Source organism: Tenrec ecaudatus, chromosome 10 (assembly GCF_050624435.1).
Source record: "Tenrec ecaudatus isolate mTenEca1 chromosome 10, mTenEca1.hap1, whole genome shotgun sequence".
Classification (NCBI taxonomy): Eukaryota; Metazoa; Chordata; class Mammalia; order Afrosoricida; family Tenrecidae; genus Tenrec; species Tenrec ecaudatus.
Window position 1 is genome coordinate 70,052,723 of NC_134539.1, and position 144,179 is coordinate 70,196,901.

General features: G+C 42.2%; 1 protein-coding gene and 1 non-coding gene across 2 annotated transcripts; both read right to left on the reverse strand.

Moving 5' to 3' along the window:
- Positions 1-16,814: 16,814 nt before the first annotated feature.
- Positions 16,815-119,136, reverse strand: GDA (guanine deaminase). The gene is made up of 14 exons (XM_075559067.1): positions 119,014-119,136; positions 61,607-61,695; positions 58,281-58,452; positions 54,208-54,295; positions 50,472-50,577; positions 45,761-45,788; positions 43,995-44,102; positions 40,822-40,929; positions 36,745-36,842; positions 34,327-34,394; positions 25,871-26,017; positions 23,444-23,574; positions 18,119-18,146; positions 16,815-16,885 (listed from the first exon to the last, which is right to left on the reverse strand). The coding sequence occupies exons 1-14, from the start codon at positions 119,134-119,136 to the stop codon at positions 16,815-16,817; spliced, it is 1,365 nt and encodes a 454-aa protein (XP_075415182.1).
- LOC142460669 (small nucleolar RNA SNORA84) lies at positions 65,759-65,890 on the reverse strand. The gene has a single exon (XR_012786834.1). It is a non-coding gene; the product is annotated as a small nucleolar RNA SNORA84 (small nucleolar RNA).
- Positions 119,137-144,179: the final 25,043 nt, after the last annotated feature.

A 144,179-nucleotide genomic window follows, 5' to 3' on the forward strand; every position in this document is an offset into this window, starting at 1 on the left:
CATATACAAATAACAATAAGCCTAATCATTGCCATTGAGTCATTCCTGACTCACAGTGACTGTATAAATGGGGCAAAACTGGCCCCTGGGGATTCTGACAATGTCACTCATCAAGGGAGGAGAAATCCTCCTCTTCTGTGGAGTGGCTAGTTATTTCAAACTATTGACCTTGCAAGTAGCAGCCCAATGAATACCCCACCACGTCTATCTATCTATCTATCTATCTATCTATCTATCTATCTATCTATCTATCTATCATCTATCACCTATCATCTATCTATGCTATTTGGTATACCCCCTTTCCATGCCTTTTCCACTTTTAGGTCAATCTGTGTATCTACTCCAAGACCACTGTTCTTATAGGATTGTGTATATAGCAGTATTTATCTCTGTTGCTTTTAACTCTTGCAAAATTGCAAGAAAACCTCCTTTTATTGTGTGCTGCCTTCTCCGTCACCCAAGTTAACACTTGTCTAATTTCTAGCCAGTGATTCTTCATGTCTGAAACTGAGCTAACACAGGTGTCTCAAACTTCAAACAATTGAATTTCTAAAAGGGAATAATGTGAAGAACACACATCTTCATGCAGTCAACCCTTTGGGATCACAAGGATAGCTTTTCTCAATGACAAAGTTCAGAAGAGCCAAGAGAAAAAGAGGAATGGAAACAGAAAGTACAGGGAGGAAGTAGGATAAGTGGTAGTACATTGAGGTGATTGTTCTTAATGAGATGAAACAAAATTGAAATGAATTGTTGAACATAAATCTGATGATCTACATTGTAAACCTTCATCCGATTCAAAGTATAAAGTTAAAATATTTTTAATTAGATAGTTCTTTTAAAAAAATCACAATATTCAGGGCAGATTTTTTTTTTAAATTTTAACAATTTATTAGGGGCTCATACAATTCTTATAAGAGTTCATACATATACATACATCAATTGTATAAAGCACATCTGTACAGTCCCTGCCCTAATCATTTTTTTCTCCTCTTTTCTTTTTTTACATTTTATTAGGGACCCATACAACTCTTATCACCATCCATACATATACATACATCAATTGTATAAAGCACATCCATACATTCCCTGCCCCAATCATTCTCAAAGCATTTGCTCTCCACTTAAGCCCCTTGCATCAGGTCCTCTTTTTTTCCCCCCTCCCTCCCCTCTCCCCCCTCCCTCATGTGCCCTTGGTAATTTATACCTCGTTATTTTGTCATATCTTGCCCTATCCGTAGTCTCCCTTCCCCCCTTCTCTGCTGTCCCTCTCCCAGGGAAGAGGTCACATGTGGATCCTTGTAATCAGTTCCCCCCTTCCAACCCACTCACCCTCCACTCTCCCAGCATCGCCCTTCACACCCTTGGTCCTGAAGGTATCATCCACCCTGGATTCCCTGTACCAGCCCTCATATGTACCAGTGTACAGCCTCTGCCCTATCCAGTCCTGCAAGGTAGAATTCGCATCATGATAGTTGGGGGGAGGAAGCATCCAGGATCTGGGGGAAAGCTGTGTTCTTCATCGGTACTACCTCGCACCCTAATTAACCCATCTCCTCTCCTAAACCCCTCTATGAGGGGATCTCCATTGGCCGACACGTGGGCCTTGGGTCTCCACTCTGCACTTCCCCCTTCATTTAATATGGTATGTATATACATATACATATACGTATATATACACATACATACACACACTTATATCGTTGTTTTGGGGTTTTTTTTGCATGATGCCTTATACCTGGTCCCTTGGCACGTCGTGATCGCACTGGCCGGTGTGCTTCTTCCATGTGGGCTTTTTTGCTTCTGAGCTAGATGGCCGCTTGTTCCCCTTCAAGCCTTTAAGACCCCAGACACTATCTCTTTTGATAGCCGGGCACCATCAGCTTTCTTCACCACATTTGCTTATGCACCCATTTGTCTTCAGCGATCCTATCATGGAGGTGTGCAGTCAATGATATGATTTTTTGTTCTTTGATGCCTGGTAACTGATCCCTTTGGGACCACTCGATCACTCAGGCTGGTGTGTTCTTCCATGTGGACTTTGTTGCTTCTGAGCTAGATGGCCGCTTGTTTATCTTCAAGCCTTTAAGACACCAGTCACTATCTCTTTTGATAGCCGGGAACCATCAGCTTTCTTCACCACATTTACTTGTTCACCCACTTTGGCTCCAGCCGTTGTGTCGGGAGAGTGAGCATCATAGAGTTCCAATTTAATAAAAGAAGGTATTCATGCATTGAGGGAGTGTTTGAGTAGAGGCCCAAGGTCCTTCCGCCACCTTAATACTTGACCTATAAATATAGACACATAGATCTATTTCCCCATCTTCCTATATATAGTTGCATGTACATGTCTTTGTCTAGACCTCCATGAATGCTCTTTGACTCCTAGCTCTTTCCTCCATCTCCCTTGACTTTCCTCCTGCCCTACTACCATGCTTCATTGCCACCTGGGCTAGAGTATACCTCTTCTCTAAGCAACCTTACCCTTGATCATTTCCCACCATGCCTGCCACTCCCCCTTCTCTACCATTTGGGGTCCCATGTTTTTCCCTTGTCCCTGGGTTTGTTAACACCACTTCCTTAACCCCCCTACCCCCCCACCCCACGTCCCCCCGGAACTGTCGGTCCCGTTGTTTTTCCTCCAGATAGTTCATCCAGCCTGTCCTATTCAGACAGACCTGTGGAGTCACTAACATGCACGAAAACAAGACAGAGGAAAACAAAGCAACAGTATACAACCAGACAACAAAACAACAAAAACAAACCATTGACAAAGAACAGAACAAAACAGTTCACAAGAGAAAAACTTGTAGTTAGTTCAGGGATCGTTTGCTGGCCCTTAGGAGCGTTTTCCAGTCCAGTCTGTTGGGGCACCACGCCCTGGCCCCAAAGTCCACTTTCAGCATTCCCTGGGGACCTTGCCACTCCATTCCCTTGCTGTTCGGCTGCACTCCCCCAGTGATTTGCCTCGGTGTGGTGGGATCAGGTCAGGTGCAATTCCCACACTGTGTCTCCGGTGCTGTCCCCTGTATCGCCCTTAGTCACTGAGGGGCATCATGTCTCATAGTAGGGCCAGCCATGTTGTTCTCTCTGTGGACTGGCTGCTCTACTCAGGAACATCATCATCACGGCCTGGTGGGCCAGGCTGTGCTCCACTCTCTCCTCCTGCCCCTTCATCTGCTCCCGTGTGCTCTGGGGAATACTACGCATCACTAAAAAGCAGTGATGAATGTATGAGGCACATAGCGGCATGGGAAGAACTGGAGGAAATCATGTAAGCGAAGTAAGTCAGGCACAAAAGGACAAGTCCAACATGAGTCTGCTGAGGTTAAGAATTTAAAAAATTTTTTTAAAAAGCAATAGTGGCATAGGGAAAAAAGCTACTGTATACAAACATTTTAGGGGTGAAGACGGTGTAGTATGGAAGAGACCAGACCAAAACCAGGGATGTACATGGTAGACAATGGTGGAGGAGGTGGGGAAAGGAAAACAAAAGGATGAATACAAGGAAGAAAAGGGTAGTGGGGTCATGGGGCATTAATCTCCCCAATGGGAGGGTATTGTTTATATCTCCACAGGGAAAGTGGGACCAGACTTCAACCCAGTGTCACAAGGTGTGAATGCAATATCCCGGCGTGGAGGAGGGAACCAGTGGAGAGGTCTGGGAGGCTGGCCCCAGCACCATAAATTAAGTGGATTCCTGCCCTTCCCCGAAAAGAATGTGTTCCAAAGGACGACATATCTGATCAGAGTACACGGGAGCAGATTTTTTTTTAACAATAAAAATTATTGTTCCGTTTTTCAGATGACTTCCTGTGGTAGTTACATAATCTACTGTCAACTTGAGCAATCAGATCTGTCAATCAGATCATAGCCAATGAGCCCTCTGTGTGGGCATGGCCTTCTCCTGAGGATTCTGGGAACTCCTGTCTTCCTCCCTATAGGCGGGATATGCACACACTGCTTCATTCTTCCTGCTGACGAGTCACACTGATCCCAGCCAGAGCCTGGAGCTGGAGGAGCCATGTGGAGACCCCTGCCAGCAATGAGATGCTTCCACTCCACTAGATCCACAAGACTTTCCACCCACTGGCCTGTGATCTTCCTGCATTCATGCATGTGTTGTGTGCGTCTGAAGAGGAATATATAGACTGGTATTGGACCTATGGGCTAATATCAGACTTATGGACTTGATCTGGGATGTTTTCTTAATATACAATTACTCTTTGATATAAAGCTCTTTCTTATACACATAGGAGTGTCTCTGGATTTGTTTCTAGTCAACCCAGACTAACACATTTCAGGAAATTTTTTTTTTCCATTTAAGGTTCAAAGATTATCCAAGGACATTAGTGTCAGGGGTTCATCCTCCAGGTAGACTAATCTGTAAGAACTTGAAACTCTATTCTGTTTTCTGCCTTTTGATTTGATTCCATTTTGGAATGTTTGATTAAATGTCTAGAAATGGTAGCCAGGCACTCTTCTGTTTTTCTGGTTTCATGATGAAGGAGGCAGTTGTTCCCGGAGGCATTTAACCGCACAGCCCATGTATTCCTATTTCCTTTTTCCCTCTGTTGCTCAAGAAGAATAAAGACCAATTATTTGGCCTCAGGTGGCTACTTGCAGGTTTTTAAAATCCCAGATACTACGCGAGAACAGAGCACTAAGCACATTATGAGACCAAATGGGATGTCCCATGAATCCAGAACCATAAACCTCTAAACCAAGAAACCCAAATCATGAAGAGGCTGTACCTAAGCAGCCTCAGTAGCTAAACTTTTGTACCTATACTGTAATTACCCTAAGGTTTTACTGGTTACATAGCAAGTCATTGCATTGTGCCAGTACATGTATATGAGGCTGGAGGCTTTTGTTGTGGTTATGTAAATTAGTCCGAAACACATAATTGGCCAAGCTTGATTCATCCTTCATCATTCTTCCAGGAAGAAAGTGCTCATGAATTGACATAAGTGTGTGCGTGGCTTTTTTTGAGCCTCTTAATTACATCCTTTGAAGTGACAAGAGCCTCTCATGTCTTATTTTGTTTATGTGCTTCAGTTTAGGTTTTCAAAGTGCTTTTCAAGCACAAAACCCATCTATGGATTTTTTCCCCCCAAGCTCAAGTGTATTTGGCACCAACTTTTACACAAGGTTTAGGGGTACAGGTAAAGAAACTTGGTAAAGTCTTGGAGGTACCCTACGAGTAACACAGTTAGAAATGAAAGAACAGAATTAATTCTGCCATGGATTTAATCATTTGCATAGGAGTTTTAACAGTAGTAAAAAAAATCTTATTAGGATACTGTCCCAGACTAAAAGTATAGATATCAAATTCACGGTGAAGCTACAGGTTATAGTTTTTAAGAAAGGGCATACAAAGCCTTTTATCACCTGACCAAATGATCATTTATCCAGGGAATTTATTTTTCCTATGCTAGATTTTACTGCATTTATTTCTGGTTCTCTTTTTCATTCTCTGAGAGAATGAATGTTTGCTGGCTGTTAAGAAGACAGAAGTATACATACAATCTAAGAGGATCCAAGCAGCCCATGCATCCATATGATCTCTTCATATTTCCTAACTACTTTCTGAATGTGGAAAAATTTTACATTTTTTTCTGAATTACCACTGAAGTATTCCCCAACAAAGCTGTGCGGTAAAGAATATGTCTAGTAATCTTTGAATAAAACCCCCAAATTCTCTATCCTAAAATACAGGTTGAATTATTATTGAAGCACAGAAAAATTAAGAAGAATGCCAAACACTCGACGTTTAAGGTGGTATATTCTAGGGGGTGTAAGGACAGGTTTGGTGGTAAATGGGGATGAGTGACCTGAATTAATTAAAAACAAAACAAAACAAAATGCAAATCCATTCCCATCAAGTTCATTTTAATTTATGGCAAGCTCATGTGTCAGAGAGTAGAACTATTCCATAGAATTTTTCTTCTTGAAAGAAAAACAGATTTACTTAAAAGAAAGGGAGAGAGGGAGAAAGAAATGGGCTTACAGAGAAGAGAGAGAGGAGTGGGTGCAGGAGAAAGGTTGGATTAGTCCATTGAGGCCTTCAGTGCCTGGTGGTGATCTTGACCTTCGCAGTGACATGGACGATGACTCTTATCCTGGTAACTGAATCCACAGGATTGTTACTGATATAATATTTACAGAAGCCGATTGACAAAATTGCTTTCTTTTGCAGCCCCAGTGGGTGAGGTTCAAACCATCAACCTTTATGTAGGGAGCTGAGCACAAACTGTGCACCACCATTCAAAGATTGAGAAAAATAATTTGTACCCCTTCCTCACTTATTCACATTCTTAGGTTCCCAAAGACCTGGCCGTTATGTGAAAATGAGTGTTATGTGGAAATGGAAGATGATCACATCAGATCACAAAATGAAGGATGACAACATCATTACATAACTGCTAGATTCAGCATTACATAACTACCCAGCCACTGAAAATCATGGCCCAGCAACGCTGAATTCTACCCTTAACCATCACAGCCAGTCTACTCTTACCCAAATCTTGGTGCTCATTACTGCCAAATACACGTCACTGATGTGAAAAATGATTCAATAGGTTTTTTTTTATGATTGTCCTAGAGGCAACCTGTAGGATAATGAGATACACAGTGGGAAGAAGGGTTTATGCTTTAAAATGATTTTCTGTCATGAAACGACACACTTCTTCCCTCATCTTATTTTAAAACAATATTTAGAAAACAAAAGCAGCAAATGCTTCCGTCAGTGACAGCCCTTTTTGTGGACAGAATTTTTGCCGGATTGGTGTCTTCATAGAGCTTTAAAACACGTTTGCCAAAACCCATCTTATTACTGGCAGGCATTTCTCTTTTCATCCAAACCTCATTTTATTTAAGTCCTGAATGTAACACAATACAATAAATTTTCTGTGTCTATTAATTACCCACAGTGAAGTCCTATGCCCACCATGTACAAATTAGGCACACATTAATGTAAAATTATGCACATGAAATTTCTCTTCTGGGTATTTTGACTAAGTTGCTCTTTAGGAAAGCAAAAAAGAGAGTGCCCAGGGAATTGAGGGTGAATTTATAGATCAAATCTACTACTCTCTTAGGAGTTCCTGTTATAAATAAAAAATAATACCAAATCAAGGCTGAAAAAAAGCTTAACGAGGTTCTTAAGGATTTTTTTTTACTTACACGGGTAGCCTTAACATGTTTAAATTTTAAAACAAACTGATAGAAATATGAAGGTACTTCAAAAAGTTCCTGGAAAATCCAAATTGAATGACAGTGGAATTTGACCATGAACTTTGTGAACTCACCACAAACATTTTTAAACAGCATAAAATAACAGATGCTGATGAGGGTATGGGGTAACTGAAATTTTTTAACACTGCTGGTGGTGAAATGGTGCTGCCATTATGGAAAATGGTATGCCACGTCCTCAAAATGTTAGAAATAGAAAGTCTCTAATGACCTAGAAATTCTACCCCTAAGTATGCGTCGCAATTCCACTCCCAGGATACACACAAATAGGTACGTATAAACCAATGTTAATTGTACTCACAATAATGAAAAGATAGAATCCAAGCAGTCATCGATGAATGAATGGGAAAACAATTTGGTACATTCATACAATGGAATATTATTCCTGGTAGTATACTGAGTTAGGTGTTGGTTTGATAGCCCATTGGTTAGCAGTTCACCACCACCAGCTACTCCATGGGAGAAATTTGAGGCTTTTTACTCCCACAGAGTTAAAATCTCAGAAACACACAGGGGCAGTTCTACCCTATTCTATAGGGTCACCTTGAGTGGGAATCAACTAGAGTGGGTTGTTTTGTTATGTTTTAAGTAAATAATAATGAGGTATATTCAAAACATGACTTGAATGAATCTGGAGTACATTATGTTCTGTGAATTAAGCCAATCAGAAATGATAAATATTGCACAACCCCACTTTTATAAAGTTATGAATACTCAAAACAGGGGCAACTACTATCTGATAACAAACACTTGTCATTTTTGATGATGGGATAGGCAATACTAAACACAGGTGAAGTCTGCACAATTTGACCAATGAAAATAAAGATGCTAAAAAGTGCACAAGAAAAGTGGAGAACCTGGGCCAATGCTATAACATATTAAATTTTGCAGCAACAGCAATAACAAGCAAAAAGTATGTATGTGGTACCTAAGTAGAACTGTATGCATCTGCATCTATGGGAGTGCATCCCAGGTAGGTATGGATGTACCCATGTGATTGTTTCTGTGGTTAGGTCCTTCCGAGTCAACTTTGACTTACAGCAACTCTACGTACAACAGAATGAAACACTACTCAGTCCTGTGCTGTCCTCAGAATTGTTCCTGTGTTCAAGTCCATTATTTTAACCACCATTTCTATGTATCTCCTTGAAGATCTTTCTCTGTCTTTCTGACCTTCTCCTAAGCATGATGTCATTCTCCAGGATTGGTCCCTCTTGATAACATGTCCCCAATATAGTGAAGTCTTGTCATCCTAGCTTCCAAAGAGCATTCTGGCTGTACTTTTCCCAAGATATATTTGTTTGTTCTTCTGGCAGTACAAACATGCAGTACTCTTTGTCAATATTGTAATTCAAATGTATCAACTCTTCAGTTATTTTTCATTGTTCAGCTTTCAAATGCATATGAGGTAAATAAAAATACCAAGGGTTGGGTCAGGATGATTTTAAGTCTGAAGTCTTCAAAATATTGTCTTTTCCTTCTAACATTTAAAAAGTTATTATAGCAGATTTATAGATCCAGTGTCACAGATCCACTTATTTCCCAATTTTTGCCTCCATGTGTGTTGACTATGGACTTAAGTGAAATGAAATCCTTGATAACTTCAATCATTTCTCCACTTATCATGATGTTATATGTTGGTCCAGCCCTCAGGGAATTTTGCTTTATGTTGAGGTGTCATCCGTATCAAAGGAGGGAGTCTTTGACCTTCATCATAGTACTTTAGGTAACTCCCCTTCACTTTCAGCAAGCAGGATTATGTCATGATAAATATTAATAGATGCAGAAAAAGTCTTTGACAACATCCAACACCCATTCCTAATTGAGACACTCAAGAAGATAGTTATGGAAGAAAAATTCCTCAAGGTAATACAAGGTATTTACAAAAAGCCAAAAGCCAACATCATAGTCAATGGAGAAAAGACAAACAGTCCTACTGAAAAGGGGGGCCAGGCAAGGATGCCCCTTGTCCCCTCTTCTGTTCTACATTGTACTGGAGGTCCTAGCCAACAACATAAGGCAGCGGGAGGACATTAAATATATCTATCTGGTAGAGGATAAGGTGAAAATATCACTATTTGCAGACATCATGATTCTATACATTGAAAATCCCCAAAGCTCCACAATAGGAGTACTAGCAGTGATAGAGGAATATGGAAGAGTAGCAGGCTATAAGGTCAACAAACAGAAGAGTATTTGGTGTGCTATATACACCGGGCAAGACCATGGAAGAGGAGATCAAGAAGGCAGTACCTCTCACAGTAGCCAAGAGCAAATGGAAATATCTAAGGATATATTTAACAACAACAAAAAAACCCAAAAGACTTATACAAGGAAATCTACAGAATCCTATAGCAGGAAACCAAAATCGACCTCCACAAAAAGAAGAATATTCCATCCCTGTAGACCAGAAGACTCAATATAGTAAAGATGTCAATCTTACCCAAGGCACTATATGAGTTTAACACAATCCAAATTGTAATACCAACTACCTTCTTCAAAGAATTGGAAAAACCGACCACCAATTCAATATGGAGAGGAAAGAAGCTCAGAATTAGCAGAGAACTCCTCAAGAAGAAAGACAAAGTCAGAGGGCTGTCTTTACCTGACTTTATCACCTACTATACAGTCACAGTGGTCAAAATAGCATGGTACTGGAATAATGACAGGTAGACCAATGGGAAAAAAACCCCACCAGAAAACCCAGAAATAAAACTATCAGCAAATAGACAACTGGTCTTTGACAAGGTCCCAAAATGCATCAAGTGGGAGGTGGATGCCCTCTTTAACAAGTGGTGCTGGAAACAATGGATATCCACCAGTTAGAAAAATGAAACAAGACCCTTTACCTCACCCCATGCACAAGAACAAATTCAAGGCGGATCATAGACCTAGAAGTAAAACCCCAAATTATCAGGATCATCCATGAAGGAATCAGGACAAACCTAAGAACCCTGGTTCAGGGAATGCATAGGCTAACTGTAATAGGGAATGGTGCCCACACAGATTAACCTGAAATTGACAAATTGGATATTCTAATGATAAAATACCTGTGTGCATCAAAAGACTTCATCGGGAGAGTAACAAGAGAACCCACAAATGGGGAGAGGATTTTTAGCAATGACACAACAGACAAAGGGCTTATTAAAATCTACAATGTCCTCCTAGCTTGCAGAAAGAAGAAAGCAGGTGACCCCCCGAGGAAGTGGACAAAAGACCCGAAGAGATGTTTCATTATGGAAGAGACCTGAATGGCCAATAAACATATGAGAATATGCTCCTGATCATGAGCCATCAGAGAAATACAAATTAAAACAACCATGAGATACCACCTAACACCCTTGAGGATAGGCCCGATCAGGAAAATCAGAGAGCAACAAATGTTGGAGGGGATGTGGTGAGAGAGGAACTCTCCTCCTTTGCTGGCAACCACGCATAGATACGTACAGCCTCTGTGGAAAATGATCTGGTGGTATTTAAAGCAAATGGAAATTGAGCTACTTAATGACCCAGCTATCCCTCTACTGGGCATATACCCAGAAGATGTAAGAAATACACCATGACCAGCCGTCTGCTCTCCAATATTTATTGTACTGCAATTCACACTCACAAAGAATTGGAAACAACCTAAATTTCCATGGATAGGCAAGTGGATTGGAAAACTCTGGCATATACACACAATGGAGTACTATGCATTACCAAAAAGCAATGGATTGCTGAAGCACATGGTCTCATGGGAAGAGTTGGAAGAAATGATGTTAAGGGAAGTTAGCCAATCACAACCGGACAAGTACAAGATGAGTCCACTGAAGGAAGTATAATCTGCACAGTAGGTATAAAAGAAAAGCCACTTACCTCACACTACACAGGTTGAGGTACAGGCAATCAGGCAGGGGACAGACCAAACCTAAGGAGGTACATGTCAATGCAACACAAAGGAGAGGAAGTGTGGGGGAGGAAAGGAGGTAAAAAAAATAAAGAGGGAGACGATGACACTGGAGGAGCAGGGCACTAATCCACCCAGGGGGAAGGTATTGTTCATGTCTCCACCTTCCTGTTGACGAGCCACTTTGAGTCATGCTGATGACATCCAGAGCCGTGGAGATGTGTCCACCACCATTGGATCTACAAGACCTTGCACACACCGGCCTGTGAACTTCCTGCATTCTGAACCATTGCATGTAGCTGCATGAGTCTGAAGAGGGATTTATGGACTAGTATCAGGTTTATGGAGTAGTATTGGACTTATGGACTTGATCTGAACTGGATTGGGATGTTTGCTTGATTACTTCTTGATATAAAGCTCTCTCTTACATACATTTGAGTGTCCCTGGATTTATTTCTGTAGTCAACCCAGTGTAATAGTCACCTAATTATGTAAACTTTCACTTAAAAATACCATATCAAAAAATTAGATTAAATTTAAAACTTTAAATCTGTACACCTATTTTTACTTGTATATGTGACTAGATCATTACATAAAAACATCATCCTTTTGTGAAAATAGAGGATAACCATATTGGATCACAAATGGAAGATGATTACATCATTAAATGAGTTCCAACTTACATCATTACATAACTACAAGGCCACTAATAATCAGCACAGTAGGTAGAAGAGATAATCATGTCCCCAATAATATAATACATTACCATAAACAGTACAGTCTATGTTACCCCTGACTCAAACCTGTGTTTGCTACTGCCAGACATACACTGTTGATATATACAAACTAGTTGGATCATTGAATCTATATATTATTGGTGCAAATGTAAAATGTTGAATAATTAAGCAGTTGATAAGTGAAGAGTACATATATTAATTTAAAAATTAACAGCTATTATCTAATTAGCACTGACTGTGTCCCAGAGCTATGTTATGAGCTGTCTGTGAATTATTTTGGAGTCACAAGTAGTAGGTTACAAGTTGGTCTACTGAGAGCAAACTCAGTAGTTTGAAACCACCAGTCATTACATAGGAGAAAGATGAAGCTTTCTAATCCTATAAAGTGTTATAATCTTGGAATTCCACAGGGGCTGTTCTACCCTGTCTTATAGGGTCATTATGAATCAGAATCAACTCAAGGGCAGCAAGTTTGTTTTTGGCTAGGTGGTATGATCTGTTAACATATTTGGCTGCTAACAAAAAGGTTGGTGGTTCAAATCTACCCAGAGGTGCTGTGGAAGAATGGCCTGGTTATCTACATCCAAAATTAGCCATTGAAAGCATTATGGAACATGGTTCTACTTAGACAATATGGGGGCTACCATGTAACATCATTGACTTCCACAGCAAATGGTATTGTTTGACTTACTTCTCATGACTCTAAGGCAGTTCCTTCGATTACCTCATATCACAGAGGGAGAAACTGAGGCATGGGTACTTACATCATAACTTATTCATTACCACCCAGTCTAGCAGCAGCCAAACCTAGATGCAAATGCACTCTGAAGCCCTGTTTCCGAATTGCAGACCATAACCCACTGAAGGTTTGGAAAATCAGTTGCAGCATTAAGAAAAGATATAAAATATTTTTAATGGGTAGAATTGAAAAACACAAGCAATACAGAGGCTATCTTGGGGCCTCATAGGTAGGGGAGCCATATGGAATCTTAGAAATACTTATATACTTTTGAGGTAACATGTATCTCTCTCTCTCTGAGTTATGGTTGAAACAATACGAAACATACTTGTTCAGGGTCTATTTAACCTTTCTACAACCTCTCAACCTTTTTTCTTTTCCTTTTCAAACTTAGAAAAATATAAAACCCAATTAGAATAAACTTAACTTTCATGAACTTAAAAAGTAATAGCAATATGATTTTAAACAGTTCAACAGGATAGCTTGATTTTTAAAAGCTATTTATAGTGAATCTCTTTTAGAATACCAGGTATACATTGGCCCATAGCTATATATTCTATTTTGTGTTTTTAAAAAATTCATGTTAAGTAGAGAGAAACATAAGATTAATACCCCTCCTATCAGACACAGAACTCACCCCAAAATTCACTGGATAGAACTCACAACAAAAAGTAATGTACACACAAAATCTTATTTATTTATTTAGTTTGAAGCACAAAGGAGCTCATTCAGCACAAGAACAATAAGCAAATCAGTACAAATACTGAGAAACAATTTCCCTCCGAATACAAACATAGATATTCTGAGCAGCAGCAGTCAGGACTTAACAACAATTTAAGGTGATTTTCTCTAAGCAGTGTTTTCTGACAGGCTTTTGAGTAGGGAATGGACAGGTAGGTAATGCCACATAATGGAAGAGCTAAGAATGGCTCCTGTTACCCAAGTAACTTGCACCCCAAGGCATTCGACTATGAAGCTATCTTGAAATGGACATTCAATTTCCTTGTTGTCCTAAGTTGACCCCTTCCTTATACGTCTACTTCTCCCCTTCATGCCCTGCCTCCCCTGCTTCCTCTTCCCACAAGCTGGAAGGTGAACAGAACTGTGCTCCGTAGAGCTTTTCCATGGGCTGACTCAGGAAATAGATCACCTTTCTTTTGAAGTGCCTCTGGGTGGATTCTTTATCCCCAAACTTTTGGTCTTCCATCTCAAAAAGAGTGTCAAGCAACTACAGGCAGCCCCCAGAAACTCTCCAAGAGGCTACAGACGTCTCTGGTTTGGATCCTGTCTGTGCATGGCACCAGGTAGAATTGAAACAACCTGCCTGCCAGCTTGCCTTTCGAGTTTACCATCTGCCTGATTTTGAAGTGCAAAAATTCAAAATGGGAAGAGTCTGGTAGAGAGTAAAGATTCAAAATTCATTGCTGGATTTCACACCCATTATATTTCCTCTCTATGATCTCTGTGGCAGCTGCTCACAGACATATTCAAGGCACCCTTCAAATTCAGTTAAGCAACAGAGGGAGTGCTTGCCTACCACCCCCCTTCCTTTCACATGGAGGGTGCTGACTGAGGTCAAAAAAACCCACCAAAAAGATATCATGAGGTTCAACACTCACAAGCATTAATTTAGAAAGATCTCCTCTTGTTCCAAGATACACTCTGAGCTTCCGCAGTCTTGGGCAATTAATTCCCCTTGTCTCTGTCTCTTTGGAAAGCAAAATTCACTTCAGCAGTTTGACCACGTGTACCTTTTCACGGGCATACCATTAAAAATGCCATGACATGGTGTGCATAAGGGGTGGGGGACTGATAAGTTGTTTGTTTTTCTCCTGTCAGAGAGCAAAGTATTCAAGCATAAAATAACAACTGAGATAGGCTTGGGCTATGGCCTCCTGACAATTCAGAAAATCAACCTACATTAGGCAAAGGCAATGTTTCAAAGTGCGGAACATCTGGTTTCAAGTATGACTAACGCCCGTAGCACTGCAGAAAAAGCATATGCAGCCATCAGAAATACTGCACCGGGCGAAATAAAGCACAGAAGTTATAGGGATGCAGGGAGATCAACGTGCACGTAAACATCTCAACACGTGCTATTCTCCTTGGAAAGGATATGCAGGTGTTAACATACTATGAAGGTGAAATCGCCTGTTTGACAGGTTGCGTGTGGATGGGCATTCTTCCTGCTTCTGACACCACACGTGACTTTGTCCTGCATGTGGTTATTAAGTCTCAATGGACATTGATGCTCACCATCAAGGCGCCTACACTTAAAGGAGGTAAGTGTGTAAGACTTTGCAACAGCTGCTACCTACTAATGGCTCTTGTCCATCTCATCAGAACTCCTGACCCTACTCCCTTGGGGTGGACTCCACGCAAGCAAGCATCTGTGGCAGGGATGGGAGGAGAGCATCAGCAGTACTCCCGCTATAGGGAAGTGGGGAGATCAGCACACATGGGGGCGTGCAGCACATCTTTGACAGGAAGCAGGAATTACACTACTGAAAACGAGATCCGAAATGGATGTGCGGGGTACTTACTACCTCACAACACTAACTGTTCTTTTTTAAAAAGTACAAGCAAAAATATGTTCCATCTTTAGGCCTAGTGTACCAAATCAAGTCTATAAATCTCTGATAGTCAGCCAGAAAACAACAACAACAAAACAAGAAAAGCACCTCTGTGCCTAGTGCTGAATTGGCATCAATAAGTTACAAAGTAAAATTTATAGCACAGGGTTAGGGATTGTCTTAGCTCTGTAAATATAGTTAGCCACGTGACCTAAAGTTCTTTACTATAAATTAAGAAGTCTTACTTAAGATCTAGGCATAGGTGCAATGATATATTTGGAAAATCCATTCCGATTGGGGTTGGAAATCAATAAGGAACATATGAGATTTAAATTACATATTGACATAAATATGTTTTTAGGATTTATGATCAAGTCATGAATTGGTCTTAATTCTATGTTATGGGAAAATGCACTGCACTAGTTGGGAAGCATTAACACGTACTTTGATTTGTTCCGTGATCCTAGGTGTCTAATACCAATTTCGTGTGGTTAATGAAGTGTGATTAATAGAAACACAAGTGGGGCATGTGCTTGTTGTTTTTGTTATTCTACATTTTTAATGGCCCCAAAAGTATAAGGAATGAAACAGACAACTAGATAAATTTGGGAACTAGAGAACTTTCAATAGGCAGGGCTTACTGATTTTTAATAACATTTCTTTAAAAGGATGTGTCTTTCTTTTTAAAATTCCAAATGATTGATAAGGGGAAATTTCCAGTAAGTCTTGTATAATGCTTGGGTAGAATAGGCCACTTTAATGGAATTCTTCTTCAGCTTATGGAACATGAGATTGGTTTTATCTTCGAATAAACCAGAAGCAATAACACCACACAGCTATAAATCAAGGTGATTTTAAAATACACACAAGTACAACTATTTATGCCACATAATTATATGAGTAACATTCCTAAGGGACTTTAAATCTTTACTACCCACTTCTGTCAAACACTCTCAAGCACAGAACTACATTAACAAAGCGAGTGGCATTCAATTTCCGACATTTCATCCCCACAGAAGGCAAAGCACAGCAACAACACATCTCAGAAATGCAAATTCCTTTAAGTGCAAATTTCCAGAACACAAGGTCAATCGAGAAACACATTTTAAAATTCAAGAAGTTCTCTTTTATAGATTAGTATGCTCAATAAGCAGTGTTCAAACACAATCATAAGTAATTTTGCAAAACGTGTTCCTAGTCTCTCTCTCTCCTCTCTCTCTCTTTCATACACACACAGATATCCCAACTGGTCCTTTTTAAGTTTCAAAATTTCACATTAGTACAAAATATTTAACCTTATAGGAATATCTCTTATCTTCATTTCAAAATATGAAATAGATTTTACTTGTCTCATAATAAGAACACCACCAGCAAAAACATTTCCTTTATGCTTGAGCTTAAAGTAACTATGAACAGCTCAAGACGGAAGAATTTTCATGAAATTACGAAAGCTTCCCAACCCAGTGCAACTTCCTTCTTAGGATTTGCCAAGCGTATACCTAGACACAGAAATAGAGAGTCATCCCAAGAACAAGGTACTGTTTTTGACTTTCTAACTCCGCCTGGATAGATGGGAGATCAAAGCCACGTCATCCCAGGAGCACATTTGTAGATGCCCCAGCGCCTTACACAGAGCTTGAGAATGGGACCACTTGCTTTCCGCCCACATAAACCTCCTCAATATTTCGATCGTCTCCTGCAAGAAAAAAGCAAGGAATCTTACATAACATGCTTATGCGTCAAGAATGATCTATATTGCCACTAGCAAACATAAGTGATTTCAAATGAAAGGAAAACACTTCTAATACAAAAAATACAAAAAGCTCTCTACCCATCCCCTCTCCATTAGATTATTGACATCTGGATAGAGGTGCATGAGGTGCATGACCATAAGCAAATGCTGCATCCAACTTAACGTGAGGTTTTGAATTCTGCAGTAAGGTGGAAGCAGCCAACCCTCCATTGTTCTCCAGCTGGTTTGTATTTCTGTCCTGAGCTGTGAGGAGTACTTAATCCAGAGACTGGGTGATTCCTGCATGGTGCAAACTGTTCCTCAAAGGCTGATGACTGTGTCCACCAAGAGGTGCCTGGGAAGAAAGGTCTGGAGATCCACTTCCAAAAGATCTGTCACAGAGTTAAGTACACTACGGGCGCAGCTGTACTCTGAAAACTTACAGGTCACCATGAATGGGAATCTACTTGATAGCAACTGGTTGTAGTTTAACTTGAAACTGGAGACTCATCCCCAGCATTAGATGAATGGGTTGCAGGACTCGACCTCCCCACATCACAGGCATTGCCCATCACAAGTTGACCTGGGGCTCTGAGCTCATTGCATGGAAGCAGAGCACAGTCTTCGGCACTAGTTATCGCTCCTCGCCCTCAGTGAGCAGAAGGGAATCCACAGTGGCTAAAAGGCTGTGTGACAGGACTCTACGGCACACTAATAGTGCAGCCTAGGGTGGAAGGTGGGGAGTAGAGAGGATGGAACACACACTGGCCTACTATTTTTCAGTGTAGGATTTATGGCTTCATGTCCTAGAGGGACATGTACATTTCAAAGAGTGCCTTTTAAATAGCACCCCTCAAATGGGCTTAATAATGAAGAACCTTAAAAAACCATGAGTAAGAGCAAGTGATCATGCCTAGAGCTTACCATATGATACTGTAATACAAAGAGAGAGAGAGAGAGAGAGAGAGAGAGAGAGAGAGAGAGAGAGAGAGAGAGAGAGAGAGAGAGAGAGAGAGGAGAGGAGAGGAGAGGAGAGGAGAGGAGAGGAGAGGAGAGGAGAGGAGAGGAGAGGAGAGGAGAGGAGAGGAGAGGAGAGGAGAGGAGAGGAGAGAGAGAGAGAGAGAGAGAGAGAGAGAGAGAGAGAGAGAGAGAGAGAGAGAAAGGTTTTATTTAGCATAGAGACATGCAACTACTTACCTAGATACAGGAACTTCTGGATAACAGCCTAAAATGGAAAACAAAAATAAGAAAGAAAACATTGGGAGCTGAGAAAAGCAAATTCAGACAGTTGGCAAAGGCAGGATATAGCCATTGAGTTTCCCGTCACAAAATCTACCTCTATTCGTTCTATAGTAAGGAAGGGTTTGTAGCTGCCAACCACTATTGACTGCTGACAAATGCTTACTCATTGACTAGAAGATCTTGGAAAAATGAAAATAATAATAATAAGAAGAATAGAGGATCTCGGTACATAACCTTGATGCCTCCACAAGAAAGTTTTACCCAGATTTAAGAAGTTAACGTGATAAAATAATTTAAAAATTCTGACCAGTGTGTGATTCAAGAAAAATGAATGGATAAGTGCTATTAAGTTAAGACATTTATTTTTAAGGAATAACAAAGTAAATTATATGAAAACCACAAATGCTACTAAATTCAGATAAACTCACACCGCATTCTAAGGACCTTGGTGTTGAAGTACCACACTGCTGAGCAAAGGTCAGTTGTTGAAACCCCCCAGCTACTGGGCAGAAGATGGGGCCCTCGGCCTTCTTAAAGATGAAGCAGCTCAACCTCACCACCATCAAGTAAATTCTGAGTCATCGTGAGTGATCCCAGAGGATAGACTAGAGCTGCCCCTGTGAGTTTCTGAGACGGGAAATTTTTGTGGAAATAGAAAGCCTCATCTTTCTTCCATGGAGCTGCTGGTGGTTTTGAACTGCTGACCTGGTAGTTTTCAGCTCACCATGTAACCTACTACCCCATGAGGGCTCCTCATCAATAGCCTGAGCAATTGTATGGGGGCAGTTCTACTCTGTCCGACAGGGCCACTATGAGTTGCATTCAACACAAAAGCGGTAGGTTTGGGTGTTTTTGTTTTATTTTGTTTATTATCACGGTTATATTTATGATCACATTGACTTTCCCCTTCAATTTTGCCTTTGGATCCTGGTTCATGAGGCCCATCTGGCAATCAACATTTACAGGACCTTGATGGGGGTGGGGTGGAGGGCAGAGACCAAACCTAACCTTTATACTCATGGGAAGACTGCCTTTTAATTAAATATGCATACTCGGCTAGCTGTATCGCTCATCTGTTAGTTTATCATACTGTGATGGCTTGTGTGTTGTTATGATGCTGGAAACTATGGTTACTGGTATTTCAAAGTGCAGCACGGTCACTGAGGTAAACAGGTTTCAATAGAGCTTCTAGACCATGAACAGACTAGGAAGAAGGAATGGGCTGTCCACTTCTGAGGGATTCTCCCCTGAAAACTGAATAGAAGCAGAACATCATCTTATAGAGCGCCAGCATTTGCGCACCTCTGTTAGGAGGCATTCAAAATATGACTGGCAAAGAGCTGCCTACTCAAAAGCAGAGTCTCATTAATGCCATAGATGGAGTCAAGCTTTTGGGACCTTCATTTGCTGATGGGGCACAACTCAAAACGAAAAGAACTTTCTGCCAGCATCCATTGATAATCAGGATGTGGAATGTACCAGGTATGAATCTAGGCAAATTAGAAGTCATCAGCAATGAAGTAGAATGCATAAAAATAGATACCAGGGGCATTAGGGAACTGAAATAGCCCTGGTATTAGAGCGGAAGTAGCCTAGTATTGGTCATTTTGAGTCAGTAATCATGTGGCTTACTATGCCTGAAGTTGCATATTCATGAGAAATGAATGGTATCACATTCATTGTTGAAAAGAATATTCCAAGATCTATCTTGTGGTAGAGTGCTGTCTCTGATAGGATAATATCTATATGTCTATAGTAAATGTAAATATAACTCAAATCTGCACACCAACTGCCAAAGCTAGTGATGGAGAAATTGAAGATTTTAACCAGCTTTTGCAGTATAACTGATCAAACATGCAATCAAGATGCATTGATCATTACTGATAATTGGAATGTGAAAATTGAAACAAAAAAGAAAGAAAAGAGGGCTTCGGTGATCTAAAAGAGATGCATCATAAAATTTTCCAACATTACAAATCTCTTTTTTCAACAACATAAATGGCAAATATACACATGGACCTGACCAGATGAACTACATGGGAATCAAACTGACTACATCTATGGGAAGAGGTGATGGAGCAGGTAAATATCATCATTATAAACATCAGCAGCAGCAGGCAAAGCAACGCCAGCGCCCAACTGTGGAAAAGATCATCAATTGTTTATACCTAAGTTTAGGTTCAAGTTGCAGAATATGAAAACAAGTTCACTAGAGTCAAAATATGACCATGAGTATATCTCACCTGCATTTAAAGACTATCTCAACAACAGCTTCAGCACATTGAACACTCATGACAGAAGACCTGAAGAGCAGTGGTGTGACATTAATAACATCTTCCGTTAACAAAGCAAGTGGTCATTTAAAAAGAAAAAATCAAAGTGGATATCAGAAGAGACTCTGAAACATGCTCTTGAATAGAGAGTAGCTAAACAATGGAAGACATTATCAATTAAAGAGCTGAACAGAAATTTTCAAAGAGCAGGTAGGAAAAACAAAGCAAAGCATTATAGTGAAATGTGCAAAGACCCGGTATTAGAAAGCTAAAACAAGACTATCCACAGCATATATTAAACTGAAACACTGAAAGAAAAATCCAAGCCTCAAGTTTCAATATTGAAGGATTCAATGGGCAAACACTGAATGGAGATGGACATGGGGGAGGAGGGGAAAGAGGAGGAGGAGGAGGGGAAATACAAAGAGTAATTGAACACAAAACACAAAGAATTATTGAACCAAAAAGAACAGTTTGACATTCAGTAATTCCAAGAGATAACATATGCTCAAGAACTGATGGTATTAGAGAAAAAAAAAACACCCAAGTTACACTGAAGGCATTAGTGAAAAACAAGGCTTCAGAAATGGACAAAATATCAATTAAAATGTTTTAACAAATTGATGAAGCACTTACTCATCTATGCCAAGAAATTTGGAAGAGGGCAACAGATTGAAGATGGAAATAGATTGGAAGTGTCCATTAAACAACGTCAAGAACAACATGGTCCAGTAGAATGTGGAAATTATTAAACAATATCACTCACAAGCAAGTAAAAACTTGCTGAAGATGATTGCAGTAACACATGGACAAAGAGCAACCAGAAATTCGAGCAGCATTCAGAAAAGGGCATAGAACGAAGATTATCATTGTTATCAGTGGGATCTTGGCTGAAAGTAGAAAATATCAGAAAAATGTTCACTTATGTTTTATTTACTATGTAAAGGCATTCAACTGTGTAGATACTCACAAACTCTGGATAACACAGAGAAATGGGAGGCAGTCACTCAAACAGAACGAGCGGGCACTGCATGGTTGAAAATCAAGAAAGATAGGCCCACATCAGGGTTGTATGCTTTCACCATACTTAATCTGCATGCTGAGCAAATATTCCAAGAAGCTGGAATCCATGAAGAAGAATGCGGTCTCAGGATTAGAGAAAGGCTCATTAACAACCTGCGACACACAGATGGCACGACCTTACTTGCTGAAAGTCAAGAGGGCTTGAAGGGACTACTGAGGAAGATCAGTCTCAGTGTGGATCACAATGCAACGTAATGAAAACCAAATTCTTCACAGTTGGACCGATACACAACAATCGTGTAAATGGAGAAAACTTATGAAGGATTTGATATTCCTTTGGAACTACGTTCATGGAAGCAGAAGAAAAACGAATGATGTGTTGTATTGAGTGCATATGCCACACCAGATTATGTCCAGTGGAAGAGAGCAAAGCTGTCACTTTGGGGATTAAACGGACCTGACCCCAAGATGCGCTGTTTTCAGTTGCATCATATGCATGTGAAAGTTGGGCAAAGGAGTAAAGAAGACCAGAGAAGAAGTGGTGAATGGAATTAGGAGGCTGTCAACGAATGCCGAAAGGACGACTGTCAGAAGGACAAACATTTGTCTTGGAAGATCTTCAGCCAGAGAGCTCTTTCAAAGGACGGTGAGACTTTGCCTTGTGTACGTTGGACGCTATCACGGAAAAGGACATCATGCTTAGTAAAGGGCCAGTGGGAAAAGAAAGGAAGATCTTCAATTCGTTGGACTAACACAGTGGCGGCAACAATGGGCACAAACTTCACAGCTGTGAGGACAGCGCAGGATCAGGCAATGTTTGTAGGGTCTGCTGTATGGTCACTATGGGTTGGAGCTGATTCGACAGCATCTGACAGCCACAGCACAGCTAGCTTATAAAAACCCGGTAAGAACCCAAAAGCAGAGTCATTCTGATAGAGGGAAGAGCTGCCCAAGTATCACTCTGAGGAAGACCTGTAGCAGGGGGGCCTAATCTTCAGCTGTGCTGGTTGAAGAAGGAAGAGATCTCCTCTCTTCTTTGATTCTTCCAGGCCCTGTCAGTATACCCTGCACCCCGAGCTTCCCGATGTATCCCCTGAGTTGCATCCCAAATTGTATTCAGTTATTTCTGGATTGCTATCCTAATTACCCATACAACTGTGATTATAGCGTGTGAATTCTTGCTCGTTCTTTGTGAGCACTGTAGCCTATTACTGAACCCAGCAGAGAAATAGGAAGTGAAATAATGGAGACGTGAGAAGGTGGAAATAAATTTAACCTCTGACTTACGGCAACCAGTATTAAGCGGATTCTGGTTCACAGCCATGCCCTTAAATTAATGAATCAGTGTATAAATAGTAATATGTGCTTTGGAAGAAAACACTATTAGATAAATAATTGTTATTAAAGTACGAACTATCTTATTTACTCATGTAAAATCATTTTCTAATAAGGGAAACAATGCACTGAAACTCATTTCTTATAAAATTGAGAAAAATTAATGAAACAGAGTGGCTAAGTGTCTGGTAGGAAGGTCCTCAGTTTGAATCTAAACTCTGCCACTTAAACACTGGCCAGGAGTCCTTTGGTAAATTGCTTAAGTTCTTCTAAATTTCAATGACCTTCTAAATATAGAATAGCTAAGTTAGCAGTACCTATATAGAATTGTTCTGATGCTTAAATGAAATGATCTAAGAAAAGTGCTTAATCCCACACTTAGCTTACTTAGTACAGAGTAAGGGGCCTTTAAGTGCTCACTGGAATGTGGCTGCTTAGAGAAAATAAATTCAAAATACCAATATCTTAAAACCATTATTCTGAAAATTACTGTCATGAAGTTGTAATAATAGCTTACAGACCTTTACCCCATCCAAGTTTCTCCCGATTTCTATTAGAATGCTTCAGCTTTTATTTTTTTCTACTGGGGCTAAGCTATCATGACTATTTTATAGAATAAATGCCTTTTGATTAAGGTTCTTTTACTTACCTCTGACATATCACTGGCAAAATCTCCATAGAACAGGTCAATGGGCGAGTCGGATGCCTTGGGGTTGATCAGCAGTGCATCAAATTCCTTGCCCACGTCAAAGTTTCCAATCTCACTGTCCAGTCCCAGGGCTACAGAATGGCACAACGTAATAAATGGTCAGTATCTTGTTGTGCCAGACTCTGCAAACACCCCAGGTTTCAGGGTCAGAGTCAAGCAACCTAACACTCGAAAGAAAAAAAATATCTTAACAGTGAAGGAAGGCAGGCTCTCTCATTCTAGAAGGATAGAACATTTCTACTTATAAAAGCTGAGTAAGGCTCAAAATTAAAAAAACAAACAAACAACTCTCCCTGTCATCGAGTGGATCCCAACTCTTCGCACCTTACAGGACAGAATAGACCTGTCCCTATGGTTTTCAAGGCGGTAAATCTTTTACAAGAATAGATAGCCTCAACTGTCGACAGTGGAGCAACTAGTATATTTGAACCACCAACCCTGTGGTTAGCAGTCCAACACATAACACCCACTATACCACCAGAGCTCCTGCAAAGACAGGAAGAGAAAAATCTGAGTATAAAAACAGTTCCCTTCATTACTATGGTCCTAATTCTGATGGTAGCACTATGTCTATATCTACCCTTTGTCCCCTAGCCACTCAAAGATTGACCGTCTTGTTGAGACACAGGATGATTCACTTGATATAAACCCCTTTCCCTCCGATTCCATCCTGTGCTCTGAGTCCTTTCCCTGCCTTTTTTGGTTACTCTTGTTCTCTTTGTTCTTTGAAATAGTTTAGAAGATCTGTTTTAATGGCAGTGAAATGAGTCTCAAATAACGAATCATCTGCCTGCATATCTGATAATGCAGGAAGATTCATTATTAATTTCTCAGTTTAAATTCTTGTGATAAAAATATAATTCTACTTTTCAAAGTGAAAAATCGTACAATTTAATAATCCCAATTCTTAGAAAACAGCCCAATTTGTTTGTAACCTTAAAGCATTTCTGATCATAGGTCAATAATACCTACCGATTCTGTCTGTCCCTTAGCTAGAATTTATCTTCTATTGATATTGGATACTGGGTAAGAGCATCATTTAATTCTATGATTTAGTTTCAGAAAGTATGGGGCTTGGCTTTCCTGGTCAAAAGGAGGGCATTGAAGCCAACATTCCTTAGGGAGTGTGGTCTAAATAAGGTGCTCGCTCAGGTGACATGTTAGAAAGACACATTCAAAGGAATGTCAACTGAGTGGAACATTATTTCAGTTTGTATGTGTTTGCTGTATTCTATCACTGTCCAGAATATACATGCAAAACATAATGGATTAATATATTCCCATTAGGCAACATCTGATACTTTATATTTTTTGTGCACACATATCCAGAAATCTTTTTCCAGTTCTTTGATCACCGACTTAGAAATCCTCCTTATTTATAAAAGATTATTTAAATCGTCCCTCTTATTTTCAAGGGTGGGGAGGAAGTGTTTTGTTTTTTAGCTGAAGGACCCTCCTAGCAATACAGGAGTGCAAAAATTATTGGAAATGGTAAAAAACAGCCAGGGGACTTCTACTAATTATGTGGGGAGGGACTGAATGTCATGCAAAGACTTTCAAAAGACTTTGCCTTCTACTTTACCAAAAGCAATTCAATAGGGAATTCCATTTTGTTGATATGAATATGATTACATGGGAGAACTCATAAAGCTGATGAATGATATTTGCATATCAACCAACTATATGTTTACATCTTTCTCCTTCTAAAGAGGCTTGGATAAGTAGTGCACTTTAACATATACACAAAAGGCCCTGTGTAGACAGGCATATTACACGGGAAGATGTTTCTGTGTAGAGCAGCAGGTAAGAGGCTACTATCTGGTCTTAGATCTTCCAGATCCGAATTATGGTGCACTGTGGGTTGGCAGTTATGTAAGCCTTGGATTCCTTGTTTGGAAGATGGGATTCATTAGTGGTTGTGACATTTTTAAAATGCAAATAAAGCAAGTTGCATAGTGCCCATTCCAGGTAATCTTCCAGGAAGTGTTGGTTCTTGTTTGGACTAAGATTATTAGTAGCACGCCAGCCAATAGAAAGCATGTTACTTTGCTCAATATAGGAATACTGGTTATTTTCAAAGAACTTTTTGCATGTGACCAATATAAAAAAGTTACCTAGAAAAATGATCAATATGACAGTGCTGTAACAAACAGCTATCTGACCTCGGCTGAAGACAGAACTCGTTGAAAGAAGGTCACCACTGCTTGCCTGTGCACTGACTTTACTTCTATGTTTTGGGTATGCTTTCTGAGATGCAACTGGACTATGCAATGCATGCAGATACCACCGCGTATGTCACCACCTTCTATGCAGGGACAGAGAACAACCTACGCAGGGACTAAGGTTGGGAGAGCAACTAGTCATTACCTTCACTTCCTCCAAGAGTAGCTAGTCTGAAGACTTCTTTGAGAGTGAGGCTCTTCTCATTTATCTTATTAATTGAAAGGCCATTAGAAACCATCACCGCTCTTCTGATGGCGTCCAGCATGGAAGCTGAGTAACCTCCGGCAACATCTATGGTGGACGAGAGAAAGCCAGAACAGTAACCTTATGAAGGGAATAGTCGATAGATCAGGTGCGTTTTAAAAATTAGACCTACCAAAAAAAAAAACAGAAAAAAAGATGTTGTCTTCCAACGCACACCAACATTTAAAGGAATTTAAAAAATCTGTAACTAGTATCCAAAGCAGACCTAGATGAGTTTCATAGGGCTGCAGCAACACATTCCGACAAAGTTGGAGGCTCCAAACAACAGAACTTTACTGTCTCTGAGTTCTGTAAATCCCAATTTACAGAGGCTACCAAAGTTCAAATTTATAGCCTTCCCAAAAGCTCCAGGGGAGGATGCTTCCATGCCTCGTCCAGCTTCTGGAGGCTCTGAGTGTTCCCTGACCAGTGGCGGCATCACACAGCCCCTGCCTCCATCTTTACATCACGGCCATCTTCCTTGTGTTTTTCCAGGGTCTCCCTGTTTCATCTCTTGTAAGGACACCCACCAATCGATCCATGCCGCACCCTAGTTCAGCATGATCTCACCTCACGTGTCTTATTTGAAATACACACGCAAACGCTTTCATCCCTCATAAGGTCACTTCCTGAAGTTCTGGGTTGAGACAGCTTTTGGAGGCTGTAGTGCAACCCACTACAATACCCAAGAGGTTAAACAGAGTGAGAAAAATACACTCTGATCTCAGACTGTCCTCTAGTAGAACACTCGTGGAAATTGCACAAATATGACTGCATAACGATAATTTAGATCATGTAATAAATGGCTTAAAATAAACTCATTGTTCCATACACACAAAATCTATCCAACGCTATTAACATTCAGATGAGAACTTATGGGAAATTAAAAATACGCCTCTTTATGGTAATTTTTCAGGAATAGCTTTTAGAACGAGCGTTTATCTTCTGGAAGATTAGTATAATAAATGCTGAGGTAGAGAGCTTTAGATGATGGTTGGCATCATTACATGAGGAATGAAATGTTTGGTGATTTAAATAGCATGTCTAATCATAATTAAGTTGAAATACTACCACCTTTGGCAAGCACAATGTAGAAGTTATTAAATGAGTTTGTATAAATAAATGTCAAGTAAGTTAGCATGTCTTATTAGAATAATGTTTATCTATAGCTAATAAAATATACTTCGTATTTCAAAGTATCCTTCTATATTTTCTAAGTAGACATTTATAAGTGTTAGTACCCATATCTATTGCAAAGATCAAATGCAAGTGCCTATTATAAGTAGTAATTCTAGGTTGCAGTTCAATTTTATGTTCAATCATCTTACACATCCTTGGATAAACTTGTCTAGATGGATTATTTGGGGGGGGGGGGTTGTTTGTTTTTTTTGGAAGCCAGAGCACTGTTTATCAGATGATAAGCTAGTTCCCTGAGAAGCTTTATTTCCTCTACGTAAGTTTTCAGCTGTACGAACACACAGTTATTGTTGTTAGCTGCACTCAAGTTGTTCTTAGCTCATAGCAATGCCACACACAACGAAAAAAGCACTGCCTACTCCTATGTTAACAGCATGCTTGCTGATAAGATGGTTGTGATCCACAGAAATTTCCAGTGGTTGATTTTGGGGACATCACCAGACTTTTCTTCCTAGTTTATCTTTATCTGAGATCCATAGAAACCTGTTCAGCATCATAGCATCACTGCTTCCAAGGACAGGCAGAGGGACTGCAAATGAGGTGCCCTGGAAGGGGATTGAACCTGGGTCTCTGAAATGGAAGGTGAGAATTCTACCACGGATCCACCACTTAATTGTTCATCAAATCCTAAGTTTTAATATAATATCAAACCAAGGGAAATAGCTAATGTACAACATGCTCAAACTATTCTGTCTGGTACGTCCTTCTTTATTGCTATAATAAATAAAATGTTAAGCCCATGAGGCATAATAATATCAATATGACATGTAAAATCTAAATTTTTATTTGCAGGGAAAGACTGGAAGGGGACAAAGAAAACAATGCAATGCAGTTAGGATGGTATAATTACACAAGGTTAAAATAGTAGAATTTATGAAAAATTATAGAAAATATTTCCCTCAATAGTTAATAAAATAACCCTATATAAAGAAAGACTAAGGAAATAACTACCTGCAACTCAAACTATTTTGAGATATGCCTTATTATGCTATTGATTCAATCATGCTAGCTTCTGATAGCTTAATAGGTTGACCTCTAAGAACAAGGTCAGCAGTTCAAAACCAACCGGTCATTCCAAGGGAGTAAGGTGTGGCTTTCTACTCCCACCAACATTTACAGTCTCAGGAACTCACAGGGAAATTCAATAGCGCCCTATAGGACTAACCTTTAGGGTCACTGTTAAGTCAGAATCAACTTGATGGTGTGAGTTTTCGTTTTGCTTTTGAGCTTCTTCTAGTTGCCAATTTTATATGATGAAACAAACATCAAGGCAACAACAGTGTGCTGGTCAAATAAAGAACCCTGGGCCTCACACACTGAGGTGTTTAGCCAGTCGGGGAATTGTTTGAGTTCCTCTGGTGGCCTGTCACCTCGCAGGCATGTGAAAGTTAGCGACTGAGTAAGAAAGACTAAAGAAGAATTCATACATTTGTGTCACGATGCTGTCCAGGAATATTGAAAAGACCACCGACTATCAAAAGAACAAACAACTCGATCTTGGAAGTAGTCAGCCAGAATGCTCCTTAGAAATAAGGATGCCAGACGTTATGTCAGGTACTTTGGATAAATCAGACCCTAGGGACGGACAACATGCTTGGCCAAGGACAAGGGTCAACCAAAAAGAGGAAGACCCTCGTGTGATGGATTCACTGTGGCTGCAACCGTGGGCTCAAGCATAACAAACTCGTGAGGATGGGATAGAAGCGGGCAGGGTTTTGTTCTTTTGTGCATACAATCTCTATGAGTTCGACAACAACAAAAACAACAACATTTGCATGGCAGTCAAGCTTTCTTATAGGGGTCCATGATGATAGGAACTGCCTGATCCCTGTGTGTGTTAGTCTGGGTCCTTCAGAGAAACAAATCCACAGAAACTCATGTATAAGAGTTTTATATAAAGGGTAAATGCACATCAAAAGAAAAAAAAATCCCAAACCAGTGCTGCCCAAACCCACAAGTCCAACATTAACCCTTAAGTCTGACACCAATCCACAAAGTTTTCCTCCTTCTCACAAAACATATGCAATGACACCAACTGCAGGAGGAAAGCCGAATCAGTGAACATGTAAGCATCTCAGCACTGGCAGGAGTCTCCACCCAGGGCTGCATCGGGGTACATCCATATGGCTTTTCCTTGGGGATGTCTTGCAGGAAGTAAGCCTTGCCAGCTGAAGCAGGGAATTGGCTAAGGCAGCTGCACCCTGGTCCAACCGTCAGAGAGCAAAAGACCCGAGAACTAGAAAGGCGAGGCTCGCTGAGCCATTTATCCCTCCATCCTTCAATTAACCCCACATGTGTTTATGAGCCAGGTTGGCACAATAAACTAACTACATCACCGTGGTACTGGGCAAGGCTTTCTCCATAATGAGGCGGAATTCTTGAGTACTTTATTCCTGGGAAAATTTCATTTACCATATACTAAAAGGAGCCTGGTGGCACAGTGATTAAGTACTTGGCTGTTAACAGAAAAGTTAGTAGCTTCAGCCCACCAGTCGCCTACCAGTCACCGCATGGGAAAAAGATGTAGCAGACAGGTCGCTAGATTAGGGAACAAGGGGGCGGGGGAGGGTTGTTTCCATTGAATGCCTGTGGTACATGAACATTAGCTGTCCGTGCCACAATACACAGGTTGGAAAGAAATCAGGCACACGAATCAGACACCGATGGGAAAATCCAGAACTGAGCATGCTCAAACGCAAGTCACCTAGGCCCAGGTGGGAGGTACACCTGGGTGCACAATGCTAGGCACCAGCGACAGGACATCACACAGGTGTGCCTAGAGACTCAGCCAATAAGGTCGGCCAATACCCTCAACCACGCCTCCCCATCCAGTGGGGAGAAAAGCCGGCTGTGGGCAGGCCACTGGCCCATCTCTTCTCTTGTTCTGGTGCACATCCTCCCGAATGTACCGAGGGCCTGCTCTTGGCCCTTGGGGATTTCGACTCTTGGTTCCACATGTGTGGTTTTGTGCTCCTGTTGGGATATTCTTTCCATGTGGGTTTCCCCGCTCTTCTGAAGTGGCATCTTCAGCCATGAGCTCCCGAGCCGTGCCCATACAAACTTGTACTTTTTGAGCCTGTAATACCTGAAACTTTCCTTTCCCTCAGAAAGTCACTTGGATTTACAAAAGTGCTTCTGCCTTGTTGTGAAGCAAGAACTGAGGCAAACCATGCCAGAAACCCAACATAGCCATTTGCTTCTGTAAGGATTACAGCCTTGGGAACCTTCTGGGCATGTCTCCTCTGCCCCAGGGTCACTGAGTAGAAATCAACTTGGCAGTAATGGGCTCAAGGTTGTTTTTTTAAAGAGACTATGAACATTGGAAAGAGAAATCATGAAGTTTCAAATTGTATAGGCCTTCTTTTAAATTATGGAACTGGAAGTTTCTTGTCTTGTTGGCCATTGCCAGGTCATTGAATATCTGGGAACATCAATTTCCTCGTGAAATAGAGAATCAAATACAACAATACACATGCTGGAAAAGCAGGATTAAAAGGCAACGGCTGTCACGGACAGAAAGAGAAAGGAAAAACTGGCAGTAACCAGAGGTTTAGAGCAGTGGTTCTCAACCTTCCTAATGCCATAACCCTTTAATAGAGTTCCTCAGGTTGTGGTGACCCCAACCATAACATTATTTTCGTTGCCACTTCATAACTGTCATTTTGCTACTGTTATAAATCATCATGTAAATATCTGATATGCAGGATGTATTTTCATTTGTTACAAATTGAATGTCATTAAAGCATAGTGATTCATCACAAAAACAATGTTATATATTGTGAAATATTTATTTCTAATTGCAAATAAATGAAATTTTTTCTTGAAGCATGGCATAGCTTGGGTAACAATCTTTACGCTGGGTACTCACTCGTATGTGGGCGTATCTGCATGTGGGTGGACCTGCCTGGAGATGGATAGAGGAGCGGTGTCTCGGTTCCTATGATCATCAGAAATATGTGTTTTCTGATGGTGTTAGGTGACCCCATGTGAAAGGGTCGTTCGACGCCTAAAGGGGTCGCGACCCAGAGATTGAGAACCACTGGTTTACAATGTCGATGTACTGCTATTGTTGGATGATCTTCAACAAAATGTTACTTATTGTTCCCTAGTTTGCGTATTCTGTTGGGTCACCCCTTCGTTGGAATGGGTACAAATATGGACCTCTTCCTGTCAGTTGATCAAGCAGCTGTCTTCCAAATGTCCTGCATAGACAAGTAAGTGCTTCACTGCTTCATCAGCTTGTTGAAACATTTCCCTTGGTATTCCATCAATTCCTGGAGCTTCGTTTCTGAATTAAGTCACTCTATCATATTTACCCAAACATTTGTCAACACACAACCTTGCTCTTTTCTTTTTAAGGCCATCTTTATTTATGAGCATTACATGAGCTTATAATTTATGAGCTTGTAATTCTTACAAGCTTTTAACATAGATATTGTTATAGTTGTTACTGGTGATGGTGTTATAAAAATTATGAAATGAAGCTTTAGAAAATTTATGCAATTTTCTCAAGGTCTTATAGATAAAGGCCGACACAGAATTCAGAGGTCAAGCTTTGCCTACTTTTAAGCCAAAGCTGTACAACCTAAAGTCAGGAACTAGAGACCATATAAGAACAAAATCCTAGAAAATTCAAAAGCATCATCTACCTGATTTTTGCATTTCATCCTGCTAAGTGTTTCTTTAACTGTTTATGGTATGTAACAAAAATCGTCATTTTTTCCCCTAACCCATTAAAAGCCTTTTTGGTGAAGGTGAAGGTAAATTAACTGTTTACCTGCTTTAGGAACCAAAAAACAAACCTGCATCAGTTATGACTCACAACAGGCTCGGCCTACAGGATTTCAAAGGCTGTGATCTTTATGGACATAGACGGTTTTATCTTTCTTCCACAGAGCAGCAGAGGGATGAGAACCTCTGACTTTTTTGTTAGAAGCCAAAAGCTCCTCCTGCCTTAATACCTGTGCCTGTATCCAGGGATTAGCATCATAATTCATGGCTTAAATTACAATTTTGAAAATTATGATTTCCCTGGTTCATGTAAAACTGATGAGAATTTCTAATCTAGTGCATCTCTTTTACAAGAACAATGAATTATTATGTGTGGTGGTCAGTAAAGCAATATTGCTACTGGGTTACATTTCCTACATGGATGGACTCACTCAAACACAATGTATTTAAACCTGTCTCCATAATCAACGGATGTCTGCAGACAAGTCCCCTCAGTAATAACGTGGTCTTAAGTCTCATTGGGGTGCCTTCCATTAAAGGGCCATTCACACTTCTTTTTGTTGCCAAAACTCAATTAAAAAAACCCAAAACACTCCCTGACATCAAGTTGATTCTGACTCATCGCAACCCTACAGGACAGGGCAGAACTGTCCCCTCTGGGGTTCTGACTCGGCAGATATTGAAAGCACAGAATTCCCAAGGGAGGGAAAACAACCCCCCTGCCATTGAGTCAACTGCCCCTGTGAGTGTCCAAGATGGCAAATCCTTATGAGAGTAGAAAGCCTTTCTTTCTCCGAGAAGCTGGTGGTTTCTAACTGTTGATCTTGCCATTCACAGCCCAGTGTGTAACCACTGTGCCACCGGAGCTCCTTGGCAGGGGGCTAGAGAAATAAAATTATTCTCTTCAGCTTTGTTTAGATCTAGATGGAAGCTATATTCAGAACAATAGCACATTTTGGTATTTTTGTTTAGTGAAGGTTTCTATGATTATGTGGGGATATTTCTGCACTTACTCCCCCTACATTATTGTATGTGTGCCTTCTATACATTATTGTACATCTTACCAACGAGCTGTTTGCTCTGAAAGATCTCATAGTGACAAACGTGACTTAAGTCATTACAGAAAATGAAGAAGCGAGCGCATCAGTATGTCCGGATGCTCTTGAACAGCAGGGATGTGCATCAAGAATAGCAAATGAGCCCTCTCTTACCACCTCTCCCCTCTCCCGCTGCTCTCCTCTGTTTCTTCATCTCACCCCTCCCCTTCTTCTCCCTCTTTTCTCCCCTTCTTTTCCTCTGTTTGAGTCCCTTTCCCCCTCCCTCACTCCTCTCTTCTTCATCCTCTCTCCGTTCTCTTCCTTTTCTCCCCCTCGCTTTTCCCCAGCCCCCTTTCTTTCTAAAAGAATAAAAATAAAAGAAGTGTAAATGAGGCCTTGTACCCCAACCCCTGTTAGCAATGCATTGTTTTGGTTTTAATTTTTAGTTCAGTCACACACAGAAATAGAAGATTCACAGCAGACACCTGGATGGTTGGGCCTGATTCTGATTTCTGGAGTGAGCAGCACGGCACACAGTAAATCAAACAAACAAAAGCAAAAACCCATCCTTAAAATGTTCTGTGTAGATCAGGAGATGGTTCTGTCAGTCACCCAGGATGTCCTTCAGCCTCATAAACAAGCCAAATGCCTGTGGGAATGGAGGAGGCTCATTTTGCTAAACACTTAGAAGCAAAGCAAGTTCTCAACAAATGTCTCAGTGTTCCCGACAACTGCGTGGACTGAATTTGTGCTCACTGGGCCAAGGTGATGCAGTTTTGTGATTATACTGTTATTGAAAACATCCAAACCCAAACCATTAAAACAGCCAGAAGGACAAAGGGAAGAAAAAAAATCAATGTTTCTTTTTTTAAAAAGCATCTTTGAAGCACTTTAGAAAGAGGTATCTCTGAAAGACCAACTTCTGAACGGTAAACAGGAATAATGGCTTTCGGGAGGCTAAAAGAAACAAAACAAACCCGTTGCCATCAGGCTGATTCAGACTCACGGCTATTGGATGTGTGTGGGCGTGAAACTGCTCTGTGGCGGTTTAGCAGCGATTGTTTGGCAGTCCATCACACCAGGCCTTTGTTCTGAGGCTCCTTTGTGTAGGATTCACACCGCCAACCCTTGAGCGTGTACACAGGCGCTTCCCTGAACCATGTGCACTCTTGGGAGAGGCTCCTTCAGGGCACTGTACTCCTCAAAACGTCTCCCTTGGGGTACATTGCCTTACTTCTTCCAGCTTCTCCGTTTTAGGACCTCAAGGCATCACCATCAAGAATGAAACCATTCTGTTTTGTTTTTAACACGAAAAACCTGTTGCCCACATATGAGTCATGTGCAAAAGTAAGGCACTTACTGGCCATTAACTAGAAATGGAGAACTACTAACCTGTCCCCAGTCCTATCTTCACTTTGTGTTTCAGGACTTCTAGCACATTGAGAAAGCCACTTCTCAGCCTGGAGAGAGAAGAGATCATCAGCACAAGGAGGCTCATATGTAATGTCATGTGTGATATTTCTGTGTAGGATCAGAAAAGGGAAACGGATATTAACGAGAGTGTTATCACTGAACGTGGTATTTCCTGTCATCTCAGCACTAATGCTGATATGAACACATTAGTCAAATCAGAGCACCCAAGTCCTAGGGACTTAAGGACCATAAATGTGCACATACTTTCTGAACCTGCCAGGAGAGCCCAAAATCGTAAGAGTCAGAACCAAAAGCAAGGGGTTGCTCCTAAGAAAAGAATGGAGAAAGTAAATCTTGTAATGAGCCCAAAAATTGTATCAGAAAGGTATTTGTTACAAGCTAACTTATCCTTCAATATTAGGAAGTAGGAGCTGTAAAAGAATCGCCTTTTCTCTATGTCTGGACTAATGCGTTCCTCAAAATGAGTAATGCACATTCAGAGAAAGGGGGGACCCTGTTGGAAAAGGGGTACAGCCTAGTGAATCAGGGATGGACTATTATCAGTAGTCCCCAAGAAATATCATCCCACCTGGGAAGAATGCTGGACCTCAACATCTGAGAGTTTAATTGATAATGTCACTCTTCTAAAGGGACAAAGGCAAACATACGCAATCTCTATAACCTGCAAAGATGTGAAGCTCAAAGTCATCTGACTGAAGGCCCACATACTTATAACAACGCAACACAGTGCTCAGCATTGTTGGAACAAGAGTAGTGGTGAGCCCTGGAAATGGGAAATGCTCTTATAGACTTTAACTCCAACTTCACTTTGCCAAGCTGGGTCATGTTTTCATTCAGCAGATGTACAACGTACCCTCGGAATGGGAAACCCTTCCAGTGCCTGGTCACTTGACCATAATCATGTCCTTACGCCGTTAGACAGACAAGATTCCCTGTCACCCATGAAACCTTTGTGTCTCTGGGAGACTCAAACTACCCTAAAAAGGTATTGCTGAGGCTCTTCCCATCCATCCACTGACATGTACTTTTCCATTCACAAAGACTAAAGACTAAAGACTGCCAACACATTAGGTGAGTGTGGCAGCACATCTAACTCAATGCCTGGGATAACTCAATCCCTGTCCTGGTGGGAGGAAGGTTGGAAATCCCAGGGAATTAGTGCCTCAGACTCCCACAAAGGACCCTTTACTCATGACTGATGAGGATAAGGGTCTAACTACCCCTGCTCCCTCCCCCCTTAGGCAGGATGTCTTGGACGCTTATTTTGGATGCTCATTGGGGTTCTCTAAGAGGACTGTACTCCAGGGACCTGTCTGTAGCTGGCTCCATGATTCACTTTTCCTCCCCTGTCTGGATCCCATGAGATCATCCTAAGATGATCCTGAGATCATCCTCAAGGAAAATATTTGCAAAGGAATCCTCTGCTCACAACCTGTATCTGCAAGAAAAACCCAAACCAAGAGAGGACACCAAGTACCTCTCAGAAACCTGACATCTAGCAGAAGCTAATGATTTTGCTGAAGGAATGGTTTATCCATTCCACCCAGCCACCAGAAATGATAGACACCTTTTCTAATTGAACCGTGGAGCATTGATGCTAAACGCTGCAGCCATGGATTAGCTTCATGGGGTCCATGAATCCCCTGAAATTAGATGCAAAAATGCTTTACCTATGGGCCTGGTCTCAAGAGGCAGGGCATAATTTTCATTGGGCTCACTGATGGGTCCAGAACCCTTCCAATGGTTAAGCATCAGTTGCTAATAAAGTTTGTACCCTAGGACGTAGTCCCACCCTGAGGCTATCAACTGTGAGCTGACACGCCTTTCAATCCAGCAGCTTGGCCTTCCCAGATCATTGTACCTCTGTCCACACTACAGCACAATCAGCCAGAGGAAGCCCGTACCTGGCTGGAATACAGGAAGGGCCTTCAGAAAGTGTGTCTAAGAATTCCATGACCTTTCCACTCAAATTTTCCAAAAAAAACGTTTGAAGCTCTCTCATACATCCTTTTAGTCTTTGCCTCTAGAGCTGAACTGGGTTTGGACTCTTGAACTACCCTATTTTGTTTAAATGCAGAAATTTTAGGAGACACAGTACACTTCAAATGTATTCTAAGAAAGAGAGTGGGTGGGGGAGCCCTTTGTAAATGCTTTCCCACCACCCCCAAGCCAAACCTCTATGAAAGCTCAGGTAAGTATCAGCTTACCTCGTTTTTATTTCAGTTACATGTAATTATGGAGGGAGCTTCAAAAAGTGCATGGAAGAATTGCATTATCTTCTAGAAGAGAGAGAGTGCAGGAGGAACTAAGAAAGCAAAACGATTTGCCTGCTAATTTGCAACCCACATTTTCGGCAAACAATGAGTGCCTACTTACGATAAGTTAGAATTGGGGCAGTGTGAGATTGAGGCTCCGCGTTCATGAAAAACGTCAAGTTCTTCTGCAGAAAGGTAGCAGCCGTGCGCCATCACTGTCTGGAAAGAAAAGAGCCTGATGTGAAGTTGAGCTCTTAAAAACGGGGAGGGTAGTTTTCACTCCCACCAAGATCTCCCCGGTGCCGATGGAAGCTGCGCCTTGGCTGTTGCCATCTTTACGTGAACTTTCCAGAGGAGGGGCCTGCACGCAACCACTATCACTGAGTCCCACCTCACAAAAGGCCTGTGCAGACATTTTATTACAAAAGTCTCACCCACTTTGTAGATCTTGCTCGTCTAGTCCTGTTTTTCTAAACACTTATCTACACGGTAGACTTTCCATATTGTTTCCACTGTTGAAAACAGCCAAGCTAGTCCTTCCCGCTGCCTCCATGGTGAGATACTAGATACTAGAAGACTGGTGTGAATTTCTGTTCTCACACTCAACATTTTTGGAATAAAGTCTTCACTTCTCAATGCACACAGGTATGTTCCCACCCCTCCCTGCTTTTTCTTAATTTTATTGCAGGCTCATATAACCAAATAACCTCTAACTCATTTATATCTACATCGCCATTCAAATTTGTGTATGAAATGTAAAGTTTTTTTTTTGTTTTTTTAAAACAATTTATTGGGGCTCATACAATTCTTATCACAGTTCATACATATACATACATCAATTGTATAAAGCACATCTGTACAGTCTTTGCCCTAATCATTTTTTTCTCCTCTTTTCTTTTTTTACATTTTATTAGGGACTCATACAACTCTTATCACCATCCATACATATACATACATCAATTGTATAAAGCACATCCATACATTCCCTGCCCCAATCATTCCCAAGGCATTTGCTCTCCATTTAAGCCCCTTGCATCAGGTCCTCTTTTTTTTCCCCCTCCCTCCCCTTTCCCCCCTCCCCAATGTGCCCTTGGTAATTTATACATCGTTATTTTGTCATATCTTTCCCTATCCGGAGTCTCCCTTCGCCCCTTCTCTGCTGTCCCTCTCCCAGGGAAGAGGTCACATGTGGATCCTTGTAATCAGTTCCCCATTTCCAACCCACTCACCTTCCACTCTCCCAGCATCGTCCCTCACACCCTTGGTCCTGAAGGTATCATCCACCCTGGATTCCCTGTACCAGCCCTCATATGTACCAGTGTACAGCCTCTGTCCTATCCAGCCCTGCAAGGGAGAATTCGGATCATGGTAGTTGGGGGAAGGAAGCATCCAGGCTCTGGGGGAAAGCTGTGTTCTTCATCAATATTACCTCGCACCCTAATTAACCCATCTCCTCTCCTAAACCCCTCTATGAGGGAATCTCTATTGGCCGACACTTGGGCCTTGGGTCTCCACTCTGCACTTCCCCCTTCATTTAATATGGTATATATATACATATATACATATACATATACATATATACATATACACACTTATATCTTTTTTTTTTTGCATGATGCCTTATACCTGATCCCTTTGGCACCTCGTGATCACACAGGCTGGTGTGCTTCTTCCATGTGGGCTTATTTGCTTCTGAGCTAGATGGCCGCTTGTTCACCTTCAAGCCTTTAAGATCCCAGACACTATCTCTTTTGATAGCCGGGCACCATCAGCTTTCTTCACCACATTTGCTACGCACCCATTTGTCTTCAGCGATCCTATCATGGAGGTGTGCAGTCAATGATATGATTTTTTGTTCTTTGATGCCTGGTAACTGATCCCTTTGGGACCACTCGATCACACAGGCTGGTGTGTTCTTCCATGTGGACTTTGTTGCTTCTGAGCTAGATGGCCGCTTGTTTATCTTCAAGCCTTTAAGACCCCAGTCACTATCTCTTTTGATAGCCGGGCACCATCAGCTTTCTTCACCACATTTACTTGTCCACCCACTTTGGCTCCAGCAGTTGTGTCGGGAGAGTGAGCATCATAGAGTTCAATTTAATAAAAGAAAGTATTCATGCATTGAGGGAGTGTTTGAGTAGAGGCCCAAGGTCCTTCCACCACCTTAATACTTAACCTATACATATAGACACATAGATCTATTTCCCCATCCTCCTATATATATTTGCGTGTACATGTCTTTGTCTAGACCTCCATGAATGCCCTTTGACTCCTAGCTCTTTCCTCCATCTCCTTTGACTTTCCTCCTGCCCTATTACCATGCTTCGTCGCCACCTGGGCTAGAGTATACCTCTTCTCTAAGCAACCTTACCCTTGATCATTTCCCACCAGGCCTCCCACTCCCCCCTCTCTACCATTTGGGGTCCCATGTTTTTCCCTTGTCCCTGGGTTTGTTAGAATGTAAAGTTTAAATCAAAAGGTAAAACAGATCCAAGAAAGCAGCCACTGAATACTTTAAAACTACTTTTATTTGTTGTTCTTGGCAACACCATTTATGTATTTTCCTAAATAAACTTTTATCTTTCAGAATTCCCTTTCTTTCAGTTTAAAACCTGTACCTAAACTGCTTTCACCTTTGGGAGGCATGATTCGGTGATTATAAAATTATTATTAAAGCAAAATATTAACAACCTGTGTGCAGTGGGAATTCACATGCAAATTGAAGGTTAATTTATTCATCATATGGAAATATATGTAAAAGGAGGTAGAGATTATGATGTAGCATTTATATAATGTATGCAGAGTAGTCACTTTTTAAAAGCAGTCCTGGTGGTAGGTGCAGTGGGCTACGTGCTGGCTTACTAACTGCAAAAGGTCAGGAGTTTAAAACAACCAGCCGTTTCGTGGGAGAGAGATGAGGCTCTCTACTCCTGTAAAGATTTATCATTTTGGAAAGTCACAGGTGGAAATTTTCCCCTGTCCTAGGTCACTTGATGGCAGAGAGCTTGGTTCTTGGTTTTTAACTTTTCAAGCCAGTCACATTCAGATCTCCATTCACATAACCACTAAAAATCATTTACTGCACTGATAAAACTCTCCGTCTAGATTGCATATTTCCTGTAAGGCCAAGGCCCAGGGATACACTGCTGGGACTGGTTTTTGTTTTAATTTTAATTCTCTCAGATTGTTTAGTTCTAGAAGCAACACATAGTAATTTAAAAATAATCACTTCAGAAAACTAAAGACAACATGTGCATCCACATACAACGAGCAATAGCATCGAGCCCTCCTCTGTGTAAGACTGGATGCCGAATTCTTTGCGCATGTCGGATGCAATTATAAGTTAGGTTGTTGCTGTCCCTGCTGCTGCTGTGACCACAGAGCTGGTTCTGACTCCTAGTGCCCCACATGTGTAAGGACAGGACTGTACCATAGCATCTGCATGGCTGTCGTCTTTTGGATGCAGACAGCCAGGCTTATCTTCCAAGAAGCCCCCGGGTGGATTCAAACCTCTAACCTCTCAGCTAGGAGTTGAGTCTCCAACTGTTGCATCCCCAAAGGTCTACTATTGAGCCAGTCCCCACCCCTACCTCATGCCCCCTGACAGCCTTCACTGTTTTGTTTTCTGCATGAGTAGTTAATATCAACATAAGGAGGCCTGGGAGCACTGTGGACAGGTCTTTACTGTGACCAAAGGTCCAGTGGTTCCCACTCACCAGGAGAATGGTGGCAGAAAGACGTGGCAGCCTTCTCATATAAAGATTATAGCCTATGTAACTCTATCATGTAGGGTTGCTCTGGGTTGGAATCAACTCAATGGCAATGGGTTTGGGGTTTTATTTTTAGTATCAATATACATACTCTATATTTAAACAAACACTTCCGTTCTAATGGTACTGTGTGAAAATTTACCAAAAACCCAATACATTCTAATTTTTAAGATGCTAATGGGTACTACCAAAATGCCCTTGAACCAATATCCCCCTGCCCTCAATGAACCCTTTGGATTTCTCTCCCAGGATGAAAATTCAGACCCTGCTCCCTTAACAATAGCAACAAAACCATAAACTAACCTAACCTGGAGTTTTATTCTAATTTCATAAACATGTCCATGTCCCAAAGTCTGAAGATTACTAATACAATTTTGAGATTTAAGTAAATTTACTTTATATAAAGTATGTCATGATGTGCAATTTACCTTATTTGTCAGCAGATTGTTTTTATCATACACATCTGTGTAGTTTTTATAACCTGGGTGTAAATTTTTCACAGCTTCAACTTCATCAGGATTTTCACTTATGTGGCTCTAAAAGAAAAAAATTATAGTTTAAATTTCTTTTAAAATAAAAGTACCCTTAGGAATTATAGTTCCAACCCCTGAAATGGTGTAGATAGCTTCTACTTGCCTAAGTAAGGCATACGTGGAAAAAAGAGACAAGTGATTTGTGATTTAAAACAAGTATAGATCTAACTATATATAGTATGGTATGTGAATATATATATATATATATCCTTCAAAATGTTCATAGAAAAATTACTTCCTGTTTCTCATGAACGTTTTGAAGCCCTCTTACATATACATATATATCAAATCAGGAAACTATGAATATCAAATGTAGTGTGTGTGTGTATACCAAGACAAATCCTGAAATAAACCCAAAATAAAAAAAAAAAATACAGGAAGAGGATGAGGAGCCTAGATACCTCAGAAAACCTGCCTCTTCTGGTGTTGGCCATTGAAAGAGTTCAGTGACCATCAGAAACACAAATGGCCTGGTTCACTGGTGAGAAAACTGGAGGGTAAATAAAGATGGCAGAGTTTTAGACCCAGTGCTAACCCCAGTTGGGTGTCTTAGGACAAATAATTTTGCTACCAGTAGAAAGGTTAGGCTAGATGAGTTGAATTCCCAACTGCTTTTAGTTTGGGAAGTGTTGTTCAAATGAAAGTGGACAAAAAGCCAATAGATAGAAGGCACCATCAACAAGCTGTCTGTGATAGGTAGGTTTATTGTGCCAACCTGGCCAATCAGAACATGTGGGATTAATAAGGTCGCAGTTTGACTAGAGGACAAAGAGATAAATGGATTAGCAGCTCTCACTCACTTTCTCTGTCTCTCTATCTCTATCTCTCTCTTGGTCTCTGGTGACTGAACCAGTATCTCTCCTCTCCTCTCCTCCTCCTCCTTCCCTCCTCCTCCTCCTCCTCCTCCTCCTCCTCCTCCTCCTCCTCCTCCTCCTCCTCCTTCTTCTTCTTCTTCTTCTCTCTCTCTCTCTCTCTCTCTCTCTCTCTCTCTCTCTCTCTCTCTCTCTCTCTCTCTCTCTCTCTCTCTCTGACTGGCGTGCAGTTGCTTTAGCTAGTTCCCTGCCTCAACTTGTGAGCTACACTACCCATGGGACATCCAATGCATAGATCATGTAGCTAGAGTTTGGAGTTCCTTCAAGACATGCTTCACCACGCTGCTGGTGAGCTTGGGACTGTCGGATTCTTTTGTCTGGCTTACTGTTGGTGACCTGCCCTGCTGTTTGCTACTTGTGTCCGGACGGCCTGCATTGCTCTACGGAAGACTTGGCTGTCTGTTTCCTTGACCGTGGACCCGGCAGCCCTTGTAAGATTTCCAGTATATTAACTGTTCCACGGAGTGAGTTGATCTGAGCCCTCTGTACTGCTATGTGGACTAATTAGCTGTTATATTCCTTCATGCTCTATCTATCTATCTATCTATCTATCTATCTATCTCTCTAATCATAAGTGTTCTGGTTTTGTTTCCCTGGAGGACCATGTTTAACATACTGCCCTTCAGGATGAGGCCAAGTTGTAGCTCTGAAACCGTCTCCACTTTGTCCCCTTTGCTCACTTCCAAATGAATGATTTTGCAGAAAACAGCTTGAAAATAACTAGGTTGGACAAAACCGAAATCTTCAAAAAAGAGCCCTTAAGAATCCACAGGTGAGTAAAACAGTGATCCTAAATCCCTCCACCCCTCTGTTGACTTCCCAGAACACCAAACAACCTAAAAGGTGTGAAGTGTTTGATGTTTTTAAGATGCAAATCTTAAATGTAGCCATCCCCAACAATTGACCTACAATAAAAATTGTCAGGCCAATCAGTTGTATGAGAAATAACTCAAAAGCAAATTAACATTGGAAGAACTGTAAAGCGGCTTTCCTCTCTCCACATGTAGTAAAGTATGCACACCCAAATAAGGAAGAGATAGCAGCGTTCCACACAGGGCGCCCCCTAGAGGACATTCCAGACCCTTGAAGAACTACATGGACATCACAAGAGAAGAAAGCAGAACGATTCACATCATTGTAACGCATTTGAATAAGCACACAGACTAAACTCCTCCATAAGGATGTGGTCAATCTTGCTGTGTGTTGTTCTATTTCATTTTCCTGTGTACCTTAAGACTATTTTCACGCTATTTTTTAAAGAGCAGAAACATTTTATTCCCAGTGTTTTCTTCTAAATTTTGGATTTCATCTCCAAGAGTCATTCATGCATCACAGATCCCAGAAGCAGGGTGAAGAGTGAATCGTTAATAATTGGGCTAGAAGAAGATACTTGGGTCTTGTTGGGTGCCATTGAGTCCGTTCTCACTCACAGCAACCCCCCACTGCCCAGCCCTGTGCTATCCTCCTGGAAGATACGGCTTTAATAGAGAAATACTACCAAATGGTAAAGGATCTCTAGGTGGCTTTTCCCCACTTGCCCTTTAATATAAGATAGTCAAATAACTCGTAAGAGAAGGGATTTTAGTACAGTATATAATTAAGCTTGGATGGGGAAGGGAGGCTCCCAGGTTTAACCCAGCTGTAAGCTGTAAAAAGTGTTTTATTCTTAAATTGCTACAACTTAATGACAAAGTACGATATATGTTTTGTTCCCAATTTTAAATTAAGCAACTTAGAACAAAGAGGCTTTTAAGTGCATTTTTTTGTGGTGAGGTGGAAATTGGGTTCTTTCTGCTTTTCAAATAATAATAGCTGATTTTCTTCCCAAATGAAGATCAAGACCGTGGAGGGAAGGCATCAGATCGAGTCGGAAAGAAAGGCATGAACTGTACTTGGCCGAGAATAAGTAAACAGTGTGTAACTGGTCCTTTTCAGTTACTTACGAAGATGCCCTTGTCTCTCAGAGGATTATCATAGGAGGTTGAGGATAAATGGGCCTTCAGTTTCTTATCCGTGAAATGAAATAAAAATGGATTAGGTCGTTTTCTGTAAGGGGCCTTTGCAAAGTTCCGCATGCAGGCCTGTAATGTTACAGCTCTGGCAGCCTTCAGTTGAGGAACTGGAGATTCCTGCCAGGATTCACGGTGCAGAAAGTCCTGCAGGTCTAGAGAGAGGTACAAGCAAGGGAAAACCCACCTGAATGTGCAAATCTTGGGTCTTGGCGATTTTGCCGAGTTCACGCATTAAAGCCTCAGTGCAGGAAAGGCCAAAACGTGGTGTCACTATGGGCTTCACCCTCGGATACTAGAAACAACCAAAAAACAACCGATAAGAACCCTAGGGCTAGCATGAACGGGCCCTGAGCCCGCCTGAAGGCCGTACCGAGAGGAGTTGATGGCTTCATTTTGACAGGCTGTCCCGTTTTAAGAGCTGGGGCAAGAGCTCTGCTCTGCAGAAATAGCTCATGGCTGAGAGAAACCAAAAAGCCAAACCTGTTGGCATGGCGTCAATTTTCACTCCATGTGCTTGAAGGGGAGTCTATTCCTTAGCGCAAGTTCAAGGGGAAGGGGAAAGTTAGTCCCCTCCTTCACCTCCACTTCAGGCTCAGAAAAAACCTAGAGTGGGTGAGTTTTATGAAGAAAACTGGGAGGCAGAGGACAATTGGCAGGAGAGTTTTGAAGGCGAGGTTTCCTTGGCTGCACCTTATTCAGCTATGCTGGTCATAGCCCCCTTGAGATGTTCAGTTGCCAGACTGTCGCTGGGTTGAGCCAAAGAGAACACCCATAAGAAAATGATGAAAATACAGCTCCCTTTACATTACCCAAGGGTAAATGGGCAGAAGTCACAAGGCTTCCTGTGGCCTCCAGCCAGACATTAAAAGATATTGTGGAAAGGGCCTTACTGGGTCGTATTTTGCTCAATGGAGCCATACTTCAGCCTGTTGACGGTGGGATCAGAAACAGCACCATTTGCCTAGGATCTCCTAACTCCAGGGTGCTACCAAAGAGGTTGCCTGGCTCAGTGCCTGAAGACCCCATGACTGCTACACCTACTGGCCAAAGTAGAATGGCGGGACACTATTTGGACTGCAGAGCAGATGAGGAGGTATAGGTGGCCAGATGACCAGTCAATGTTGACATCATCATCAAGAAACCCTATCACGTCCAGCTTCCACCCTCCAACCACCCTCTCATCAAGTACCCATCTACTCTGAAACTAGAATGAAGTGGAAGGAGGGGCACAGTAAATGGGAAAGGTGCCCTGAAATGGAGACCCAAAGATGAGCAGTAACAGAGACATTTATTGCTTAACACAACTAAAAACTTAACAGGCTGGGCCAAATTTACCTACCTGATGAAAACTGGTTCTCCCCTCCATATCTTGGCAAAGGAGGTTGAGGTCAAAGGGCCAAGAATAAAGTCAACTTCATGTTTGCACATATCTGACTGGTGACTGCTTAGCTGTTGTTTCATTTGTTGCCATCAATTCAGCCCTGACTCAAGGTGACCTTATGTATAAAAATGAAATGTTGCTTTCTCTTGTGACGTCTTCATCACTGTTGGCTTGAGTCCATTATTGTGGCTCTTCTACTACGTGACATAAATATCAACCTACCCCATTAAGAGTTTCCTTTGTTGTTGCTGGCTGACTTCTTTGCTTCCTGAAACCTATGCAAATCAGTCTTGATTGGTTTCAAAAATTATGCTAAAACCAAATCATAGAGGTTGGGTTACAACGCCCCAGTATCCTCCACTGAAAAGCAAATGCTATCAGACCTCACTGAGCTGAGTTGATGAGTCCTTTGTGAAAGCAATTCCAGGTTGTAGGTCCCATACTTCTCCACACATGGTATAAGCCAAACACTCGTGGACTAATACAAATATCTACTAAACAAACCAGTGCTGCATCATGCAACAAACACAAGCACAGTCCCAAAATAAGCTACTAACAAGTTTACTTACATTCTTTTGAAGCATTTCTGACACAAATCTGAAATTAAGCAACAAATGAGAAGTTAGGATATGTAAACATTTTCAGATAAATTTTCCAAGGATATAAACACGACCCATACACATCCATATTTCTCTACAACACATCTACCATGCTCCTGTGTCACTTTCACTCATGAAAGAGTAACAAGTGGTGATAACAATCTCATTTGCTGTCCAGAAGATAGGGTGCACAATCATGGAGAAATGTAATTTTATCTAACATCAGCTGAGTTCTTAGCAGAGTATCCTCACAGTCCTCGGGTCCTTCTATTAGCTTCAGCTCTGTGTAGCAAATACTCAATGCTCAAGGTGTTATGCTCCATGTATATTAGAGTTGTGAAGTCCTAAGCATCTAGAAGTGTGTAGACACGAAGAAGCCCCTCGTCTCCTAATTTCGATAAAGCAGTAAGCCAACTTATTCACACATAGCATCATTTCTTTCCAAGAGTAGAATCTCACTTGGGACAGATGCTGGAGGAAGGCAGAAAGAAGGGTCCAGAGGCAGTTATTCGGCAAAGGGAGACTGGGATGGAGATTCTACTAGCTCTCTCTGCAGAGGGAGGTAGAGAGAATTTCTTTACCCCAGGAGATTTTAGAGCATTGCTTCCTCACAATAAGATCTTTTTTACCGTTTATAATAAATAGCTGTTCCTATCCCTGACCCAGGTATCCTCCCATCTACTGTCTGCTTGTGATTTGCCCACTTTAAACATCTGCTAGGAGGCCCCTCAGGGCATAATGGCTAGGGCTCAGCTGCCCACGGAATCCTACTATTGAGGTCATTCATGTCTGGTCTCTTTCACTTAGTGTACTACCTCCAAGATTCATCTGTGTGTACGCAGAACAGCTGAATAATCTTCCATGTGGATTTATTTCTGTTGATAAGGAATTTTGCTATTATTCTATTCATAATCTCAATTGGAATATTTTATTATGCTGAATGCATATCTACATGCATATATGAAAACATGTGCAGTTTCAATAGTTGTCACATGTACAATCCGATGATGTTCATTACGTGATGTCCTGTAACATCACCATTCTTCATTTCCAAAATTTCTCCATTGCTCTTGACAGAAGCCCAGTGGATATTTTGTTTATCCATTGGTGAATGTGGATATATATTTAATGTTTGGACTTTAATGCTTTGTTTTCATGTGAATGTGGACAACTGTTGGCGCCTCTCAGTATAATTCTATCTGCATACTGCTTTCTATTTTCGGGAGCGCAGGTTTTCCCACAGTAGGCTGTCCGCCATCTCTGGTGAACCCAGCCTCTATACCAGAAGCAGCTGGAGTAGAGAACATTAATGTTATGTCTCTAGCGATGTGTGCTACAAGACATCCTCTGATCTTTACTGCAGCTTACCGAGTGAGGGGCCCTGCTCTACGTAAGCACACAGATATGGAGACAATACACGAAAAGAATTAACTTGACAGCCTTCCCTCCTGGCTCTCTGCCCTTCACCTTGGGAAGATGTTCTTTCAGATCATGTCTTGGAGAAGCTGCTAATAATGTAGCTCCTTGCATTACCAAGACATGGCCATTCCAGCATCAAATCTAGAAGAGCCTCTCTCCTCCTAATATGACCAGATAGCAGGCAGGGTATAATAGGCCTCTTAGGAAAACACAGAAAGGTTTTAAAATAAAATACCAGTGCTTATCAGTTTACGTGTTTGCATTACAGAGCCTTTGCTCACTCCCCTGCTGTGCACCTGTTTGTGCTTCTCTCAGCTTGCTTTATCCAGAAGGAGCCCTGGCGGTGTAGTGATTACACGCTGGGTCGCTAACCAGAGTCGCAGTTCAAAGCCATCAACCGCTCCAAGGGAGAAAGACAAGGCTTTCTACTCCCATGGAGAGTTACCGTCTCAGCCATGCCTCAGGGAAAAGGCAGGGCTAGATGGAGATTCTTCTCTCCTGCTTGGCCTGGATCCCTTTTCAGAGGGAGTTCTGAGCTCCCTCTCACTGTGAGGCCTACAGCCAGTCACTGCCTGTCGCCTTGACTTTTTCCTTTCTGTGAGCTGAAGGGTTTTCATTCTGACTAGGACCTTTCTGATAAGCTCTCTTAGCCAATCATAGTTGCTTTCCTGATTAAATAATAATTAAAAAACGGTTTGTTTATCTGTCTACCTGTCAACTTGGTTAGTTAACTTTTCCAAAATGTCTAACTGAAGCCCAGCACGTGCATGGTACTCCCCCATTTAGCTGTGGTTCATGAGACGTGGTTGAATGTCCCAAGATGGGCCATCTTAGAGGGAGGAGGCAGTAGAGACCTCTGCTATGGATAATTTTAAAATTCCACTCTCCGTTCTAAATTCCTGTCTCTACACCTCCCGTTCATTCTCTTTCCTCTTAGAATAGCTTACAAGGAACTTTAAAAAAATCTCTTATGGAATTATCAGAATAATGAAAAGCTATATGGGTTATTGTCCCCATTTTACAGAGGAGGTAGCTGAGGCTTCAAGGGGATACATGACTTGACCAAGATTAAAGAGATAGTAAGTGATGGAGCCAGAACAGAAAGCAGGGTCTGAGTCCCCAAGGGACCAGCTGTTTCCATGCTGCCTTCCCCAATGCCACCACCCACAAATGAAGTAACAGCTCCCAAACCCCCCACCTGAGTGCTGGGTTTACTTGATCTTTCCCCCAGTCTAGGAGCCATGTCTACTTTATTTCCCTCACTCTAGTTACATCAGGACCGGCCCTTTGCGGAGGAGACTGAGCCATGACAGCATGAGGAGGACCATCAGGCCTGGCTCCAGAGCATTGCAGAAAATGACAACACCTGTCACCTGTTGGCAAGCCGGCCTCAGAGGCTCCCCCTGCCCCACCAGCACTATGATGAGGATGGCGAAGAAGATGATGAAGACAGTAAGGATGATGAGGACATGCAGGGCATTGATGAAATGAATGATCACAAGTCCCCTGATGATGGATAGGTAGGTCAGTGAGGTCAATGGCCATGGAAGGCAATGAGCAGGATCAAGCCCAGTGGAGGATCTAGGCACACCTCATGGGAGAGCCCTGGGGACATCCTGCCCAACCCAACACCCTCTGCACCCCCTGCAGGACCAGCTGTGGGTCCCAGTACCTGAAAGCTGAACCTTGGTCACTTCCACAGCTGCTGCCAATTCCAGGTCTCCCTGGCCTCTTCCGGGCCATCACCCTGCCCTTGAATCCCCAGGGCCCGAGCCTACCTCATCTTCCTGGCCAGTCTCCCCTTGGCTGCCAGGTCTAGTCTATTTCTAATTCTCTTTAATAAAAACGCAGGACTGATTGACCAAAGAAAAAAAGAAAGTTATCATTTCAGACACGAACAGAGGCAGTTCTACCCTGTGCTGTGGGCCACATGAGTCGGGACTGACTCGATGGCAGGGAAGGGACGAGTAGTTTTATCTGGGCTGAGCACACACTGCTTTCATAATAAAAACATTTTAAAGTCTTTTTCAAAGTGAAAGTTCTTTAAGCAATCTTTAAAAGTAACAACTCTTATCTGATGGGGATCCCTGATGGCAGAGCGGTCACAGATTGGTTGGGCTGTGATCCACAAGGCCAGCAGTTTGAAACCAGCAGCAGCTCCGAGGGTGAAAGACGGGGCTCTCTGCTGCCATCAACAGTGACAGTCTTGAAAGCCCACAGCCGGTTGCTATAGGTCAGCACTGACTCGACAGCAGCGGGGATTTTTCTGAATTCCTTGTCAGGTATCTTGTTCCACAACCTGTTCCTCACTTCCACATTGTTCTACATACACCACAGCACATACTTCCTTGCTCATTCGCATGTGCGGTTCCCCCACACCATTTTCATGCGTTTACATTGAACTTGAGATGGACATCTAGGCCATGGTGGAAAGACTATTGAGTTCCGAGGCCACTGGGGTGTGTCTTTTAGCCTGCATCTGACTCAACTTCCTTATGAAAGACAGATGCCCTCTTAGAGACTTCTCTGAGGATTAAGTGTGTCCCTACTGGCTCTAAATGGCACATTCCACATTCTTTTTAAAAAATCATTCTATTGGGGACACGTACAATTTTTATCACAATCCATCCATCGTGTCAAGCACATTTGTACATTTGTTGCCATCATCATTCTCAAAACATTTTCTTTCTACTTTAGCCCTTGCTGTCAGCAACTCATTTTCCCCCTCCTACCCCACTCCCCATGAACCCTTCATAATTCAAAAATTAGTATTATTTTGTCATATCTTACACTGTCCAACATCTCCTTTCACCTACTTTTCTGTTGTCTGCCCCCCAGGGAGGAGGTTATATGTAGATCCTTGTAATCAGTTCCTCCTTTCTACCCCACCTTCCCTCCACCCTCCAGGTATTACTACTCTTACCACTGGTCCTGAAGGGATCATTTGCCCTGGATTCCCTATGTTTCTAGTTCCATTCTGTACCACTGTACATCCTCTGGTCTAGCCAGATTTGTAAGGTAGAATTGCGATCATGATAGTGGTAGGGGGAAGCATTTAAGAACTAGAGGAAAGTTGTATGTTTCATCGTTGCTACCCTGCACCCTGACTGGCTCATCTCTTCCCCGCAACCTTTCCATAAGGGGGTAAAGGACACATTCTGAATCACTCTCTTCCCTGGGTCACACCTGTTCTTGGGTCTCTCGATCGGTCATCCCATCTTTGCTGTGGAGAGACCTGCTCACACACAATGAGGCACCTTACCTCTCAGTTTCCTCCACTGATTCTTCAGTGGTTTCCTTGTACTCTGGCACCGTGTTGTTCAAATCCATGCACACTTTGCCCACAAATGCTCGCTGCCCAAATTTATCTGTGAAGCACAAACAGAGTCTGAAATCCTGTTTATTTCTCCCTGGCACTTTTTATGAGTCTGAAGAACCCGTAAAAATGAGAATCCTATAAAAAACGCAAACCAGAATCTCAAAGATTACTCAACCATGACATTTCAGATGGCTAACCATCACCCCCAAACCCTCCCCGACCAGAACAAAACAAAAAGCAACCGCAGGTGCTGTTGTTTACTGCTCCTAAATCAATCCCTCATCTCATGGTGACTGGGTATGCGGCAGAATGAAATGTTGCCTGTTGATGTGTCCTCCTCATGCACAAGATCAAGCCCACTGCTGTCACCAGTATGCCAACCCAACTCACTGAGTTCCCTCCGCACTCCCTGGCCCTTTGCGTCACCAAATATGATGTCCTCCTGAGAGCAACAGGGACATGTGCAGAGCAAGCGAGTTGGGCAGTGCTCTTTGGTGATTTACAAGGTTCTGACTGGCTAACTTGCAGAAGTAGATTTCCAGGCCTCTCTTCCTAGACTGCGTTAGTCTGGAGGTGCAATGAGACCCGACGAGCCGATGACCCTTGCTGGGGTTTGAAATGCCAGCAGTATAGCTTTCGGCATCACACGAACACACACTGAGCACAGCACAATCAATGGACAGACAGGGACAGTCACTGCATGCTGTAAGTACGGACCGCTCTTCTGTGAATAACTCGAACGCACCCCTCCTTCGAGCACATTCCTAGGGGGCAAACAAATGACTCGGCCTTTCTTCGACAGCTTGTCTATGTTTTCCTTCCATCGTAACCATCGTTTGCTTTCATTTTATCCTCACGTGAAGGACTAGTAGTTTCTGGTCCTCAGAAACACGCTGGTATTCTTTGATACACCATAATCTCTTCTTCCCTTTTCCCTCAGTGTATCCCTCCGGTTTCCAACTCAGCCCTTGCCCCTTGGTGAGTCTCTCTCTCTATCTGTCCTCTCTGGGCAGATGTGGCTCCTCATCCTTCTCAAGCCAGCAGGCGTATTTGTGGAAGGGACAAACACGTCAGCAGGCAATTTCCTCTCCTCTGTGCAGGGTTGTGTGACCAATTGCTAGCAAAGGACATCAATGCTTGCAGATGACCATTGGAAATCCTGGAAGCTCTCAATGGGATGGATTGCTACCATAGCTGTAGCACTAGACGCCAACATACCCACAATCACAAAGATGGCACCACACGGGGCAATGTTTCCTTTTGCTGTATATCAGGGTGCCCGGATTCAATGGAAACTAATATGGAGAAATACATACAATAATGTATATAAAGCACATGCCATCCAGAGAAGATGCTTCCTCCATGCTTAACTGCAGCAAACCCCCTGCCGCAGATTCCATTCCAGACTGTAACTCTTTACTGGAGCGATAGCCTCATATTTCAACCTCAAAGAGGCTGGCGGATTTGAACTGCCAACCTTGTGGTTAACAGACCAATGCTTCACCTGCAACACCACCCCCACCACTGTTTTTACCTGTGGGGAAATTACTTCGCCTCGATAGCAGCTGCCAGCACTAAAGAACGTAGTCCTCACTAAAGCAGCTGGACTCTGTTAGAGTTGAAATCTATTTTACCTACAGACTTGAAACTATATGTAGCGATGCTATTATTATTACTGTTTCCTCCACCTCGGTCATGTCAGGTTTGAAAAGTCTTCCTACTTCTCTCTAGCTCCAGGTTGGTGGGTGACTGGAGCTGGTTCTGATGCATAGCGACCGTGTGCACAACAGAATGAAATACTACCCAGTTCCGGGCCATCCTCACGTGTTTCCGTTTGAGCCCACTGGTGCTGCCACAGTGTTAGCCCACCTTGGCGCAGCCCTCTCTCATTTTTGCTGCCCTGCTATACTTGACCAAGCATGATGTCCTTCTTCAGGAACTGGTCTCTCCAGACAACATGTCCAAAGAATGTGAGACGAAGGCTCCCCATCCTTGTCTCTAAGGAGCACTCTGGCTGTGTCCTTCCTTAAAACACCACTTTCGTCATGTAATTCACGTGGCTTCCAACCTCCCATTGAGTCTTTGAGGCTCATTCAAGCTCCTTCACCAGCTGAGCCATACATCTACCCACCCTTATTTCTGCCTCTTATAAAACGAATTCCTTCGTCCAGCTAAACTACCCTACTGCTGGTTCCCTGGTCCCACCATTAGGATTCCTGTCCCCATTCCTTCCCCTCTGTCACTGCCCCTGGCTAAAAGACATTTTCCTCCCTCGCTACGTTTTCTCCCTTTCAGAGCTCATGGTAAGGGACTCGTAGTGTCATTCCATAATCACTGGCCCTGGCTGCCTTCTGAAAACAGCACTGCTTATTGTCCGTGCTGTCTATTATGCCTCTGTCCTACACCGCTGCTCAGGAAGCAGTCATCCCATTCAGCCCACAAGGTGTTCAAGGAGCACTTGCCTAGTGCTATTGAGCTGTGCTGTTGAGGAATTGATTCCAACTCAAGGCAACTCCATCTGAGTAAACAAACAAATAAACAAACATACAAACAAAAATCCCCACTGCCATCAAGTCAATTCTAACTCATAGCAACCCGATAGGCCAGAGTAGGACGACTCCCAAGGGTATTCCAGGCTATAAATCTTTTTCCCTGGAAGAGGCCAGTGGATTCAAACTGCTGACCTTGTGGTTAGCAGCCCAATGTGTAACTAATCACGACATCAGAGAATGGGTGTAATCTTTATAGAAACATATCACCACATTTTTATCCGGTGGAGTTATCGAGAGGATTCGAGCTACCAACGTTTTCGTTAGTAGCAGAGTGCTACGTGCTGCACCCCATAAGGGCTCTTTCTAGGTCCTGTACTTGGAACAAATGTTGGATATACCAGTCTGAATCCGGTTTCAGCTCCACTTTTGTGATGTTAAAGGCTTTGTGACTTTAGGCAAGTTCCTTACTCCCTCTGGTTATCAGTTATCCATCCGTAGCATGAGGACAATGATAAGTACCTCATCACCTGGAAATAACCCATGTTTTGGGTGCTTTGCACAATGCCAGGCAGCGAGTAACAGCATCATACCTGTGACGAAAATTATTAACCAATGCATGTAGGTGTCCTGCCTGGTTCCTCCAGGGCAGAGATTATTTTCTGTCACTGTGTTCCCAGAATCTAGCACAGATGCCCAAGTCGAACCAAGAGCCAAGACATGACTGACGTATCATACAAGGGCAGCTCCAGTGAGAATCATTCCATATAAAACAGCCCTAAATGCATTCACAAAATCCAGACACACGGAGACCTGAACCTGGTACCCCAAACCCTAATTAAATAATCAAATCACTTTAACAATTTTAAACACTACATAATACAGGACACTTCACTGCCCATAAGGGATTCACCGCTTAATTTCTTTTCTTTTCCTTTTTAAAAATAAATCATTTAATTGGGGGTTCTTGCAGCTCTTATAAAAATCCATTCGTCAGTTGTATCCAGTATATTTGTATGTGAGCTGCCATCATGATTTTCAAAACATTTTCTTCCTACTTGAGCCGTTGGGGCTCTGCTCAAATTTTAACAAATAAAAGGGCAGCAGCGCCCACAAGTACAAATTGCTGCCTGGTCTGATCTGGCTGTCTTTGTCTGAAGTGCCCGTAAATCAAGCTTTCATCTGCTTACCTGTAATTTCCGCAAGGAGCAGGGTTGAGTCAGTGTGAATTGTTCCAAAGTAGCAAGCGGTAGTTGTTCCATTCTTTAGCGTTCTCCTCTAAAAATAAGTTGCAGAAACAATGAATCGTGTGTGCTCAAAGAAGTCACGTGGCATGTAGAGCAGACAGAATTCTAATTTTTCATTTAAAATGTGTTTTTTATCTGAAATTATGCCATCTTAATGCAGCTAAGATAAAAAACAAACATATTTATATTCCTCAAGTGTTAATGAAAGAACTCTAGTTGTGCAGTAGGATAACCTAGCCTCAAGGACTACTAACCACAAGGTCGGCAGTTCAAATTCACCAGCCAGTTATTGCAAGAATGACGAGGCTATCTGTTCTGGTACATTTTTACAGTCTTGCAAACCCTAGGGAGAAGTTCTACGCTGACTTATAGGGTCACTATGAGTCAGAATGGACTCTGGCAGTATGTTGGCTTATTTTTGCTGTTTTCAGTGTCAGAGGATAAATTTGATTCCCTAAATTTACACAGTTCTTCTCAGAATTGACCCAATGGAACACTAATTCTTTATTCCTTAAGATCAGTGATTTATACCAAACTACTCCAACTGAAAGAGCCATACATGGTTGGGGTACCCTGCCTATGTTCTGTGTTCAGGCTTCTCAAGCCCTTGTGGCTTTTACCACAGGCTCACTGTTTGAGGTGGTGCTACTCTATCCAGGACGACTTTGGATGCTACCGTTTATAGAGAAATCTATCAGAAACGCCACCAACTGTTTGCTGTCTTTCTTAACCTTGCTCCAGTTTCAGATTCTTGTCCACAGGGGTTCTGAGACAGTAATTTATGTACTCAGAATAGATTCCCAACTGAAGACGACTGTGCATGTCGAGGCCAACAGCAATGGCCTCTTCACACATCAGGTTATTATTCCTCCAGTTACAGTGGGGAGTGCTCGCCTCCTTTCTTTTCACTTTGTGTCTTAATGGCCTGACTCCTTGGAACTGGAAGGACTCTTTCTTATTTACCTGCCAAATCATCGATGACCCCACAGCATGCGTAGATTCACTCTACCACATAGGTGAATATTTATCATTAGTTTGTCTTAGAACATGCACAGCGATAGCATCACCCTCTCCTGTCCTTGGACTTTAGCTTACGCAGATTCCTTAACTTCCTAGTCTTTTTAGCTCAATTCAGTTCAATTTGAATCTGCAATCTTCAGGCTAGTTTAAAAAATGTAATGGTAATTAGATATCCACGGGTTAATGTGTTAACTAAAATGAATCATTTTTATTAAGAAAAGTGAATCACAGAAGAGATTTGCCAATACATTCTTTTACTTCAAATAATTTGCCAATTAAATGCTCCTGGTAATCACCTATATGATCCCCACACGCTGAGGGTCTTGATGGCTCATTTGTGGCAGCTGATCTAGGACTTCGTTCTGGGGCCGAGCGGAGTCACATATCAGAGTCTCTATTTGTGTACCCAACTTTCGTAGCCCTTGGCATGTAGACACGGCAGTCTTTAAGTTCAGGAACAAGTTCTAGCTAACAAGCTCAACTGCTTTACAAAGATGTCAACACTATCCTCAGCTCACCCAACCATTAATTGTGTGGGCCTCCCCCAAATCAGAAACACAGGCTATCTACATTGCAAATATCTGGAAGGGGTAAAACCTGCCCTCATCCACCAACATCAAATGTGTAAACAAAAACTTAAGAAGCATAAGAAAATCTCAGACTCTAAGACTTCTTAAAGCCATTTGTACAGACCTCGATATGGAGGACATACAGCCCTAGATACTCTCACTCTGACCAGAAAGATTGATAAACTTGGGTCTTACATTAACTGAGCTCTGGTGGCATAAGTGGTGGCCAGCAGGTTAGTGGTTCAAAACCACCAGCCACTCCTTGGGAGAAAGATGAAGCTTTCTACTTGTGTGATGAGTTACAGTCTCAGAAACCCACAGGCCAGCTCTACCCTGTCCTATAGGGTCATGATGAGTCAGCATCAACTCGATGGCAATGAGTGTTGCTTTAGTTTTGAGCCGCATTTTGACAGTCTAGCGTCTAACCACTTCATTGGGATTACTTTTCTTAAATTTCAATTTGACAAATAGATGCACTTTATCTTAAAATATATTGTCTTTTAAATTATGTAGGCAATATGAATCTCATAATTAATTTCCCTCTCTGGGATAGCTGCTAAAAACATCAATCCCAACTAATGACAAACTCTAACAAATGTGTGGACACACCCTCCACCCCATCCTGGCACCACCATCAAAGAATACCTTCTTCTTGTTGTTTTATCTTAGTTCCCTTCCCCTCATTTTTCCCTTTTGCTGTGATTTCATGACTAATTTTCTTTTGTTGTGTACCATGCAATTTTAAGCAGTCTCAAGCCCTTTTGAGAACCACATGAGATATAAATAGCTGTTGAGAATAAAAAGCCTGGGTGTGGTTAGCACACTTCATTACTAACACCACGCACCAGCATCTCAGTACACAGCCGCAGTCCTTCTCAGTTTCCCCGGTGTCGTGTGCACGCATGCTAAGTAAGCAAGAGCCCCAATTGCACTGAATGCATAATTAAGCAGAGCAGGCGGATAAATGTGAGCACTTTTGCATTTACTCTTCAAAGCTTGAATGATGCAAGACCAGGACACTGGCAGAATGGAGAGGCCATTGCGTAAGGCCTGTTGGTAATTCACCCTGGTGGAGCCAACACCTTGGGAGAAAAATCATCACTGGGTACAACAAATGTCTAAAGGGCGCTAGATGAGAGGACTCAGCAGTGGTCAGATTAAAAACTGACTTCTGTCCTTTACTTCTCCACTATAGACGCTGTTGTGAGTTGCTGAGTGGGTTGGACCAGCATTGAAGAGGACTGAAGAGAGTTGATTTTCTCTGTTTTTTGGGGAGGGAGGCAGGACATTGAGTTCAAATCACCTTCAAAATAGATCGTTTCCCCAAAAGTAAGGCATCCGCCCCAAATAAGACCTACTTAGGGTTTTGCCTCTTGCTGAAATATAAGGCATCCCCCCAAAATAAGACCTCCCCAAAAATAAGGCCCCCAGAAGCTACCATAACTCTAGACTCTGGACTTTAGCAGTGGGCGCTGCTGAGCAGCTCAATGTTGGCCGCAGCACAGCCTGAGCAGACAGGAAGTGTGAGGTCACTTTTAACAAAACAATAAACAATAAATGTGCATGATATTCTTACAGCAACCTACCCAGGGTTTCCGTGGCTGTAAATCTATACAAGCAGGACTAATGTCACAAACCTTCTGGAGGCTGTTCCAACTCCAACTCCATTTGAAGACAGCGACTCACAGAATTTTCCAGAAGTCCTGGAGCAATTCAATACATGACTGCCGAGCAGCACTAGGGATGAGCACCTATACCAAGTTCAGACTCACTGCCGTCCAATTGGTTCTGACTCATAGCGAACCACAGGGCAGAGTAGAACTGCCCCTGTGGGGTTCTGAGGCTATAAATCTTTACAGGATCAGAGAGCCTCATCTTTCTCCTGAAGAGCAGCTGGTGGTTTCAAACTGATGACCCAGCAGCCCACATCCTAACCCACTACGCCAACCATATGCATTCAGTCTGAATTTGGTGAAGCAATGTGGGTTATGCATGGAGTTATGAACCACAAGATCAGTGTTTTGAATTCTTCAGTCACTCCATGGGGGACATAGAAGGCTTTCTGCTCCAGTAAAGATTTACAGCCTTCGAAACCCCAAGGAACAATTCTACTCTGTCCAACAAGGTCACTGTGAGTTCAGACGGACTCAGTGGCAGTACAACTGGTTTTCTTTTGTTGAGGCAGTCGGAGAGCCCATCAGACTAGGGGTTTAGCAGGCTGGATCCAAGTTCTCTCTGTCCCCACTGCCAGTTCTGTCTGTGAGGTAGTGAGAACTTAGCTGGATGTAAATAACAAAACACCTCTAACATCTCTATGGCTTTATCTGCATTAACTATAGTTTATCATTTAAAATAACCAGAGATAAAGTAGCTGTTTAGACAGATCACTGAACGTGATACACCAATCTTCACAAACAGGCTACTTACAACAACTCGGGTATAGACTTCTTCAGCGTAGTCAGTGTTCTGGAACTTGAATTCTGTAGGAAATGTGTACTTGGTGAGCCATTCCAAAAGAGGCAGGTCGACGTTACTTCCGGTAAATGAATACTGAGGAGCGTGAATGTGTGTATCGACCAGTCCAGGCATGAAGAACTCACTGGAAATCAAGATGAGAGGAAAAGACTTTAATAACATCTTTAGTCATATGCTGAATCTTTACATCACATTTTCTCTTGATTTACGGCACATCCGGTTACAGCAGAAGCCTCAACAACTCTAAATGTTCCCATTCTTTTCTTGTCATTTGTTGCTGGTGAGTCGGCCCCAGGTCCTGGGGCCCATGAACGCCACTCGGTGCTGAGAAGCCCCCTGGTCAGAGGCGTTTCAGACAGTGTGCCATCGGGCTTTCACTGACTGACTTTTAGAAGTAGATTGCTTAAAAACACATGGGCACAAAGCAAGCAATGTCCATTGGTTTTTATCTAAAATGTAATATTTTGTTCAGCATGGATTTTTTTGATGATATTTTTTATTAAATACTTTTATTGGGGGCTTTTACATCTCTTATCACAATCCATACATTTATCCATTGTGTCAAGCACATTTGCACATATGTTGCCATCATCATTTTTAAAGCATTTTCTTTCTACTTGAGCCCTTGGTATCAGCTCTTCAATTTCCTCTCTCCCTTACCCTTCCCTCTTTCATGAACACTTGATAAATTATAGATTATTATTCTCATATCTTAAATCATCCTCTGCCACCCTTCACCCACTTTTCTATTGTTCATCCCCCTGGGAGGGGGTTATATGTTGACCATTGTGATTGATTTCCCCTTTATATCCCCACCTTCCCCTTATCCTCCTGGAATCTCTATTCTCATTATTGGTCCTGAGAAGTTTATCTATCCTGGATTCCCTGTGTTGCAGGCTCTTATATATAGCAGTGTGTGTGTTCTGGTCTAATTTATAAGGTAGAATTGAGGTCATGATAGTGGAGTGGGGGGAGAGCATTAAAGAATTAGAGGAAAGTTGTGTGCTTCATTGATATTATACAGCACCCTGACTGGGTCATCTCTTCCTTGTGACTTTTCTGTGAGGGGATGTCCAATTTTCTACAAATGGGCTTTGGGTCTCCACTCCTCGATCAGCCCCCACCCCCATTCACATTGGTATGATTTTATTCTGGTTCTTAGATGCCTGATACCTGATCCCATTGACACCTCACGTGTGCTTCTGGTGTGCTTCTTCCATGTGTCCTTTGTTGCTTCTCAGGCAGATGTTATATATTTTGATAGCCGGTCACCATAAGCTTTCTTCACCACATTTACTTATGCACCCATTTTGTCTTCCGCAATTTTGTCAGGAAAGTGAGTATCATAGAATTCTGGATTATTAGAACAAAGTGTTCTTGTGTTGAGGCCCAATGTCCATTTGTTAATTCTTAACATATAGATATAAGTACATATATCTATTTCCTTCTTGTTAGATATAAATATATTTACATATGTGCATGTCTGTGTTTAGGTCTCTATAAATGTCCTTTGCCTCCTGGTTCTTTCCTCTATTTCTTTTTACTTTCCTCTTGTCCCACCATCATGTTCGGCCTTCATTCAGGTGTAGTAATTCCTCCTTGTTACATTGCCTTTGATCAGTGGTTCTCAACCTTTCTAATACAGCGACCCTTTAATACGGTTCCCCATGTGGTGACCCTTCCATTCATAAAATTATTTTCTTTGTTACTTCATAACTAATTTTGCTATTGTTATGAATTGGCGATCCCTGTGAAAGGGTCATTCGACCCACAAAGAGGTTGCAACCCACAGGTTCAGAACTACTCGCCCACTAGGCATCTTATACCCTTCTCTCCATTGATTTTAGTTCACTTGTTCCCTTTCCCTGGGTTGGTTGCTCCCCCTCCTTCCTTTCTCCCACCCCCCTTTTTTTCTTAAAGCTATTATGTTAAAACGTTATTTTTGTCTGGATGACTTAATTTGTACATCCCACACCCCTTTAGATCGTGTATCTTGCTTGCTTGTATCATCTTATTAATCAGGTCTCCAGGCCATAATCTTGTTGCCTGCCAAGGCACCGTCCACCGTTGGTACCAGCTGTTGAGTCGATCCCAACGGTTGAGGGCACCATGTACACAGAGTTCAACTGTTCTACAGGATTCTGAAGGCTGTAGCCTTTTAGAAGCAGAGAACCGGGTTTTCCCTCAGGTGCCTCTCAGTGAGTTCAAATCACCAACCACTCAGCCACCAATCAAGTGTGTTTACACCCTCCAGGGACTGCCACAGGACTCCCAACTGTCACCTTCCCTCTATAAAATGCACACTGCATTGCGACAGACCGCTATCCAGGTCAACTGAAAACAGTGTCACGGACATTAGCTTCCATGGCATCTCCATCACGAGACATACAGAATGCAACTGCTCACATTTTGTGTGTTTGGCATGGAATCCATTGTACTTTAACTTAAAGACTTTCCTTCACAGACCTCAGTATTCCCCGCCCCCAAAGTGTAAGTTCTTGCTTTCCCACTTCTCTGTATGTATGCTCCTCTGCATGCTTACAGGGATCCTGGGAACAACAGTTTTGATGGATTAACTCCAAACAGCCTCATCACCAAGGACCAAAAAGATACAAAGACCTGCAGACAAGTTCCTCCACTCTGCCTATCAAACACCCTTCTTCTAATCCCTCAATCCCAAAGGCATGCATGATTATAAATGTCAGTATTTCCTCAACATATATTCCTAGTGAAAATCTAGCCAGAGGAAGCAGAGGCAACAGCAGAGGTTCCTGCATTAAGTTTCCATGCCCAGTGCCAGTAGGCGTCTAAGCTCATGAGAGGCAGCAGGAAGAGGAGAGAAGGAGGGAGGTGTTAAGGGCACCTGCAAGCATAACAAAACTTGTTTTCTCTGGTCTCTGACCAGCCCCTCTGGTGCAAGAATTTTAGAGGTAAACTGATTCGCAGACCCTCAGCACATAGCCTTGCATGAGCCCTTTGCTTAACAACCTTGCGGAGTGCACAAACAAGCTCAACAAGGAAAGGAGCTTGCTTTAAATCTAACACTCATGTCGCTGCAGTACAAGGACTCCCACCAGGGAGTTGAATTCCAAGTTCCGTGGCTTGCTTGTTGGCTTACTACATTCTTCTAAAGTTGCACCCTGAATTGTAATAGTGTTTTCCAAGTGAAAAATGATGGCCATTTTATTGAAACAAGATAAAGTATTTTAGTTTAAAAATGATTTTCAGGCAGTCTTTCTATAATCCAAAGCTAATCAAAGAAATTGCCCATGACTTACTGGTGGCTCAGTTCTCTTACTTCACATGGCTTGAAGCACCATTCTTTGGCCAGTTTTTCTTGTTGAGATGCTTCTTCTAAAAACACTATCTTTAAAAGAGAGAGCAAAAGAAAAGAATTACAATTCATGAATTACAACTGAGATAGTTAATGTTTATTGTGCCAACCTGGCTGATAAACACATGTGGGTTAATTGAAGGGTGGAGGGATAAATGGCTTGGTGGGCCTCACCTTTCTAGTTCTTGGCTCCCTTGCTTTCTGATGGTCAGACCACGGTGCAGCTGCCTTAGCCAGTTCCCTGCTTCAGCTGGCAAGGCTGACTTCCTGCAAGGCATCCCCAAGGAGAAGCTGCATGAACCTACCCCGATGCAGCCCTGGGTGCTCGAGCAGCCATGTGGAGCCCCTGCCAGCACTGAGATGCTTACACGTTCACTGACTTGGATTTCCTTCTGCAGTTGGTGTCATAGTGTGTGTTTTGTGAGATGGAGAGGGACTTTGTGGATTGGTGTCAGATATATGGGCTAATGCTGGACTTGTAAGCATGGGCAGCACTGGGTTGGGATATTTTCTTAATGCGCACTTAACCTTTATATAAAACTATCTCTTAGACATATGAGTTTCTGTGGATTTGTTTCTCTGAAGTACCCAGACTAACACACTGTCATTTGTTACTATTAAATATCTTAATCTTCTAAGATACTACACTAGAGCTGGATTTGCCTTGGGTCACTGAAGAATAAATGGATAACGTGTCTCCTTTTCTGCTGTAGCACTGGTGTTTCTCAATTGACAACATATTCACATGACCACAAACTGCATTTAGATTGTTTGGGTTATCTTTTTCTTTCATTGTACATCTTATCAGTCACAGGTGCTACATACAGTGTTGGCACATGCTGCTGCCTGATGTTATAATCCACATGATCCCACAAGTGGAGTTATACCACAACTGACAAAATTATGACACTGTCCAAATCATTACCAGTAAAATAATATGTAATATATTCATAGCTAAAAATAGAGATCAGGTTAATTAAACATTTGAAAAGGCAATAATAATTAAAACTAAAAAAATAGAAAAATTTAACTTCAATAATTAGAGAACCAATTTATGATGAAGTCATTGGAACAAAACCCCCATCATAAACTGGAGGTTACTTGTACAGAAATGTGTAAAGCTTCAAAAATTATAGAATATTAAAAATGGTAGATTGATAATCCTCTCACCCCTGAAAATGATCAAAGGAGATGATTTTCCATAGAAATATTACCTCACAGAGGATTAAGAGATTTTTGTTAGGCTCTACAGGAAAGTCCAGTAACAGTGACATCCTAGGACAAGTTAGTAACACTATCTGTCTATCTGTGGTATGGTGGTGACTTGGGTGTTAGCACTGGTAATGGAAGCTGTACCCACTGCTCTTTCAAATAGCAGCAGGGATACCATGGTGAACAGGTTCCAGCAAAGCTTCCAGAATAAAACAAACCAAAACCCAAACCTGGCCATCTTCTGGAAATAAGCCAAGGGGAAACCCTATTTGCCACCATAGAACATTTCCTGGTTCATTTGCTCTTAGCAAGGTCTCAGAAAGGATCAGTTGCTATAGGACGACATCATAATTGATGAAGGTGAGGACCAGCGTGGGCCAGGAAACCTCCTAATATGATGAACTGGCACAGTAGGGGCAGCAATGGGCTCAAACATGTTGGGACCATGAGGGTAACATTAGACTAGGCATGATTTTCTTCTACTTTAAATAAAAATACCAAGCAGCAGAGTTAACTCAAGAGCAGATGAAAACAACAAATATACATGCACATAAAATTGTCTGACAGTTGAGTCTCTACAGCCTAAATTTTAAAAAGTCATTTTAGTGGTGGGCTCATACAACCCTTATCGCAATCCCTGTATTCATCCCAATCCCTGTATTCAAGCACATTTGTACATTTGTTGCTGATATAGTTAGTGTTTATTGTGCCAACATGGCCGATAAACACATGTGGTGTTAATTGAAGGGTAGAGAGATAAATGGCTCGGTGAGGCTCGCCTTTCTAGTTCTTGGGTCTCCTGCTTTGTGATGGTCGGACCAGAGTGCAGCTGCTTTAGCCAGTTCCCTGCTTCAGCTGGCAAGGCTCACTTCCTGCAAGACATCCCTGAGGAGAAGGCACAAAGTCCTACCCTGATGAAGCCCTGGGTGCTGGAGCAGCCGTGTGGAGACCCCTGCCAGTGCTGAGATGCTTACACACTCACTGACTCGGCTTTCCTCCTGCAGTCAGCATCATTGTATGTGTCTTGGGAGATGCAGTAGGACTTTGTGGATTGTTGTCAGACATATGGGTTAACGGACTTGTGGGCTTGGGCAGCACTGGGTTGAGATGTTTTCTTGATGTGCACTTAACCTTTATATCAAATTCTCTCTTATACATATGCGTTTCTGTGGATTTATTTCTCTAAAGTACCCAGACAAACACAGTTGCCATCATCATTCTCAAAACATTTTCTTTTTACTTGAGCCCTTAGTATCAGCTTATTTTTCTCCTCCCTCCCCACTCCCACTCATTATCCCTTGATAATTTACAAATTATTATTATTTTTTCATGTTTTACACTGATCGACGTCTCCTTTTACCCACTTTTCTATTGTCTGTCCCCCTGGGAGGGGGTTATATGTAGGTAACATGTAGATCTAATGTAGGTTATATAATCAGTTCCCTGTCTCTTCCCCCACCTACCCCTTCTCCTCCTGGTATCGCTATTTTCAATATCAGGCCTGAGGGATTTATCTGTCCTAGATTCCCTGTGTTTCCAGGTCTAATCCATATCCATGTACATGCTCTGGTCTAGCCAGATTTATAAGGTAGAATTGCGGTCATGATAGTGGGGTGGGAGTTGGGGGGTGGCGGGAAGCATTAAAGAACTAGAGGAAAGTTGTATGTTTAATTGGTGCTATACTGCACCCTGACTGGCTAGCCTCTTCTTTGTGACACTTCTGTAAGGGGATCTACAACCCCGCCCCCCTTATATGTTGATGTTTTGATGCTAGACACTCACTATAGTCTGCTGTATTTTTTTTCAGTTCTGTGTAGAAAAAACACAACAGTAAAGCAGGTAAGAGTCAGGCTGGTGAGGTGTGAAGCTCATTTCTAACAACTGGATGACCTTGGAAGAGTTGTTCAGTCTTTCTTGATCTGATTCCCCATCTGCAAACTGGGACTAGTGCCGCCAGACAGTGCACAAGGCTCTTGTGCGCACTAGGTGTCTTGGAAACACAATGGAAGTGCTCCAGCTGCTAACCAAGAATTGGAGCCTTGAACATACTGGACATTTCTCAGGAAAAGAGCCCTGAAAATCTGCTTCTGTAAAGATGGACCACAATAAGCATGAATGCTATGGAGCTGGTTAGAACCCAGAGCAGCCCTGTTGGACGGAGTACAACTAGCCAAGGTGGGTTTGACTCACCACCAACCTTTTATAGTTAGCTGCCATTAGCGTGCTTAAAATCCATATAAAACTTAGTACAGAAATTACTACGTCTTGGAGTCCAGGGTATAATTGTGCATTTAAATTATATCAGCTATGAACATTTTAATCCATATTGAAATCCCATAAAATTAAAAAGACTCCCATAGCCAGGTTATTCCAAATTTACTTAAAAGTCTTCCAAAGCTGAAATGAGTATCAGTAGCTAAATGCAAATGTAAATGATTTAAAACAGAAAACCCAGCTCGTTAGTGGTATTCCCCCTACTTCAGACATGCAGTAGCTAAATGTGGCTGCAATAATGGACCATGAGGTTCAGAGAATTTCATAGAAAATTCCATAGCAAAATGTAATGTCTGAACTACATAAAGAGATCCTGATCCCGGAGAAAGATGGAAATTCCTACATTTCTACAAATCTAGCACAATCTTCAAACACACCAGACACCATGTCATCAAGTTGATACCAACTAACTGATGGTGGCCCTTTGACCTTCACACACAACCTTCCAAAACACGCAAATGCACACAAACACAAACATGCAAAACAGGAGAACTGACAAACCAGCACCACGTTATTTCATAGCATGCACGCCAACATATCCCAAATGACAGTGATGTTCTAAAAACAATTCAACATATATGAAAATGTAAGACAAAATGGAATTTGTTTCCCATGTACCAGTGACCGGGCGATGGAGGCTGCTGAAGAGTAACAGCCCCGTGCATACATCACAGGATAGCTCTGTCCCATTGCCATCGGCTGGAGAGCTGTACCTGCACAACAGCACCAGCAGCCACAGGGCATGGGATATTTTCTATTAACTTGTACCAGGTGTTTAGGAGTTAAGAAATGACTCAATTTAAAGACTACTAAATTAAGTTCACCCATGCCTCCCTTTTTCGCTTCAGTCAACACTGAAATTATAAGTATTCTGACCCTTGGTCACACACTAGGAATCTTAATCAGCCCCATTATCATGAGGCTTTATATTCCACTTACCCTTGACCAAGATCTTCGCCTATCAAGTTTCCGGGATCAGTTGCAATGGAGTTGACTGCATGTGTGCTGCAGTGGAATTATGCTCTGTCGGGTCTTCAGTAGCTGATTTGGGGGAATATATCTCTAGGTCTTTCTTTCAAGGTGCTTCTGTATGGACTCAAGTCTCCCATCTTTCCACTAGCAACCAAGCACATTCATCACTGCGCCACCCAGGACTGCCATGTATACCAACTAGGTAATCAAGAATCAGGGACAGTTTAGAAACCTCCATTGTTTAAACTTTGGGATGCCTCGCTCACAGTTTCTCTCTGCCCTCTGAGCTCCCCCTTCGTTCCTGATGATTTCAACACCAGCATGGACCATTCTTCTACTTGTTGACAGGGAGGTCAACCTCAGTGACTTGTTCCACTGGACCCACACTCACACCTTTAATTGCTCTGCACCCAAAGCTACTGAGCCACCTGTCTCATGCTCTGACCACATTCATCTCGCTCTTCTAATTGCGTTTTGGACTCTCCCCACTGAGGCCTCCCTTGACCTCCCTCTGGTCCATCAGCATCTTCCTCTCATTGCTTTCTTTGTCCAGTTTAGATTCCAACATCTATTATTTCTGACCTCCATTGTCATTCATTTAACACACATTTGGTAAAATTCCCACCTTGATGGAAGTCAACTCTCCTTTTCTCTAGGTTAAACTTCAGTAGCCAAGTAGGGTTGGAGCAAGGCGTATACACTGCTAAAGGGAAATCTGCAAACACCAAACTCAGACACCCAACAATCCCTGGCAAATGTCAGCTTTTCTCTACCACTGTGGTTTAAATCAAATTGAAGGAAGACAAAATTATCAACTGACAGCTCATTAAAAATATTTTTTGGTGAGAGACCAACACAACATTTGTAGCAAGGGACTTGGGTGTTCAAAAGTTGAGAAAACTGCTGTAAAAAATCTCCTTCCATTCTCATGTACCTCATTTATATGAAAAACTTTCTCAGCACTTACATCTATAAAATGAACAAAATAAAAATGTCTGCCATCCTTTATTTTATTTGAGTAGCATTCATCCATGGATACATTATCTAGTGCTAGAAAAAACAGTGTCTTTTTTGTGCATGTAGCAACCTACTTTTCAGAATTTGTAACAGATTTTTAAAAATTTCCAGGAAATTTTAAACATTTAAACTTAAGTCCACAAATCTTATCGTGAAGAAATATGATAGGGGTTGATCAATAATATGGAAGAGGGGCAGGGTAAAAGAACAACAAACAGAAGTCGATAGGTTTGCTATACACATTGGACAAGACCACAGAAGAGGAGATCAAGAGGGCAGTGCCCTTCACAGTAGCCAAGAACAAACTGAAATACCTTAGAATAAATTTAACAAGAAAACTAATGACCTATACAAGGAAAACTACAATATCCTCCTACAGGAAATCAAAAGCGACCTCCACAATGGAGAACATCTCATGCTCATGGATTGGAAGGCTCAACATAGTGAAGATGTCAATCTTACTCAAAGCACTTTATAAGTTTAACGCTATTCCGATTCAAATACCAACCACCTTCTTAAAAGAATTGGAAAATCTGACCACCAATTTCATATGGAAAAACTGACCATCAATTTCAAACACAGAATTAGAAGAGAACTCCTCAAGAAGGACAAAGTCGGAGGACTCGCTCTACCTGATTTTAATACCTACTACACAGCCAGAGTGGTCAAAACAGCATGGTACTGGTACAATGACAGATACTCAGGTCAGTGGAAAAGAATAGAAATCCAGAAGTAAAAACATCAGCATATAGACAACTGATCTTCGAGAAGGGTCCCCAAAACATAAAGTAGGAAGGTGATGCCTTTTTTAACAAGTGGTGTTGGGTACAATGGATATCCACCTGTAGAAAAATGAAACAAAATGTTTAATTCACCCCATGCACAAGAACAAATTCAAGGTGGATCACAGACCTAGAAGTAAAACTCCAAAACCATCAGAACCATCAAGGAAGGAATCGGGACAAGCCTCAGAGCACTGGCCCTGGGAATTCATAGGCTCACTGCAATAGGGAAGGGTACACACACAGGTGAACTGGAAATTGATAAATGGGATTTAATAAGAATAAAACACCAGTGTGCCTCGAAAGACTTCACCAAGAGGGTGACAAGGCAACCCACAGACTGGGAGAAGATTTTTAGTAATGACACATCAAAGGACTCATTACTAAAATCTACAACACCCCTAATGGCCTGCAAAAAGAGGAAAACAGTTAACCTCCTAAGGAAGTGGGCAAAAGAACTGAAAAAGAACTCTCATAGGGAGGAGACCCATATGGCCAACAAACACACGAGAAAGTGTTCCCGTTCATTAGCCATAAAAGAAATGCACATTAAAACAACCATGAGATACCACCTAACACCAAGCACAGGGGATGAATTCCCTGCTTGGAGCTGATGGGGCAGAGAGGGCTGTGGGACTACCCACAGCTCAAGATACGTTGCCCCCTAACTGGAACATATGGAGACAGGGGACAATAATGGGGACACACGTTGGGGAGACAGTGTGGGAATGGAGGAGAACAGATCAGCAATTGGAGTAAAGCTGAGCACAGAGCCCTTGAGGATCCTCAAGAATGGACTTCAGATGAGAAGGAGCAGTCCCCGATCCCCCTCAGGACCAGCGGGGAGGGTCCCAGGCAGGCGGGCCAGTAAACAGACTGGACCTATCTGGGGTCTTTTTTCTTTTCTCTCATCTTTTTCTTTTCCCTTTTCTTTCTTCAATGTAGGTTTTCTTATTGTTAGGACTAGGACATGGATGTTTTGCCTAATTATATGGGTTGGACCATGGTAGGGAAGCCTGGGGAGAAGGCAATGGGACCAATGGCCCCAGAAGGTAGAGGGGAAAGGAGGGGTGGGAAAGAAGGGTGTGGTGAGCGGACGGTGCCATGGACAGGGGAACAACTAGGGAAGCAGAACCAGCATCTAGGAGAGGGTAGAGATCCTGTGAGCATTAGAGCAACACCAAGCTAGTGGAGAGGAAGCACTAAGAGGCAGAAGAAGGGGAAACATGATGGCGTGGCAGGAGGAGGCAAAAGCAAACAGGCAAGCTCTAGGAATCAAAGGCATAGATAGGGAGATTAACAGAGGTGGGCACTTATGGAAATACATTAATCCATAACAACAGAGGCATTGGCCTCGGGACATATATTTATAAGGTAATACACTGAAACTGCACACTGGACTTGGGCTTTGGCTCATACCTTCCCTCAATACAAGAACACATTGTTCTAACAAATTGCATTCTGTGCTGCTACTCCCCCACTACCCACCCACACACTCACACATGATCGCCGAAAACAAAATGGGTGCATAAGCAGATGTAGTGAAGACAGAGGATGGTGCCCGGCTATTAAAAGATACGGTGTTTGGGGCCTTAAAGGCTTGAAGTTAAACAAGCAGCCATCCAACAGTGAAGCAACAAGCCCACAAGGAAGAAGCACACCAGCCGGTGCGATCACGAGGTATCAAGACTACGCAATGGGCATCAGAAGAGTCACAACAAATAGTAAACAAACTAACAAAAATGAATTGGTGAGAACGGAGGGATGTTGGAGCAGAGACCCAAAGCCTATCCATGGACAATAGAACATCCCCCCACAGAGGGGTTGCAGGGAAGGGGCGAGTCAATCAGGGTGCTGTAGAGCCCTAATGGGTCACACAATATACCTCTGTTTCCCGGAGGCCTCCTCTCTCTCTCTCTCTCTCTCTCTCTCTCTCTCTCTCTGTCTCTCTCTCTCTCTCTCACACACACACACACACACACACACACACACACACACACACACACACACACACACACACACACCCTGCCCTGCTATCATGACCTCAGTGCTGCTTCCCAATCTAGACTAGACGGGAGCATGTATGTAATAGGTATAGGAAATAGATAAAACTCATAACACATGGAACCCAGGAACAGGAATGGGAATAGAGATGCCAAAAGGGCAGGGGGCAGGGGGAAGAGGTGGGCAGGGAGAGGGGCACCGATCACAATGAATAGCACATAACCACACACGCCCAGTCAGGGGAAGCACAACAGAAACCAGAGAGGAAGGGAGATGGCAGTTGAAGTGAGATTTGAAAATAATTAACAATCTACAATCTATCAGAGGGCTACGATGGTTGGGGTGGGGGGAGTGGGGGGAGGAGAGAGGGAAAAAAGGAGGAGCTGATCCCAAGGGCTCAATGGAAAGTGTCTAGAAAAGAACGATTGAATATATGTACGAATATGTCGGAAACAATTGATGTATGGTTTGTAACAAGAGTTTTAAGAGCTCCCCAAAAATGATTTTAAAAAGATATATCTGTATTCCAGTCTGAGAAATAATGTATGAATGTTTCGTTACTTAAAGAGTTGTTTAAGAGATATACAGCAAAAAAAGAAAAAAGAGAGAGATGCAGCAAGAACAATGTTTGCAGGGCTCATTAATAAAAATTTTATTTTATATAACCAAAAACAAAGGATTTCCAATGTAAAGTTTTTTACATTAGTACAAACTGTTTAGAGAGAGTGGAACAGAATTATTAATACAGGAAAAACATGCAACATTCCAAATCTTTACAAAAGAGCTAGTTCGCAATTAAAACAAAACAAATAAAGGTAATTATTAAATCATGTTATTTTATTTCCATTGGACAATATTTTATAATATTGTTTAATTTTAACATGTCTATAATTATTTAGAAAAACTTTGTACTGTTTTAGAACCATAAAAAGAGTATAAAGTTTCTTCAAAATCATTTTAGGGCAAAAAAAATCATCATTTTAGGGCACATTATCCATGAAGAGTGAAAACCATTTCTCTAGACAACTCACATTCCCACCATTCACAAGACAATTTCAAATCTTTCCTCTGAATCTCCCACTCCATCCACCCCCAAAGTGGGCATCATTCATATATGGGTAATACTGAAAATGTTCAAACCATCTCAAAGTAAGTAAATAAGGGAATGGGTAAAAACAACAAAATTGTGCAGTGATGGCTAACTACAGTGTTGGCTGAACAGCATGATGAATGTGATTTAATTATCACAGAACTGTCCATGTGATGAATGCTGAAATGGGAAATATTTTGTTATGTATGTATTTACCATGCCTTTTTTAAGTTAAAAAATAACAGGGGTGACATTGTTCACGATATCAAATGAAAACTATCCTTGATAAAATGTTGAGAAGTTTCTTTTTATTGTATGTTGTTATGTGACATGTACGGGTCACAGTTTTGCTAAGAGGAAAGGGAGTATCTGTTGGTGCTGTTTTTAAAAGTTGACGGTGGTTATTTTCTATTTTTGGTATGATTTTGAGGTGATTTATACATATTTTTAATTCAAAATGGTTTTACTCCACCCCAAACAATAAAGATAATTCTAAATGTGTTTGAAAGTGTAAAATATAAAAAATAGGAATATGTAAGTATAATCCTTATCCACGCAACTATGTTTGAGGATTTAAGACAGAGAGCTAGAAAAATCAAACAAATAAAAAACCTTGTTCAACAACATACAATTATATAATAAATGGCTAGTATTAATTATCACCCCTTGCTTTTTCAAATTCTAAATTCTTAATAGACAGAACCTGTTTAAATTACTTTATTATATGCAAAATTCTAGTCAGGAAGAAAAGTATGCCCTACTATCATAAAACTCATTTAATAATTTGTTTTAATTAAATACTAAAAAGTTATTTTAAAAATACAGAAAGCTAGAAAATGAATCAAGTGAGGATGAGAGTAGGACAGATTTCCGTGGGCTCAGATAGAAGGACCGTGGGTGTCGTGAATGTAAGTTTCAAAGAGAAGGCCGACCCAAACAGTGATGGTTCTTGGTATGGAGGTAATGGGATGAAAATAAATATAGTAGCCGAGGCACTGAGACAAATTGCTCTATGTTATGGAAAGAGTGTACTTTAAATAACATTTGCAGCTCTGGGGTGGTAAGAATTATAATCCGCAAATCAAGTGCTTAAATGATATTTTTCCCTTCATCGTATGTATACATTTACTCACCAAATACTTTCTTAGTGCTGCAGTGTGAGAAGAACTGTTCTAGGAATGAGTAACATGCATTGGTAGAGAAATACATAACATATATGTTAGAAAGAGTAATGAAGAAAAATATAGAGGATTGTATCATCTGACGTTGGAGAAGCTATGTAAATAGGTACATTGTGAAGAGACAACCTTACATTGTGCCTGTGTGAATTTTTAAATGCTGTAGGTTGGAGTTTTGCAAAAGATGTATCATTTATCCCTCTGCTCAGCACATTAATTTGTAAATCCTGCAAGTTTAATTTTTATGTGGATGGATTTTTCCCCCTTGACGGCATTTGCTTGTAAATGAAAGCTTAGGTAGAGCTTAAATAAACAGGTTGCCAGGAGAAAAAAAAAGAAAAATATAAAGTACCTCAGAGAACGAGGAGGCTATGAGGCTGTCTACTCCTGGTAGCTAATGTTTGGGCTGCTAACTGTGCAAGTTGAGAGTTCGAAACCACCAGCCATTCTCCAGGAGAAAATTGGGGTTTTCCAGTCCTATAAAGTGTTACAGTCTTGGAAACCCAAAAGGGCAGTTCCATCCTGTCTCGTAGGGTCACTATGAGTCAGTATTGACTCAATGGTAGTGAGTTTGATTTTTGGTTTGACACTAATCCCGTAAAGATTTAAAGATCTAAAAACCCAAATGGGCAGTCTACTCTGCCTGATTGGGTCACTATGAGTCAGAATTGACTTGGTGGCTGAAGTAGTTAGTTTATTGTGCCAACCTGACCAATAAACACATGTGGGGTTATTGAAGGGCAGAGGGATAAATGGCTCAGTGAGCCTCGCTTTTCAAGTTCTCCAGTCTCTTGCTTTGTGATGGTTGGAGCAGGGTGCAGCTGCCTTAGTCAGTTCCCTGCTTCAGCTGGCAAGGCTCACTTCCTGCAAGACATCCCTGAGGAGAAGCCACATGGACCTACCCTGATGCAGCCCTGGGTGCTGGAGCAGGCGCGTGGAGACCCTTGCCAGCACGGAGATACTTACACGTTCACTGACTCGACTTTTCTCCGGCAGTTGGGGCATCATTGCATGTGTTTAGTGAGATGGAGTAGGGCTTTGTGGATTGGTGTAGGACATGTGAGTGAATGTTGGACTTGTGCGCTTGGGCAGCACTGGGTTGGGATGTTTTCTTGATGTGCACGAGTTTCTGTGGATTTGTTTCTTTAAAGTGCCCAGACTAACACAGTGGCTGTTGAATGTGTGTGTGTGTGAGTACCTCCTGTGTTATAGTTCTTCTCTGTGAGTCACAGCTAGGTAACCTGTCAATCATACACACAAGTCATTAAAAACTAAGTATCCTGAAATCACGGCTAGTTCAAGCTGGCGGAACCACTCTTGTCCAAACGTCTTGTTTTCCAGAGGAGTTAATTGAGTCCCTTCTGTTAAGCACACAACTCCAAGTGCTTCCCTTCTTGAAAGTGGACTACTTAGGATGAGCAATAGTGAGAATGTCAGGTACACAAGAGCCAAGAGCAGATGAGCAATGACTATCAGCTAATGAAAAATATCACTGAAAGATAGAGGCTCCAAACCGCCAGATGGCAATTTTGGGCAAAAGGCTTGTTGCTATGGAACAGAATAAACTCCTCTTAGGGCCACTCAGAATCAGCTGAGCCATCCAACACAAGAAGAGAAAATGCATTGCTACTTACTACACACACTTAGGGATTAGATTGGGGAGGAAAATCAGATAAAAGATGAAAATGGACATTTTAGCTCAATTCACTATAGGTTGATGGAGAAGTAAGATGTGAGATTGTTTTTTTAAGTGAAACTTTTAGGCAATATAGGTAGAATGGAATTAATCATGTTATAAAGATACGAGAACATCACGCAGAACTTAGATTTTCTCGTCTACTATGCTCCTTTTTATCAGTCAGCTTATGTTGCCAAGGTCAAAGGCAAGTCAGAAGCAGAACTAAGGAAATTAGACCCAACTAAAACATCTTCCCAGAGACGGTTCTCTTAGTATGAACCAGGGATCTGTAAAAAAAACTTTTCTGTGAAGGGCCAAAGGGTAAATAATTTGGATCGGCCAAGTCCTATGTCTCTGTGAAGGCACTCTACACTGGCAGAGCTTCAGGAAAAGCCCTGGGCTGCTGAGTGCAAGGTTCAAATCCACCAGATGCTCGGCCAGAAAATGATGAGGCTGTCGACTCCTAGAGAGAGTCTGGCTCAGAAACGCAAAGGGGAGATTCTACTCTGCCCTAGAGGGTCACGTTGAGCTGGATTCACTCAGTGGCAGTGAGGAGCCCAGTGGAACAACTGCACAACTCTGCCTTTCTGCCACGAAAGCCATGTCACCCCGGAGAAGGCAGAAAAACAGGTGTGGCTGGGTTTTTATAAAACAATACTTACAGAAAATAAACATTGAACTTGCTTTTTACTTGCAATGACATATAATTTTGCCTTTAAAAAAGTCATTTTATTGGGGGCTCGTACAACTCTTATCACAATCCATCCATCCATCCATTGTGTCAAGCACATTTGTACATATGTTGCCATCATTATTTTCAAAGAATTTTCTTTCTAGTTGAGCCCTTGGTATGAGCTCCTCATTTTCCCCTCCCCCCCACCACACCTCATGAACCCTTGATAATTTACAAATTATTGTGTTTTCATGTCTTGTACTGTCCGGTGTCTCCCCCACCCCTTGTCTGTTGTCCATCCCCCTGGGAGGGGGTTATAGATAGGTCATTGTGATTGATTTCACCTTTCTCTCTCCTGGTATGGCTACTGTCAGTATTGCCTTTTAAAATTATTTTTTAAACTATTTTAAAATGTAAAAACTACTCTTAATTCTCAGTCACATAGAAAAGGCAGTAGGCCATCGTTTGTCAACTCCACCTAATGTGAAATGAGTTCTCCTGTGACTTTTTTTCTCTCCAATTTTTGGCCTTGGTTCTTTGGAAGATCAGTTTGAAGGATTTCCCTCCTAAACCTTGACGGGTTACTTTCCTCCTAGTTTCAAATCCCAGAAGGGTTGCTACTTTTGTCCTGCTTTATTGTTATTTCGTGGACACACTGCAAACAACTTAGGGTTGGATACTTTTTGCCTGGTCCTGGTCTGTAGCCTAACATATGATTAATATGCATCTTCAGGGATTGCTTAATAGACTATGCAAATGAGATAGCTGTAGCCTATGGAAATAAGGACGTGGTCCTCGTGATACTGTCAAGCTGTGGAATGGATGGGGAGGGGGTGTATACGGGCAGCCAACTCCACAGAGGATTTTGTGTGGAAAGACGTAGAATGAGAAGCCGTAGACAGAAGGAAGAGGACGAGAAGATAAAGGAGACAGAGACAGAGAGAATTAATATGAAAAAGCCAAAAAAAAATTCCTAAAAGAACTCCTCAAGGGCTACCCCACTGTAGACAGAGAGGCCGTGAGAGCTCCCAGCAGCAAAGCCAACAGCAACAGGCACAGAGGGACCCACCTTGGCAGTCAGTGCCGCAGGCAAAAAGGCCAGGAGGAGCCAAGAGGATGCCTGCACCACCAGCTGACAGAGTTGTCCTGCACTGAAGAAGGAAGACTGCCTACCCACTTCCTCATCTTGGTGCTGACCCTGAGTTGTACCCAGCCACTACCTTAACAACCCACTGAACTGCAAGGGTGGTCTATCAGTTCTGTGCGGCTGTGGAAATGGATGATCAAACCAAGAAGGGAAGTGGAGATTACTATGGGAGGGACAGCCAGTCCCAGAGAGGGTAAAATGCCTGGAGAGTGGAGGTTTATCTGACCTCACAGCTTTGAGCTGATGCTGAGCTTACGAAAACCCAACCGAACCCACCACCACTGGGTTGCTTTCCATGCACAGCAACCTTTTAGATTGAGAATGTAGAACTACTTGATCGGGCTCCCGAGCCTGTAAACTTTTATGGAAACAGACTGCCCCATCTTTCTGCCCCCGAGCTGCTGGTTACAAACTCAACACTCAGCCCACCCCACCACCTTTGAAATGTTAGCAGGAGCCCATAGATCTCCTAGTCAGGACTGCTGCTCCTGCTAGTTTACAACTCGACGTGACTGCCATCGAGCTGACGATGACACATGGCAACCCTAAAGGACAGGGCAGAACTGCCCCTGGGGTTGTCCTGGAGCTAACTCTTGGTGGAGGTAGAAAGCTTCTCTTTCTCTGGGGGAATAGATAGTGGTTTTGAACCGCTGACTTTGTAGTTTGAAGTCTAATTTACAATCCGCAATGCCATCCGGGCTCCTCCATTTTACAAATATCCCCCACGCCCAAATTCAATTCAAGACAAATCTTATCATTTGAAAACAATTTCATTGGCACTTCCTACATTTCCAGGAAACGTCTCTTCAATGTAGAATTTGTTTCCAGTTAGTAATAACTTTACCTTTCATCTGATCAAATACCCTCAAAAGAATATTTCTAGTTCTCTCTCTCTTCCTCTCACCCACACACATGCACACTGATTTGTTGTCGAAATCATGCACTTCCTGATTAAAGAAAATAAGTAACTTCATTAATTCTTTTGATCTCCACAGTAGACATCATTAACAATTGGTTTGTATTGTATTTAACATTTTTTAAGGAAAATAAAGCATTTAAAATGATAGGTTATCTATTAATAATAATACCTACAAGGGTTTACTATGTGCCCTATATGTGTTATGTTTTTTTAAATAATTTTATTGGGGGCTCACACAGCTCTTATCACAATCCATCCATCTGTCCATTGTGTCAAGTGCATTTGTACATTTGTTGCCATCATCCTTCTCAAAACATTCGCTTTCTACTTGAACCCTTGGTATCAGCTCCTCATTCCCCCCCTTTCTCCCCCAGTTATGTATTCTTTTATACCTTATAAAAACCCTGACACAGGTTAAACCATTAGTCCAATTTTCAGATTGCAAAACTAAGGCAGAAAGATGATAAATACCTTACTCAAGACACAAAACTGAGACGCCGAATCTCGAATTTCTATTCCCACTTGGATCCAGTCTGAGGGACACTGACCACTATACAATTTTTTAAAAGTCAACTGTCCCTGAAAAAATTAATTATGCAGCTCCCCCCTTTCTTTTTCTTCTATTCATGAAACACGTATGGGCCTTTTCCTTTTTCATGAAACTGTTGTGGCAACATCAGGGCCAAGGAAGCAGTCAGGGCTGAGGAGTGGTCAAGGCTGAGGCAGTTAAGGAGGTCAGCATCCTGAAATCAATGACACCCAGCAGCAGTTAGCATCCTCAGTGCTCAGATCTCGGTTTCCAAACACCATTATTTAGTGAAAAGACCTAGGTGCTTCCAGGGTTGTTCTAGGGCTGCGGCGGGGACAGTATAAAATGAATCTGGGAAAGTAATTTTGTGCTGCAAAATCAAGAAATGCTAAGAAACATAGTCATAGATTGGTTTAAAAGCCCTCTGGAGTTATCTTAAAGACCTCCCAATAAACAAGTCTGGGCCAATTTACATAAAAATAGTGTGGTAGTCACCTAATCTAGTGTCTACTTAAGGATTGAGAGTGTAGGGGTGGAATCTAGGCTGTCAATCTGGAGATAGCCAATGAGGCTCTGTGGGCATGGCCTTCTCCTGAGAATTCTGGGAAATCTGGTACTTCTTTCTTGGAGGCGGAAGACACCTCTCTCGGGTCACTCCCTGGGAGACATTGCAGAAAGCAAGCTACATTGATGCAACCAGACCTCAGAAGCCAGAGTAGCCACAGAAAGGCCCCTGCCAGCACTGAGATGCTTACAACACCACTGGCCCCAAAGAGGTTCTACCCTCTGGCTTGTGATCGACCTACATTTGGCGTCATTGCATGTGTTTCATGAGTCTGAAGAGGACTTTATAGATTGGTATTGGACACATGGACTAATATCAGACTTATAGCCTTGGACTGGTGTAGGTTGGGATGTTTTCTCAATGTTCAATTCTTCTTGTATATAAACTTCTCCCTCATATACATATGTGTGTTTATGTATTTCTTTCTCTAGTCTACCTGGACTAACACAAATAGTGATAAGATGGACTAAAGCCCAATGAATAAAACAATTTATGAGTCCATTGATACAAAGAAATAAGTAAAGGGAAACAGGCAAGTTCTTCCTTGTAATAGAATATACCAACCAGTACATGTGAACAGAATGAACGCAAATGAGCACTTGGCCACCATCGTAGTAACGCCTGACTCAGGCCAAAGTCATCTATGAATGTTAGAACGTGTGAACTGAAATCTGTTGGTGAGAAGGATGTGTATATATTGTCAAAGTACCTCCCCACACACTATATCTCACAGAGTAAAGCAGTCGCATTACAGTGGATAAACTTGAAGACCACCCCCTTAAACAAGTGACCAGAAATAAGACAAGTCAACATCATATGCCTGACGAGAAGGAATCTCTGCCTGATTACCACCCCGCAGTCATAGGACCCCTTCTAAAAGAATATGATACACTGAGGAGAATCCACGACCACTTCTGTAGGATAACTGCCCCAAATGTCTACTATGAATCCAATCATGGAAGGCATCAGAGAAACTCAAATTGAGAGACAGTCTAGATATCAATTGTCCTTTAGTCATTAAAATGTTCCTAGTCCTGAAAGACAAACAGACTAAGGGCCTGTTCCAGATGGAATGCCACTAAAGACATATGACAAGGAAGAATCCCGGTCCAGAATGCATGGCGAGGGGAAATTAGGTGACTAGACACCAGGGAGGGTTGCGCAACAAGAGTAATCTAATCAATGACACTGAATTGTATGTGTAACAAATATCGAATCAGGAAATGTTTTTTTTTAATTTAAAAAAAGGAGAAAAAGGAATGTGCCCAGTATATGCACCTTGTGATTCTGGAACCAAGGGAAAATAATTTAGGTTTGAAGGACATTACTGGACCATGGTGAAAATTGCAAAGCATCTGTGGATTACACTGATTTAGGATAGATTGGATAGCAACAGGCTTGGCTTGTGTTTGGCAAAAAATGTTAGTGTTAATTCCCTAATTTAGGTGGTTGTAATCTGATTATGTACAGCAGTGTCCTCGCTTTCCCATAAGTACACATTAAAGGAGTTAGAGAAAAATATAGTACCTGCGATTTACTCTCGATTGATTGAGAAAATATAACAACAGAAAAAGAAGGATTTGCAAATATAAATATGCATGCATGTGTCTATATATTTAAAAAGAGGAAGAATGTGGAAGCAAGTGTGCAAAAATGTTTAACATTGGGCATCTGGGTGAAAATTTTTATGAAATTTATTTGTTCTATTCTTGTAACCCTTTGTAATGTTGACGTGATTCCAGCATTTTAAAAAGTTTTCATGTGAAACTGAACAGTATATTGTTTGAAAATATAAATGTGCAAAGTCAAGCTATAAGGAAAAACAAGGCCTTTAGAGACATAAAATTAACAGTAGCGATTTCTCCTGAGTGGGCAGGGAAGGAAGTGAGATAGAGAAAATCACGCAGGAATTCCAATGATAATTGGTGGTCATCATCATTGTTCATTACACCTTACACAAACATCATGGTTATTCCTTGCTACGAGGTGAGTTAATGAAAAAGAACTCCTTCTTAATGAATTCAACTCTAGAGTGATGAAAGCCAAAGACACAAGGAAACAATGAGTCTAGCGGACTAATTCAGACATCAGTCTGCACAATCTCAAGAAAAAAAGTATCCGAAGGTGTTTGGCTACAAACTGTTCCGAATGAGATCACATTAGAAGTTCCTCAATAGAGTGGAATAAAAGTAAAGAACGAAACTCAAAATCAGAAAAGAAGACCAGCTTATTGGGAGGCTAGAGACAGGTAGAGTCCCGAGATTACGGTTCTTAGGCCCCTTCAGGTTGGGCAGTGAACGCCCACCTCCATTTCTTGATTTTCAGCCAAACCATAGCTCTATAATGGAAGCAAGAACAATAGTGAAGTGTGCACTACTTAGAAAAGCAGCCATTTGAAATCAAAAGGGCAGCATTTACGCAAAGACAAAGTTCAGAAGATTTATGAAAGGCACATGAAGGGAAACAGGAAAAAACACGGGGAAATGGGATAAGTGATGTTACATTGTGGGAACTACAATGAATGAAATGAAGCAAAATGCGTATGCAAAGTTAGATGTAAGACTGATGATCTGCCCTGTAAACCTTCTTCCAACTCAAAACAAAAGGTGAAAAAGAAAAGAAAGAAATCTGGCTAGAACAGAGGATGTACACTGGTACAGATAGGAACTGGAAACACAGGGAATCCAGGGCGGATGATCCCTTCAGGACCAGTGGTGAGAGTGGCCATACCTGGAGGGTGGAGGGAGGGTGGGGTAGAGAGGGGGAACCGATCACAAGGATCTACATATAACCTCCTCCCTGGGGGATGGACAACAGAAAATTGGGTGAAGGGAGGCATCGGATAGTGTAAGATATGACAAAATAATAATTTATAAATTATCAAGGGTTCATGAGGGAGGGGGGAGGGGGAGGGTGTGGGAGAAACGAGCTGATGCCAGGGGTTTAAGTGGAGAGCAAACGTTTTGAGAATGATGAGGGCAACGAATGTACAAATGTGCTTTACACAGTTGATGTATGTATGGATTGTGATAAGAGTTGTATGAGCCCCAAATAAAATGATTTTAAGAAAGAAAGAACCACTTGTGAAAATAAACAAGTAAACTGCTCCAAGTTCACAGGCAAATTGGATCAGAAAATATAAACTCTTTGCTTTCAGTTGTCATTAAAAAAAATCAAGATCACTATTGTATAAAATGTTCACATTTATTAATCAACAGGAAACCCAAAATGACCAAAGAGAAAAGCTACAAGGGAAGGAGAGGTAATGACAGTGATCTTAGACTAAGACCCCATACCAGCAGTCTAAAATGAGGTCCTGATTATCCCTCATTTTTTAAGCACTTGGTTATTAGTGAAAATCCCCAAATCAAACCCTCTTTCACCAAGTGCATGCTAACTCTTAGCAGCCCTATAGGACAGCGAGGGTCTCTATAGAAGTAGGGAGCCTCCTCTTGCTCCCCAGAGGGGCTGCTGGGTTTGAACTGCCCACTTGGGGTCTGCAGCTCAGTGCTTGTCCCACAGTGTCACTGGTAATTCTTAAATACACTTGGTAGTTCGTGAATTCCTTTTGACTACAAATCATTGCCCCCTAATTTATTTGTTTCCTAACTTCAGGATCCCCTGGTTCCCTAAGAAATTTCAGAATAAGGAAAATACGTTTTTACAAAACAAAGCCGCTGCTATTTTGTCTCTCTGACACGATCATCTTTCTTCCACGGAGGAGTTGGTGGATTTGAACTGCCAACCCTGAGGTTAACAGCCCAATGTTAATCTCACTGCACTACCGAGGTTATAATTAGCAATGAACACCGAGTAGAGCTCATTTGTCATCCCAAATCTCACAGCCAACGTTTATTGATACACTTGAATATTAAAAAATAGCTGGGCAGGAAAATCATTTCAGGAGCTGTCTCCGAAAACACTTGTTCGAATATAAAATTCAGCAAGCGAGCGTCTAAGAATGACATTAGAAAAAAGACCTCACTCTCATTTGAAAACTCATAGGGACCGTTAAGCAGTCACAGAGTGTGGCTCTACAGACAGCATCAGATGCAAGAGAGCGAGAAGAGGCAGACATGCCCTAGAGTACAGGTTATCCCGAACTATTCCTTTGGTCACTTTTTTACAGAGACATGTAATCTGCCCCAGAGAGTACATAGCAGGCTGTAATAAGACTGGTCTGCTCTAGTAAGTCAACAGAAGAGAAAATTTGCACAACCACCTCCTGCGATTGCCCTTTTCCTGTAGGCAGCTCTAGAGTCTGGGATAGTGCAGTCCAGGTGCTTATTGAATCATCCGGACTCTGTCGCTCACTCACCTTGATCTTTTGGACTCGGTTGTAAAAAGTGAAAAAAAATAGCTGCCTTATCTTCCCTTTAAATCCATAAAGATAAAATATGCTAGAAGACATATGTCAAACAGTTCACATACTGCAACAGCTGTATGAACCAAGAGATGGTTTGGGAGTGAAGTGCGGACGGGGTGACCTGATCTAAGTAGGGCAGAGCTGTGTGCAGCACTGGACGGTCACCGTACAAGCTCAAACAACCTAGAGTGGATGGTGACAGGGCTGGCGCAATTCACACCTTGGTGTCTATTCCTACTCAACTGGTGTGGATTACTAGGATGAAGTATGGTTGGAGGACTTTAGACTTATCACCCTTTGTGCAGCAAAGCCAGGAACAAGAATATGGCTGGGGCAAATCTCTGTGATAATAACGTGGAAGGGAGAGCTTGTTCCCTAGCTAGCCCCGTTAAGTGAGGCCGAAGCTAACAAGATGAAGCCTAGCAGGAATATAAGCAAAAGCTCACATTTCAATTGTAGCAATTCAAATGTACAGAGTAAATGTGTATGAGATTCGTTTTTAAAGCATCAAATGTACAAGGAAGAGACATATATGAGACTTGGTCAGAGCAAGGACCATAAAGTCAAAATGAGTCGACAATGTGGCATAGGTGCCTTGAAGGCAATTCTAGCTGAGATCAAATCTGTAGAACAGGAAATCCTTGTTTTGTCCTTGCTTCATGCAAAGATATATGTTCACAAGGTACACATGAATCTCAGTTACCATGTTTTCATGAAGAAATAACAGTGCCTCATAGTGTAATATATTAACTGTGAATAAACTATATGGAACACATGGTTGATGACTAGCTCTATAGTTATCGAGTTATCATAAATAACAGATGCACATCTCAATTAGTGACCAATCAATCATGCCACTTCTGAACTCTGCCGATGGCCAGGTACTTTGCCTCTATAGCTCGGTTCATGCACAGGCAGCAAGGCAAGCCAGTAGTTAGTTGTGTTACCTCTCTCCCAGTGGTAAATCTACATGGCAATGAAAAAGGATAATGCAGGAATCAAGTAGAGAACAACAGAGCTTTAGAACAAAGAGCAGACTGGGGGGGGGGGGATGTTGATACTGCTATTATTCAATAGATGCTAGATATGCAGTAAAAGGAACTTAAAAACCCAAACACCAAACTCTTCACCATCAATTCAATATTGAGTCGATTCCAACCTATAGCGACGAGTCTAGGACAGGGTAGAACTGCCTCTGTGGGTTTCCAAAATTGTACACTTTTTACATGAGTAGAGTCTTATATTTCAACCACTGAGCTGGTAGTTTCAAACTGCCAACCTTGGGGTTAGCAGCCCAACTCAAAAGCTGCCCCACCAGGGTTAGCTCGTTGGCAAAAATAAGGCCAGTGCTTGTGTCATTAGTGATTGAACCAAAACCAAAAGAAATCTCCGCATGAAAGGAATTTTATGAAAATTCTCAGAAATATTTTATAATAGCCAGAGTGCAAAGAATAAAATATTAGCAACTGGTGCAAACTGAGAAAAGAGTGTGACAGTTTACCAAAATGTAGGAAAGATGTTTGTGCCATATCTTAAGATACACGAGGAAAAGAAGAAAACATACAGGTCCCAAATACTCAAGACATGTTCTCTGGAAAAAATGAACACTAATTCTCAATGCTTCCAATGGTCAATCTCAGTACACTAAATAAATATTAATTTTTTACTATTTTTAAGTATCCCATACACATTTAAAACTAACTAGAGTTTGTAATGTTTTGATGCAAATAAAAACCAACTATGAAGGTTCGGGAGTCATTGGAATTTTTCCTATTGATTGCGAAGATCACTTTGCACACATTGACCTTGCACGGTCTTTTTATTTCTTCCAGTCCTGCCCTACTGAGCAAAGTGAGAAAGGCCTTCTTGTGTCCTTTAAAATGTCGCTTGGGCCACAGAAGTAGTAGTCTGTGTTTGGTGTGGTGGGTAGTGCACAGAATTGGAATGTGTTTCAAAGAAGATGAACAGGATGCAGACACCCTCTGAAACCCAAATATGACAGTACATTGAAAACGGAGAGGACAATATTTTCACCTGGAGCAAACAAAAGTCAGTATCATTCACGACAACTTTTGGGAAAGCCGTGACATGTGAGTGTCACGCCACAGCGACAGAACCAGCTTCAATAATGGAAACGACCGCCCGTTGCTCTTTCCACTTCGTGAATAGAAAGAAGTGCCTTCTAACAATTAAAATGGGATAAAAATCAAATTCACTGACTTGCAACAAAGCCAATCCCTTGTTCTTGGAAGTGCCAGAGCCGGGGCTGACTGACCATCTGCCAGGGAGGTTGTAGCTGAAATTAATTTCCACAGGAGGAGAGCGGAAGTTCCATCCACTGCTTGGTGGCAGGTCTCAATATGTCCATCATTTATTTTATATTCCTCCCTTCAAAAGATGGAGCCGAGCTTCGGTCTCTCTCAAGTTGCCCCGGCGGCACAAGAAATTCAGTACTTGGCTGCTAACCAAAAGTTGGTGGGTTCAAAACCACCCAGCAGCTCTGTGGAGAAAGACCTAGGAACCTGCTGCTCCAAGACACTCTGAAACACCTCTCTCGCACATAAAAGTCCCGAGAGTCAGAATGGACTTGACGGCACCCAGCAAGCACCAACACTTCCTTCCCTCCCCCTTGATGGGGACCGGACTGAGTCCAAGACTGGCTTATAGAAAGACTGGCTCACTTTTGCATGGCTTGTGTGGGGAAACAGAAAGATTTCTCCCAAGTCATCTCCCCCAAATATGTTAGACTTGGGACACTGCTTGCACCCAATGGTAAAAGATGATCAAGTTACCTCCCTGAAGGCAGTCAGTTGCCAAACAACTGTCTGGACTGGTAGCGCCCGCTCCCTGCTGTTAAAAGCAATGGACTACTTCTCCCTAGAGGTTTGCAGTCATGATTTAGTGCCTGTAGATGGGGTTTTACACCATACTGATAATGGTTTCTATGGTGAGTCAGAGAACAAATTAAGCCAGCTCAGTGACATCCAGAGTTAGGCAGCCATCCTGAATCTAGGATCCGCCTATCTTATCACATGTATACGCCCAATACTGTTAGGCAGATAGGCAGGGATAGGATGTCCCTTAACGCATACCCAGAGAGCCAAGCAAGAGAACAAAGGGCGGTGCACTGCACATGCTCAGAGGCCTAGGGTTTCCCGCCGGTGGGCTTGGGTGGATGCTAATTCTGGATCGACCCACCTGGGCCAGGTGAATTCAATTCAGCCAATGGGGTTGATCTGGGGTCGTCCACCACGCCTCCCCCTGGAATCCTTGAAAAGGCAGGAGTCCAGAGGGAGAGAGGAAGGACTTGCAGAACTTGGAAGAGATCTAACAGCGAGTCTCAGGGAAAGAGATCTTTGCATGATGCTGAGCAGTCTCTGCCAGGCTGCATGGTTGGGAGGAATCCTATGGGTGCCGCGTAAAACCTGAAACTTCTTCTAACTCTCATAAAACTCACTTGGATCACGAGCCAGGCTTCGGTGTGAATTCTTTCTCGCGGAGCCAAGGACCGAGGTGTAACTCTATCTCCAGAGAGATCTAACAATACTTCCCCTTCCTATTGCGTGCATGTCCCTAGATTGTCCCCTCTCATTGCTGTATAACCTATAGTGCAACCCCTTCCTGTGACGTATGTCTTTACCTGTAACTAGTGGGATGGCACTCCCCACAAAAGGTGTATAGGCCTGGGTTAGCAATAAAGAGCTCTCTCTCAGATTCTTCATTGACCTCTCATCAGCTCCCCCTCCCCCATCCTTACTCCCCTGTTCCCTTTCCCCTTGTCCTCCCCCTCCTCCTCTCTCCATGAGGACCACCAAGCGGGGCTGAGGTGAGTATGCAACCATGAAATATGTCTGACTCTATTATTTCAATATGTCTTCTATCTCTCATGCTCTCTAGGACTTTAATATAATATTTATATATCTCAACCATATAATTATGCCGATTGAACCTGTGATTAGTAGTGGGAGACTGGCACCCCTTTCACACCACAGGCTTGCTCTGGGGGAAGCTCGCAGTCATAGGGTGCAGACACTCAAACAGCCTGGAAGAAGCTCTTGCAGGGAGGAACAAGGGTTCCTAACAACATTCAAGGCCAGTTTGCCTGGCAGGTGGGCGAATCACCTTGGAAGGGGATCCTTCTCTCCACTAAGGTCTTCCATTGACTCCAGCCATGGCCAACATCTTGACGGCTATCTCTTGAGCGATCCCTGTGCCCAAGTTGCCCAACTCTGCTGCTGCTAAATACCCGACTAACAGAAACAGCGGGGATTATACATTTGGGTTCTTCTCTTAAGCCTCCACACTCTGAGGTAATTTGTTATGCAGCAGTAGATGACAGATACAGTCCACGCTGACCGAGGTTGCATTGCAGACTAGGGGTTCAAAACTTGGCCTGCCCACGTAGTTTTGCTTTGCTTATTAATCTATTTCCTTTTAATAGACTCCAAACACAATTTACTTGTTCCTATCACTGGGAGATAAAATATTACGCAAAGGTATTCTGATGTAGTAAGTAGATTGTGCAGAACAAATCTCAGCTGATTACTTCCTCACATTCAAATCGGTGGCAAAAGATAAACACCGGCCTCAGGAAAGACCTGAAAGTTCTCATTCACAAAAGTAGACTCCCTTAACAAGTTACTTCTCAATGAGATAAGGGCTAGGCTCTTCTACCCTTTACATTTAAGGAATCTATCTCTTCACCAACATAGCACCCCATACTCGACACTTATAGGTCCAGTACAGACTCCTATGAACTGCGGATCTACATCTCATTTTTCTTAATCTCTAATTTGGTTGTTTCAAAAGACACATTGAAGTCTGTCTTTTCAAAACTGCATTCCTGTTCTTACTCCTGAACCCAGTTCCTTTTGGGGTCCTGGTTCTAGAGAATGAGACCACATCAATTCAGGGCACAATAAGATATCTCTTGCTAAACACTAATAGCAGCAACAACAAGCATTGCCATTACATCCACTATAACTCATGATTCTTCATGTGCTTCAGAGGAGAACTGTCCTCACAGAGGTTTCAACGGCTGATTCCCCGAAGTAGATCACTGGGGCTTTTATTCAAGGCACCTCAGGATGGACTGGGTTCTCAGACCTTTTGTCAAGGCCATTAACTATTTGCAACACCTAAGAATGTTTCTCTTTCCTTCCCCACTGCTTAAAACATCCAGGGATTCCCATGGCTTTTGAGTTAAGAAAAGAGATCTGGAACATGGTCTATAAGGGCTAGGTGGTACGGGACCTACCTGCCTCCCCAGTCTAATACCATCTCAGTAGAATTCATAGGTTGCTCATTCCTCACGCTTGCTCTCTCTGCTCCACTACATTGGTTTTGCAGATCACCTTACATACCCTGCTCCCATACCACATGCCTGTCCCTCCTGGATAAGGCACTTTTTCTTTCCTCTTATCTAATTAGTCCAACTCATTCTTCCTATCTCACTTGAGCTGCCCCTCATTGGAAAGCCTTTACTGTCCTAATTCATGATTCTTTATAATTTAATTAACTGTTTATTTCTTATGTTATCTATCTATCTGTATAAACATATATATAACATTATTAGTGTTCTGGTTTTGTTTCTCTAGAGAAACCTAACACACACAATAATCACAGAGGCTTATTATGAAGATGTTTTTAAAAAATTGAAAGCTGAATTAGGGGACAGGCAGATCAGGAGAGTTGTGCTGAGTAATTTTTCACCATCCCCAACAATGCACCTGCTCAGCAAAGGCTATTTATGACAATTGTGTTGGAAATCATTGTCCTGTCCTCCCTATAGCACTGATCTTGCCCCTTCAGGCTTCTTTTTGTTCTTAAAACTATATATATAGTATATATTATATATACTATATAGTAATATATAATATAGTATAATATAGTATACTATAATACAGTGTATGTATATATATATAGTATAATATATATATTAAATAAACTTGACTTAAGGCCTCGACGATTCCCAAACTGCTAATGTGACATGATGTAAATCCAAGCGTGCAGAATTCTTGGGGAAGACTTAGAGTGATGGGTTGCACTACTTTCAGAAAGGTGGAAGAAATGTTGAGAAAATAGAAGCTTCATATCTTGTTCCTTTTGTTTAGTAGAGACTTTCATGATTTTGCAGCAATGTTTTCACCTCCCCCTGTGAACGTAAAGTGCCTAGAACAGTGCCAGCTATTACAAGAGTTTGAGCGATTGTTAATTACATGTGCCATCTCACAGTCATAAGTAAGTATTATTTCACTCACATCAATGTCAAATTACATAAAAGCAGAGATATCTGTGTTGACTCCAGTGCCCATCACAGTGCCTAATGAACACCGGATAAATAAGTCAATGAATGTGAGGTAGGTCTTGGACTCTGAAGAATCTCAAACTATCACTGTGTTAGTCTGGGTTGACTGGAGAAACAAATTCATAGACATTCATGTGTATAAGGAAGAGTTCTATAGAAAAGAGCTATAAAATATTGAGAAAACATCCCAACCCAGTCCAGATCAAGTCCTCAAGTTCAATAACAATCTATAAAGTCCTTTTCAGCCTCACGAAACACATGCAATGACACCAAATGTAGGAAGATTACAGGCCAGTGGGTGGAAGGTCTTGCGGATCCAGTGGTGGTGTGAGCATTTCAGTGCTGGCAGGGGTCTCCACGTGGCTCCTCTGGCTCCAGAGTTCTAGTGTAGCTACATGTAGCTTGTCGATGGAGATGTCTCACAGGCAGTGAGTGTGTGTCCCACCTCCAGCGAGCTATTTATCTCCTTAGCACCTCCAAATGAGGTCATCAAGCTTTGACCTGATTGACAAGCTGAACTGTACCCTTTCACCCTTAATTCCCTCAAATTGACAACAGATTAGATAACTACCGCAATCACACACTAAAGAATTTGGACTTTTTTCTTTAAAATTTTTAAAAAATCATTTTATTGGGGCTCATACAACCCTTATCACAATCCATACATACATCAATTATATAAAGCACATTTGTACATTCGTTGCCCTCATCATTCTCAAAATATTTGCTCTCCATGTAAGCCCCTGGCATCAGCTCATTTCCCCCGTCCCTGCCCATTACCCCCTCCCTCATGAATCCTTGATAATTTATAAATTATTTTGTCCTATCTTACACTGTCTGACATCTCCCTTCAACCCACTTTTCTGTTTTCTGTCCCTCACGGAGGGGGTTATATGTAGATCCCTGTAATTGGTTCCCCCTTTCCACCCTACCCTCCCGGTATCACCACTCTTACCACTGGTACTGAAGAGATCATCTGTCCTGGATTCCCTGTGTTTCCAGTTGCTCTCTGTACCAGTGTACATCCTCTGGTCTAGCCAGATTTGTAAGGTAGAATTGGGATAGGAAAGTTATATGTTTCATCATTGCTACAATGAACCCCGACTGGCTTGTGTCCTCCTCGAGACCCTTCCATAAGGGGATATCCAGTTGCCTACAGATGGGCTCTACAGACTTGACGCTCTGGCTTCATGCTCATGGTAGGAAAGGATTTATATCTTGGAAATGCTCAGGGTGGAAAAAGATTTCTACAAGATACAAAGAAAGATGTCAGAATAAATTTACAGAAGATGAAAGACACACAAAAGATACTGATGTGCCCATGATGACAATATTCCTTGAGAAATAGATCCTGTCCATAAGGCAAGTATCCCACCTTCTGGCCAGTGCATTTCCCCTATTAGTTAATTGAAAGGACCATCGTTATGCACAGCTTCACAAAAAACAGTTCTGCTCTGGTAGGAAGAAAACAGAACACTGAGCTTCATTTCTCTCTCAGTCTTTATGTACACATCCTGCTTCTTCTTATATCGTTCTATAGTTCCAGGGGAGTTGTTTTTGCCTACAAGGAGTCTATCTTTAACTTCAGTATGTGTAAATGCCACCAGAAGCTACTACAGTTGGTTCTTTCCAAGAACTCAGGGATAATTATGTGTTTTCAAAATTAAAGTTCAATTAGTTAAAACCTGTGAGTCAAATCCAACTTTCCTGTTGTACTCTTATGGCATCCAGAAAATAGTATCTGGTGTGATGTTCCCTAATTTTGGAGAAAGAGGAGGGGGCAGTAATTCTTGATGCCTCACTCTGTTGGATTTACAATCTGTCTCTTCATTCTTTTTGGGCCCTGGGGCCCTGGCGTGTGAAATAGCAGATAACAATTCCTTTAAGAGGTCTGGAATATGGAAGCGCCTTTCTATTCTCAGAATGGAAGGATCCATCTTTTAAAATATTAATTACTTGAATCATATATGGTAAAGTTGCAAATATCTTGCTTCCTGTCACATTAATTACAAATCTATCCCCAATTTCCTCACTGGCTTATTTTCTATCAGACTGATGACATCCCAGGAGCTGGATAAAGGCAACCAATCCAACAAACACCCCCCCGCCCCCACCACACATACCAAACCCACTGTCGTGGAGGCAAGTCTGATCCATCATGACCCTCTCTAGGGATTCTGAGACTATAAATCTTTGTGGGAGCAGAAATCCTCATCATTTGAGCAGCTGGTCACTTTGAACCCCTGATTAGCCCAGTGCTTGCTGTGATTAGCCCAGTGCTTACCCAACACTGCCACTAGAGCTCCTCTGGATGAGGCCAGAAGTGCACATTTTGGGCCCTGCTTGTTTGTGCTACACAGAATTCCTGAGACCTTGTGTCTGTAATTCCTGCTGTCTTTTGTTGTTGATAAGCTCTTTTGGTGTAGTGAATTACTATGAATTTGGCTTCGAGCCACAAGGTCAGCAAATCAAAACCAGCATTCGCTTTGAGGTAAAAGGATGAGGCATTCTACTAGCATAAAGAATTACCGTCTCAGAAACCCACAGGGAGGCACTTCTACCCTGTCCTATAAGATCATTATGAGTCAGAATCGACTCTTCAGGGCAGTGCTGGTAGCTGCTGCCGAGTTGCTTCTGACTCAGTGTGAGCCGAGGTACAATAGAATGAAACTCAGTTTAGTGCTACATCATCTTCATAATCATTGCATTGCTTCAGTCCATTGTTATAGCCACTGTGTCAGTCCATGTTTCTAACAGTCTCCCTCTTTTTCACTGACCTTCTAACTTACTGTGTAGAATGTCCTTTTCCAGGGACTGGTTTCTCCTGATAACATCTAAAGTCCATGAGACAAAGTCCTACTATCTGTGCTTCTAAGGAACATTCTGGCTGTACATCTACCAAGACAGGTTTGTTTTTCAGCCAGTGCAGAAATATTTCCAATATTGTTTCTGAACACCGTTATTCAAACATATCAATTATTCTTTGATCTTCCTTAGTCATTGTTCATCTTTCACATGCATATAAGGTTAATGGATCAAGTGCACCTTAATTTTCCAAGTGACATCTTTGGTCTTCAACACTTTAAAGACGTCTTGCTGTGCAGCAGATTTACCCAATGAAACACATCCTTTGATTTCTTAACTGTTGCTTCTATGAATGTTGATTGTGTATCCAAGCAAAATTAAATCCTTGACAACTTCTATCTTTTCTCTAATGATCATTGGTTGTCTATTGGTCCAACCATGAGGATTTTTGTTGAGCTGCAAACCATACTGAAGGTTGTTTGACCATCATCAGCAAGTGCTTCAAGTCCTCCGTGTTTCCAGCAAGCAAGTTTGTGTTATTTACGTCCTGACATCCTCCCATTCTGACACAATCTTTGTTATAAGGACACAAACCCAATGCAACATCTTTCCTGATTTTAAACCACATAGTAGCCCCTTGTTCTGCCTGAACAACTGCCTCATGGTCCACATGAGAACTACTAAGGGTGCTGGAGTTCCTATACTTGCAATATTATCTAAGCTTTGCTATGATCCATACAGTTGAGTGCCTTGGCACAGTCAATAAAACACAAGCAAATCTCTTTTTGGATAGTCTCTGCCATCAGCCAAGATCCATCTGACATCAGCAATGATAACCCTCATCCTCTTGCAAGGGATGATTATTTCTGGTTTCCATTGCGTCACCATTGTTTGGAATGGATGCAAAAAAAAAGGATGACTTCCTGTTGCTTGTCCCTAGGTGGCTGTCTTCCAAATATCTGGGCAGAGATAAGTGAGTGTGGTTCCTGGGTATCCCTTAATAAACACCAGTACAGTTATTCTAAGGTTTGATTTATGAGGTCTCATTACAAAATCAGCATGAACATGCAAAACAATTGTGGTATAGCCTTCTAGAAAACAGGTATCCAGAACAATGAAGTAAAGACAAATCCTGGCTCTATGTCAGAGGAGTGGATTTACAAAATAAAATCTGAGCCCACCAAGAAACACTCCATGTAACATGATATTCCCTCTCACCATATCTGTCTATGCTATTTTCCCAGTGACTCTAAAATAGACTTAGTCTAAGGTTTCTCATGACCAACATTAATAGGAGCTGTATTGAATTGCCTGTTCAACTCAACAAATTCACCTCCTGGACCTGATAAGCAGAACCCAGAACAAACTCAGTCACTGGCCTTGAAAGTCATTCTCCTCAGGATCAGCAGACAGATCTGGAACTATTTGTTGGGGTTTGCCCCTCTCTTTCTTTCTCTTTTGCCCAATGTCCATCTATATAAGATAGGCAGGACAAACAATCCTGAGGATTAAACAACAGGACTGGTGGTCCCGGGGGTGGGGGGTGGGGTTGGGACCTGGGAGTGGATGGGGCAGCGAGGAGGAGCAGGAGCCAACAAACTCAGGGATGAGAAAACAACAAGAAATCTAAAAATGATGAAAATGAGGCCTGGTGGGGTTTTATTTAGTGCAATATCCAAGAGGAATTACTGAGAGCTGAGTGGAGGGTGAACATGATAGTGGGACAGGAGGAAGGTGAAAGGAAATAGAGAAAAGAAGTAGAAAGCAAAAGTTATTTATAGAGGTATAGCTATAGGCATGTATATATGAAAATATATTGATTTATCATGAAAGGGATAGAGGCCAATGTATATATATTTATATGTTAAAGTATTAAGGTAACAGATGGAGTTTGGGCCTGTACGCAAGGCCTCCTTAGACACAAGAACACTTTGTTCTAATAACCTGGCACTCTTTGATACTCACCTTCCCAACATGATCACTGAAAACAAATGGGTACATAAGCGAATGTGGTAAAGAAAATGGATGGTAACTGGCTATCAAAAGATATAGCATCTGGAGTCTTAAAGACTTGAAGTTAAACAAGCAGCCATCTAACAGGGAAGAAAATAAGCCTACATGGAAGAAGCACAAGAGTCTGTGTGGTCCTGAGGTGTCCATGGGATCAGGTATCAAAATATCCCAAATAAATAAATAGATTAATGTGAATGAGGGGGGTTGCAGTGGCGATCTAAAGTTCATCTGTAACAATTGGACATCCCCCCACAGAAGGGTTACAAGAAGGGATGATTCAACCAGGGCGCAGTATAGCACTGATGAAACACACATCATTCCTCTAACCCCTGAATGCCTCATCTCCCCCACCCCCCAACCACTACCATTTCTACCTTACCAGTCTATCCAGCTAGATAGGAATACTCACGTCGGTACATATAAGAGACATATAAGAGCTCTTGACACATGAAATTGAGGGCAGATAAAATCCTCAGGAACAGTAGTGTGAGTAGCAATATCATGAGGGTAGGAGAATGGTGGGGGCAGGGGGACGCATAAAGGGGGAACCCATCACAAGGTTGGATATATAGCGCACTCCCCAGGGGGACAAATAACAGAAATGTGGGTGAAGGGAGACCATGGACAGTGTATGACTCTAAATAACAATAATATATTGATCAAGGATTCATGAGGGTGGGAGGGTGGGGAAAAAAGAGGAACTAAAACCAAGGGTTCAAGTAGAAAGAATATGTTTGGAAATGTTGATGGCAGCATATGTACAAGTGTGCTTCATAGAATTGAATGATGGACTGTCATATAAGATTTGTAAGAGCTCCCCAATAAAATGATTTAAAAAGAAAGAAAATTGTTCTCCTATGTGAATACTTGTGTTCTCCTATGCATATCACACACTGGTACAAGTTCACTCTTCCCTGTTCCTGAGAGCTTATGTCCACCTCGCCTAGTTCTAAAGTTCTAACATGCAATAACAAAACAAGGTTGCTGAGAGCCTGTGAGGGGATTCCATCCCCTAACACATCATCACAGGTCCAGTAGGTGCAGTTGTACAGTGATAATAAGTAAAGATTAAAGTCATAAAGAGCATGAGAGATAGGTGAGAGAAATAATGGAGTCAGACACATTCCACGGTAGCATGCTCACCTCAGCCTCACTTGCTGGTCCACGTGGAGAGAGGTATTTAATGCTAAACTAGGCTTTTATATTCTCTGGGGACATGCAAGCCCCCTAATTACAGGTGAAGACTTACATCGAAGGAAAGGATTGTGCTATAGGTAATATAGTAATGGGAGGGCGTTGATCTAGCAGTATCCACACAATAGGAAGAGGAGGGATTGGGGGTATACATGTGGCAAGATGGGCAGCTCCTAGATTCAGGATGGAATCCTAACTTTGGATGTCACTGAGCCGGTTTGACCTGTTCTCTGGCTCAACTACAGAGACCATTATCAGTAGGGTGTGAACACTTACAGGAACCAAATCAATGACTACAAGCCTTTAGGGAGAAGTAGCCCATTGTCTTTAGCCGCAGACAGCAGACCTACCTATGGTGGGACTAGACAGTAGTCTGGTAGCTGACTGTCTTCAGAGAAGTAACTTGACAATCATTTACCATTAGCTGCAAGCAGTGTCCTAAGTCTAACATATATTTGGGAGAGATGATTCCAGATAAATCTTTCTGTTTCCCACAAGAGCCAATTAAGAATGATGGGATTGTTGATCTTGTAGGAAACACATGCCTGTATTGGATGGTTTAGTGACATACTGTCAGAACATTTGTTTAAGTAAGAAAATGAGTCAATAGCAAACAAAATACTTGGAATTGATGCTAAGATATATGTTCTAAAGCTCTCATGTACTCCGAAATAATGTAGTCCCAGTACAGCACTTCAATGGTCTCATAGAAAAACTGTTCAAAATACAGGCTTGAGAGTAAGACCACATACATTTCCATCCTAGTTATACAAGTTAACAGCCACATGACCTTGAAGGAGTCATGCAACCTGTCTGTGATTCCGGTCCTTAGTTGCAAAATGGGAGCTATTGTGTGGCTTAATTCACAGGTTGCTGCAAAAATTAATTTACTTAATATATGTCGAGTTGAGATTAGTGTCTGGTATGTAGTAAGTGTGACAGAATATTTGACTAGAAATAATTATTTTTTTACTTATCCATTCCCAAGTATTTGCTGAACATGTCGTCTTTCCAGGTGATTTGTCCAGTACTTGGGATATTACCTGAGGAAGACATAACACTGGTCCCTAAGGAAGCCACAGTCTACATCAACAGCAATCCAAGCAAAAAAATAACCTACCTTAATAGTGGCATGTCCTCACTTATTAATCAATGTTCTCCAGAACACTAAAACTTTTGAAAATGTAAAGTTTGGATAGTTTTTCAACTGCTTACTGAGAATTACATCTTAAAAACCAAGAACATGCTAATGCACTGAGGTGTGGATGTTCACAGCCAGCTGGTTCGGCAATAGGATCTGCACACCAATATAAACAGCTCTTGGACTTTAAACATGCACTGCACCCTGGAACATTATAAATGATCCTCCAGATTTATCTGTGAACCTAACACTGGGGCAGTTCTAGGAGCCTGTGACAAGGTCCATCCCAATCAAATTATGGTGCAGAACCTTGGAAGGGAATTACCTGACTTTGGCAAAAGTTGCTTTAAATGTGCTTCTTTTGTCATGTTCAGAAATGTGGCAATAAACTAGTGAACAAAATTATGACTTACGGAGTCCTCCTGTGTCAGAGCAGAATGATACTCCGTGGGATTTTAAATGAGTATTTAAAAAAATATATAGCCCAGCAGACCTTTCTTCTGAGAAGCCGTGGGTGGACTGGAGTCCCTCACGCCGTGATGAGCAGCCACTTTACAATTTCCCTGCTCGAGGACCACCAGTGCCAACTCAAGGCAATGCAATGTCTGTCATATGCCATCAGGCTGCCAACACTCTCTCGCTGTCTTCGAGTCCTGCTAACTCACAGCGCCCCCCTGTGGGTTTCTGAGACTGTAACTGTTATGGGAGTAGAAAGTTCTGTCTTTCTCCCGACCAGCTGCCGGTGGTTTCGAACTGCTGACTCTGTGGATCACGGCCTAATGAGTAACTACTCCACCACAAAGACAAGACCTGGGCAAGCATTTCGTTAACGTAACCCTAATGGAATGGCTGGAAATGCCGCTCTTTGGTGAGGCCTGTGCAGTTAGCTGGTAGTGATGATTCCGTGGGTCTTTTGCAGCCGTGGGTTGAATGTTCCCCGCCCCTGCTGTATAGCAAAGACTCAAAAAACCAAGGGAAATGAATCCAGATTCTAATCCTGGAACACATAGGTTTGAGGGAAAGAATAAAGAAGTAGCTCAAATACAGATGATGGGGAGAGACTAAGTGTAAACAGTGAATAAGGAAGCATACAGAAGTGTGAATTGTCCACTGGAACAGTGTGACCATTTTCAGGTATGACTAAAGTTCAATCAGGACTGCACCAACACTCACACCACTGAGCGACAAGCAAAGAGATCACCTCCCCCCGTTAACCCATACAACCTCTCAGCCACTAACAGCGTGGCTCCCTCCATCCTTCCCCCGACCACCACCACAATGCTAGTGTTATGCTGATTTTTTTTCTTTTTGTTTCCTCTTAATGCTTCTCTGTAAGATGCCCTGGTGGCATAGAGGTTAGGAGTTGGGCTGTAATCCACAAGGTCAGCCGTTCAAGACCCCCAGCTGCTCCTTGGGAGAAAGATGGGGCTTTCTACTCCCATTAACATTTACAGTCTCAGAGACTCACAGGGGCAGTTCTACCCTGTCCTCTAGGGCTGCTACAAGTTGGCATCAACTTGGTGGCAAGGAGAATACTTCCCACTTCCCACAATGCTATTTGATCCTGAGGGGTAGGCACCAGGCCCCCTGCTCCCTCTGCAGTCAGCAGCACCTGCTCCGGCTCCTCCATCTGCTTCGTGACTAGGACTTGCACACATACTGTTGTTCCCCGCCCCACCCCAATCTCCCACCCTACCCCCATCATTCTTTTTCCCCTTTCTGCTTAGTTCTTCCCTTTTTAGCCTACCCCACCCCCTCAATTTTTTTGGTTATTTTTTCCCTTTACCACCCTTATTTTTTGTGATTCAACAGAGTACAGGCCTGCTGCCCAATATGCCATCTCTGATTAGTAGTTCCCTGCCCCCACCACCCCTACAAGGTCAGCGGTGAGGAGTCGTAAATTGGAATCACTACTGTCTCTGGCAGTAAGTGCTTGCACCAGCACAATGTCACCCTGCTCCAACCCCACCCCACCATGTTCTTCTTTCTTTTCTTTCTTCTAAGGTCTTCTCTTTCCCAACCCTCTTAGGGTATTTTTTCTTATTTTTTTCCCAATTCCCTACCTTGCCTATTTTCCTTCCTCCCCCTCCCCCCATCAGTCCGGAGACAAGAAATCTACCCAGCCATAACTACAACATCTATCCATTGGGTTAGGAACACCCCCAACTCCATCACAACTAGACCAATGGCAGACAGTGGTGAGCACCTGCCCAGACTTTCCCTGGCAACTCGGTATGACCAACAGTCAGAGACTTGCAAATGAATCTCCCATAAGCTATCAAATCCACTAAGAGACAGATAGGTAGCATTACAATAATGTCAAACTAATGACCAGAGTAGCATGCTTATACTATTGACTACATATATTAAACTAGGTATATTAAAACAAATAAGCAGGGTGAAGTAAACCAGCATACATTCAAAAAAGAAATACATACCATACATATCTCAGTAACTACAAACAATTTTAAATGACACACACACACAAAAAAGGACAAGCCTCAAACAAGTGACCAGAATCCAGAACCAGAAAATTTTCTAGAGGAATAAAGAATTATAGTAGATTCCTACAACAAATTAAGAAAGTCATCATGGTAATTAAAGACAAAACTTAAGAAAGGCATAGACAAAACTCTAGGAGAACTTGGAGAAAAGTGTAAGAACAAACTGAAAAACATAAATGAAAAATTAGAAACCATACAAAAGCAGTAAATAAAATCCAGACGATTAATTCTGAAATTTTAGCAATAAGTTAACTCACTAGAAAGTCAAAAGAGTCCAACTGAATCGCCGCAAGACAGAATTATCAGAATTTGAAGATAAATCTCTTAGTACTAATTTGCTGGAGGAGCCATCAAAAAAAGAATGCAATATGTGGGGAGAAAAAAACCCTAAGAACTATGTGGGACAATATCAAAAGAGAAAAATACATATGTTTGGAATCAAGAACAGGAAAAGAAAAGAAAAATGACACTGAAAAATTTTCAAAGACTTGTTGGAAGAAAACTTCTCTAATATGAAATACAAGAGAAATGGGTGGAGGGACGGTTGGGTGGGAAGGGGGAACTGATTACAGGGATCTACATATAACCTCCTCCCTGGGGGACAGACAACAGAAAAATGGGTGAAGGGAGTTGTCGGACAGTGTAAGATATGACAAAATAATAATTTATAAATTTATAAATTATTATAACTACACAATATAATCAAACAAGTAGGGCTCATAGATGTAAACAAAACACTCTACCCAACAACACAATATACATTATTTTCCAGTGGACATGGAACATTCTCCAAAAGAGACCATAGATTGTGTCTATTAGAAAGTCCGATACATTAAAAAGAGTGGGTTGGAAAGGGGGAACTGATTACAAGGATCCACATGTGACCTCCTCCCTGGGAGAGGGACGGCAGAGAAGGGGGGAAGGGAGACTCCGGATAGGGCAAGATATGACAAAATAACGATGTATAAATTACCAAGGGCTCATGAGGGAGGGGGGAGCGGGGAGGGAGGGGTTAAAAAAAGAGGACCTGATGCAAGGGGCTTAAGTGGAGAGCAAATGCCTTGAGAATGATTGGGGCAGGGAATGTATGGATGTGCTTTATACAATTGATGTATGTATATGTATGGATTGTGGTAAGAGTTGTATGAGTCCCTAATAAAATGTAAAAGAAGAAAAGAGAAAAAAATGATTAGGGCAAAGACTGTACAGATGTGCTTTATACAATTGATGTATGTATATGTATGAACTGTGAAAAGAATTGTATGAGCCCCAATAAATTGTTAAAAAAAGTATTAAAACACAAGATGTAAATTATGAAGTATAAAATTTTGATTGCTACAGAATTAGAAATCAATAAAAGATCATAGGAGTAAAGGGAATCAGATATATAAATTAAATCTGCTCTAAAACTACTGGTAGTAGAATAAATTAAAATCAAAATAGAAAAAGTATTAAAGTAAGTGACATTGAAAATACAGCATGCCAAATTCTTTGGGACATGACACAACCAGGCTGAGAGGACAATTTATTCCAGTAAACACACATATAGAAGGAGAAAAAGACCACAAATTAACACCTTTACCCAATATTGCTAAAAATTAAAAAGTGTAGCAAATATAAGAAGCATACAGTCACCAGATAAAATGGAAATGAATAAAATTACAGCGGAAATTAAAAAATCAATAAAACTAAAAACTAGTTATCTACATGGCCTAAACTATTGACAAACTACTGGAAAATTGAACAGATTCATCACACAAAAGAGAAATTGATCGAGTCATTAAGAAACTCCCAAGCAAAAAAGCCTTGGCCTATATGGCTTCACTGGCAAATCTACCTAACAGTCAGATAATTGCTGACAACAATCCTAGGCAAACTCATTCTGGATAGAAAAGGAAGGAATGCTCCCAAACTCATTCTATTAAGTAAGTATAACATGGACACCCAAACTAGCAAAGCCATCATTAAGAAAGAAAATGATAGACCAAGATCCCTCATCATGATAGATAAAAAAATTCTCAACAAAATCCTACCAATAGAATCCAAAACATATGAAAAAATATACCAAGGTCAAATGGGACTCCCATATTAGGTACATAAGGATGGTTCAGCATTTTTTTTAGTCAACATAATCTACTACCTAAATAAAAGAAGGACCACATGATCCTATCAATTGATACTGAGAGATGATTGACAAAATCCACCACACATTCCTGATTAAAAGGCTCAGCAACATGGGAATAGTAGGGAAAGCTTCAACATATATACAAAACCAATAGCCACCATTATTTTCAATGGAGAAAGGCTGAAACTTTGCCCTTAAGAACAGGCACCATCCCAAGATGCCCTTTAGCATCACTACTAATCAATATTTTATTGCAAGTCCTAGCCAGAACAGTAAGATAAGAAAGGGAAATAAAAAAGTATCCAATTTATCCAAGAAGTAAAACTACCTCTGTTTGCAGATAATACGATCACATGCCTAGAAAATCCCAGAGACTCCATCAGAAAACCACTGGAACCAACAGAATGATTCAGCAAAGAGGAATATAAGATAAATATACAAAAAATCAGTAGGATTCCTCTATACTGGCAAAGAGAATTCTGTAAACAATAACATTTACAATAGCCACACAAAATATGAATATCTTAGGAGTACATTTTTCCAGGAACACAACAGGCCTATATATATAAAAAAACAAACCACAAAACATTACCACCCAAAAAAGACATGTACATAAATGGAAGAGTATATCATGCTCAGGGATGAAACAATACATTGTGAAAATGTCGATAATCCTCAAAGCAGTCAACAGAGAAAATGCAATCAGGATTCGGAATCCATCATTATTCTTTACATGTGTGGGAAAACCAGTCATTAACTTTATATGGAAAAGAGACCTGGTACAAATATAATATTACTAAAGAACAGAGCAGGAGACCTCACACTAGCCAAGATCAAACCCTCCTACACAGCAATGGTAGTAAAGCACCTTGGTATTATTATAGTGACAGACCAATAGACTGAACTGAGAACCCAGACATTCATCTATGGACAGCTGAGTTTTAGACAGAGTCAACACACATCGAGAAAAATATAGATAAATGATGCTGGCAACGTGGATTTGCATTTGCAGAAAAACAAAATAGGACTCATATCTCTAGTTATATACAGAAACTAATTCAAGATGAACCAGAGACCTAAATGCAAACCCTATAAAGATCACCAAATTAAAACAGGAGCAAATATAGTAGCCCTAATGCATGGCATAAATACACTATCAAACATAACTAAAACTGTCCAAGCAGCTGAAGACCAACTAAATGATCAGAACCTTCTAAAAATTAAACAGTTACGCACAACAAAAGACTTCAGCAGAGGAGTAAAATGAGAACCCACAGCCGGGAGGGAAATTTTGGCAATGATATTTTGGAAAGACTAAGCTAAAAAAAATGTATAGAAAACCTCCACATCTTAACTTCAAAAAGACAATCTAATTAACAAATAGCAGAGGGCATGAACAGACATATCACCAAAGAAGACATTCAAAAAACACATGATGAAATATTCATGACAATTAACCATCCCCACCCACTGCCATCAAGTGGATTCTGACTCATAGTGATCCTGGATAAGGCATCCTAGAAAGGATAGGACAGAAAGGTGAATGGCAATGGCCAACAGGGAGGACATAGGAAGAGTGATGTTACATTGTGAGGAATGCAATCAATGTTACAAAGCAAAATGTATGAGACGTGGAATGGCTAACCAGTTTGCTTTGTGAACTTTCACCCAAATTACAACAAAAAGAATATCTACGAGGGTACTAAAACAAAGAAAAATTTTTTTCAAAGCTATGTATTTAATTTTTTTTTTTTACAAAACTACCTTATCACCTTCAAAGTATTCTCCTTCACACTTAATGCATTTGTCACATCTGTGATTTCATTCTTGGAAACGTTTTTCAAACTCATCTCTTTGTATGGCTGACAGCACCTCCCATGTCTTCTTTCCCCCGTTACCTCTTCTATGCCCTAAAGTCACTGTCATTTCATGTTCCTCTTTATTCAAGGAAACAAAAGGAAGCTACATGGAGAGAGGGCAGGTGAGTCAGGTATGTGGGGCAAGAGAGGCATGCTAAACGCTGACTGAGACGGCTGCGTGAGAAGGTGCAATGTTGTGGTGACAAGACCAGTCCCTCGTCTGCCACAAATCAGGCTTTTCTTGCATACTGTTATGCAATCTTTTCAGAAGCTTCATTAACAGCCTGGCTCAGTGGAATGAACTCCAAATGCACAAGTCGACATTTTCATCTGTTCCCGAGCTCGACAGACTTCCCAAACAAGGATTGTCAGCAATCGACATTTCAACTTTTTTAGAATGAGAAAACCCTTCGTATACTTGAGTTTTTCCCATAGCACTGTCCTTGTAAGCTGTGTTCAACATCCCAGCAGTTTCTGTGGCATTTTTCCTGAACAGGAAACAAAATTTCATAGCTGCACATGGTTCTCTTAAATCAACCATCAAAAAAAAAAAAATGAGGTTTGAGGGAAACTGCTTTTACAAAAAAATTCACTGTGACCAGAGAGAACCTTCCCAGGTGATGACCTGGTGCACTAACTCAGAGCGAGTTGCTTGATGCTCGCCATGCAGGAAGAATGCGTACTAAAACAGAGCTCTTTCCCTTTTGGGGTTGGGGAGGCACCCCCTAGTAGGTAAAGACATGTTCTTGCCTCTCAGGAGTTCACTATGACTGAGGAAATAAAGTCTGCATGCATATAAAAGAAAGAGAATTATGATGCAAAGTGGCATGATTCTGAGGACCCAGTGGGCACTATGAACGGATTTGAGAAAATTCAGAGAAGGCAGAAATCAGTGAGGTTTGGAATAAAATCAGTGTGTTTTTATGAGCAGGTGGGAATAAAAGATGGATACAGTGTATATAGGAAAGGAAAGGGGATTAAAAATGGGCAAGTGTAAGATGCAAAAAAAACTATTAATTGATACGCAATTGCTTACATTTGAAAGATTGTAACTATGTTTTCTCTCCATGCTTTTTCTCTTCCTGTTATCTCACTCCATCACCTGACCCTATTTAGATATACACGCCTGTCTAGACTACACATACATTTTCCCCCGCTCAAATTTTAAGTGGTGTATGTCTAATACAAGTGCCCGTGTTCTTCTACTCCCTGTCTTGATTGTCTGGACAGAGGAGGAAAAAATGATTGCACGGGCCTCCATTCATATATTCATAGATATATCTTGTAGCTTTCTTTCCTAAGTGAGTCATTTGTATGTTGTCTTTCTCATCTGGATTCAATCTTCTTTGTACAGTCATCCACCCAGGAAGGAGGAAGGAAGTAGGTGGGGATTTTCACACTTGCCTTTGAGCAGAGAAAAATCCAAACAACACTTCCCTAGGATGAAAATACAGGAAGCATCCTCTTTTCTTCCCTTAACTGGTTTTCTTTTGATATCAAAACAATCTAATAAATAATTTACAGAAAAATCATGCCTTAGTTGTTGACTATAAGAAAATGAACAGTGTGTCACTACTGACATCTTGAATTTTAAAACGGTAATACCTACCATATACCAAGTATTACGGGGATACAGAAATGCTATTATATTTTAATTAAATTATATAGTTCTGAGATAAGATTATAAAATGCTTATTAAGGTGGCAGCAACAATCCTACGTTCTAGCACATATATATTTACCAACAGTTTGTCATCCATACAAATGCAATATTAGAGAAAGGGCAACATCTATGTGTTTATATAGTTTCTGAAATACACTTAGTGAGTGCGCTTTATATGTAGATCCATGCAATCAGTTCCGCCTTTCTACCCCACCTTCCCTCCACGCTCCCGGTATCGCCACTCTCACCACTGGTCCTGAAGGGATCATCTGTCCTGGATTCCCTGTGTTTCCAGTTCCTATCTGTACCAATGTACATCCTCTGGTCTAGCCAGATTTGTAAGGTAGAATTGGGATCATGATAGAGGGGGGAGGAAGCATTTAAGGACTAGAGGAAAGTTGTATGTTTCATCATTGCTGGAGGATGGACAATAGAAAGTAGGTGGAGGGAAACGTCAGACAGTGTAATATATGACAAAATAATAATAATTTATATATTATCAAGGGTTCATGAGGGAGAAGGGAGCAGGGAGGGAGGGGGGAAAATGAGAATCTGATATCAAGGGCTCAAGTAGAAAGAAAATGTTTTGAGAATGATGATGGCAACAAATGTACAAATGTGCTTGACACAATGGATGGATGTGTGGATTGTGATGAGTTGTATGAGCCCCAATAAAATGCTTTAAAAAAAAGAGAGAGAGTGAACTTTATGACAACTTGCCTGGGCCCGATTCTCCCATGATGAAATTTAAGGTAATGTAATCAATTCCATGATGAAGTCTGTGAATAGACAAGCAGTTGCAAAGAGAATAAAGTAAAGTGTTGTTACGTGCTACTGAGTCCGTTCCAACCCACAGTGACCTTACGCACAACAGAATGAAACACGGCCTGGTCCTGCACCATCCTCACAATTGTTCCTATGTCTGAGTCCTTCATTGCAACCATTGTGTCCATCCATTTTATTGAGGGCCTTCCTCGTTTTTTGCTGGCCCTCCACTTTACAAGACATGATGTCCTTCTCCAGGGACTGGTCTCTCCTGACAATAGGGGCAAACATGTAAGTTGACACCTTGCCATCCTTGTCTGTCAGAAGCCCTCTAGCTATACCTCTTCCAAGACAGAATCCATTTGTCCTTTTTGCTGTCCATGCAACTTTTGATATATTTGTTTTCTGCACCACCATTCAAATGAATCAATTCTTCTTCAGGCTTCCTTATTCAATGTCCAACGTGCATATGCATATGAGGTGATAGGAAATACCAGGGCTTGAGTCAGGCACACCGTAGTCCTCAAAGTATCCTTGCTTTCGATACTCTAAAGATGTCTTATGCAGCAGAGTAACCTAATGCAACTCGTTAGGTGGGGGACAGTCTTCTTAATTTGAATAGAGTTGTCTTAATCTGGTTAGAGCCTTCATACTATTGAAATGAACGTTCCATCAGCATTGGAGAAAGGTTTATTAACATCCTGCAATATGTAACGTAGGTAAAACAACCTACATTAGTTCAGCTCTGTAGCATAGTCCGAATTAAGCACATAGTCCGATGACACACAACTTTGCTTGTTGTATGTGAGGAGGACTTGAAGCCCTTGTTGATGTAAATCAAAGATTGCAGCCTTCAGGATGGGTTACAACTCAATGAAAGAAGACAAAATTCCTCATGACTGGATCAATCGATACTATCATGATAGAAAAAAGATGGAAGTCATCAGAATTTCATCCTAGTTGGATTCACAATTAATGCTCGTGGAAATAGCAGGCAAGAGATCAAATGATATACTGCATTAGGCAAATTTACTACACAATATCTACCTAAAGTATTAATGAACAAAGGTGTTGCAGATGTTCTGTACAAAGATGGACAGAAGGCAAAGGTGTGCCCCACCCAAATGATGGTATTTTCACTTCCCTCAGACGCATATGAAAGCAAGAACATAAATAAGACCAGGGAAGATGGAAGCTTTTGAAATATGGTGTTCGATTAAGAATATTATGAGGGTCATGGACTGTCTGAAGAATAAATAAACATGCCTCTGTAGAAATATAGCTGAATTCTCCTTAGAAACAGTATGGTGAGTCTTTGTCTCACATATTTTTGACATGTTATAGAGAGACCAGTCCCTGGAAAAAGACATCAAGCTGAGTAAGGCAGAGGGCCTTCAAAAAATAGAAAGACTCCCAATGGGATAAGAAGAAAACAACATACAGATAAACTGTCAGAGGAAAATTATCTCTCCCACTCTGATTTATTTGTTACAACACGGAAAGAGTGTTAAGTATTTCTTGTCTACTGTGCCAGGTCTGTTTGTGCATGAAAAGAAATCGTGTACTAGTTGGTATACAAAGCATACTAGTCCATTCTATTCAGGATTTCATTCAAAAGCATTTATTGAATGCCTACTTTGAGCAAAAGCATGATGACAAGTAGTATGAGAAACCTGAGAAGGATAATTAACACTATTGTTTATTGAGGGGCTACCATGTTCCAGGACAGTAAATTGTAAGTGGCAATTTATGAGCAACATTTCAAGTAAATTACCACGTTAAGAAGCAAAACATAATACAAAAACCAACGGGTAAACAGGCCTCTATGAGCTACATTATTTCAGCTCTGTAGCTTAGTCCAAATTGAAGGCTCTTGAGAACGTCATTAGGTTTCAGAGTTCTAATTAAAATCTATTCTTCCCGGGTTCTTAATTACTCACCACAACATGAAGCTAATCAAAGTTCCCCGGTGGCCAAATATTTTGTTACCAAGCATCTAGATTAGAAAAACCCAGAGTTCTTATTCAAATAATTGCTTATTTGTAAGATATTTTCAGCTAGTTCTATGTACATTTTGCTGATTCCCAATGTGAACTTTCCCACTATGTGGTTGAAAAAAAAATCCAAGCAACATTTATCCAACAAATATTCATTTGGGTGGCCAGCATGTGCTAGTTGGGAAAATGAAGATGAAAAACCATAGCTCCTATTTTCCAAATTACGCTATGCGGGAGGTAGACAAGATCAAGTAAGAACCCCAGTGAGGTGCCAGGTAGAAAATGAAGCGCAAAGAAGCTCTGCCATGAATGGAAGCCCAATTGGTGGACCATAGAGGAGGAACAAGAACCAAGACACGCAGGCCACGTGAGAGCATGCAGAGAGAGTTGGTCGGAAAACCCAGGCAAGACTGGAGCTTGACATCTGCCCAAAGGCCCCTTGGAAGAAAACCATGGGAATCTACTTCCCCAAACTCAGTCACTGAAACCCTATGGGGCAAGCCCACTCTGACAGAGGTGGGGTTTCTTTGAGTCAGATTGATTTAACAGAGACTGATATTAAGCCATGGGGAGCAAAAATGGATTCTTTTAAATAAACTGGTTTTGCCTTTTGAGAGAAAAGCAAAAACCCAATCCAGAAAGGTACAAAGTTAGAAATGTAAAATGTATTTCTACATTCATGATTCCCCTACTTTAATTTTCCAAAAGTATATATTATTTATGTTTTTAAAATATTGCCTTCTACGAATGTGTTTTATATGTGTCTGTAAGGCAATGAGTACTCCAGGGGAGCTTTCATATCAGAATGGAATCAAGTCGTGATTTTCTTCCTAGAAGGAAAGCTACGTGTCAAGGTCAGCGATACCCCAGAAGCCTTTGCCAGGGGCTTGACAATGAATGCAAAGACACTGAGGCATGCTTGGCAAAGGCCCTCTCCAGCCTAGTCAGGGTAGGAATGATGGGCCAGCACCCAAAATGTTACCCCAAATATCCACCTCATGCCCTGAAGCCATAAGCTCAATTAATAATCACTCTAAGTGGAAAGAGAAAAATTGGTTAATTGGGAAACCAGCCAACAGAGCACCCTTCAGCCACGAAGCCTGTATGGCAAGTATTCAAATAATTCCAATTCTCCAGGATTAATGACATATTTCATGCAGGTGGGCTATAATTCTTAGGGTGCATGACTGAGGTAGTTAGTTTATTGTGCCAACCTGGTCGATAAACGCATGTAGGATCAATTGAAGTGCGGAAGGATAAATGGCTCAATGATCCTGGCCTTTCTAGTTCTCGAGTCTCTTGCTTTGTGATGGTCAGACAAGGGTGCAGCTGCCTTAGCCAGTTCCTTGCTTCAGCTGGCAAGGCTCACTTCCTGCAAGACATCCCCAAGGAGAAGCACATGGACTTACCCCGATGCAGCCCTGGGTTCTGGAGCAGCCGTGTGGAGACCCCTGCTAGTGCTGAGATGCTTACACATTCACTGATTCAGCTTTCCTCCTGCAGTCGGTGTCATAGTGTGCGTTTTGTGAGATGGAGGAGGACTTTGTGGATTGGCGTCAAACATATGGGTTAATGTTGGACTTGGGGGCTCAGGCAGCACTGGGTTGGGATGTTTTCTTGATGCACACTTACCCTTTATATAAAACTCTCTCTTATACATGAGTTTCTGTGGATTTGTTTCTCTAAAGGACCCAGACTAGCACAATGACAGACTAAAAAGCCATAAATCACAGTAATTGCATAAAGCATAGTGAGTACCCAAATGAAGAATTCTATAATTCATTATCATTATTACGTTCCAACTGACTGCTCCTTATCAATCTATACAATGACTGAGAAGGCTGGAGGGGGTTAATTCATCTCCAACCAGTATTCAATCAATAACTAACACTCCAACTTCTTTTTTGAACCCACAGAATCAGTCAAAACATATAGTGATACATACATAACAAAACTGAGTCGACGTAAACTGATACAAATAAAAATGGCTGCCGTCTCATTCACAGGCGTTCCTCACAGCTCACGTAGTGCAGCACGACGTGGCCACCAGGGACAAAGAAACAAACATTTGTCCTCATTTCCTAACCGGATATCTGGGGAAACATTTTTTAAAAAATCCCATGTAGGTATGTGGTAGAGTGACCTGTCTTAATTTGGCTCTTCTCTGTAAATCTCACCAAATGAGTGGGTGGGGCTATGTAAATAGGGCATTCATAACACCAATAAAGGGGGTTGGTCAATTTTACTTGCCACTCGCTTGGCTATAAGAATGAGCCGTCTTGGAAGGAAGAAAGAGAAATCCCAAGACCATCAGAAATGGAGCAAGTCTGAGATCTCCATCCGAAGTGGTGAAGCCTGAGGTCAGAAGCAACAGAGGCTATGGCATGGAGACCATGGGGCAGAGCAGAGACAAAGACAAGAAGACCACCAGAGGAGGCTGTGCAGCAGGATCGCTACCTGGCCCGTGGAAGCAGAGGTGAAGGGACCATGTGGATGAGGAGCAGAGGACTGGAGAGACTTGGCTGCTGGCTGAGTAGAGGTGTTGCAGCAGACCAATGACTGTACCCTTGATGCTTTCTGATCCTGGTGTGTGGAAACCTATTAACTTCCCTAATACGCACCCATAATTGTGATTATTGTCTTTGAGTTCTGTGTGGATATTGTAATGAATGGTCCAATGCAGCTGAGAAGTAGAGTGCCAGGGAAGGAACTTTGGGTGTCAGTATAAGTCAAGAAAGATGGCGAGTGGAGGCATACCTGACCTCTGCTTCATGGCGATAGGGAAGCCAGAGGATGTTGGATATGGCCCCTCCTTGCCGCTTTGTGCAGGCTGATGGCTTTGCCCTGTTCCTAGCTGTTGCCCTTGATCAAAAGCAGCTCCCCCATCAATATTCTGGAAGGGGTGCTTGATCGTGTGTATCGCCAGGAATCCTTGTAAGGTGGGAGCAAAGAAAGGAAGCCTCCTCCCCCACCCCCACCCAAATGACAAATAACACACTGGCTGGGGACGAGCTCAAGCCATTTCTCTTCAAATGAAAGCAATGGAAACCAAGTGACATTAGTTGTACCAAAGTGGGGTGGGAGAGGTCAATATATTTTAGTATATTAAGCACTGCATTTAAGTAAAGGTCAGATGTGGAATACCATACAAAATAAATATTACCCTTTGAGATGCAAAATTCATTCATCTAGAGCTTCCTAATATTTTGATGTCACTTACTTTATGGAGCTCTGATGAAAGCTAAGAAACACCTTCACGGGAAAGTCCGTACGCAGACACTGGAAGAGCTGGGGGACGGAAGAAGGGCGTGGCAAGGGAGGGGCAGGGCAAACTCAGGGCTGGCAAGTTAAAGGTAATCAGGAAGAACCGGAGGTGTCTTGAATTATTCATCCTTAAAGGAGAGAGCTTGCTAACACTTTTGCAAAGAACATGTTTATAACCCCAGGCTCAGTTTTTATAAATTTGGATTTCCGTATATTGAAAAGATGCATGCGGGAGTCCCCATCTTGATATTTTGGGGGCAGGTCTGTGGCTGCAGGAAGGCTGTGGAATGGGAGCTACCTCCAGAGTTGGCTTGAGTTTTGTGAAGGTTGAAAACTAAGGCATATGCCAGAGAGCTTCGAAATGTTTGTGGGAAAAATTCCTTTAACTCCGTACTCCCAGGAAGTTTCTGAAGCCCTCTCCTATCTAGCCATGGAAAGTGCAGAGGACCAACTTGTATTACTAGTTACCAGAAGTGGGAAGGGCCCCGATCACACAACCTTAAATATGCTGCCAAGTAACTCAAAGATTGGCCGTCCCAGTTCCCTCATAGGCTCCACAAGAGAAAGGCATTTTGATCTGCTCCTGTAATGATCACAACTTTGCAAACCTTATGAGGCAGTTCAGGTGAGTTGGAATTGATTGGCTGGTAGGTAACAACAAGGGGCAGGAGGGAGGAAGAGGACGTTCTTGGGCACGGAGGGCATTGAGTTTCTGTTGTGGGCGAGGAAAACATCTAGAAGTGGTGGCGATGATGGTGTCTGCAACATGGTGGGTGTAATCGAGGTTACTACATTGTACTCAAAAAAGTGGGAATTAAATAGGACCAAAGGTCAAGTCCCAGAAAGAGGTGGAGTAGTTTCCATACGGGTGACTTAGAAATTTGCAGGTCATCTTAGACACAGTCACAAAACAAGGATGTGAATCATCCCAAAGCAGAGGGTGGATTGTCTGTCTCGAATTCAATGACACAGCAATGAAGGAGGTGGGGCTGAGAGCTCGAATAGATACCAAATTCACTGCCATCGAGTCAATTCCACCTCAGACTGCCCCTACAGGGCAGGGTATAACTGCCCCTGCCGGCTGCTGAGACAGTAACTCTGTACAGAGTAGAAAGCCCCATCTTTCTCCCGCAGAGCAGCCAGCTGGGAACTGCTAACCGCTTGTTTAGCAGCCAGACTGGTAAGCACAACACCACCAGGGCTCTGTGATATGGCAACCAGGGTCTTTGAATCAAATCCAGAGAGTGAATGCTAAAGGAAATAGATGTGTGCTCAAATCACAACTCCCTTCAGTCTGACCTGCATCTCATTCGGCAATCATTCCTCGCGGCTCGGTGTTTCCTATCATCTTACCCACTGATGGTGAGTTTTGAATTATAAGTTTTAAAGTACAACCTGTTGCCTTGTGATCCTGGGCATTTGGCTGCACATGGTGAATCCATACTTCCCTGCAGCTGGAATATGTTGCTTGTGTCCGAGTTGCTGGACATAGACCTGTTCCTCAGTATAAGAACCATGTACCCTGGTTATGTAGTGCTGTTACAACAGAAAGGCGCATGAGCTTTAGCAAACAGAAATTCATTTTCCAGTAGTCAGGGGACTAGAAGGGTGTTGGTGCATAGTGCTGGTTCTAGAGGGAAGGTTCTCTCTCTCTCTCTCTCTCTCTCTCTCTCTCTCTCTCTCTCTCTCTCTCTCTCTGTGTGTGTGTGTGTGTGTGTGTGTGTGTGTGTGTGTGTGTGTGTGTGTTGGCTCAGGAGAAGGATCCTTGCCTCTTTCCAGCTTCTCTTCCTTAAGATATCCATGTGGTTTATCGTCTATCTTCCCCCATCACTTCTTCCTACTTTATGCCTAATCAGCTTGACTTATAGCCTACACTAGTGTGATACTATTAACATAATAAAGAAAGCTTTATTCCCGAATGGGATTATTTCTAGAAGAGTGCCAAACCAAACTCACTTCTATCCAGGGGACTCTGGCTCCGAAGAGACCCTACAGGGCACAGGAGAACTGCCCCTGCGGGTTTGTGAGACTATAACTCCTTACAGGAGATGAAGGTTGCATTTTTTTCCCCAAAGAACGGCTAGTATTTTTCAATGGCTGATCTGGTGCTCTGTAGCCTTCCTCACAACCTGGGTTCCTTCCACAAGTATCAAGCAAACAAAAAGCTCGCTGTCATCTAGCGGATGCTGACCCATAGCGACCCTCTGGGACAGTGGCGAACTGACCGTGTGCGTTTCTGAGGCTGTGACGCTTCAGGGAGTGGAGCGTTTCCTCTTTCTCCCATGGAGCCGCTGGTTGTTTTGACCTACTGATCTTGTGCTTAGCAGCCAAACACTTAGCCACGACATCACTCCACAAATATAGAGGCCAGGAATTATAGTACATGTTTTAGGGAGACAGAGTAGGTATAACAGTAGGCACTCATTATTTGTAGAATAAATTATTAAAGGCATACATATTGTAGGTAGTAGGATATAGAAAAGTAACATCTGATAACTATATTAACAAAAATTGCTTAAGAGTAGCATAATTTTCAAACCAAAGGGTATTTAGTCAATAGAACAACTAATGAACATCTATACTTCATGTATCAGGAATCACTTGAGACACGACTGAATTATATGTGGTATTGTGCACATGAGTACATTTTAGAAGTGGCCTAAACAATGATTACAATAGATATGCAGTAGTTATCGCAAGTTTTCTTCGCACCCACTCAATATATATTGACTGAGATCTATGCTACTTGCAAGATCCTGTGCTATGAGATATTTCTACATTTTTCCCTTTACATTGATGAGAATAGGTACATCAATCAGTGTAAATGAAATTGTCTGTACATAGGGTTCCCAGACTTCATAAGCATGGACTACTTAACTGCTAACTACACAACTAGCAGTTCAGTCATCTCCAACGACGCCTGGCAATCGACTTCCACAAAGACCTCAAACAAGAACACTCCATGAACTCAGTTCTATCCTCTAATACATGGGGTGGACAGGGGTCATAGTTGACTCAGCAACAAGTAACAAGAGCTCATGACTTAATTACAACACTACAATGCATTTTCCTCAACCCACTGACTCTAAACTACAAGAGGGCTTAAAAGGCTTTTAAAAAGTCATGGAAAATTTCCCACAAGTCTTTGGAAACTCCCTGTCATACTCTAACTGATCTCCTTGCCTACACCAAATCCTACTCCCATGGATTTTTCCCCCAAAAGCTAGAGTGGTCTTTTAAAATGGAGTATCTGACCATGGCACACCCACCCCCAAGGCATCCTCCTTGCTCTGGCCCCGCCTACCTGCCCTACCTCATTCACCTTGTGTTACCCTTCTCGTCCTTTGAACTTGAACTACCCCGATCCTTGCATCTCTTTTTACCCTAGAACCTTGGCAAAGCCATCCCTTCTAAAGAGAAGGCTCTTTCCTCACCCAATCCTACCTTCTTTACCTAGTTAACTTCTACACAATCTTTGATCATAGCTTAAATGTCACTCCTCTGGAAAATCTTCCCTCCGCCTCCAGATTAAGCTCAAGTGCTGACAGATCATTCGCTCCTCCCCAGATTAATTCATGTTCTGACAGATCAGGCGCTTCTAGTAATGTGTCACTAGACTGTCGACTTCAGAGGGGAAGGGCAGAGTTTGCCTGTCTTGTTCATCAGTGGAGCTCCAGTGATGAATCCAGTGTTAGGCTCAGTTATCAGCCTACCTTTACTCTAAGTACTGCTATAGTAAAGTGAACATTAGCTTTGGCCATCAGACAGACCTAAGTTCTAAGTCCACATCCACCACCATCTTTGGCTGTATGCTTTCTTGTGTCTCCATATCCTCATATGTAAGTAGGACAAATGTGTACTGTGTATGGTTATTGTGACAACGGAGAGATTGCAAATCACAAACAAGAGAGCCTATGCACCTGGGAAGCAACATAGCTCTTTTTGCCCGGATGTATCCTTATACTCCAGTGGGTTCTTTTCGGTGAAAGGCACACCGGGGTCCCCCTACTGGTGCAGCCCAGGTTGTGGCTTCCTACTGTCCCACTTGGCCTAGAGGAGTGTCATCAAGTGGAAATATGCAAAACTGCCACAGGGAGCAAGGATGAAGGATTTGCGAAAGGCGGAAGGGCAGGAGCAGGATGTATCAGGTGCGTGCTGAACGCCTGCTAAGAGCCAGCCATTTTCATTAAGTAATTTTTACCCTGAGTCTACAAATAAGGAAACTAAGACTACGAGGGGTTGACTGTCTTGCCTGTGGACACAGGGCAGGCAAGTAGTGGAGGTCTGCCTGGATCCAGGGTTTCTGTTTCTCCACAGTAGTGTCTCTTGCCACCCCAGGTGGCAAACAAAGGACAGTCACCCACTTGACACCCAAACATGGCCCCATTTGTGCCAGTGTAGTACGATACGCCCTTGGGTTTCCAGTGGCTGGGGTTTGGGATGTAGATCACCAGGTCTTTATTCTGAAGTACCCTGGGATGAAGATCACCAGTTCTTTATTCTGAAGTACACTAACCTTATCCTTGGCAGGCAATCATACATTAACCATTTGTGCCAGGGACTCTGCACCCAAGGGAACTACCTCCCAAAAGATTTGTGTCCTTTCTCTTGCCTCTGCACCAAAGTACATTAAAATTCCCAGCAGGAATCTTTATACATCTTTAATCTGACCCTTTTAAGTTAGGGAAGAATCAGGCAATTTAGTAACATTTGCATACATAGTACCTCGCCATTAATTAAATATTTGCAAGTAAACTTCACGTTGTGGGCTATTTATTTTTTCAAGCTACGTGTCAGTTTAGGAGACAAGTTAACTTAGAATTCAAAATGTCCAATCAATACTACAATGTTGAGTATGGAGAATTTGTTAATTCACTTAAATGTGAACAAATTTTATTTCGACGAGTTAAAAGTATCTCAGTCACAATGAAGGCATTGTGGTACGAAGGATGAGGTACAAATGGGAGAGGGTCAAGGATAGTCACGGCCCTCTCTCGAACAGGCTACCGCAGACTTGGCCTCAAAACATAGACCTGTAGCCCCTCGGCTATGCACAGCTCTCTCTCTCTGCCAGTGTGTTGATTCCAAACCTATGCGACAGACTGGAGCTGTCCCTGTGGGTTTCTAAGACCATAACTCTTTATTTTTAATACTTTATTGCCATACGCTTCATGTACAATTTAGTTGTTTAGTCACATTAAGATTTGTGCAATCACCCCCAGAATCAATTTCAGAATATTGTTGTCTCTTACTTATTGTTGTTAGGTCCCTATTTCCCGCTATCTTCCCCTGACATTCCCCTAGACAAGTATCAGTCCAGTCACATTCACTATAGATTTACTTATCCCTGATTGCACGTAAAGAAAATCATACAAAGAACAGACTAGGAGCAAGCAAGCAAGCAAACAAACAAACAAAAAAGCAACAATGACTAGGAAAAAAACAAAACCCTCAAAAAAGTAGGAAAACAAAAGTTAAAACTGAAACAACTTGAGAAGGGGCACAAACGCAGAGGAAGCACAAATTGACATGTGGGACATACTGATGATAACACACCTCTGTGCATCGAAAGACTTCGCCAAGAGAGTAATTAGAGAGCCCACAGACTGGGACCACATCTTTAGCAATGACACTTCAGAAAAAGGCCCGATTACTAAAATCTACAATACTGCTAAACTACAACAAGAAAAAGACAAATAGCCCACTGAGCAGGTGGGCAAAAGACACAGGCAGAAGTTTCACAAGGGAAGAAATCCAAATGGCCAATAAACATATGAGAAAATGTTCCTAATCATTAGCCACAAGGGCAATACAAATGAAAACAACTGTGAGATACCACCGAACACCTCAAAGATAGCCCAATTCAGAAAATCAGAGAGCAACAAGTATTAGAGGAGGTGTGGTGAGATAGGAACTCTCATCCACTGCTGGTGGACCTGTAGATATGTACAGCCACTGTGGAAATCGATTTGGAGAGACCTGAAACAAATGGAAATCAAGCTACCACATGACCCAGCACCCCCCCCCCCCCCCCCGCTACTGGGCATATACCCAGAAGAAGTAAGAAACCGACCAAAGACAGGCATCTGCCCTCCAATGCTCATCACAGCACAATTCACAAACGCAAAGAGTTGGAAACAACCTAAATGTCCATCTATGGATGCATGGATTAAAAACCTCTGGTACCTACATACAATGGAGTACAACGCATCCCTGTAAAAGCAGAGATGAACGCATGAAGCACATCATCGCATGGGAAGAGTTGGAAGAAATTATGCTAAGCAAAGTAAGCCAAGCACAAAAGGGCAAGTACAATATGCGTCCACCGAGATAAGCTTAAAAAGCACAATGGGCCTAGGGGGAAAGCCACCAAATGCATTAAGTTCCCCGGGCAAGGTCAGACACTCTGGCAGAGGTCAGACCCAACCCAGGCATGCCAACTCAAAAAGAGGTGAAAGGAAAAGTAGACTGTCCTTTCAAGGCACATAGCATCCTGCACAGGCCACATCAAAAGGAGTCAATGTGGAAGCCCCATTAAGGAAAGTGGACTTTAGCTCAAACTCACCTGTAGCATGCTGAAGGAACCGCATACTCTCTTGGACTAAAGGCTAAAACGCCCTCGTGTGAGAAGCAGGTGACCGCCATCCCATAATTATGGAAGTGGCCATCAATTTGGTTTGGTTTTCTTGCTTTGAAGGCATCCAAGGAATTAGACTTTGGTTTGGATTTCTTGCTTTGAGGGCATCCAAGGAATGGTGGCCAAGAGCTACCATATATTTTAGCACCCCCTGCCTCTTTATTGCTTTATTTTGATATGTATTAATATAGTAGGCATGATTTTGCCTTTCTGAGTATTATTGAAAGTTTGGCCCTATCACCAGCCCCCGTTGTCTGCGTAAATAAATAGCGTCCAGTCACTTAAGAGTTTAATCTGTAAAAGTCAACAATTAATGTATTGCAGTCTGAAGCTGACCGATACTTGTACAATATCCTTTTCTTAACAGGCTTTTAAACTCCATACCCATTGACTAAATTAATGCTACTCTCCATAGAATTACCTGAGGCCCCACAGGGGAGGGAGTAATTTTGCAGAACGAAAGAGATCACATCCTGAAATCTATATGACCCTCTCTTTACAAACAGGCAGGAATCAACCACGGGACAGAACAAAACCTACACGATCACCAATTTACTAGCTTTTTAACAAACAAAATCCAAACCCACTGTTCTGACTGGCCGTGACCCCACATGGGACAGAGTAAACTGCTCCTGAGGGTGTCCGAGATTGACTGACAGGAGCAGAGAGCCTCATGTCTGCCCCCAGGAGCAGCTGGTAGGTTTGAGCCACCAGTCTTTCTGTTTGCAGCGTAGTGACTACTGCAGAGTACCACCAGCCATCGTTTACCGACCAGGGGGTTCCACCCCAAATCTCAGAGCGTTCACTGCCTCACCTTTGCATTCAATACCCAGCTAATTTTATCTTGCGGGTGAATGGCATGTTTTCTAAATTTACAAGTTCAGCCTGCTCCCTATTTAGGAAAAGTCTCCCTGACTCAACTACTAATTACACGTTCCGGACACTCTGATTATTCTTCTGCACAAGCCCCAGAAAAAGTATTATTTTTTTTTTTCACAAAAATAAATGACTTCCTTTTCTCACCCTTCTCCACTGGTTAGGTCCATTCTCCACCCCTGCTCTTTCCTGCTACCCTCCCAATTCACATTCCGGTGCGTGTCGGCTGTCAGGTGTCTGCTGTCTGCTCCAGCTCACAGTGACCTGGTGCGCATTTCACACAGGGAACACTGGGTCTCACGCCTCCTCACTCTGCTGCTGGACACTCATTTTAAAAAGCGGCCCACGACGTGCGGTTAGGTTAACACCACTAACCTTTCACCCTCTTGGCAGTCTCAGCTCCTCCAATTCCTGAAACTTGACCTAAGTTTGTTGTACCCCTAAATGTCCCGATCAAGTATGCAAGGCAATTATGCATCAATGCTCGGGTGCATGGATATTGGCACCTTCCCATTTGACCAAGCCCAAGGGTCCCATCACCTAGGAAACATGACAGCAGTTTCTCAGCATAAGCAGATCGAAGACTTAGTCAAAGCACAGCTAAAAATAAAGAATAGAAAACAAAGCCAGATCTCCTTACCCCAAACCCAATCAAATCCACTGCCCTCCAGGCGAGTCTGACTCAGAGTGACCTTCCCGGGCACTCCCTGGGGTTTCCCAGGCTGAAAATCTGGACAGCAACCTACTGCCATGTCTTTCTCCCTCAGCGTGGCTGGTGGGTTGAGGCTGCTAGTTCGAACCGCCAGCTTTCCAGTTAACAGAGGAGTGTTTTCATCACCTGCCACCAAGGCTCCTAGGGCTTGGTTACTGCCACCCCAAATAGTCACAACGCAACACTGTCGCTGACTGGGTGGCATCTTTCGCCAGGAACAGAATCTTCAACCGGATCAATGCCCAGAATGGGCTCTTTCCCTGACCAAACTGGAGGTTCGTTAAGAAACAGCAGCATCATCCCCTTGATTTTTTCTTTTCTCTTTTTCTGGAGAGTACCCCCCCCCTTCTAAAAGTGGACAGGCTTTACTTATCAACTGCCCAGCCTACTGCTGCTGCAGTCAACATCTGGATGGATGCACAGCGCAGGAGACACTTGACACGAAGTTCCCTAGTTGGGCTGTGGCAATCCTGATTTGGGAGAGGAAAGGAAAAGCAACAAGATTCACTCACAGAAGACATGTTGAACCTTAAAATGGAACTGCTTGCTTTGATGCGCTGGGAAGAGAGACCCGTGAGAACGTCTCTCGGAGCACTCCTACCATCCCAAGTTGTGTGATCTCCTCCCCTCTGTCATCCCTGAGTGCAGCTCCTTCAAAGAGCAGGCGGACCGCATACTATGCGGCCAGGCCACCTGGAGCAAATAACCCTTCTCTGTGAGCGCTTTGGCCATCAAGTCAACCCAAAGTAGGGACCCCGGCCGTGTGCCAGCCACTGTGCCAGCCTCCTGAGACCGCAGGAAGCCCGGTTCTGGCTTCTCAAGTCGCTCCTGGCTGGGATTTGGGAGCATCACCTTCGTCCCACCCCTTCCCTGGCAGCCTGAACCACGACGGAGCCGCTTCCAGGTGTGCGCGCTCTACCGCTCCCGCCACGGGAGCCGGCGCCCCGGACTTGTCGCCAGGTGCCTTGGACTTGTCACCGGCGCCCCTGACTTGTCTCCAGGCGTCCGTCGGGGGAGCCGCGCGCTCCAGTGCCACCGCTCCCCAGGCCCCGACCCCAACCCCGCGGCGCCCGCACCCACTTACTCTGCCGTTGTCGCCCACGCCGAGGAGGTGGTCCCGCAGCACCTCCATGGGACAGGTCCAGGTGGAGTGGACGAAGGTCCCTCGGAAGACGTGTGCCAGCGGCGGCATCCGGGCGGCGCACATGTCGGCGGGCGCGGGCGCGGGTCTGGAGGGCTCACCTGGCGGAGACGCGGAACGGCCAGGTCCGGCCCCTACTTCTCCCGGCGACCGCCAACCCCCCTACAGGCCGCGCCCAGGGGCTGGCTCCCTGGAGCCCTGGTGCCAATAGGGTTTGGGGCCCGGAGCTGGCGCGGCGCCTCCCTCCCCGGGGTGTGGTCTCCCTCCCTCTCCTCCCCGCTTGGGTTTGATGTGTTAACTCTTTGAGTTTCCTAAAGCCCTGCTCACGTGGCAGTTCTTGGCACTCACGCGGGCTGAGCCACCCACCGAGGGGGCAGCCGCTCGGGCAGTGCGGTGTGGTCGCCTGTGTACCTTCAATGGGACCGGGAATTCCTTTGGCCCCCTGTCTCCCAGTCGCGGCCCTCCTCTAGCTGGCTGCCTGCTTTCTCTGCCCTTTCAACTCTTTGGTGTGGGCGAACCTTGAACTTCCAACACCTCTGATGAAAGGTCAAGGTGTGATGAAAGGTGGAATAGGGTTGCAAAGCGTGTCCACTAGTTTCATTTTCAATTACCACCCGCGATCGAAGTGGACGTCTTCTAAACTGATATTCTGCAATTACCTGTCTGGACCTGGGCCACTGCATTGGACTCGTTGGTCTCCACAAATATTTCCAATATTATGTTTCCCCCCCCCCCATGCCTAAATTCTCTCTGATTTACCCCCATGGTGCAAGTGGGAGAAAGGGAAATCTCCAAACGGAGAGCTGGAGGGCAGCAGGAAGCGGCGTGGTGGCATCAGAAGCTGTGGCTCTGGCCTTGGCGAAAGTTGCCATCACACTGGGTGGTGACTGAGCATGCTCTCGCCCCACGTGGCAGCCCACAGCCAGGCACTAACTTCCCCAGCACGGTTAGGTGTTTGGAAGCCTCTCCCCGGGCAGCGCTCTGTGCCCTTGGTACCCACCGGTGTGGCTTCCCAGGGAAACATAACTGGCTTGTCGGAGAGTTCAGCTCTTTAGAGTAACCTAACCATTTCTGACCAGCGAGCTAGCGGCATCCATTTCCTGCCACTTCCATTCCATAAGACATCTAAAATGGCTTTTTCGTTTACATTTATCGTCTGAAAATTTCCCATGTATTTCTAGTGTTTTAGCTGTTTATCCTAACCCCAAACCACACATGCACACACACATATATAGAGTATCCATACACAAGGCAGGCAGCTTGTTTCATGACAAAAATAGGGTCTCCTGGTGCATCTGTATTTATTAAATCAGGGAAGGAGTGGTTCTTTTGTAAGCAGAGTAGTTACCTGGGATAGGTACCTGCTTTGGCTGCTACATCAAGACTGAGTGACTGAGCAGACTTTGGTTCGATGACACAGGCCTGCTGGAGACAAATGACACCTTGCTCCACCTCCCCTGTACCAAGTTCTAGGGAACCAACTAATCCCAGCTGCTGGGGACTTGCTTTGCTTTTAGCACCGCAAGACTTGTGTCCCAGGAAACCGCTCACTCCTAAGCAAACCGAGGCAGCTGCAAGCCCTCCCAAACGCTCAGAACTAGCAGTCTTGAAGCCGAGGGCAGTGCCGCACTGCATCTGAGACTCCTTCCTTGTTCCTTTCCCCTCCCTCTGCCGACCACACTCCCTTGTCATCCAGAAGACTGTTAGAACCATTCCCCCAGCCCAGACCTGGATGCACAGACCTCAAAAAAGAAGGTTTACAAAAATGCCTGCCCTTTATTTTGAAAGAAGATTCCATTAAAAAGCTTCTAAAATACATGCCAGCTTTTTCAAAGGCATATAGTTAACCATTTTATTGGCTTATGCGTCACATGCCATATAATTCAGTAGTTCACTCATCTGAAAAAGAATTGTATAACCCCACCACAATCAATTTTAGAACATTTCCTTCTTTCTTGTACTCATTGTTATTAGCTCCCTGTTTTCCCCTAAATTCCTCGGCCATGCCACCAAGAAACCATTAATCCAGTTCCTATCTCAATAGATTTACCTATCCTGGATTTCATAGACAGAAAAGCATGCAAAAACAAAGCATTAATAATAACAAAATTGGATAGAGAAAAATCTCAATCAAAAGTTTTTGTTTTTAAATGAAAGCAACCCAAAGACCCACCAAATGCAAACTAGTCTAGTGAATTAACACCGTAGTATATTGTCCATGTGGTAGAGTGCATTGAGCATTGAGCTATCAACCACAAGGTGAGCAGTTTGAAACCACCAGCCAACCCACAGGAGAAAGATGAGGCTTTCTACTCCCACAAAGAGTTACAGTCTTGGAAACCCATAGAGCCAGCTCTACTTGGTCTATAAGGTCGCTCTGGGTCGGAACCAACTCTATGGCAGTGAGGTCTGTCTGTGCAAGGAGCCCTGGGGTACCATCCTTAAACCAGTTGGCTGCCAACTGAAACCCACAACCTGCTCAACAGGAGAAGCTGCTTGCCCAAGATTTCTGCCTGTAAACCCTAAAGGGAAGCCATACTTTGCTCTCTAGAAAACTATCAGTCAGAATTTGACTACAGTAATGGATTTGGTCTTAGTTTTAGAGCATATTGTACAGATATTAAAAACAATAGAGAAAATATATCATCACGTGCAGTTCTTTGTAGTCATTTTAAAATATTGGTGTCTATGTTATGGTTACAGTCATAAAAAGCTCATAAGCATACTGGCTGGAAAAGTTACACCAAATAATAGAGATAGTCTGTCAATGAAATGCTTTGTGTGAAGAATTTAATTTTACCCAAATAATCCAACCTTTGCCCTTAGTTCCTGAGCGATAAGCTCTAAAGCTCTGGAATTTCCCCCAGTGGGGAGTGTTTTTTGTTTGTTTTAAAATTTTAATCATTTTGGGGGGATCTTATTGGGGAGAGTGTTTTTGATGATTACTCCAGGCCACAACGATCTAAAAGGTTATTTTCATGATATGACTCTTATGTGGAGCCTGATCAAGCCCCAAAGAGCCACCTTGTGCTATCAGCTCAGCCTAAAGAGCAAAGGGATGCTTCAATCCCTGGCTGGAAGCTCTGTGGGCTTGCTGGCTGATGGTTAACATGAATGAACACAAGCAAATCGTGCATCCTTTTGGGGACATGGAAGTTCCATGGTGAGGATCATCCCAGGATTCTCCCTGTACTCTTCTTTATTTGTTTGTATCCGTTTATTTGTTTATTTGTTTGTATCCGTTCTGCTTGTCATTGTGTTCCTTTCTCCTGAGCTCTGTCAGTGGTTCTAGTCAATTGTTGAATGGTGAATGGTAGAAGCGAACAGATCAACAGTGTCATAGAGACTCTCAAGCATGCACCCAACACGGGAGGTCCTGGGGCTGCCGGCTAGAGGACTCCGCCCTTGAACTTGTTCAGTCTAACCTACCTCTGGGTGGTGTCAGAACGGAAGAACAAAAAGGCACGGAACAGAAGGAATGGATTTGGCTTGATCAACCTATTTGGAGTTGAGAAGTGGGATTTGAATCCACATACCAGAAGAAATGTGTTGTGTTGATGCTTATGAAGGTAGAAGGGTGCTTTGTGAAATGAGTAATCATAACTTCAAATAAAGGTGGTCTCGTTAAACAGAAGGAGTCATCACAGCTGTCAGTGGCTTGGCTTTAATCTTCTTTATTGAAAAATCACTGCACAGTCTCATGCTAGATGCTGTATTGCGACATAGCCCAACCCAGCCAACAAGAGGAAATCTTGACTTCTCCACTACACTTTGAATTCTCTCTGGTTTTCTTGTCATAGATCTGGCAAGTTAAATTTCCAGTCCACTGACAGTTTTTACTCCCATTCTGGTCTTCATAGCAAGATGTTCTTACAGCTACTGAGGCTCAGAGCAAGAAACAATGGTAAGTTTTATATTCACTTTAAAACATAGCCCAAGTACATTGCACCTCAGCTTCTGGTTAAGAGGCCATGGTTTCCCCAGGGTAAAGGATGTAACAAATGTTGTTTACTGTGTCTCCAAAGACTTGGAGATACAGAATTTTCATTCTTTAATACTTTATAATTAATAAAATAAAACCAATCTCAAGCTGACTACCATTGAGCCGATTCTTGGCCTATAGTGACCCTATAGATAAAGGCAGAACTGTCCCTGTGGGTTTCTGAGACTGTAAATCTCTAAAGAGAATAGAATGCCTCTTCATTACACCAGGGCTCTGTGGTGAAGCTCATGCCATATGAGAACTGAAAATAACTTTGGAGATTACTGTTCAAAGCTCATTGGCCCTGCTTTGCTCTAGTATCACTGTTCCCCACCAGTGCACTTATTTCAAAACAAAATCTAATGGTTTAGATTTGCCTCTGGAATGGAATACATCTTCAGTGTCCCACCCGATTCATCACTCCCTTCAGAAGGCAAGAACCCTTCAGAAGAAACGTTATAGTCCTTGGCAAGGATTCTTCATGGGCTAACCCTGATTGTTTCTGCTGGTCTCCCACATGCTATGAATTAGCTTTACACCTGGAGACTTTACCTAACACCCTGATACCCCAGATCTCCACCCACTCTCCCTTCAACATAATTATCCCCGTTCTTCCACCCTCATCAAAGAACCATTCCTTCACAGGTGTTAAGGGCTCTTCCTCCTGAGTCCCTCCTCTGAGACCCACTGAGTTACTCCATTACTAGCCTATCTTCCCCCAAAGAGTGTGTGCTCCTTAAAGGATTGTTTCCTTGTCCTTTGGATATATCCTCTCACCACCATGCCTGGACAATAGCGGTTACTCATCAGGCATACTATATGAATGTTGAATTTCAAGAGAAAGATGTATTTTAGGGGCAAAAACAAAAACAACAAAACAAAGGCTCTAGTGAGCATTGAGGTAATGATGAATAATTCATTGGGACTAAATTACAAGAAAGAATTTTTTGCCATTTACCAACATTTTGTTATGAAAAATTCCAAACATGCAGAAAAGTTAAAAAGAAATGTATTTCTTTAAATCTCAATTTTTCTTATTTCAGAGAGAGTCAAGGGGTCTCAGCGTTCCTTATCTAAGTGGGACCCACCATGTGTCAGGGGACATACTGTGGAGATCTGCATGTTACTTTGACGTTGGGAGCTGAGTTAGTTAGTTTGTTGTGCCAACCTGGCCAATAAAGACATATGGGGTTAGAAGGGTGGAGAGATAAATGGCTCGGTGAGCCTTGCCTTTCTAGTTCCTGGGTCTCTTCCTTTCTGATGGTCGGACCAGGGTGCAGCTGCCTTAGCAGTTCCCTGCTTCGGCTGGCAAGGCTCACTTCCTGCAATATATCCCCAAGGAGAAGCCACGTGGACCTACTTGGATGCAGCCCTGGGTGCTGAAGCAGCCATGTGGAGACCCCTGCCAATACTGAGATGTTTACATGCTCACTGACTCGGCTTTCTTCCTGCAGTTAGCATCATTCTGTCTGTTTGGTGAGATGGAGGAGGACTTTGTGGATTGGTGTTGGACATATGGGTTAATGGGTTAATGTTGGACTTGTGGGCTTGGGCAGCACTGGGTTGGGATGGTTTCTTGATGCACACTTAACCTTCATATAAAACTCTCTTATACATGAGTTTCTCTAAAGGACACAGACTAATACAGGAGCTATGCCACTAGCATTTCAAATGTCAGCAGGGTCATCCATGGAGAATAGGTTTCATTGATGTTCCTGATAAAAATAGACCAGGAAGAAGGCCCAGTGATCGCTTTTTAAAATTAGGCAGAAAAAATCCTTTTAGTTTTATATGACATTGTGCTAGAAGATGCGTCCCTAGGTTGGAAGACACTACACAATCATGGCAACGATGGACTCAAACATAGCGATGGTGATGACTACACAACATTTTGTTCTGTTATGTATCAGATGGCCACGAGTTGGAGCCAACACAATGGCAGCTCACAACTAGCTGGGACCCTAATCCTGCAATTAATCAAAGAATACAACATCCTCCAGTTTGATATTTTGGTTCCCTTATTGGTGTCCTAAGGGGACCAAATATGGTTAACTGCTTTTCTATGAGCTTAAAGGCTGGCCGATGAACCAACCCAGAGGTACCTCAGATGACAGGTGGGGCAGAACTATTTGAAAAAGGCACAACCTTGAAAACTCCATGGAGCTTTTCTACTCTGTACAGATGAGGCCAATGTGAATCAGAATCCATTTGCTGGCACCTAACAATAACAACATTTGTGCGATTCTCCTTACCAAGAGCGAAACCCTCCTGAGATTTAGAGCTCAACTACTTGAAAGACTTCCTCCTCTATGATCTCTTTTTGAGTCTCACTATAGCTTAGCCATTCTATAAGTGGGAGAAACTGATGTTCAGAAAGGCTAACTTGCTCACCTCAGTAGGATGGGCTGGGCCCGGGTGCTGTCTTCGGCTCTCCCCTCATTGTCCTTTTCACAGTGGACTAAGAAGAAAAAAAATCATTCTATGTTGCCATGACTTACTTGGTCATGCAGTGTGGGTTGTCGTAGCATTTCACATGGTTTCCTACAGTCGTTGTGACACACAGGCATGGTCAAAGGGGACAATGAACTTTCGGGAGAATAACAGCCCAGTGAGCATAAAACAGAAGAAGGATCCGGTGAGTACAATTCAGAGGTTTTCTCAAGGCACAGAGAGTGAAGGGCAATTGGGTTAAACGAAAAGCCACTTTTCCTGTCCTATCTAGAAGAGACGGTGTCACGGCACAGGGAAATAAATGCCTGCCCATTTTATTTATTCTTTTTCGTGTAGCTAAATCTATCAGTTTCCATGGTGCCCCATGTTCACCATGGAAACTCTGACAAGCTCATTATGCTTTAGGGAAGGAGGAAAGAAAAAAAAACACGACACACCAAAAATCTGAGATGGGGTAAATACATTCCTTTTGAAACTGTGTTCTCCTGAGTGGGAAGCCTTGCTGAATAACGCAGTATAATGATCTCGATTGTCTAGTTTTTAAGGGAGAACACAGGCATGCGTCCACATCGAAGGGACACCTTTGCTCTCACTACCACCCCCCAAAATGACAGTCCCTATACAGTAGCAGTTATGTCTATGGGCTCTCATCTCTTTTTTCACTGACAATAAAGACCTGACTTGATCCTCATTTCATTGCTTTTTATGAAATTACCATGATAGTCTCCACATATTGTATTAATTTATTTGTTAATTCAATAATCCTTCATTAAACATATATAGCACAATAGGGACTGTGATAGATAACGTCTTTTGTCAACATTACTGGGTCAAGAGTCTCGGTGATTTGGCATTTAAAATGTGGTAATCCTCCATGGTGAGATGTAATGTAATTCTCGCCATTGAGACTTTCCTTTTGGTGAGGTCTGTTTCCAACATAAGTGGATGCTGCAGAAAAGCTTGCTTGTTTTTTGCTAGATCTGGATCCTGCATCTGACACTTCATATGACTTGAGTCAGCCAGTCTGCTAGATTGCTAGTTGCTCTTGGATTCACTTGCTTCTGCAGCCAGAATCGTGTAACTTTGTAAACTTGGGTTCATCAGTCCCTGTGGTTATGTGACTCAGGAGAAGACTCCAGTCTGCCATCTGACCCACAGACCTGGAACTTGCCCACCTCTACAACTGGGTGAGACATTTCTTTGATATGTACATCTCTGTATGTAAACATACATACATTTCACTAGGTTTGCTTCTGTGGAGCATACAACCAAACCCAGAGACAATTATAATAAGCACTATTGATATGGCAATGTATGAAATCGATATTTCCCTGACAACCTGAAACACACTAGTTTTCTTTCTGTGTATTGCCTCTAGAAGCAGGCATTAATAGATTTCAAGTGTTACCTTAACATTCTTCTAGCATGACTGGTGAATGGCATAGTACCATGTATTACCCATGGCTGTTGTAACAAAGCATTTAAAATTGATGGTTTATAAGAACAGAAATTTATTGTTTCATAGTTCTGGAAGTTACTCATCTGAATTCATGATATTGTCAGGGCCATGTTCTCTCTGTAGACTCTAGAAGAAAATTATTATCTCCCTGGGTTTTTGGTAGCCCCAGTCACTTCTTAGCTTGCAGCTCTAATGTAATTCTGTTGTCTCATGGCTGTCTTTCTATTGTCTGTTCTCTGTACTTACTTCCTTTTTATAAGGATACTAGCTATAGTGAATTAGTACTCATTCTTCTCCAGTATGGTTACATATTAACTGATAGCACCTTCAAAGACCCTATTTCCGGGTCACAAGTACCAAAGGTTAGGGCTACAAGCTATCTTTTTGGAAGACATATTTAACCCATACCACCATGTGTACTACATGTCAGGCTTTAAATGACATGATAAAATGCACAAAAGATTGAAACTGAAGTGATATATTTTTGGTAATGCAGAATTACACTGTTTCTTTAAGACTGCTTTAAAGAAGTTCATTTTTAAGTAGCTGCTCAGTTATACAAAATGAATATATGTTCATTTTCTAAAATTTGAACATTAAAAATCATCTCACTACCCAGATATGTCATTACTATTAACATCTTTATAGTTCTTTTGTAAAAATTTAAATATAGAACGTAAGAGAGTGTAGACAGCCTAGAAGTTTGTAGAAGAAAAAATAAGCCAGAGAAAAACTAACTCAACTTTGTAGTGCATTTGTAGAAATCTGGGGAAAAGCATACATTTTACCTGAATTTTAACAAAGGAAGAAAAGTTGCAAGCCAGAAGACTGAGTTGCAAATTGAACTAGGTTTATTAAGTACTGTGTAAGCTGCTACTGAGACTGCTAATCCTGGGATGAAGGCAACACCGTAGGAAGGATTCCTTTATGCCACTTGACAACCAAAAGTGTGAGCACCACAAAATACCATTGGCCTGCTGTTGCTTTGCCTACATTTCCGCCCTAACACGAATTGCAAAGAAGCCTTGCCTTTAATAATTAGGAATAAGCAGTTAGTAGCAGCCTTCAGAATAGATTGCAATTCAATGGAACGAAAACCAAAATGCTCACCACTGGACCAACAGTTAACATCGTGATAAATGGAGAAGAGATTGAAGTTTCCAAGGACTTCATCTTGCTGGGTACACAATAAATGCCCATGGAAGCAGCAGCCATGAGCTCAAACAACACATTACGTTAGGTAAATCTGTTGCACCAGACCTATTTAAAGTATTGAAAAGCAAGTGTCAATTTTAAATGGAAATTAAAGACCACCTGGAACTCCACTGAAATGAAACAAAAATGATATTAAAAATATGATGATGAATTCTCATAGTATTAACTGAATATAGGGGGTATAATTATTCAGAAAAAGATATATGATTACCAAAACTTCCTCTACCTACTGGTGGAATATCTTCAGAAACCACAGATATGATAAATCATAGATATGTATTGAATAAAATTTTTTAAAGAATCAGCAAATGGAAAAAAGCTGATGAGGATGTGATGAAATTAGAAACATTAATCATTGCTGATGGTAATGAAAAATGGCAAAGCCATCGTGTCAAATAGTGTGGCAGTTCCTCAAAACAAACAACTAGAACTACCACATGATGCAGCATTGCTCTTCCTAGGTATCTATCCAAAAAACAGACTGTTGCAGTACTATTCACAAGAGTCAAATGATGGAACCATCTAAATATCCATCAGTGGATGAATAGATAAACATAATGTGGTATGTGCATGCAATGCAATAATACACAGCTAGCAAGAGAAAGGTTGTTTGTTTTGAGAGCTGAAATTCTTATTGTATAATATACACCCACAGAGTTGATGGCTTAAACACCACCCGTTTTTTGTTTTTTATTATTTCACAGCTTCCTTGAATTGAGAGCTTGTGTGTTTGTCTGGGTATTTTAGATAAACAAATCCACAGAAACTCATGTATAAGAGTTTTATAGAAAGGGTAAGTGCACATCAAGAAAACATCCCAACCCAGTGCTGCCCAAGACCACAAGTCCAACATTAACCCGTATGTCCAACACCAATCCACAAAGTCCTCTTCCATTTCACAAAAGACAAGCACTGACGCCGACTGCAGGAGGAAAGCTGAATCAGTGAGTGTGTAAGCATCAGTACTGGCAGGGGTCTCCACACGGCTTGCAGGAAGTGAGGCTTGCCAGCTGAAGCAGGGAACTGACTAAGGCAGCTGTACCCATCACAAAGCAAGAGACTGAGAACTGGAAACGTGAGGCTCACTGAGCTATTTGTTTCTCCACCCCTCAATTAACCCCACATGTGTTTATTGGCCAGGTTTGCACAATAAATTAATTACCTCAATCCAGCCCTTGCGAACTTGACACGTGTACATAATTCTTTAGTCTCACAATTGCAATTCAGTAACACCTGCACCTTGATCCTATAATCCTGTGAAAATGTTCCCACACCTATGAAAGTGTGTAAGTCAACCACTTCATGCCTTTACCCTCCCCCCCAATTTGGGGTATCCAATTTATATACTGTCCACTTACATCAACCCAGTGCTCTGAGGAGACAATTGTGTTTTTCGACATGAAGATTCTTCATTCCAGTTGGAACTTTGTGAAGTCTGCATCTATAAGAAAAGTCAAATCTAGACAGGCCATCCTTAAAGTCAGCAACAATATGCACCAGTGCACAGGTTAAAAGATCTCCATCTTGTCTGGTTCTGGTCAACTCAATGTGGGCTACCTCACTCAGCCTCCACAAGTTGCCCATTGTTCACCTTGCCTTTAGACCATGGGCTCTCACCAATACTCAACAAGCCTAGGCCCCTTGTGCTAGGTCATGAACTTTAGACCAGTCAACCCGCTCTCGTCTTCTCCTGTTTTTCCTGTAAACTGGGTTCACAGGTGTCATTGGCTAAACTCAACCCATCTCTTTATTACTACAATTCTCCCTCTTCCACTCAACAAGTAGATCCAGGTGATCACCTAGCAAGAATTTCAGCCTGCTCTCAGGCTCCCTTTAACATTCAGTCCTAGAGGGGAGTTTTCTTCATGGTTCCAGATTTTTTGCAGCTTCTGACAAAGATTACTGGTTCCCGAGTACTCCAAAGCAGTGGGTGGGGCATACCTTTTCAAAGCTTTCTTTGCAGGCATGCTTTAAACCTATCTAAAGATCACATTTTAATGGCTGAAAGCAAGTGGGCTTACAAACTTTCTATTTTCATACTTCCCATATTTTCCCCAGAAAACAATCGAGTAAAAAATGTGGCTTTATCTGACCTCTGGTTAGACAAAGAAGGAAAACAACCATGAAGGAGAGGTCAAGTGAGCATCTACTCTCCATCTTATGATTTGTTTCTCCAGAACCTCACTCCCTAGGTACCATAATGTGTTAGACATGGTTCTCTAGAGAAATAAAAACAGAATGCTAATAATTTTATATATATTTATACAGATAGATATATAACATGATAAATAGTTAATAAAATTGTAAAGCAGTACAAATGGCTCAGTGCAACTCACTCCTGTGAGACAGTTGTGAGACACTGGCAGTCCTTCAAGTCTTGAGGGCCACCAGGTAGTCCTCTGTAGAGCAATTCAAGCTATCCAGGCACAGGCAGCAAACAGCAAGGCAGGCCACCAACAGTCAGCCAGATGGCAGGTTCTGACAGTCCCCAGCTCAAGAGATGTAAATTCCAATAGTGTGTTGAAGCAGATCTTGAAGGAACCTCAAATTACAGCGACACAGTCCATGGGTTAGGGGTCCCACAGGTAGTGTAGCTTGCAAATTGAGGCAAAGAACAAGCAAGGCAGCTGCACACTGGTCCAATGATCAAAGAGCAAGGGACCCGAGAACTAGAAAGGTGAGGCTCACCGAGCCATTTATCCCTCCACCCTTCAATTAATCCCACATGTATTTATTGGCCAGGTTGGCACAATAAACTAACTACCCTAGCTTGGGCTTAGTTTCTGCTCAGGCTCTCAGATTACCCAAGCTGTGGTTTCATCAGATATGGGGAGAGATCTGCTTCCCAGTTTATTCGTCCTTTATTACTTGTAGTTACAGAGCTGATGTGTCCATTATCTCACTGGTCCCTGAAGCTGGCCTCAGCTACTAGATATCACACAGTCCTCTCTATCAACCCTGACGCAGTCTGGCAGCTTACTTCTTCAACCAGCACAGGACAAACACCTCTGCAAGTCAATAACTGCATCTCTCTCTCTCTATCTATGCTCATGAAGTAATTATGAGAGTGACTTCCGTTCATATTTGCATATTTTTTTGTTAAAAGAAAGAAAATACAGGTTTTTCCCATACTCAAGGGTTGGGATTACATATAGCACAAGAGCATGAGGGGCACATTCCAGTCTGCCAACTATGTTATTAGTGCATCTGGGTCATTAAAAACTGGACATCCTTATTCACCCAATGCATTAAGAATAAATCATTTATATTGCATACAGAAAAATTGGTAAGACTTGTATGTTAAAGTTGAAAGAAAATAGACGCAAATAAGTATCTGATTCCATTTTTTATCAATTTCAAAAATTTACCAATCAATCTAAGCTACTATAAATCAGAACAGTGTTTAACTCTGTGGAATGGTGACTAAAAGGGTTTCTGGTGAACTAGAATTTTCTGTCTTCTGAATTAGGTGCATTCAGCTTGTGAGAATAACTGTAGAAATCTATTTATATGTTTACATTTGCATACATAATAATGATTATACAATATTCAACAGTATAAGTTCTGGGAAAAATAAATGGATAAATAAATAAATAAAAATTCTGGGCCATGTTAGACTAGTCATGGTAAGAAATGAAGTCTAAACCTGCTACAATATGGACAGAGCTTGAAGTCATTATGCTGAATGAAATAAAGTGAATTTTAGAAGTACAAATATTATTTGACCTTGATTGTATAAAAAGAAAAAGGAAAGAAAAATGTAGTGAGACTAAATTATATCAGTAGTAACCAGGTGTGTTAGGCTGGAGAAGCAAAATGAGTGACACTTGCATGTGTGTGTATTCAGAAAGAGATTTATACCAAGAAATGACTCACAAAGTTGTTGAATGGGTGAATTCAGTCTAGTTTAAGTCAGTGGGTCAGATATAAGCTGCTAGATTCTCTTGACTGATGTATCTACAAGGCTGATGAACAGATGAAGCAAGAAGACCACAGGCTAGTGGATTCAGAGCTCAATGAATTTGAGGTCAGCAGTTTGCTGATACTGCCTGGGATTGGCTGGCAATATACTAAGAGGTTTTCAAACCAGGTGCCGGATCCAGATTGAGCAGTGGAAGTGAGCTGGCTTCCACACAATGTCAGGTTATACTAAGAGTAGGCCATATCCTGAATGACGCCTCTCCCAAGAATGTAACCAGATTAAGGATGTCTATTCTCATTCCACAGTTGCAAACACCCATGGATATTTAGAACATGGAATTTATAAATCTAGGAAAGTTGGAAGTCGTCAAAAATGAAAGGAAATGAATGAAGAGCAATATCTTAGGCCTTAGTGAGCTGAGCTGAAATGAACTGGTACTGGCCATTTTGAAGCAGGCAATCCTATGGCTTCCTATGTTGGGAATGACAAACTCAAGAAGAATGGCATCACGTTCTCTGTCACAAAGCACATTTCAATGTCTATCTTGAAGTGCAGTGCTCTCTGTGATAAGATAATAGATATCCCCACATAAGGAAATGTACTCAATACAATTATCATTCACATTAATGCACCAGCCACTAAAGCTATTGCTGTTAGGTGCTATGTAATTGGTTCCAATCCAAAGCAACCCTGTGCACAATAGAACGAAACACCACCCAGCCATGCACCATCCTCACAACTGTTGTTACATTTGGACCCACCATTGCAGCCCCTGTGTCAATCCATATTTTTAGGCCCTTCCTCTTTTTCACTGCTCCTCTACTTTTCCAAGCATGATGCCCTTCTCCAGGGTCTGGTCTCTTCTGGCAACATGTCCAAAATATGGCGGATGAAGTCTCACCATCCTGGCTATACTTCTTCCAAGACCGAGTTGGTTGTCCTTTTGGCAATCCACGGTCCTTTCAAGATTCTTCATCAGTAAAATAATTCAAATGTATCAATTCTTACTTAGACTTCCTTATTCAAAGCCCAACTTCCACATGCATATGAGGCAATTGAAAATACCCTGGCTTGGGTTAGGCGGACCTTAGTTCTCAAAGTAACATCATTGCTTTTCAGAAGATTTAGTTCATGCGACACGTCTTTTGATCTCTTGACTGATGCTGCCATGAGCACTGATTGTGGATCCAAGAAAGATGGAATCCTCAACAACTTCAATCTCTTCTCCATTTATCATAATATTACCTGTTGGTCCTATTGTGAGGATTTTGATCTTTATATTCAATCATAAGTATATTGAAGGCTACAATCCTTGATCTTCATCAACAATTGCCTCAAGTCCTCCTCACTTTCAGCAAGCAAGGTTGCTTCATCTGCATATCACAGGTTGTTAAGCTTTCCTCCAATCATGATACCACATCTTTCTTCATGTAATCCAGCATCTCTAATTATTCGCTCAGAACTAAAGCTAGTGATGAAGGAATTGGAGAATTCTATTCATTTATTCCGTCTGAAATAAATCAAACATACAATAAAGATGCATTGATAATTATTGGTGATTGGAATGCAAAAGTTGGAAATAAGAGGAAAGATCGGTAATTGAAAACATGGCAATAGAAATAAAGTGAGATATCACATGATAGAATTTTCCAAGACCAATGACTTCTTCTTCTAGCAAATACTTTTTATAAACCACATAAATGATGACTCTACACAAGGATTTCTCTAAATGGAGCACACAGAAATCAAATTGACTACTTCTATGGAGGAGATGATGGAGAAGAGTCATATCAGCAGCTAAAATGAGGCCAGCGGCTGACTGTGGAACACACCTAAGTACATTCCTATGTAAGTTCAAGTTGAAGCAGAAGTAAATGAAGATAAGTCCAGGAGAGCCACAATGCAACCTTAAGAATACCCCACCTGAATTTTGAGAGCTTCTCAAGGACAGGTCTGACACTCGGAACATTAATGACATAAGAAGTGATGAGCTGTGGGATGACATCAAGAATGTGAAGAAAGCAAAAGGTCATTAAAAAGACCAGAAATAAAGAAAAGGTCAAAGTGGATGTCAATAGGGATTCAATAATTATCAGATGAATTACATAATATTTATCTAACGTCAATATTCCATAATAATTAATAAAACCCAAACTCAGAATCAGTCATTCCTGGATTGAATTTGCCCTTGTGTACATCATACTACAGTATATCATGGCATGAAGTCCATAAACTTTAGGTTTCAGGCTATGAATGGAAAATGATAGAAAGCCAGCCCAAAACCATAGGCCTGGAGGGAATATACTACCTTTTATGACCAAAAATAATCCATTGTCCTATAGGCCACTAGTACAGATCAGTTGTGGGCTCAGTGTCTAGAGAGCACTGGTTATACCTAACTGCCTCTCTCTCCCCTCAAGATTGACTACTTTCTTTCTTTTTTTTTAAAATCATTTTATTGGGGGCTCGTACAACTCTTATCACAATCCATACATCCATCCATTATGTCAAGCACATTTGTGCATTTGTTGCCCCATCATTCTCAAAGCATTTTCTTTCTGTGTGAGCCCTTGGTATCAGCTCCTGATTTTTCCCTTCCCTCCCCCACCATACCTCTCCCATGAACCCTTGATAATTTATAAATTACTATTATTTTGTTATGTGTTACACTTTCCGATGTCTCCCTTCATCCATTTTTCTGTTGTCTGTCCCCCAGGGAGGTGGTTATATGTAGATAATTGTGATTGGTTCCCCCTTTTTACCAAACCTTCCCCTTACCCTCCTGATATTGCTACTCTCATTATTGGTCCTGAGGGGTTTATCTGTCCTGGATTCTCTGTGTTTCCAGTTCTTATCTGTACCAATGTACATCCTCTGGTCTAGCTGAATTTGTAGGTTAGAATTGGGATCATGATAGTGGGGGAGAGGAAGCATTAAAGAACTAGAAAAAAGTTATATGTTTCTTCAGTGCTATACTGCCCTGACTAGCTCGTCTCCTTCCAGTGATCCTTTGGTATGGGGATGTCCAGTTGCCTGCAGATGGGTCTTGGGTCCCCAATCTCCACTCCCCCTCATTCATAATGATATGAGTTTTTGTTCTTTGATGCCTGATAACTGATCCCTTCGACACCTCATTATCACACAGGCTAGTGTGTTTCTTCCAGGTGGGCTTTGTTGCTTCTCAGCTGGATGATTGCTTGTTTATCTTCAAGCCTTTAAGACCCCAGATGCTATATCTTTTGATAGCCAGGCACCATCAGCTTTCTTCACCACACTTTCTTATGCACCCACTTTGTTTTCAGCAATCGTGTCAGGAAGGTGAGCATCATGGAATGCCAGTTTAATAGAACAAAGTGTTCTTGTGTTGAGGGAGTACTTGAGTAGAGGCCCAATGTCCATCTGCTACTTTAATACTAAGCCTATAAATATATGCACATTGATCTATTTCCCCATTGTCACATATAGATATATTTACATATGTACATGCCTGCATTTAGACCTCTATAAATGCCCTTTGCCTCCTGCTTCTTTCCTCTATTTCCTTTTACTTTTCTCTTGTTCCACCTTCATTTGGGTTTCAGTAATTCCTCTCAGTTACATTGCCCTTGATCAAGCCCTACCAGGCTTCCTACACCCTCCTGGCCATCTATTTTAGATCACTTGTTGTTCCTGTGTCCCTGGGTTTGTTAACACCCACTTCCTTTCCCCTGCCTCTACTTCTCCCATGTCCCCTCTGAACTGTCGGAATATTGACTACTTTCTCTGTCATCTCTTGCCTGAAAGTCACAAGATGGTTGTAAGTAGCACTAGACTTTTCTACATTCTCAAAATTCAAGTGCAGAGGGGGAAAAAAACCCTTGGGCTTTTCCCCAAAGCTACAGAAAACACATAAAAACAAACAAACCAAAACAATCAGGCATCTCACCACATGACTTGCTCTGATTAGTCCATATGCCACTTCTGAAACGATCCTTGTAGTCACGACGATGTGAAATGTGATATCTTCCACCTCTCCATCAAGGTTTCAGGAAACTAAAGAAAGTGTAGGAGCTTTGTGGGACAAATTTTTCCCCAGACAAATTGAAGTATTCAGAAGGAAGTGAATATATTGGGTACAGGTGTTAATTAGCCCTAATTAATTGAACCAAAATCTACTCCATGACTGACGGTTTTTGTTTTTGGTGGGATAATTTCAATGATCAGCACAGATATAAAATTAGACACATAACTGGCATACATATTTATATAGTGTGATACATTGCATGGTATAAATATATTTTAATTTTCTTTTGTTCTAGCCTACCCCCAATATTCTGGCCTCCCCTCCCCACCCCCACCCCAGGGAAATGTCTGCGATGCCAACTTGCCTTAAGGTCATGTCCCCTATAGCCCATTCCCTGTTGGTAACTTGCTATGCCAAGCTGTCCTGGTAATAAGCCTTCAGAAAAGAATCTACTTCCACCCTGTTCCAGAATGTTACTGTAAATCTCATTCCCAGATACTATGTATGCACCCTCACCCTGCTCCAGGCTGTTAGTGAAGACCAATGCTTTTAGCTTCTGTAATTGGGGTAAGCTAATCAGAGTGGAAAAACAGGATGCACCTGGAGTCTTGTGCTTTATTTACAACTTGAAAAACAGGATAAGGTTTTTGCCTACCTGCTGTTGGGGGCTTTGGGGTTTTAAGAGATGCTAGTCCTCCTGTAGCCACCGGCTTAATAAAGACTCTTAATTCAAATACACAGCATTACAGCGGTCTTTAATCTGGGGCAGCTTATAACATTTTGGAAATCCCAGCCAGATAGCCTTTGTGCCATCCAGAACAGAGCCTTGGCCATCCTGCTGCCGCAAATGGGAGAAGGCGCCAGAAGAGGTGCCACCTGAGATGTTCCAGGGCCCTGGAAAACTTCACTGACCTGGTCTGGCACTCACCTAAATTCTGTGCTTGGAGTCTACCAGGTTCACCTCCGGAGGTAAGTGTCTGCTTCTATTTTCTGTTGGTTTCTGGGACTGCTCTGTTCAGGCTGGAGGGGACCACCGGACATGGTCTTAACCCTCCCAGCTATACTTCTCACGCAGATATTGCTTGAGAAGTATGGTGTAGGAGGCAGTCGGCTGGTCCAGGTGTTTCTTGGTGGGTGACTAATTAGTCCCCTCTGCCTCTGTTGTCTTTGCAGCTAAAAGCATTGCAAGATATGTATGACCTCTTTAAGATTCTTTTGAACCCTGTATGTCCTTGTGCTTATCTTAGAATATAGTGGTTTTTAATATTCGTGTTTAGACAGTATGCCTAGTTAAGTAATGTTTACAGAGACAAGAGGGTCAGAATGTCTTTTAAAACACGAGCCTTAATGTTTGCTTTGTAACCATTCCCTTGTGTGAATAGTATAAAAATAGTATGAGACGAATGCCTGACAACAAAATCTCTATTCAGGGAGCCTCCAGAAGGACCTCCACATGCTGCTGGACCACTAACAGGCCAGTCAACCTGGGATATAGCAGTCATCCATTTCTCATAGTGCTTCCTGAGTGTCCATATCGTTCACTGGGCAGAGACCTCCTCCAAATGTTTCAGGCCAGAATATATTTCAAAGGACCGCATACTGGATTACCCATACCTGAAGCACCCACATGTATACTATTAACATGTCAGTTGTTAACATGAATATCTTTTGAACAATCCTGTACGGCTTGGAAAATAAGACAACCAACCCACCTGGGGAGGAAGCCCAATATGTGCATAACTTACAGACTATGCTCCCTGCTGTATGGGCTGAAACCAACCCATCAGGGTTGGCTAAGCATCACCCTCCAATTGTTACAATACAGTTGACAGCAACAGCAATGTCTATTCAGGTAAACAGTATTCAATGAGCCAGGAAGCCAGACAGGGAATCGCTTCACACATCGGACAACTTCTAGGAGGAGGTATACGCACCAAATGGATGTCACCTTGGACTACTCCTTTGCTCTCTTTTCTAAAACCTGGAACTAAGGACTTTTGTCCAGTTCAGGGCCTCAGAGAGATTGATAAGTGAGTAGAAACAGTTCACGCCACAGTGTTTAATCCGTTCACCCTCCTTAGCCTTCTCTGCCAGACCCATCATTATTAAATAGACCTGGATTTAAAAGATGCTTTCTGTAGCATCCCTCTGCCCCCTGTTAGTCAAGGTAGTTTTGCCTTCTAATGGCCTGACCTTGACTCTGGGTAAGGAGCAATTTACCTGGACTTGGCTACCATATTGGTTCAAAAATTCACCCACCATACTTGATGAAGCCCTTAGGAAACACCTGGATGTTTTTCAGACCAGTAGCCACAGTGCTCCCTTAGCAGTATGTAGATGACTTTCGACTAGTAGCCGGGGACAAATAGACTTGCAAAGAGGCCGCAGAGGCCCTCTTAGATACCCTCCAAACACTAGGCTACAGGGTATCCACTAAAAAGGCCCAGTTGTGTACACCAAAATGGGGTACTTCATTCAAGTAGGGAAATGAACTCTCTCCCCAAGCTGTATTGCTGCAGTGTTGCAAATCCTCATCCTTGAAACAAAACGTCAAATCCGATAATTTCTCACTGCTGTGGAATATTCTCAACTGTGGATCCTAGGATTTGCTGAAATTTCAAAGCCCCCTTACGCAGCTACAGGAGGAAATGGGTCTTTAAATTGGACAACTGTAGCACACGAAACCTTTTAAAAACTAAATCAGACCTTTGTCCCTGCTCCAGCCTTAGCTCTACCAGACATCACTAAGCCCTTTAGCCTTTTTATTCTCGTAGGAAAGGGAGTGACAAAAGGGTTCCTCAGCCAGTCACTAGAACCTTGGGATAGGCAGGTTGCCTATGTATCAAAACAGCTAAATCCTGTATCCTCAGGGTGGCTGCCATGCCTACAGAAAATTGAGGCTACTGGTTTCTTAGTAAAAGAAACTGATAAGTTAGCACTGGGTCAAAAACTAACTCTCCTTGCCCCACATGCTGTAGAGACACTTCTCCACAACGCACCAGACCAGGGGCACTTCTCCACAACGCACCAGACCAGGGGATTTCAAATACCCACATCACCCAGTGCCAGGCTCTTTTACTGAACCAGCCTCACATCAAATTTCTACTGAACCTTTAGCTGAGCCTACTCACATCAAGGATACTATCTTAAACCCTGCTCGTCTTCTTCCAGAACCAGACCCAAAGGAACCTCTGCACGACTGGCAATGACTGATTGACTCCACTTAGATAGTTTGACCAGACCTTACAGACGTCTCATTAATGGTGCCAGATGAGGTGCTGTACCATTAGAAGCAGTCTTGTCCTTAATGGAACCAGGTATGGGGGGCATCAGTAGTCACCTGAAGCTGTATTATTTGGTCTCAGGCACCTCCCCATGGGACTTCAGCTCAAACAGCAGAATTTTTTTGTTGTTGTTGTTTTAAATTAATTAATTAATTTTTAAAAAACATTTTATTAGGGGATCATACAACTCTTATCACAATCCATACATATACATACATCAACCTTATTGCAGGCTTTAAAATGGGCAAAGGGAAAGGCCATCACCATTTACACTGAGAGCAAATACGCATCTGCTACAGCTCATGTACACGGAGCCTTTTACATGGACAGAGGGCTTTTAACTTCAGCTGGGAAGGACTTTAAACACAAGCATGAGATCTTGGCCCTACTGGAGGGCATATGGTTATCAAAAATCTTGGCTCTGGTCCATTGTAAAGGACACCAAACAGGTGATTCCACAGAAGCAAACGGAAACCAAGCAACCCATGCAGAAACCCAATCAGTGGCCCTAAGATCAGTAGGGCCTCTCCCAACTCTAGTAATTCTGCCAGCTCCAACACTACCAGATGCGCCATCTTACACTACTGAAGAAACAACATTTGCAAAATATTTACAAGTTTAAAAAGAGGCTATTGGCTGGTGGGTACTTACTGAAGGACAGATCTTGGTCTCAGAGGTTTGGGGGTCTCTACTTATTAAGTAAGCTACACCAATCTATTCGCGTAGGTCAGTCTAAGCCAGCAGTTCCCAACCTGTGGATTGCAACCCTTTTGAAGGTCGAATGACCCTTTCATGGGGGTTGCTCAATTCATAACAGTAGCAAAATTACAGTAATGCAGTAGCAACGAAAATGATTTTATGGTTGGGGGTCACCACAACATGAGGAACTATATTAAAGGGTTGGGGCATTAGGAAGGTGGAGAACCACTGGTCTCTGCTAACCAAACTGGTTTGAGGCAGGTATTCTGTCCCACCTTTAAATCACATTGCTTCTGAAATACCCTCCAGATGCCCCGCCTGTGTTCAAGTAAATGCAAAACCCATGTAAGTGCATCCCCCACTCCAACCCCTAGGGATCTGGGTCTGAGGGCACACACCTGTAGAACACTGAAATTAGACTTCACTAAATCAAAATCCCCAGCATCTGGATCCAAACACTTATTAGTTTTTATAGATATTTTTTTCAGGATGGGTCGACGCATTCCCCACTTGTTCTGAAACTGCTATTATAGTAACTGAAAAGCTTTCCCATGAGATTGTTCCCTGTTTCTACCTGCCCCTGAGTCTGGGCTCAGACAATAGACCTGCATTTACAGCCCAGGTCTCACCGCTTGTATCCAAAGTGCTTGGAATTTCCTGGAAGTTACACTGTGATTACAGGCCGCTGAGCTCCGGGCAGGTTGAGAGGATGAACAGGACCCTACAAGAGGTTCTCACCAAATTTATTTTAGAAACCAGGGAAAGCAGGGACAACCTCCTCCCAGATGCTTTTCTCTGTACCCAGTGTTAGCTTTACAAAAAGGGATTTTTCTCCTTATGAGATTATGTTTGGGTGGCTGCTCCCATTGCTCCCCAAACTACAAGATGATTGCCAAGTTGATATGCATAACCATAATTTACTCAACCATAATTTACTCAAGTCATGATAGACCCTGAAGGTGACCCAGCAACAGCTGTACAAGGCTCTCCAGGACACTGGACTCCAATCTTTAGTAGATGTCACCTGTCCCCCCTCTCATTCATTCCAACCTGGAGATACAGTATTAGTAAAGCATTTCTCTGCTTCAAGGCTCACTTCTTGCTAGAAAGGACCGTTCTTTGTCATCCTCACCACTCCAACAGTCAAGGTCAATGGACTATCTGCCTGGATATGCCACTCTCACATCAAAACTGCTCCACCAGGTGCCCAGTGGAAGATCTCCACCTCCTCAGAAGATCCTCTAAAACTAAAACTGTGCCACCATCCTTTCTCCTAATTAGGTGTAAAAATCCACACTAAGTCCCCGACCTGCACCCTACCCACTATCAGTGAGTCCCCATTGAAGGCTCATGTAGTTGTTTTGTGGTCAATAGAGCCAACAACTTCTTTGACCAGAGCATAGTACTTACTGTAACTAAAGAATACAACCAGGCCCCATCCCCCATCTCATTACAGTTGACCTCTGTAAGCTTATAAGACTGAAAACCCTGCTGATGTCTCTATGCCCCAAACCTGGTCCCTTCCCAGTGAGTCACCCCATGGAGGCAATCCCTAAAGGGTGGGAATGTGGCCGTTTATGTAAAGAGAAAAAAAACTTTGGGAAAAGGGTCTTTATGTGTACCTGGGATCTACCAACCAGGCTTGCCATAGCTACCTATCCTCACCCTCAAAATGGTGTCCAAGGTGGGACTGCGAAACTATCTCCAACATCACTGGTTACCTTAAGCAGAATGACCATTTCCTAACCCTCCTCAGGTTTCCCTCTCCACGATATTGCAAGGTGGGATCTTGTAAACCTATCAGCATAACTATTAAGTGCCCTGATCATCAATGGGACACAGGAAATACATGGGATAGAAGATTATACCTTGCAGGACCAGACCCATGGGTGTTCTTCACCATTCAAAAAAATAAACTCTGCCTGTGCACTGATCTCCATAGGCCCTGTCACACACATCCTATCCCCAACACCACCCCATCTGGATCCCTGCATACCGTCCTGTTATTGTCCAATCTCGCAGCCCACTGTATCCCCACCAGATCCAAATGCTACCCAACCCCCAAATCTCCAACTTTAATGTCTCTTCTGTCATCAACCCATCACCTTTTCAACCAATTGAGCCTTGAATTAAGCAACAGTAAAACTCTCCACCACTCTTTTACACTGGATTGGCCTACCCTTTGTCGCCTAACATCACAATGATAATTTGTTCTTTTAACATCCTTCTTCTTACACTGAGGGATTTACAGGACTTCTGACACTGTTATGTTTCCCCCACATACACACCTGCTCAGTCCCCTTATTCTACTTACTGTAGTAGTACTACAATTAAAACCTATAATGGAACAAATGCATTTTACCACACTTCAAACACCTCCTGGTTTTACAGCACTTTCAAACTCATCCGTTGTTTCCCCCCCTACCAATTCAATACCTCCATTCCCTCCATGCCCTCAAATTCCTACTCTTCCCCAAATCTCTATATAGGATGGTCAGCAGGGCCTTAGCTTAATGGCCCCTCCAGATTTTTCCATGACACTTTGGAAATTTGTACCCATAATAATCCCCCTTCTAATAGGATCATTAATGATTGGCTGCACTACCAAAGGTATTGCAGCCCTCATTGAAAGTGATCTTATTTTAGGGAGTTATCTCAAAGTATAAATGTAAACATAAGTCAATTAGAGCATTCCATCGACAAACTCTCAAACCACATGGAATCGCTGGCTGAAATGGCTCTCCAAAATTAGTGGATTGGACCTTTGGTTCTTAAAACAAGGAGGGCTATGTGCTGATTTAGGAGTGAGTGTTGTTTTTAGGCAAACAAAACTGGCATCGTAAAAGAAAGTTTGGCTCTAGTCATAAATAAAAAATATAGAAAAAGAACTAGAAAAATATAGAAAAGAACTAGAAACAGTGAGAGGTGGTAACAAAGATTGTTTGAATGGGACCCCTGGGTCACAACCATATTGACCAGCTTCACTGGACCCCTAGTCTTCCTTTTACTCACCCCCTTGGTTGAGCCATGCATCTTTAACTCCCTCCTCTGTTTCATCCACTCCCACGTCGATTCTTTTAAGCTTGGGCTTCTCTGTACAGTATACCCCTTGTGTTAGTCTGGGTACTTTAGAGAAACAAATTAACATAAACTCATGTATAAGAGAGAGTTTATATAAAGGTTGAGTGCACATCAAGAAAACATCTCAACCCAGTGCTGCCCAAGCCCACACGTCCATCATGAACCCATATGTCCAACACCAATCCACAAAGTCCTCCTCCATCTCACAAAACACACACCATGACACCTACTGCAGGAGGAAAACCGAGTCAGTGAACGTGTAAGCATCTCAGTGCTGGCAGGGGTCTCCACACGGCTGCTCCAGCACCCAGGGCTGCATCGGGTAGGTCCATGTGGCTTCTCCTCGGGGATGTCTTGTAGGAAGTGAGCCTTGCTAGCTGAAGGAGGGGACTGCTAAGGCAGCTGCACCCTGGTCCGACCATCTCAAAGCAAGAGGCCCGAGAACTAGAAATGTGAGGCTCACTTAGCCATTTATCCCTCTGCCTTTCAATTAACCCCACGTGTGTTTATCAGCCAGGTTGGTACAATAAACTAACTGCCTCCCCACTCTAGAAAATCCTTTAGGGGGTCCAGACATCTACCTTCGACAGAATCAACTATTTGGTTTCCCCGTAAAACCAAGGAGGGAGTGTTACAGCCTACCCCCAATAGTCTGGCCTACTTCCCCACCTCCACCCCAGGAAAGTGTAGGTGATGCCATCTTGCCACAAGCTGCCCTGGTAATTTTCAAACCTAACTTTGTAGCCTTCACATAACACTCTACCCCCACCCTGTTCCAGAATGTTACTGTAAGTCTCATTCCCAGATACTATGTATGTGCCCTCACCCTGCTCCAGGATGTTGTTGAAGACTAATGCTTCCTTTAGCTTCTGTAATCGGCTAGGCTAATCAGAGTGGAAAAACAGGATGCAGCCGGAGTCCTGTACTTTTCAGCTTGGAAAACAGGACAGGGTTTTTGCCTTTATATAGCCTGCCTAACTGCTATTGGGGGCTTGGGGTAGTTAACAACTACT

What these genes read in the sequence shown, in the direction of transcription:
- GDA (XM_075559067.1), bottom strand. Translation starts at nt 119,136, where the DNA reads ATGTGCGCCGCCCGGATGCCGCCGCTGGCACACGTCTTCCGAGGGACC. An exon ending in GCGTGGGCGACAACGGCAGA is followed by an intron (nt 61,696 to 119,013) that starts GTAAGTGGGTGC and finishes TCTCTTTTAAAG; the next exon opens with ATAGTGTTTTTAGAAGAAGC. An exon ending in GCTCCTTGCGGAAATTACAG is followed by an intron (nt 50,578 to 54,207) that starts GTAAGCAGATGA and finishes TGTGCTTCACAG; the next exon opens with ATAAATTTGGGCAGCGAGCA.